The 122,096-nt window shown below is 43.2% G+C and overlaps 1 protein-coding gene and 1 long non-coding RNA gene across 3 annotated transcripts; both read right to left on the bottom strand.

Moving 5' to 3' along the window:
- Window positions 1-580: 580 nt before the first annotated feature.
- On the bottom strand, window positions 581-7,920 carry LOC117552822. Of its 2 annotated transcripts, XR_004570035.1 has the most exons (6): window positions 7,877-7,920; window positions 6,816-7,250; window positions 6,192-6,359; window positions 5,429-5,666; window positions 2,360-2,405; window positions 581-981 (listed from the first exon to the last, which is right to left on the bottom strand). It is a non-coding gene; the product is annotated as an uncharacterized LOC117552822 (long non-coding RNA). The 2 variants fall into 2 exon arrangements; XR_004570034.1 differs by lacking the exon at window positions 5,429-5,666.
- Window positions 7,921-8,986: 1,066 nt separating this feature from the next.
- Window positions 8,987-108,394, bottom strand: si:dkeyp-72e1.9 (syntaxin-binding protein 4; the record flags this gene model as incomplete). The annotated part of the gene is given in 21 exon segments (XM_034226477.1): window positions 8,987-9,020; window positions 10,443-10,492; window positions 18,788-18,904; window positions 23,074-23,298; window positions 32,012-32,077; window positions 32,161-32,253; window positions 32,342-32,469; window positions 48,005-48,101; window positions 56,001-56,089; window positions 65,037-65,109; window positions 65,836-65,977; window positions 67,358-67,464; window positions 72,857-72,904; window positions 72,906-72,999; window positions 75,116-75,239; window positions 78,724-78,803; window positions 83,724-83,798; window positions 83,873-83,942; window positions 92,214-92,309; window positions 98,599-98,672; window positions 108,109-108,394. Coding segments are annotated over 21 exon segments (1,929 nt in total), but the record flags the coding sequence as incomplete, so codon positions are not given.
- Between the last annotated feature and the right edge of the window lie 13,702 nt (window positions 108,395-122,096).

Below are 122,096 nucleotides of genomic sequence, written 5' to 3'. Positions count from 1 at the left end.
TCTCTCTCTCTCTCTCTCTCTCTCTAATGTTCGTCACCATCGATGTTCTCTTATGCTCCAACACAGTTGCACGGGGTGCAGAATAGTTTCCCCCCACTTTCGTGCAAGACATCGGGGAACTGCTTTGCCCGGTCTTTAGCAGAAATGTTCGTCGGTAAATGAGATGGATTACATTTTTTCATCTTGGTGTTTTCTCTCTCATGTGAGCTCCACACGTTCACTCTACGGTGTTGTTTACCTTCTGTGATGCGCGAGCCGATGACGTCGCGCATCATCATCACTTCAGGTCAAGACGAGTTCACTTTTTCCCCCTCAACTTTGTGTGGAAAAATACGGGGATTATGCGGCCTTTTGATACATATGCGGCCTTTTAAAAATCTGCGCCATTTTGCTGATTATGTGGTAAATTCTGCGATCGCAGAATCGCGTTTTTCTGGAGGGTCTAAGTAACAGGTGAACATAACATATTTTGAGTGATCAAGGACGTGTTTGTAGCCTATGTGTTGAATATCATTTTAAGAAAGCATGGGAATTTTTTAACATCAAATAATGTAGCTAGCAAATGTATAGCCATAATAACTGCCAGTTATTTATTTGTATTTCAATATTCAGAAACAAATACATAGGCTATATGCACACATACTTTTTATACTAGTCTTTACATAGAAATACAATAACAATAACCTGTTTCAGGAGAAATACAAAAGGTGTTTTAAAGTGACAACTTCCTGAAAGAAACACACAACCACCTGGATACATACAGAGTGCAAAAACTTGACTTAAGTTAAAACTACATTTAAAGAAGCAATTGGTCTTGATGCTAAACATGTTCGAATTTAAAGAAATGCATGCAGTCCAGGTGGATTAAGGCTGATATGCTAAACGTGGCTGGCTAAGCCAGAGGGAGGTGAAGAGTCGAGTGTGGCAGTGTGGTGTTCAAATTCACTGGCAGGCTCCCAAGTGTCTTCCCAAGTTCTGCAACTGTAGAGTGGACAACGTGTCGTTAGAACAAAGAGCAAACCTTCCGATCATTGTTAAAGAAAAACAAACACAAGATTAATTTACCAACACATGTTTAAGAGGGATTCATTTAAAACATAGGTAATTGACATTTTCTGATCTTTGTTAACGTGGCACTATGTAACTTAAACCTGGTTTTAATAGGTTTCCGGTGTTATGTTCCAAGGAGACCTGGCCGTTATAAACACACAGGGATAAAGTGGGTAGTGGTGGTCTAATGGATAGTGGGCTGAAGATCGGAAGGTTGTGAGTTCAAATCCCGCCTGGAACACCACCAAAGTGTGCCCTTGAGTAAGGCACTTAGCCCTTAGTTACTCCAGGGAGAATGTCCCTCTAACTGGTCATTGTAAGTCGCTTTGGATAAAAGCGTCAGCTAAATGAAATGTAATGTAATAAAGAGAGTGACTCGCAGTTCCTCGCTGGTCTGAACTGTGACCATGGGTTTATTATCATCATTGCTCTTATCCTCACTGCAAGTCTTCATGGAATATAAGACAACACTATCGTATTTACCTCAGGCAATAGAGCTTTTTCCAAAAGATTTTAAGGAGCACTCTGAACTACCATCCAACTTCAGACAGGAGGTGAAGCTAACATATACCTTTCTTTGTATTACTTGTGTTATGATACCTTAATGAAAGCGTGATCATTTGACTACTTTCTTAAATACTTTGGTTACTACTTTAAACAGTACAGATTAACGAGAGAAGGGAAATACCACTCTGAAAGGGTTAAAAGTGGAAAAAATGTAATAGTGTATGAATGAAATATTAACTACGTCTTACCACATAGAGCAAGGCAACCAGCATATTTTACATTCTGCTTTCCGCGCAATTTTTTTTTTTATGATGATCACTTCATTTAATTCTCCTTTGTCTAATACACCTCTTTTTGCTTTTATTTGTTCTATTTGACTTTGTATACATGTCTAGTCTATCTGAAAATGTATGCCATATAGCTGTTGTGTTTTCATCAGGTCTCTCTTGAGAATAAAACCCTGTCCCCATGAGATTAACTATATCATTGTGAAGTAAATCAAACATTGTAAAATGATCTACAGACTTGTCTATTTGTGTCAAATATGTTTGTCCCTATTTCATGTAATCCAGCAAAATGTCCTTGGCAGGCTTCACAAAACCCTCTTAGGTTAGCCATGCATCAATATCAACCATGACCCTTTCATAAGCCACCAAAACGCAGCTAAACAATGTATTAACAATAACATGCGGTGCACTGGTCTGGTTACCTGAATGAAACCTGGCTTAGATACCCTATAATTGATTTAAGTGAAATGTGCTTGGTATCAAATGTATTATTAGTGTGTGAACTCAAAACGTACCATCTGGTTTCATCTTCTTCTTTTTTGGCTGTTCATTCAGACAAGACTGGGAGATGGCATGAGGAGGAAGAATACCGGATTGTGAGGAAGAAGAGGAGAGAGAGGTTGAACATGGCACCAGATTAAGAATGAAATGACTCTCTTGCTGCTCTCTGATAAGGGTCTGTAGTTGTTGCTCGGAAGCTGGTCTCTCTTGCTGCTCTCTGCTAATGGTGTTACAATTATTGTGTTATGTCAAATTTTGTATGTCTTGTTTTGGGTGTTTTGCTGTTCTCCCTGTCGTGTTTTCCTTCCTCTGGTCCTTTTCTCTGTGTTTTTCCTCCTGTCATTAGTTTCCCTGGTGTGTCTAGTTGTCTGATTGTGTTCACCTGTGGCCCTTGTGTTTCTCCTCCCCTGCCCGGCTGTTTCTCGTCTTGTGATTACCCCTCCCTGTATTTAGTCTTGGCTCTTCCTGTGTTCAGTGTTGGTTCGTCTTTTGTTGGTGACTGAGTTCACCGGGGAGTGTTCTGTTTTGTCCGAGTTTTATTCATATCCTTGAAATAAAGGTGTTATCAGTTTATTCTGCATTTGGGTCCTGCCTGCTTCACTCTACCGTAACAGAACGAACCAACCAACCAAGAATGGACCCAGCGGACAGTTTGTACGAGGTGGAGTACAATTTAACATGTTTGAGGAATGACTTTAAATATGCCTCCAGTAGTGAAGAGAGGCAGTCCGTTTTTTCTGCGGCACGCCAGGAGGTAACCTCAAGGCCCTGGTTGAGGGAGTTGCTACCCGAGTGGGTGGAGGACTTTTTTGGCAGCTTTGAGGTCAAACCTGATTCCCGGCCTGCTAGCCCCAGGCATGCTGGCTCCATGTCTCCCAATTCCCAACCTGGCACCATACGCCTTGGTGGGTTCCGCCTGAAGTCAACCCGTGCTTCTGCCCCAGTTCCTGCTCCTGTCCAGGAGTTGTATTCCGGAACTCGTCTGGCTTATGGAGGTCCACGGAGTATTCAGGCGGCTGTTAAGAGGAGTCGTCGCAAGGCCAGGCTAGCAGCCCGAGCAGCCATGGTTCCGGCTACAGAACCGGCCCACACAGCCATGGTTCCAGCCCCAGTAGCCATGGTTCCAGACCCAGTTCTGGCCCCAGCGGCCATGGTTCCAGACCCAGCTCTGGCCCCAGCTGCCACAGTCCCATCTCAAGTTTCCTCTCGAGTCCCCTCTCCAGTTCCCTCCCGAGTCCCCTCTCCAGTTTCCTCTCGAGTCCCCTCTCCAGTTTCCTCTCAAGTTCCTTCTCAAGTCCCCTCTCGAGTCTCCTCTCAAGTCACCCCTCCAGTCCCCTCTCGAGTCACCTCTCAAGTCCCCTCTCGAGTCACCTCTCAAGTCCCCTCTCGAGTCACCTCTCAAGTTCCATCTCTAGTCCCTTCTCGAGTCTCCTCTCAAGTCACCCCTCCAGTCCCCTCTCGAGTCACCTCTCAAGTCCCCTCTCGAGTCACCTCTCGAGTTCCATCTCTAGTCCCTCCTCTAGTCACTTCTCGAGTTCCCTCTCCAGTCCCCTCTCGAGTTCCCTCCTCTAGTCCCTCCTCTAGTCCCTCCTCTAGTCCCTGCTCTAGTCCCTCCTTTAGTCCCTCCTCTAGTCCCCTCTCTAGTCCCTCCTTTAGTCCCTCCTCTAGTCCCCTCTCTAGTCCCTCCTCGAGTCCCCTCTCTAGTTCCCCTCTCGAGTTCCCTTCTCTAGTTCCTCCTCTAGTCCCTCCTCTCTCCTCTAGTCCCCTCTGGAGTCCCCTCTCTAGTTCCCCTCTCGAGTCTCCTCTCGAGTCCCCTCTCGAGTTCCCCCTTGGTTCCCCTCTCGAGTCTCCTCTCGAGTCTCCTCTCGAGTCTCATCTCGAGTCCCCTCTCGAGTCACGTCTCAAGTCCCTACCCAATGTCCTGGTCCGTTGGAGGTTCTGCCAACTCCATGTCCTGTCCCGTTGGAGGCCCCGTTGACTACTCCTCTGCCAGGGGTCCTACCAATCGTATGTCTGTCCCGTTGGAGGTCCCGCCGTCTACTCTCCTGCCGGGGGTCCTGCCAGCTCCTTGTCCTGTCTCGTTGGAGGTCCCGCCGACTACTCTCCTGCCGGGGGTCCTGCCAACCCTTTGTCCTGTGCCGTTGGAGGTCCCGCCGTCTACTCTCCTGCCGGGGGTCCTGCCAGCTCCTTGTCCTGTCTCGTTGGAGGTCCCGCCTACTGCTCTCCTGCCGGGGGTCCTGCCAATCCTGTGTCCTGGTCCTCTTCCGTGGGGGATCCTGCCGAGGCCTGTCCCACCAGCTCCGACACCGGGTTCTGCCCGGCCTCCGGCGCTGTCCCATCAGCGCCTTCCTGCCCGGCCTCCGGAGCTGGCTGGTCTTCGCCCTCGAGCCCGGCCCTCTGAGAGCCCGGCCCTCTGAGAGCCGCAGTCTTCACCCTCGATCCCGGCCCCCTGAGAGCCACGGCCTTCGCCCTCGAGCCCGGCCCCCTGACTTTCCCGGCCACGGCCCTCGCCCTCATGCTCGGCCCCCTGAGTTCGCCCGCGGTGGCCTTCGCCCCTCCATAACCCCCACCTTGGACTCTGTCTTGCCCCCGGGCTATCCGCCCGAGTCCCCCTTCTCGGCTTCTGCCTTGCCCCCGGGCCGTCCGTCCGAGATCCCTTCCGGGTCCTCCGCGGTGCTCTTGGGTTGTCAGCCCAGACCCGTCCTCCGGACACCCTCCACCCACCCTGGTGGCCCTAGTTTTGTGTCCCTCCTCCGGTCCCCCTCCACCCTGCTGGACATTGTTTTTTTTGGGGGTTTTTTTTACGTTTATTGGACTGTTTTGGTATTTTAGGGACGTCTGGAATCCGTCCCTTGAGGGGGGGTTCTGTTACGATTATTGTGTTATGTCACGTTTTGTATGTCTTGTTTTGGGTGTTTTGCTGTTCTCCCTGTCGTGTTTTCCTCTGTGTATTGTCTGGTCCTTTTCTCTGTGTTTTTCCTCCTGTCGTTAGTTTCCCTGGTGTGTCTAGTTGTCTGATTGTGTTCACCTGTGGCCCTTGTGTTTCTCCTCCCCTGCCCGGCTGTTTCTCGTGTTGTGATTACCTTTCCCAGTATTTAGTCTTGGCTCTTCCTGTGTTCAGTGTTGGTTCGTCTTTTGTTGGTGACTGAGTTCACCGGGGAGTGTTCTGTTTTGTCCGAGTTTTATTCATATCCTTGAAATAAAGGTGTTATCAGTTTATTCTGCATTTGGGTCCTGCCTGCTTCACTCTACCGTAACAAATGGTCTGTGGTTGCTCGGCTGTGGGAGTTTCAGATGCAGGTTGATGGGAAGTGGAGCTCTCTGTAATGCAGGTTAAATTACAGTTTTTGTCCAAAAAAAAAGGTTTGTCTAATGTATGTGGGTTTTTTAATTGATATATATATATACTTAAAGGTAGGGTATGTAATTCACTTCAGAAACACTTATATTATATAATATATATATATATATTATATGTTATATTCCATGGAATGCTCTTAACGTCCCGATAGCAATGAATAGCTAAAGTGCTTTGACAATAAATACATACAATATCTCATCTCTGGAAGCCGTAGCGCTGTAAAAAGCACGACCAATCATCTGAGCCGGCCCGGCTAAAATAACTGGATGGCCTACCTGCCTGTCAGCCTTCCATCTGTGCACAAACTTATCTTGTGCCCTCATTGGTCATGTGCGCGTTCATGTGTGTTGGAGGAGGGGCTCTGTAAGGAAGTGGCAGATTTCTTTCGGCTGTGTACTTTCAAATTCTAGCGCACTCGAGCTGGTTTCTCCAATCTTACCTACCCCACCTTTAACACAATCTTTTGAAAAATAAAATACTCTTACCCTTTCTCAAGAGGAATTCATAACACCTCTGCATTTTCTCCAATAGGGTTTTGTTGGTAGGAGTGGGGGCAGATGGGTTATTATATTAGCAGCCCACCTATTTGACGCCCTATTTGGCTTGCCATAAAGTAGAATGGGCTTGTCGCCTACAGCCTCCAGTTTCAGCACCTGAAATGAACAAAAGCATTTGACACAGATTTGTTTGACCCGCTACCTTAAACCCATTAATACTGTTTATTTTTGGATTATTATACAAGCAAAATGAAGGTATCTTGCATTGTGTAAGACTAATTGTTATTTGCATGCGAGGGCTAAGGTACACCTGCTGGTTCTGCCATTGCCTTCATTACAGCAAAATCATTGTTTTACAAAGAACAATACGCATTGTTGCTCTTTTTTTTGTACCAAAAACACTGTGTGGGACTCTAATAAAATATTTACAACATATAAACATCACAATCACACAAATGGGTCAAAGAGGTAAATACGATCACTGTAAGATGTAACATCTGACAATAAGACTATCTTTTCAAAGGCCTGATCATAATGTACTAATATTTTTAGTATGTTAAAAAAGGGAGTTTCAATTCAATTGACAGAAACTTATGAAATATTTGTACTTACTGCAATACGGGCAGAATCAAGTATACGTCCAACATTTCTGTTTTTCACCACACCTTGGCCCCATTCACTATCCAGTGATGCCACTTTTTCTTTTAGTTTTGTTTTGGTTGACAGGCTTCCGTAGCAGGAACGGCATGTTTTCCTGCTCGCCTGATTTGGAGTCTGGCATGCAGGGCAGGGCCTGAATTTAGGTCGAGTCATGACAAACAAGTGTACAAAAACAAAAACACAGAAAGGGACTAACAACAGAAAGATGGACAGATGAGACACATACACAGGTACACAGACAGAGATACATAGACAGCAACAGAGATAGGACAATTTCACAACAGCAAGGACAGGGAAACGACGGGGACGTGGCTCTTAAAAGTGCCTTTGTTTTGATGCTATTATAGCTTGTAATGGAGTTTGGCTTTCAGAATAACTTAGAAGAATCTGTTGAGAGAAGAAAAAACAATTAGGAATTGAACACCTTACATTTTAAAGTGGCGATATATTTGTCAAAGAATGAACAATATCAACATAGCATGATTACAAAAAGACAGTTTTGAGCTATGGTAACATAGGTAACTGGAAATACATTATTAATGGAAACCATACAATTCCCTATGACTGTAACCTGTAAGATCTTATCTGACAAATACAGGTCACCTAATATTCAAGGGGCTTGGCATGAGTGAACTTTTATGATTCATTCATTTAATAAATAACCCCATTAAAAACACATAACTGACACATAATAACTACATTCATAAACAATCACAAATATTATTTCATGCAATAACTGGTGTCAGTCGTTTGCCACCTCTTGAATAAAGTTAAACTTCAAAGGCAACATATTCTGTGCTAGCTAATAGCTAGTAGCAGCTAGCTAGCATTCTGCACATTAGTAAGTTATACTTTATTTTTTTAATGTCTTAAAATGATTTACAGGCAAAAAAGACGACTACCCTGCACTTGCAAATGTTCCAACAATGACTTATTGGGCCGACATAAGGCTGTTTGTGCTGAATATTGAATGATTTTCTTGATTTCTGTCACATGTTTGTGGTGCTTCTTACCTGCTGGAAATGTGCTTTAAAATTGTCGCATAGATGACGTCACACGTGCGCGCCGAAAACAGACCCGATCCGTCCCCCTGCCCGATCTGTGCCATACATGTTTGCATACATTCACAGTAAATATTTATTCAGCATGATAGCTGTCTAACAGAAGTTAAATCCATTTCTCACTTATTCTGACAATGTACTTAACCCAAATAAAAGAACCCAATAAAAAGAGTTGTTAAATAATAGTGAAGTCACGTTGTAATAACAATAACTCATCTCTCTCGAGTTTTCTTTTAGAGCTTTGCCAAAAGCCACTGTGTCAAATGTCCTTCTTGGGTTGCCGTCCAGAGACCATCTCGCACATAGTACAGATCGGGCAGTGACAGCTACGATTACATTCATTTCTATAAAAGCCGGCCAAAAAAAGTTTCAGGAAGACTGATCATCTGTACAAAAGGTGATTAGTCATGCCATGTTAAATGTGATGGATTGAACAATCAGACACAATTGTAGAACAATTTCTGGCTATATTACGTACATCCATGTAAATAATTCATTACCCAGCATGCATCATCTCAACTTCACATAAGAGAAAAAAATGCCTATAAGCCTATTATTTTTGCCTAACTGTCACCGAGGCCTATCACAAAGTATGAAAATGACAATTTTGTCATTTTTTATAAACTATATATAAAGATCATAATGTGTTGCAATGACGTCTCGCACCATACGCTTCAGCTGAGAACGGAATGCGCTCGTTGAATTTCGATGCAGCGGGGAGCGTTCTCATGGCGTCTATTATCAACGCTATGGGAGGTCTATGAAGGTATATGGGATGCCCTGCCCGTTGAAAACTGACGCTCAAGGGGTACCCTGTGCGTAATGGTGTGACGGGGAGGGGCCCTGACAGTCCGTCAATATGTGATGAGTTGGGAGTGAGAACGTGTTGTACACACTCTGGATTCATGGAGGACAAATGTTGTTCTCCACAACCAACAGATGAAATACAAAACTAAAATAAGAACAGCAGTGTGTACCTCGCTCATCAGGGGGGGTGCTGACTCCTGCCACCAACTCCTTGGTCTCCACAGCCAGTTGGAAGGCGGGGTCAGGGAGGGGGGAGGGGGTGTCGGTAGCTGTAGAGGACCAGCTGCTCCTGAAACACATCACACACACACAAACAGTGCTTACAGAGCTGTGGGACATGACGCTAAGATGTAGAGCGGCAGATGTTTTTGGTCTTCATCCTTCTGGGCCTGTCTGCTGCATTCAACACAGTGAATCATCAGATCCACCTTCGCACTCTCCAAGAACTTGGAGTTTCAGGCTCTGCACTTTCCCTCCTCACCTCAAAGACCGTCCGAGTCCGACCCTTGTCAATTAACTACAGGGGTACCTCAGGGCTGTGTCCTCGGTCCCCTCCTCTTCTCCTTTTACACAAACTCGCTCGGATCTGTCATTAGCCCGCATGGTTTTTCATACCATTGCTACGCTGACGACACTCAATTAATTCTGTCCTTTCCCCGCTCAGAGACCCAGGTCGTCGCACGCATCTCTGCTTGTCTAGCTGACATCTCTCAGTGGATCTCTGCTCACCACCTCAAGCTCAACCTTGACAAGACTGAACTGCTTTTTCTTCCGGGAAAAGATTGTCCCACTCTTGACCTGACAATCAACATCGGCACCTCTGTTGTTTCCCCGACTCAGACTGCAAGGAATCTGGGTGTGATCCTAGATAACAACCTGTCCTTCACTGCAAACATCGCTGCTACAACCCGCTGCTGCAGATACACGCTTTACAACATCAGGAGGATACGTCCCCTCCTGACCCAGAAAGCCATGCAGGTTCTGGTCCAGGCTCTCGTCATCTCACGCCTAGACTACTGCAACTCCCTCCTGGCTGGTCAACCTGCATGTGCCATCCGACCTCTGCAGCTCATCCAGAATGCAGCGGCTCGTCTGGTCTTCAACCTTCCTAAAAACCACACCACGCCGCTCCTCCGCTCCCTCCACTGGCTTCCGGTAACTGCTAGAATCCACTTCAAGACACTGGTACTTGCGTACCATGCTGCGAATGGATCTGGCCCTTCCTACATCCAGGACATGGTTAAACTGTACACCCCAGCACGTGCACTCCGCTCTGCATCAACCAAACGGCTCGCTGCACCCTCGCTGCGAAGGGGACCCAAGTTCCCATCAGCAAAAACACGTGGGTTTGCTATCCTGGCTCCAAGATGGTGGAATGAGCTCCCCATTGAAATCAGGACAGCAGATAGCTTGCACATCTTCCAGCACAGACTGAAAACTCATCTCTTTCGACTCCACTTCGAGCAACAACAAAAAAAACGTATATACTAACTAAGCACTTACATACTAACAAAGCACTTAAATACTAACAAAGGACTGGCTTATCTAAAGCCAGTTGAGTAGCACTTGAACTGTTTTGGCTCTATGAAACCTGATGTACTTACAGTATATGATTCTGTTTTCTTCAAGGTTGTATCTTCTTGGTCGAATGCACTCATTGTAAGTCGCTTTGGATAAAAGTGTCAGCTAAATGCAATGTAATGTCTCTTACCCGCCTTCTCCACCGAACAGGCTGGGTGTGGTCAGCACTTTGTGGACGTTCTGAGGACAGAGAAAATGGGGACTTACGTGAGGTTCTGTCCCAATATTGTTTGTTCATGAGACACAAAGAGAGAGAGGGAGATAAACTGGGTGTGATGTCAGACCCTGAATGCCAGGATGTAAACCTGACCTGGAGACCCAAGCAGGTCATGTGGCCTCATGAGAACCACTCCAACAAAGATTGGCCCTTACTGGTATATCATTTGTTAGTCTCTATTTCCGTCGTAATTATACTTTTCTCTGAGGCATAGACACAATCTAAGTAAATTAGTCCTGTCCCTTACAGACAATATGTCTCTATTCACAGAAAAGAACAAAACATACTTAATGTTGTGAGGGATTCATTTTGTCTTTACTTAAGATATTTGACCTTTCGGCCTGTTGACGTTTACGACAAAGCCAAAGTCTGTTATCTGTCTTAAGGAATGGGAACTATCAGCTATTGCTGCCATTATCAGTTTTATGACCGGTCAACTCTCGGTCACAAGAGCCATAGAGTCAGATAAAGTGATTCAGTGCCCCCCAGGTGTTCACAGATGCTTTCCCCAATATGGGGGTTGACTCTGAGTGAAGCTAATTAAAGGTCTGCCAAGATGAGAAGGGATTCAGAATTGACATGGCAACCCACCGGTGCAGTCAGAACTTTCTGCTGCTGTGACTTGTGATATGAATTCTCCGGCCGATGCTTGTAATAAACTGCCAGTGTTTGACATCAGAACTTCTGCTCGTCCCGTGTCTCTCTGAGTCCTGACTCTCCATTGCTTCAGAAGTTTCCCTTACAAATTGGCGTTGTCGGCAGGATACCAACACATCTTCAGAGACTGGTAAGTGTAATTTTAAATCCACATTTGGACATTGCCTTACCAGAATCTGTGATTGACGGTATCCTAAAATTACCTGTGAAACTGAGCGGTTGTGTTTCATTTTTGGTTAATGAACATTTGGCTGATTGCCTCTGTGCATGCTGCTTGGGACGAAATTACCATACAAGCATGCACAGCTTATGTTCAGAGTAACCTTAAAGAGATACATCAGTTAAGTGGAGCTTCTGTATGAAAGCAATGTAAAGATTTGTATTGGACAAATCGCCGAATTCTGGGGGTTTCAGCGGCCAAATACAGCAGTTAAAAATAAGCAGCCAGAGATATTCCCCCCATCGCCTCTGTCAGCACGGCTCCAGCAGCAGCCACGGGTGTGTGTGTAAACATCCCCCCGTGTCTGGGTGGCTGCAGCCGTGCAGCTGAGAGGAAGAAAGTCACAGTTTCTGTCTATATCTTTAACTCACACCACCGCCATCTCTATTAAAAACGAGATGGTCTAAAAGCACTCATTGTCTGTGACCATCTTCTGCATTGCTGGTAAGGCTGGGGCAGCATGAGGTGCGTGCATCACCTGATGCGCCACAGCTCTCTACTCTGCTGGAGGAACATTTCCTACGTTGCTTGGAAGTGTTGCCTACGTTGCTGGACCAGCTGGTGGCGATCCGGGGTGCATACATACAAATTATAGGCTAATTGTACACAGGTGAACAGTGGCAAGCAAGAGTGGAACAGAAGCTGTGTTTCACCGTTGTGATGAACTCGATGGCGGGTGTATAGGCTGGTCGTGTAGGACTACAATTAACTGTGCTGTTTTTGGAGAGAAAGGGTAGAAAAAAAGTCTATGTTCTCCTGGTCGGGGGATCATAGCGCCACTAACTAGTGGTGTCGCAAGAGGATAAGCTAGTTATCGCTTGTGGACGGTCTTCAGGCACGATCTTAGCACTTGTACAAGGGTGGATGCGCGAATAGGTGCTCCATTTCTATAATTCCCTACCCCCTCTGAAACCTTTTAATTCGGACTAAATTGAGCTGAATGAACTTTGCTGTCACGCTGGTGTTTATTGTGAGTTCATGTTTGTTTGTCTAATTGTTTCTATATTGGTTTGCCTACCCGCCGTCTTGTGTATGCTTTGTAACAACTAATAATGAATCAGTCCATAGCCAGGGTAAAATGAACTAAACTTTAGTTATCTCACCAAAAGTAAATGACTTGAGAAAAATAAATAACGTAAAGATGTAAAGCAAAATTATACATTGTAGTATAAATGTGCTGCAAAATGAACATAAATAGCAAAAGACTGTTTTTATGTCCTGCATCTGTCTCACACCCTGAGACCCTCAGAGGCATCACTGCTGGTCATAAATACCGGCCTGAGGAAATCAGGGTTGCAAAAAAATCTGTCTGCTCAAATAGGTCAATGTTGTATTATTTGTTTCATTTATTCTTAATCTATGTATTGTATGGTAATAATGAATTAAAAAAAACGTAATGTATTGAACACATTCCGAAACAAAGCAGATAAGACAGAACTACATAATTGTGGTTGAAACCTTTTGCGCTGTTGCTGCAAAATGAAAACTTTGTTGATTGTCTATTCCAACTGGCCACTGGAATTGGACAATTGATATAAGTTGAAGTTCAATTACAGTTTTAAATATAGTTTAACATTCTTTATTAAACTGTTTCAAATTATTTCTAGTACAATTGGTCTACAGACATTACTACAATTGTAATAGTTGTTAAACTACTGAGCTTATGAACAATAGAGTAGAGGTAGCTGGTTAAGCCAGGATCAATATATTTGTTGAGGTTTTTATTGTGTACATAATAAATGTGTTTAAATGAATTGAGCAATTTTTAAAGGAGTATAATGTTGCAATCTCTTTAAGATAAGTAATTGCAGTTCCAAGATAGATGTTGTTTTCCCTGGGCCTCTCCTTCACAGGCCCACACAATAAATCATGAGACTTCCAAATCCGAACAGACAGAGATCAGTATCACAAATCCATGAAGGGGTTCTACTTGGCCCAATTTAAATACCATAAAGAGAGTATTCACCCAGCTGTTTTGATTTCTTAAAAAAATTCCAGTCGAGTTTCCTTCGAGTTCAGTCTAAGCTACGAATTGTTTCTTATAAACATTCGCACTGCTGGTTTTAAACCTTGAGCAGACAAGCTGCTCACACACACACATCCCACGCACCCACACATGCACACACCCCCACCCACACCCCCCCACACACACCCCCCCACCCACCCACCCCCACCCACACACACACACACACACACACACACACACACACACACACACACACACACACACACACACACACACACACACACACACACACACACACACACACACACACACACACACACACACACACACACACACACGAGTGTGATGAGTATTTGCCTTATCCACTTTTTGCCTTCTTTAGAGTTATTAGTAATTCAAGATTAATTATTGAATTGAATGTGCTACATAAGATAAAATACTGAAGCTTTGACTTGATCATTTCGTTCACAACATTAGACCTTGTCCTCTCATCTCTACTAAAATAAGATACGTGTGCATGTTTGGGTGTTTTAACACTCCTGTAATGTACCTAGTCTTGTTATCTTTTCATCACAGAGCTGGGAAAATTGTGTATTGATTAGATTCTGATCCGTGCATGTCCAATTTTAACTGACTTTAGTTCTAATGTTAATTTGATTTCAACCCATAAGTAATTATTTAAATTAATTCAACATTTCACATGATGGATTAGTGTTCCACATTTTTCTCACTAATTTGTTTTATGATTAGGCCAATGGTAAAGAGAGACATTGATGACCCTGTGTCCTTTTTGTTAGTACGTGGTTCCATTTTGTCTATGGCCTTGGACGGCTTCACTAAGAGTCACCCAGTTCTACCCTGCTACAGTCCGGCTGAATGCAGTCACAGAGATGCTATGGCTGCTCTACATGACATTAATGGTCTGGTCCGAGAATGGACACCATTCTCTGCTCCCAGAGAGAATGACGCCCCTCAAACTGAACTTTACAGCCGTTGAAAATGTCTCACGTGGGTCTGCTCCCCCCCATCGAGCCATGAACTGAAAGCTTGACATCTGCTTTGAACACTTGGAAGCCTCATTGTCACACCAGCACCAACCCTTGGGTCAGTCAGATGAGACTAATGGCTTCACTTAGGGCATTTGGGTCAGACACATGACTCTCGTTACCGCAGAGTGGGTTGTTTTTAAGGCTATTCATACTGCTATGCAGAGGATGCCTGTAAGTTGGCAAGCTGTTAAAAGCCCCTACTATTTTTAGTATAGGCCTGATGTCAGGGGCCTCTTACTGTCTACTTCTACATGTATTCACATTATATGGACCATGTTTCCACCTGTTGAAACTAGAGGCTGCACGGAACTCAGGCTACAATACAACCATTTTGTTCTGCTCTAACGATTCAATTTATAAATTCTACATCAAAACAGTTCGTTTTTATTGTTTCCAATGATAACGTCACCTTAAGTGGAGGAATGCAAACCTGTTTTCAAATGTTTTGAATTTGTTTGACATTTCTCAGTAATGACACCTTCAGACGCCCACTATCTTTCATGCTATGCCTTCAGTGGTAACTCAGATGTTAAGGGGGTTGAACCTTTTCCTCCCAAATCGGCTATGCTTTGTTTTTTCAACAACGGTGTGCATTTCCTGCATAATATATGTTTCTCACAATTGTTTTTGTTAGCTGCGCACAGGTGATACTGACTCTTCTCGAGGAATGGATTATGATCTATACCATGCTTACATGGACTCGTATGTTTTATTTCATATCTAACAGAAGTAAGAGAGAAAGAGATGGGAAAGTAAGAGAGAAAGAGATGGGTAAGTGAAAATAGAAAGAAATGGGGAAGTGAGGAAAGAGGGAGATGAGGATTTTTTTAAATTACATTGCATTTAGCTGACGCTTTTATCCAAAGCGACTTACAATAAGTAAGTACATTCAACCAGGAATACACAACCTTGAAGAAAACAGAATCATATAAGTTGAGGATGAGAGAGATGAGGAAGAGAGAGGGATGAGAAAGAGAGAATAGAAAGAGATGGGGAAGTGAGGATGAGAGGGAGATGAGGATGAGAGGGAGATGAGGAAGAGAGAGGGATGAGAAAGAGAAAATAGAGAGAGATGTGGAAGAGAGGGATAGGAAAGAGAGAAGAGATATTTGCGAGTTGCATACTGATATTGAGTCTTCTCGATTAATAGCTTATATAGACAATACCATGTTTAAATAGACTCCTAAGTTATTATTTCATATGTGACATATGTAAGAAAAGGGAGGGGAGAGTCAATTATATTGAGTAATTGATTTCATATTGGAACATTCATTTCTCAAACCTATGTTTTATGGAAGAGGAAATGTACTTCTGATAAACTAATCTTTTATCAAATGGTAAATGGTGAATTAATATAACATTTAGAATCATTGAGAAAGGGTTATTCCACAGGGACTAGCTCACATTTAACTTAAAATACAATTTCTCTACTTTGGACTGATCAGTATATGATTCTTGCATGTTAAATGACTAACACAAACCTTACATTTATGCATGTGCATGTGTCAGGAAGGCTCCCAAATAATTCTGAGGGGCCTATCCTATTTTTGTAATTAAATGATAATGTGCTAATCCATTACCTTTGAGTTGTCTGCACTCAGGAAAACATCCCTATCAAGTGTTACCCAATAACTAGGACAGCTCTGAAGGCCAAGGGTCAGAGAGAGAGGGTCACACTCTCCGGCTGCAGAGGGCACCCCTATCCACGGGCAAGGAGGCACGAGGTCGTTCGAGATGAGAGGATTCTAATCTTCAACTTTCTGAGGAGATGGGATGCTTCTTCATCTTTCTGCTCGGTGGGCTCAGGCAGACAACTCTGCAGGACGAGCGAGGACTTCAGAGGCTTCATACAAGGTTCCTTGTTTCTTGGAGGGGCAGATGTCTTCCTAACCTCTCCCATCACGGGGGGGGGCATCTGGATGTGCCACTTGGAATAGGCTCTGCTCTCAAGCAGATAGCAGAAGGAATGCAGGCAGATGAGCCTCCGTTTCACTGGGGGATCATACAGTGCTCACTAATGAGCCACAAAAGCAGAGCAATTGGGGGGTGAAATATGGCGCTCTGAGGAAGAAGAGTTTTGAGCCAATCAGCACCTCAGTGCTAATCTACAGTATCAGGATGCCTTTACACACCAGACATTCTGTGTCATAAAGAGAGGAGGAGAACGAGTCAGGAGGACAGGTTCTTCCAGCCCTCGTACAAAGATAACATTTGAATTGAATGACCAGATGTTTACAGATGTACAATTAATGATAGTTCTTATATTTCCGATGAACAGACATGTGTTAAATAGTGGTGATAAATATATTTTGTCAGATCAGATTACACTTTCACACTAAACAAAATAAATTAATTAATATTTTCAGATTATAAATGTATTGAACAAAAGATATTTCTAATATTATAACAGATAATGTTAATATCCTTAATTGTCCAGCAATCAGGCTTAACAACACTACTCTTCAATGTATTATCCATGCACAGAAAGACCTAAAATGATGTTTCAAGTTTTAAACACTTAATCCTTCCTTTCCAGGTTTTTACAAAAGTCTTTGAATATTTGCCTAACTTTTCCTTTTCAGATTGTTAAACATTTTGAGAATTGTTTAGTTCTCCCTTCAGATTTTGAAATGACATAAGGATTGATAGTTGAAGTAATGTAATTATGTTATCATGCCATAGTCTTTTGATTTAATATGTAATGAAGTAAACGGTAAGTAATCCTGAATTGAGGACACTGTAACTTTGCAAATTACGAATTGATCAAATCACCACTGTGAATTGTATACCTTAACTGTTATTTTATACTTCACCTGGATCTCTTATGATCCTATGTTTTAAATGCATTTGACTGTTCATTGCCTTAAACTAAATATTTAAACTGCAAGCTGGTTTTGATTTTATAGTTTGATAAGTGAGATTAACTAATGGTTAAATGTTAAAACATATTATTTTAAAGAAGATATTTTTGCTATTATGCGTCTGTGTTTTATGTGCGTTCATTATTTTGCTTTTGACAACAGATGATCCAAACATTGATGAGAGATGATTTTCTATCGTGATTGTCTGTGTCAATCATTGTGGTTGAATGTTTCAGTCTTATTCTACTCTGTGATGTAATTGATGTACGGTGAGACCACACTCAAATCTGAAGACGCCTATTGATTTAATTATTGACCAAATTATTATTAGACTAATGTTTTCAGGTTATCAAAGATGATAAAAAGAGAGGAACTGTGAGGGATTAATTTAGTCTTTACGACGAAGCCAAAAGTCTGTTATCTGTCTTAAGGAATGGGAACTGTCTGCTATTGCTGCCATTATCAGTTTTATGACCGGTCAACTCTCGGTCACAAGAGCCATAGAGTCAGATAAAGTGATTCAGTGCCTCCAGGTGTTCACAGATGCCTTTCCCCAATATGGGGGTTGACTCTGAGTGAAGCTAATTAAAGGTCTGCCAAGATGATAAGGGATTCAGAATTGACATGGCAACCCACCGGTGCAGTCAGAACTTTCTGCTGCTGTGACTTGTGATATGAATTCTCCGGCCGATGCTTGTAATAAACTGCCAGTGTTTGACATCAGAACTCCTGCTCGTCCCGTGTCTCTCTGAGTCCTGACTCTACATTGCTACAGAAGTTTCCCTTACAAATGTCAAATTCTGTTCACTTTCTTTTAGCTTCAGGTCTCACAAGTCCTGAAAAAGCTTTGTGGAAAGTTCTTACTGTGAGAGTTAACCCCTAGAAACATTCAAATGGATGGTGAGCTAAGCTCTGAATATGGCCCTGTGTATCACAACAGCATTGCCTGTAGAGTCAGGGTCCCTGATCAACTAAGCTTTCAGTAGAAGAGAAGACCAGACTGTCCACATGTATGACTCATATAGATGGAACACTGTTCTATCTAATCAAGACATGAAAACCTTCTTGGAAAAACTTGGACCTTCAGTAAAGAGCTCATTCTGCCTCCTCACAAGTGGCAGAGAGCTGCAGTGTGTCCCCCAGCCACTGGGCAGCTCAGGAGACTGGCAGCACAGAGAGATTTAAAAAAGTCATTTTATTAGCTGTTTCTGAATCCAGTGTATGTGTCCTATTGTGCAGTGATTATGGGGTGATTCAGAATGCATGCTGATTGTCATGGAGGTTTTTCCTATGTTAGGACAGGGGCCTATTAGCTCAGTAATGATGAATTATCATTGGAGTCTTTTCAATAGCTTTTGGACAACAATGAAGCTCTATGGCACAGATGAAGAACATATGTCCAGTTTGGGAGAAATCCTATCCTTTCAATACAAAATGAACACTGTTGTTTCTGGTTAGGGTCAACATACAGTTGTATTGCGAAGGTGTCCAGTTGAAGGTCTGACCTGAGCGAAGCCCAGCAGCTTCTTGTTGGAGACCTCCAGGTGTTTCCTGCTCAGCTCAGACTTCCTCAGCTGGCCGTCGATAGAAGTCATCCTCCAGTTGAGCTCCTGCACATCCTCCTGACACACACACACACACACACACACACACACACACACACACACACACACACACACACACACACACACACACACACACACACACACACACACACACACACACACACACACACACACACACACACACACACACACACACACACATTATTGTATAGTTGAGTTTTGACAGCATCCATCAAACTAGATTTGTTACCTTAATGGTCTGTTTTCTAATATTTCTGTGTTTCTGAACCACGTCTGTGTCTGCATATAATGTTATTATTTAGTCTGCTGATTTTAAATGGGAATTCAATCATTTGAGTGTTCCCAACAACCGGTGTTCTGCAGTTTGTGTGGGCCTACTGTACTGTTGCACAGTTTACTATAGAAACTATGTCCAGGACAAGGTACACACACACACACACACACACACACACACACACACACACACACACACACACACACACACACACACACACACACACACACACACACACACACACACACACACACACACACACACACACACACACACACACACACACACACACACTATCTACCATTGAGGTCACCGAGGTCCGGACCTCGGTAATATTTTCCGAGCTGTGTATAACTAACTGTTTTCTTTTTACACTGACTCAGATATAATGAAAAGACTACGTTAGTCGAAGCTCAGCTTTGGAAAGGAAGAGACAGGACAGGCAGAGAGAGAGAGAGAGAGAGAGAGAGAGAGAGAGAGAGAGAGAGAGGAGAGAGAGAGAGAGAGAGAGAGAGAGAGAGAGAGAGAGGAGAGAGAGAGAGAAGAGAGTGATGGAAGTCTGGGAGGAACATAACAAAAATAATGTAGGCTTAATAACCCCATCCATCTATTTATCTATCTGTGTATCTATAACAATAGTGTTCATTTACAATAGGCATCATTTTAAAACAACATACATCTATTGCAGTTATGATGTCATAACATACAATTGTATAAAACACCATTTGCTTACATCTTTGCTCTCTTTTGAGAATCAAACAAAACAGATTTAAATAAAAAAAGAATGCAAACAAACAAGTGAAATAAACTAAATGTTTGAATTGCTTTTAATTCACTGGCAGGAGCGACAAGTGAGGAGGAGCAAAAAGTGAACAACGAGGGAGAGATTGAACAAAGAGAAAGAGTAGAGGACAGAGAGAGTAATGAACAGGAAGAAGACAGAGAGACTAAAGAAGATGGAAGAGAGGCTGCAGGTTATGGAAAGGAGAGAGACATGGAAAGTGAATGTTGACAATGTGTTGTGATCATTTTAGCCTCTTCTGCATGTCCAGATCATTAATGGTAACAATCAACTGATTCTTATGTATTACACTTTCAAAAAGTATTGATGCTGACATTGTCAGCCCACTGACTTGGTTTGAAATCAATATATTATCCAATTTGTGACCCCCCCCAGGACTTAAAAAGCACCTAACTAGATCATGAAAATCCCAAAAATCTCGGGGGGGTATCCGCCGAACCCCCCTAACATGTTTGGACCTCGGTATTTAGGAAATCCTGGATACGGCCCTGCACACACACACACACACACACACACACACACACACACACACCACACACACACACACACACACACACACACACACACACACACACACACACACACACACACACACACACACACACACACACACACACACACACACACACACACACACTCGTGTCATGTAAAGTTATTTATCAGGTTTATGTTATATGTTTATTATATAGTCTATGTTTAGATTTAGGTTTATGTTACGTCATGTCTCTTTGTTTACATGTTAAGTTTCAGTCACTCACTGTCTGTCATTGCACTTCCTGTTTTATTTTGTACTTACTTTTCCTTCTCGTTTCAGAGCTCTTACTTCCTGCCATTGTGTGTTTTCCCGCCTGTGAGATTGTCTCCCCCCCTTGATGGTTGCCACCCGTGTCTCCTTACCTCTTGTATTAGTCCTCGTCTCCCTTTGTCCTGTGCCAGTTCGTCTTGTTTCATGTTAGTCTAGAGCAGCGGTTTTCAAAGTGTGAGGCGCGCCTCCCCTGGGGGGCGCCAGAGAGCTTCAGGGGAGGCGCGGCGTGAGAAAAAAAATAACGAGAAAAAGACGAGTAAAGTGACACTTGCAGACTTTTGGCTGTCTGTGGAGACCGAGTTCCCCCACCTCGCCAAAAAGGCTGTAAAAGTGCTCATTCCCTTCACCTCCACCTACCTGTGTGAGTGCGGGTTTTCCGCATTGACTTTGATCAAAAGCAAGTGCCGGTCAAGGCTGCAGACAGAGGATGATCTGCGTTTATTCCTGTCTACATTGCATCCCCGCATCATCCGCCTGTGCGCATCAAAGACGCAGACTCATTGTTCCCACTAAAGTAGGGGTGAGTGTAATGAGGAGGCAAAGTTGACGTTCAGTGTGTTGCCGGGAGCATATAAGGATGTATCTACGATGTTGAAAATGTTAAAAATGTTTAAAAAATGTGTTGAGAACACGTGTGTGCGAAAATGTACGGGTCGTGCTGCAGCTAGATTTGCCTGTCCTCCGTAAGAAGGTGTCGGCGACTGACATGCAAGGAAGAACGGCTGTCCACAGGCTGTTCCAACTTTAACAACTGTATTAACTTCCAGGGCAGTGAATTGAACATGCAATTGTAATTGGGTGCGTGGTATATTTTCATGCACGGACACGCATGTTCCACAACACACAAACTGAACATCACTCAATTGTCCGATCGCTAGTCGCTACCACTGTCCTTGCGATAACAACAAGTGCACGTTACTGATACAATATGGTTAAGACCATTCGGCCTTATTCTAGAGGGGTGCAAGCAGGGGCGGCGGGTACTGTAGGCTAGGGAAGGCTAAGCCTTCTCAAATATTTGTGTCACTGCATCCTGGTAAAATACAAATATAATTTAGGCCTATAATGTTTGTGTCTTTGACATTAGCGCTGCAATGCAGCCACCAGTAAACTGTACTACGGAGCCAGTTCAACAGACCCTGGATATGTTTGAGTTATCTTAACTAACCCCAACAAACGAGATCTCGCTAAGCGGTCCTACGACGCTGGTTATCAACTCGGTAAATCAACCAGGGTTTCTCTCTCCAGCTGAGAGCAACATCATACTTCATTAATGAAAATTAAACTAATATTAGACAAATATGAACTTTAAACATCCATGACTTAAACATATAATCCAGGATACAAGCCACATAGTTGCACCTGCAAGGTGAATATATAACAATGTAAGTGTTGCACGGCCAGATACGGCTGGAGAAGCTGACTCAGATAAGGAAATATATGATATTATATGATCGATGATCTGATTGATGATGTGACATCAGTGTGATATGAATGATAAGTGCGACACGTCGGCGTCTTCTCTGCGTACGGCAGTTTAAACTGCATTTCCTTTTTCCTGTAATATGACTTGATAGATTTAAACTCCGCACACTGAGCTCTGATCGGTCAGCAGGCGGTGCTTTCACTGAGTTGTTGATCTCTTTTCTATAGACGCCGGGGGCGGGCAGCGTCAGGTAAAAAAAAGAGTTATTTAGCCTTCCCAAACCTGAGCCTCACGCGCCGCCTATGGGTGCAAGGAATAGTCCAAGTAGTGGGGGAGTTTTATACAATATGTTTAAAACATAAAGATGAAAAGGTTTAAAAAAGTTATTGTATAATGTTTTAAGGAGGTGACGCTACTCAGCCAATCAAATTGGTGCAGTCAGTGAGTCAGCACGATAGATTCAAACACACACACACACGAGACAAGAGGAGAGAAACAGTCTTCATTTGCTCTTACTGGACCTCTTTGAAATGCAATTGAATACCCCTGCATTATAGCAACAACAACAATAATAGCAATAATAATTGGGAGGGGGGGGGCGCGGCTGTTCTTATGTTCTCTGAGGGGAGGCTCACCTTCCCACACTTTGAAAACCCCTGGTCTAGAGAGTCCGCGTTTGAAGACCCTTTCAGTTATTTCTCATAGTCAGTTTATTTAGTCTTTGTTTTTGCAGTTAAGTTTTTGCTAAGTTTTTCCTCTAAAAGAGTGATTTTTGGTATTTTATTCTTTTATTAAAGACTTTCTGAGTTTTTAACTTTGTCTTGAGTCGTGCATTTGAGTCCAAGTATTGTGTCTTGTTCCTCACAGAGACTGACCTTAGTGGACTCCAGAGACTGACCTTAGTGGACTCCAGGCTCCGGGCTGGCCTCTTGCAGGCCACCTGGTTCTTCAGGTCTCTGATCTCAGCCTCCAGTAGCTGGATCACCTCCTCGTAGTCCTGCTCGGCGCTGCTGGGCTGTCGCTGCCCCCCCGCCTGTCCCCCAAGCCGCTGCTCGGCCTCTGCCTCGGCTGCCTGCAGACGGCTCTTCAGACGGGCGTTCTCCTCCACAGTCAGACCTGCTTTCTGTGGAGGACAACAGAATGGTAAATACATTCATAATGGTAAATATAATGTATTATATAACGCTGTACAGTCTTTACCACCTCTAAAACACTTCTACATCATTCAGCATTCACTCACATTCAGGCTCCGTTTACACGAAAGTCCTGACACGAAAACGAACAGAATTCAATATCAAAAAAGTCTTCCGTCCACACGGAATCAGCTAAAGAAACGTGTCCGTTCACACGAGACCGCTCGACCCGCTGGAGACGCTGTAGTATATATGCCGGGCCTGTAAGTGACACTGTACTTGAAGTACTTCCGCCACAAAATACACCAAAAGCAGCGAATAAGACCCTCCCGAGCATGGTTGCCATGGTTGCCCTTCTGTTTATTCTCCGTGGTGGATTTAGCAACATGTAGTTCATGTAGTTCTCCATGTCCACTTGTTGCTGATGGTTGTGGTAGAGGAGCTGTATATTTAGGTGAGCAGCAGAGGTGGGGAGAGGCAAGGCTCTGGCTGTTTCGCAGGCCTCTTTTTTCCCCAGTCAACATGTCCGTTAAAGTTGAAATCTTCCGGACAAAATTAGAAAAGTGCCGGTCAAAGGTCTTCTTTGTTATTTATTGAGCTTTAAAACTAATTAATAACGACTATATAATAATATAATAATAACAAACGGAGCCTCTCTCTTCCTCCCCCTCTCCTGACAGCCCGTCAGTATCCGTGGTCTCATGCAGCTGGCTGATCCAGTAATGAGTGACCCGACAGTCAAAATAAACATATTTATAACTAGTTTAGGTAGTTTGAGAGGTCATTAAAATAGCTAAATGTGATGATCTAACTTGAAGTGTGTGCTTTGTTCCACTCATCGCTCCATCACAGCGGGCGGAGCTGCAGGTGATCATGCAGAGCTGCGTGTCTCCCATGAAATGCACCACCTTGGGACCCATTATCGTTTGAGGGCTCCGTTTCCGCGGTTCCGTTACGGCCTCGTGTGAACTAACCGTCCATACTAGGGGTGTAACGGTTCACATAAGTCACGGTTCGGTTCGTACCTCGGTTTGGGGGTCACGGTTCCGTACGGGTTCGGTACAACAAGAAAAAGCAAAACAAAGTCCCAAATGCATAATTCCAGGTTTGTTGTTATTTATTTTGAACAGTAGTGCAAGTTTCAGTTTAAAAATAAGGAACTCTGACATTTTGAATAATTAACTGAATTAAACAGTTAAAAACAAATCACAAATAGAACCACACACACTCAGATGGCCATATTATCTATAATGGCTGATGTCAAACAAAAAGGTTTGATCAAGCTGTAAAACTAAAAAGAATGTCTTGAAAATATTACAAAATAAATAATAAGAAAGTGTTTCAAGAGCGCATAGCCGTTGAAAAACATATGCCAAAAGCTTCCGTTATTTATTTTGGTCTTTTGGCTTTCATGTCCAGGGCCGCCCCTGGCCAACTTGGGGCCCCAAGCGACATTGTGAGATGAGGCCCCCCCCCCCCCCAACCAACAGGAGTGAAAAAAAAACATTTTGGAAACAAAGTAGGCTACTTTGCAAATATAATTCCTGTTTATTATTATTATCAACACTTTTTTATACAGTGAGGTAAATGGCAAATGTGCATGTATGTCGTTCAGTATGCGTTTACAGGTGAATACGTCTGCATTTCCTGCCAAATACTAGCCTCAAAAAGATTAAAATATAATTAATGCAAATAAACTACTTCTACTAATAATAATAATAATCATAATCAATTCAATAATATAAATACTATATTATTTTATTATAATATAGTTGTAATATAGTCAAGACAAAACATGCTTATGACATGCTCAAAACTGATATTTCTTAAATCTGTATTCAAATGTAGTTCCCTCTGTCAGCAATGTATCAACAACCACATACACATTTCTATCAGTATTTCTGTGTTGTGGTTGACATGATGATGACTGTTAGGAGTTAAGGGGAGAGGCTGAGCATCACCATGAAATGTGCAAATTGACATAAAAATGAATATAAGGGGGGAAAATGCTCCATGTTTTTTAGGCTGTAAACTTTAACTGTTATGTAAGCTAACTAGACAGACAGTGTATCACTCTTCCTCCTGTACATTAGCAGATAAAAGGCATAACATACTTGAAGAATGTTAAATAAAGAATGCTGGAAATAACTGCATCTCCATTAGCCTATATGCTCTGCAGAGACTGCCTTCTTCATGTCGTGAATTGCAGCTGATGTTTTAATATGGCAATTGGCAATTTGACTTATACAACATTCGCAAGTTGTACATTTGACTCACACAATAACCCACCTTCGAGTGATGCTCTAGTTTCTTCAAGTTTTGTTTTTTTTCCCTCTAGCTTGCGCCGGACTGAAACTGTCTTTTCACCGACATCTCTTCACCTGCACTAGTGACCGTATCAAAGCCGTGATTGGTCAGATGTCGATTCATTGCAACGGTGTCGGGTTACAGACGTGCTCCCCTTGTCACCTCTAACTCTCCCGTGTCAGCTGGGGGTGTGCGGAGAACTGAGCGGAGAACAGCGCACAGCAGCTGAGGCCCTCTGGGCGGGGCCCCCTGCGCAAGGCGGGGCCCCATGCAGCCTGCGTGATTGGCCTGTAGGGAGGGGCGGCCCTGTTCATGTCTATTGGCTTCTTAAAAACAGCGGGGATCAGCTGTTGAACTGCTGTTGTCTTTTGCCGGGCTCCGGTGATTGGCAAATCTGGGTGATGCCTTCTCATATGATTTAGCATGTTCGGCGTGTGTTCCCATTAGCATACCGCACCGCTATCGAACAACGCCGACACACCGTCCTCGTCCAATCCACCACTCGCACTTCATCGTTATTGTAGTCCACAAGGAACCCGAAATGTTCCCACACAGCTGATTTAAAAGAAGCAGGTGGGTTCTAGCTCCTGTGTGTTATCTGAAATCGCCATACTAACTTTTCTTCTTCTTGTATTTTGTTCGTTTTGTTGTGGTGTTTCTTCTTGTTCTTCATTTGTTGTTTAAGGGCGGCTGGCAAACAGCTTTTAGGCGCAATACCGTCCACCAGGCGCCTTGGGGGACTTCTTGGAGGAATTAGATAATCTCCTCTCACACATCCCTGAAACTGGCCCTCCCGCTGTACTTCTTGGAGACTTCAACCTCCAGACAGGGAAGATAGACGAACTAACTTCTCTGTTAACCACCTTTGCTTTCTCACTGTCTCCATCCCCACCGACTCATAAAGCTGGCAATGTCCTTGATCTCATATTCTCAAGGAACTGCGCTACTTCTAACCTCTCTGTAAACCCGCTCCACACATCCGATCACTTCTTAATTTCATTCTCTCTACCCCTTTCCATACATATCAAACTAATCTCTTCTCATCCTGCACCTGTCTGCCGTAACCTTCGTTCCCTCTCCCCCTCTACCTTTGCCTCATCGGTGCTCTCAGCCCTCCCTTCCTCGGACTCGTTCCAACTCCTACCTCCAAACTCTGCTGCAGAAACTCTCCTCTCTACTCTCTCATCCTCTCTGGACACTCTCTGTCCTCTCACATCTCGGCAGGCTCGTCAGTCCCCTCCTGCTCCCTGGCTAAATGACGCACTGTGTGCTAATAGAACCATCCTTCGGGCAGCAGAGCGGAAACGGTGGAAATCCAAACACCATGACGACCTCCTAACCTATCAGGCTCTCCTCTCCTCTTTCTCTGCTTTGATCTCTCAGGCAAAAAGCACTTTCTTTCAAGATAAGATCCAATCTTCCTATTCCAATCCCAAAAAACTTCCACCCTCCTGGACCCCCCCAAAGCCCCTTCCCCCTCCTCCCTTCTGTCAAGCGACTTTGTTAACCACTTTGAAAAAAAGGTTGATGATATTCGCTCTTCTTTTTCTGACTCACCTTTACTCACCGCTGGGTCACCAGACCCACCTTTCACCCACACACTAACCTCCTTCTCCCCTCTCTCTCCAAGTGAGGTTCCTACCCTCATTACCTCTGCCTGCCCTACCACCTGTCCTCTGGACCCTATCCCCTCAAACCTCCTTCAGACTATTGCTCCTGATATTCTACCATTTCTCACCCATTTCATCAACACTTCTCTAACTTCTGGTCACTTTCCAAATAGTCTTAAGGAGGCAAGAGTAAACCCTCTCCTAAAGAAACCAACTCTCAACCCGTCTGATGTTATAAACTACAGGCCTGTCTCTCTACTCCCGTTCCTGTCTAAAACACTTGAACGCGCCGTCTTTAAACAACTCTCCTGTTATCTCCATCAGAACAACCTTCTGGATCTGCACCAGTCTGGTTTTAAGGCAGGTCACTCCACAGAAACTGCCCTCCTTGCTGTCTCTGAGGAACTGCACACTGCCAAAGCAGCATCCCTCCCCTCTGTCATCATCCTGTTGGACCTGTCTGCTGCATTCGACACAGTGAACCATCAGATCCTCCTTCACACTCTTCAAAAACTTGGAGTTTCAGGCTCTGCACTTTCCCTCCTCACCTCATACCTCAAAGACCGTACCTACAGGGTAACTTGGAGAGGGTCAGAGTCTGACCCTTGTCAATTAACTACAGGGGTCCCTCAGGGCTCTGTTCTTGGTCCCCTCCTCTTCTCCTTGTACACAAACTCGCTCGGATCCGTCATTAGCCTGCATGGTTTTTCATACCACTGCTACGCTAACGACACCCAATTCATTCTGTCCTTTCCCCGCTCAGAGACCCAGGTCGTCGCACGCATCTCTGCTTGTCTAGCTGACATCTCTCAGTGGATGTCTGCTCACCACCTCAAGCTCAACCTTGACAAGACTGAGCTGCTTTTCCTTCCGGGAAAAGATTGTCCCACTCTTGACCTGACAATCAACATCGGCCTTCTGTTGTTTCCCCGACTCAGACTGCAAGGAATTTGGCTGTGACCCTAGATAACAACCTGTCCTTCACTGCAAACATCGCTGCTACAACCCGCTGCTGCAGATACACGCTTTACAACATCAGGAGGATACGTCCCCAGCTGACACAGAAAGCGCTGCAGGTTCTGGTCCAGGCTCTCGCCATCTCACGCTTAGACTACTGCAACTCCCTCCTGGCTGGTCTACCTGCATGTGCCATCCGACCTCTGCAGCTCATCCAGAATGCAGCGGCTCGTCTGGTCTTCAACCTTCCTAAATGTTCCCACACCACGCCGCTCCTCCGCTCCCTTCACTGGCTTCCAGTAACTCCTAGAATCCACTTCAGGACAATGGTACTTGCGTACCATGCTGTAAATGGATCTGGCCCTTCCTACATCCAGGACATGGTTAAACTGTACACCCCAGCGTGTGCACTATGCTCTGCATCCGCCAAACGACTCGCTGCACCCTCACTGCAAGGGGGACCCAAGTTCCCATCAGCAAAAACACGTGGGTTTGCTATCCTGGCTCCAAAATGGTGGAATGCGCTCCCCATTGACATCAGGACAGCAGAAAGCTTGCACATCTTCCGGTGCAGACTGAAAACTCATCTCGTTCGACTCCACTTCGAGCGATAGAATTACTAACAAATAACTGCTAACAGAGCACTTATATACTAATAAAGGACTGGCTTATCTATAGCCAGTTGAGTAGCACTTGAAATGTTTGGCTCTATGAAACCTGATGTACTTATATGATTCTGTTTTCTTCAAGGTTGTGTCTTCCTGGTCGAATGTACTTATTGTAAGTCGCTTTGGATAAAAACGTCAGCTAAATGCAATGCCGAACCGTGACGTCCGAACCGTGACGTCCGAACCGTGACGTCCGAACCGTGACGGTACAGGACGAATACGTATACCGTTACACCCCTAGTCCATACGATAGAGAACTGTAGTGGATACAACCCATTCCGTCTCCGTGTAAACGGAGCCTCAGAGGCAGAGGCTTTCAGAGGGACTAACATTCACACACTCACGCCGTTACAGTCTTATGACATGGCTAAATACTCGATTCTGATTGATCAGTTTGGACATTTCAGAGCTTCTTAATACTTGATGGAGTGCTGGAGAGCCAGAGAAATCAACAGAAAAAGGGAGACAGGAAGTAAACACTAACAGGAACGGCAGAGGAAGACAGACAGGAATAAACACTAACAGGAACAGCAGAAGAAGAAAGACAGGAAGTAAACATTAACAGGAACAGGTTATGGGCTCTGGCAGTGTTTAAAGACTGAGGCCCAATTCCAAATCACACCCTACCCACTCCGTGACGGAGTGAACTCCGTGTCGGAGTGACACTCGCAGCTCAAGGAGGCTCCCTCCTGTCAGATGGAGGGAGTAAATATAGCGGCAAGCTTTGGGACAAACTCCCCTCTCTCCGCCAGAAACAGGAAATGGTTTCAAATCAGCATCTCTTGGACAAAAAATGAAAATGAATAACTAAAAATAAAACTCCAAACATCTTTAATTGTGTTACTTTTTTGTAAAGCTCTTTTAGTTTTAAACCTGATGTTTATAAGCTTCTTAGTTTTTGCAACAGTCTGTAAATATACACAACTTTATAATAAAATGCATAGGTATGACTAAACACTAAATGACTAAACTTGGGATCATACCTGATCCCAAGTAAAAAAAAGACGAGGTTATCATGAGGTTGTTAACATCGCAATTTATCAGTGGATGTTTGCAGGAACTATTTGTAAACAGCGTGTTTCCTGACACACAGCGTTGAGACCGGTCAGGTAGGGCAGCAGGTGAAGTCAGCACCGATGCAGACTCGCTGTTTGAGGGCTTGATAACCCACTCCCCCTCCTCATTCGTTGGTTTGGAACAGCACTTAATGTGGCGGACCTTCCGCACGAACGCGCAAACGAAGGGGTAGTGTGTAGGGTGTAGGGGGTGGATTGGAATTGGGCCTGAGTTAGTGGAAAGGAAACTTGCTGCACATTATTTAAAGTGGACCTATCATGCTATATTGGAAATAATTATTGTAGGGCCAATGGGCCATACCTAGTGCTGCGTACCGGTACGCCGAACCAGTACTGGACTTGTAAAAAGTTTCGGTTCAAGTCCGGTTAAAACCGGAACGTCGGGAACCGGTACTTGGACTTGCAAAAAAACTAGCACTTACGTATATTCTGGTGTCTGTGGTCCCTGATAAACGTTATTTAGCGTCAATAAATGAGTGCTAATCCCAGTGTGCTCAGTGTACAACATCACATGTCATTTCACCTTCGATTCACGGTTTGAAAACGTAGCATTTCGCCACATGCTAATGCTAACCGGAAGTGAAGAATTTTCAGAATAAAAGTATTAAGTTAATAGTGTGAACTTCCGGTTTTTTCAGAATAAAACTGATTTAAATTAAATAGTGTATTTAATTCAAAATGACGCCATATCAACATTGATTTTAATTTCTAACAGTATGCATGTACATCACTATGTATGTAGTATGTACTGTATAATGTACACATGTAGAGTTGTAGAAAATACATGGTGTACAGACAGTACAGTACACTCTGACTGTACAGTCACTACAGTGTAGCCTATACTGTATAGTAGGTGTGTAACAGTGTAATGTGTATAGTCTACTCTACATTCTACCTTTCAGCAATGTTTTAGGGATTTAGGCTCAGTCAGCTCAGGGACTGTTTGGTTACTTTAGTTTGGTAAATGAAATAAATGTTTGAACTTTGTAGTAGTTCACTGTAGTTGCTGTCATAAGTCATTTGTAGGCTAAGTGGCAAAAAGTTGTTTTTTTACATTTGTACTTTGTAGAGAAATGTAGACACAAGTTGGAAGGGAGCACTATAAACCTGACGAGTTTGAATTTGAGTTGATTATGAGTTAATTTTCAATTGATAATTAGCTCACAATAAGTTCACTTTAGTTACTCACACAACTTGACACAAGCCATGGGTTCAGGTCCGGACTTATAAGTCCGGACCTGAACCTGAACCTCTGGACTTGAGTCCGGACCTGAACCTGAATGTGAGTCCAGGTACGCAGCACTAGCCATACCTATATAAAACATGTCTGTGAAGTTTTTTTTTCAAAATACCACCCATTGCCCCATGCCTCATACTGCTCATACCCCTCTTTTGCAGCCCTGTTAGAGAAACGCAGATTTTGGGTCCTTAACTTGAAAAAAATAAATAAGAGGAGGCGGAGCTAATTCTACCGGAAATAAAGTTAAATTCTGCTGTGATAAAACGCCATCCTGTTCTAAACCACATTATTTCTGAAACAGTATGGAGCTCAAAAGCTTTTTCTCTAGCGGGTTTATCACAAGGTGAGTTCTTTTTTTAATTTCCTGCTTTTTAAACACATGTGCTCTCCAGTACAGGTTAGCTCTGAGTGTTAGCGAGGCTTGCTAATGTAAACAAAGACGAGATTACGTCCAAAACACGTCAGGCATTGTTTCTGATAGCAACTTTCTGTGGGTCCGCCGCCGATTTGACGTCAGATCGGCAGCAAATCTGTATCCGCTCGTTGTACCCCGTTTTTAAAAGATTTGGGTACGGAGGAAAAGAGAGAGGGTTTTATTTTCTGACGCTGCGTGAGTTCCCCGACGCACCGGGGACACATATTTATGTATAAAAGACATCACAAAGTGCATTTTGCATGATAGGTCCCCTTTAACTTGAATAACTGTAAAGTTTAGAAGGAATTGTTTGAGTGAACATTGTAAATGTTGCTTGATGCATCATAATAAGTGAGTTTACTTTACATGAGTGAATAATTCTCACAGCATGCACCAGGCTCCAACATGTGAGTCCCCACACACTCCTCACCTCCGAGGTCTTCTGCAGCTCCTCCTCCAGAGTCTTCTTGCTGTGCTCCATGTCCTTCAGCATCAGCTGCACAGAGAGGAGGAGAGCTGAGATCACTGAGCATCAGCTCGGAGGAAATTGCAAAAAATGAGTACATTACAATAGTTTACCTTGAGCTGCTTCATCTGGGTGTGGAGCTGCTTCACCTCTGTCTGAAACTGCTCCATCTCCTCACTGCTGTAGCTGCATTCTGATTCATACGTCTGCACACGCCGAATAACAAGTTATGTGTTTATATTAGGTGAGGATCTTTTCAGTTTTGCTCTTGATCTGATCTGTGTGAGAGCTTACGGGGGAGTGGAAGGCGGACGTGTCCATCAAACTCGCTGCTTCATGATAGGAGAACATGAAGGGATCCGCCCCTAAACCCAGCTCCTCCAGATTCTCTTGGAAGATGTTACGCGTGGCCTCCACGAAGTCTGGGAGAGGACAGACAAGCACAGATACATTGTAAATAAGTACAAATGTTCCTTATGCTATTTATAATGTATGTCAATACTTTTTTGTTTTTTTGCAAAGGTTTTTAGTTTTCACATCAGCAATGCTGATGGTTTTATAGCTTGGAATCCCGCAAAAAACCCTTTCCATTCAAATGTTATTAATCACTACCATCTTAACGCTTCGGACCTATGTGAAAGGTGGCAGTTTTATAACATAGTAAATGTTTTGAATTGGAACAAACCTACTTGGTTAGGTTTAGAAAAAGATCATGGTTGAAAAAAATTAATAATAATTGTACCATAAAAAATGTAAAAAACACAAGTTAACTTTGGCTTTTATACGGGACAGGAAACACCAGTCTCTTACGGTGATGTTCATGTGTTTGGTCACTAGAGGTCGCTGCACAACTGTTTTTAACCTAGTAACCCTCTCTCTGTATCACAGACAGTGAAATGAATCTCAGTTCAAACACAGTTCATCGGTCTGAGACTACCACCTTCTAACCTAATTTATGTTGCCATAGAAACCTACACAACATCACTCCGTAGTTCCCATTTTATTCACATCTATAACTGAAACACCCACATGTTTAAACGTTAATATGTGTTGATGTTGTAAATGGAGCTGCTGTGATCAATATGTGCTCTTTTCAGATTGTATCCTACTATCCTGGAACAGTATCTGGACTTAAGGCCGTGACCAAAGTCAGAAGCAACTCTAGCAAATCTTAGCTGTTATTATATGTTTTGTTTCACTTCCAATACTTTACACAGTACAAACACTAATAGGTATGAACTGATAAACCTGATATTCCTACTCTTAGTATCTACAGAGCTTTCCACTTTCCACAACAATACTGCACATCTTTTCTTTTCTTTTTTATTCGGAGTACTTTGTCATAGTCAGAATCACAAACAGAATCAGGTTTATTGCCAAGTAGTTTCACATATACGAGAAATTTGCCTTGGTGTACATGGTGTAAACATACTGTAAACACAGTTAAAGAAGATACAAAGTAAGAAAAACAAGCACAAATTATACTATATATATATATATTAGGGCCGGGACTTTAACGCGTTAATTAAGATTAATTAATTACACAAAAATTAACGCGTTAAAAAAATTAACGCATTTTAATCGCACTTATTTTTGCACCGCGGAACGTTTCTCACTGGATGAGTTTCAGGCGTACCGATTATACTGGAGCACCAACTAACGTTCATGACTTCAGACAACAACAAACCACAGTGAACAACAGTGGGAAATGTTGTCTTAAAAAACGGACGGATGGAAGCGTCGATAAGAGCACGGTTGTGTGCAAATTATGCAAAAAGGAATTCGCATATCACCGCAGCACATCAAGCCTCAAGTATCACCTCAGTGCAAAACATATAGCAGCTAGCGTGGAAGCTAGCGTGGACGTTAGCCTCTTTTATCGCGTTCACACCATACAGTCTATGGTTCACACCAAAAAGAGCCGGTACTAAAATTAGTTCATGAGAACCTTTTTACCCCCACGAAAGTCCCTGCTAGAGAGCAGAGAGCTGCTAGAGAGCAGGGACTTTCGTACGGCTCTCTTGTGAGAAAAGAGCTATATTTCTGATTGGCTGGGCGGATTGCAAACCACGCCCCGTAAAACTCCCAAAAAGTTTGGTGAAGCCGCCATTTTATTATCCTCGCATTAGCATTATTAGCATTAGCCCAGCGCAGAAACGCAGAGAGACTAACTTATGGCAACACAAAATAAAACATGGGAGCGGTGGAGATGAGGAGGTGTCGGCGTTCTGGCGATTTACTCGGAAGGCTTCAGTAGAAGCTGCTGGGAGTCCCAGCAGCTTCTACTGAAGCCAGTCCCCAACTCCGGGGACTTCCGGCTGGGGACTTTGGGCGGCAGTATACGCCGTGAAGTGGTTTGCGGCCTGCCAGTAAACCCAAAGCAGAAGAAGAAGAAGTGACGTCAGTGGCTTCATTTGTTCTCATGAACTAAGTTCTCATGAACCTTTGTGGGAAAAGTACTGCGGTGTGAATGCGCCTAATGGTATACTAAAATCCATGTGAAAAAAATTGCTTCTCACTGTTCTCAGGTCAAATATTTATATGCGATTAAAAATGCGATTAATTTCGATTAATTAATTACAAAGCCTCTAATTAATTAGATTAATTTTTTTAATCGAGTCCCGGCCCTAATATATATATATATATTATAAGATTATATATATATATATATATATCTCAATGTATAATAGTTTAAGCGTTTTTTTATGACATGGAAAAGAAGAAAAAAAGAGAGAGAGAGAACAAAAATAAAGTCAGGAAAACGGGTTAGTTTCTCGTGCACACGAGAAACGAATCCATTATCCTGACTTTCTTTTTTTTGAGAAAGTTACCGATGCACCAAGGAGGAAGTGGAACACACAGGAGACAACCATTTCATTGCAGACTGTTGTGTTTACGTGGGGAAATTACAGTGCATACAATATTTGAGATATATTTTGAACTGAGACTTAATTTGATGGACATTTCGGCCAGGGGTGTAGTGCTATTTGTTTAAGCACCGGATTGGCAAAACAGGAGAGTCTGTAAACCAGTCTGCTTTGATTGATGAATTAATATCCATGACTCTCAGAGTACCTGCTACCCGCAGCTGTTTTATAGAGAAACAAAAACTCACAACACACACACACACACACACACACACACACACACACACACACTCACACTCACACTCACACTCACACTCACACTCACACTCACACTCACACTCACACTCACACTCACACTCACACTCACACTCACACTCACACACACACACAGAGCCAGTGGCGGACTAGCCATCGGGACGAATCCCAATGGGCCGGTACCGAAGTGGGCCAGTCGGGCCACTCGGCCCACTCCGATCGGGCCACTAGGTCCACCGTTTCCCCGCAGCGAGGCTTCCCCCGTTGACAGTTCACTAGCAGCCCCCCCATTGACAGTTTACGTGGGCTGGGCTGGGTGAGATACCCAGGCTGATTTTTAGTCCCAGTCTGCCCATAATGCGCCCTGGTGACCGGACATCTCCATCATAAAACTAATAAAAGGGGGAGTAATCGGGCAGTTCGATGTGTGTAGAGGTGTGTGTGTGTAGAGGTGGTGTGTGTGGTTAAAACATAACAGCCTGTGGTCACTCTTTATAGCTGTTCAATGAAGGTAAACACAGTGTAGGCGGTGTATAAAAGCTCTTTGAGCGCTGGTGCTGCTCTTCTCTGAGTTACACGTCCCGCTGCCTCCTGGAGTGACCACACACCCCTGGCCGAAATGTCCTTAAAGTGAAGTCTGAGTACGAAATATATCTCAAATAATGTATGCACTGTCATTTCCCCACGTAAACATAACAGTCTGTGTTCTGTTACAGCTAAGTTTACTCTTGTTTGCATTTTCTGGGCTATTCTTTGTGTGCCTATTGTGCCTAGTCGTGGTCCCTTTAAGAATCAGGATGACATCATCAGATGGGTGTGTCAGGTGATCATTAGAGATGAAATAGGCAAAGCATGGCTCTGTGAGCAATGTGTTATTGTTTGTTAGAAATCCAGCTACAAGCTGCTGAGGATTTAGACATTGAGAAAGAAAGGAGTAAAAAATGTTTAAGCTCTGTATCATTGGAAGCAGCATTACGCACACAGCAATATGTTGTTGACCAAGCCAAAAATAACGGAGGCTAAACCTCAACTAAGTCATCATTATGTACCAGCAAATACAAAGCCAAGTCCTGGCGACAGCATTTCACATTCACAGCTCAAACCAGAAGCCAAACCTTTCATTCTCCATCAAACCAATCCTGGATCCCAATCACCTCATCTTACCTCACAGCAGCCTCGCATCAACAGAGACGAGTATGCTCATGGGTCACGCAATGTTAGGTTTGAGAACAACCGCTGTACTCCTGGACAGTATTACAGGCCTCAAAACCACAGTGGTAATCCTTCCTCATCGCCCCATCCCATATCTCCAAATTACAATCACGACGACTCAAACCTGAATGACTTTGTGAGATATTTAGCACGGCACGAGCTTGTTGCTACAGGTTTGCTTCAATTCAATGAAAAACCTCAGAATTACAGAGCATGGAAACGGTCTTTCCAGACCGCAACCCGGGGTTTAAACCTGACACCAAGTGAGGAGATGGATCTTCTGCACAGGTGGCTTGGTAACGAGGCAAGACAACATGTCGAACAGATAAGAGCAATACACATAAATCACCCTGAAGCAGGATTAGCAATGATATGGGACAGACTCGAGCGAACATATGGCTCACCAGAAGTCATTGAAGACGCTCTGTTCAAACGCATTGACACCTTTCCTAAAATAACAAATCAAGATTATTCCAAACTGACAAAGTTAAGTGATCTATTAATGGAACTTCAATCTGCCAAAGCAGAAGGAGACTTGCCTGGTCTCTCCTTCTTCGACACAGCCAGAGGCGTCAACCCAATAGTTCAGAAGCTTCCATTCGGTCTGCAGGAAAAGTGGGCATCAGTCGGTGCATCCTACAAGCGGCAAAATCTTGTCCACTATCCACCCTTTGACTTCTTCATGAACTTTGTCTGCCAGGAGGCTATCATGAGGAATGATCCGAGCTTCAACTTCGCCTCCCACACAGACACAGCTAAACAGAATGATAAGACAGGTTGGAAACCAAACAAATATCGGGAGATCTCTGTCCACAAAACAGAGATCTTCCCCGGAGTCGTTACTGAAACCAGTGAGCCCCCAACAAGATCTGAGGACTTTGATAAAATGTGTCCGATACATGAAAAGCCACATCCACTCCGCAAATGTCGTACATTCCGAGCAGAGCCCATTGATGAGCGTAAGGCATTCCTAAAAGAGAATAATGTGTCATTTCGCGAAGAACTGTAAAATGAAAATGCAATGTTTTGAATGCAAAAGTGAAAGACACCATACAGCACTTCACCCTGGACCCGCACCCTGGATGGAGGAGGTGGTCCCTGCTCCAGAGCATGGCTGGGAGGAGGAGAAAACTTCACCTCCTCCTCATGTCACCACCAAATGCACAAACGTCTGTGGCGGAGATCTGGCAGGTAGATCCTGCTCCAAAATATGTCTTGTAAATGTATATCCATCAGGCCTCAAAGACAAAGCAATTAAACTGTATGCAATTTTGGACGAACAGAGCAACAGATCATTAGTTCGTTCACAGTTCTTTGAAATGTTCAGTGACCAAAGTCTGAGTGCTCCTTACACATTGAGAACATGTGCTGAAGTGAAGGAATCAGCAGGAAGAAGAGCCAGTGGCTATGAAGTTGAGTCTCTGGATGGAACTGTCCACATCCCATTACCCAGCCTCATAGAATGCAATGACATTCCTAACAACAGAAATGAGATCCCAACCCCTGATGTGGCTCTCAATCATGCACACCTCAAGTCAGTGGCGCACCTCATCCCAGACATTGACCCACAAGCCCCTATCATGCTTCTCCTGGGTCGGGACGTTATCAGAGTTCATAAGGTTCGCAAACAGATGAATGGCTCACACAACCAGCCTTATGCTCAAAAGTTAGATCTGGGGTGGGTCATTGGAGGCAATGTTTGTCTAGAAAGCGTCAACAAACCATTGACGATCAACAGCTTCTACACGAAAACCACAGAACTAGAGCGTCCTATTCTCCAAGTCACTCAGGATTCAGAGGGGAAAACCTCCTGTGATGCTGACCACCTTGGAAGTACTGTGCCCAATCTGGACCATTTGCCTTTTGTGCCGACAGATCAGAACCCCACAGATCATGCAACACGTTTGGTGGCTCCAGGTCATTTAAAAGACTAACTGGCTGACTGGACCCAAGTTTCTGTCCAAGCCAAAGCCAAGTATCTCTGAGAGCACCTATGATCTTGTGGATCCGAGTCCAGACCCAGATATCCGGCTTCAAGTGTCTACTTTGAGCACTGCAACAGCTCACAAGCAGCTTGGTTCCCAGCGATCTACCAAGTCCTCTTTATGGGAGTCACTCACTCCTTCTGTTACTCGCCTCTTGCACATCGCATGTGTGTTCAAGGCAACCCCAAAAAAGAACAGTTATCGTAAGGGCTGGCATTGCTGCGAGGCAGAATTCACTGTTGAGGAATCCAATCAGGCCGCAGATATCATCATTCAAGCATGCAAGAAGTGGCAGTCAAATCACGTACCAAGATATGAATGGCCTCTTCGACTGACAACACAGACTTTTCCTAACAAAAACGGGAAGTTGCATCAGGTCGAGGTGAAGGTCATCGAACCAGGAGGGACTTCGCTCTTTCTTAGGCCTGTTGCAGAGATGGTGCCTCTTCTCCCCCCAGATGGCTAGGTAATGGAAGTGTTCTAGATTTGGGTGACGTGTATCACGCCAGACGGAGAGTGTTCTGTTACAGCTAAGTTTACTCTTGTTTGCATTTTCTGGGCTATTCTTTGTGTGCCAATTGTGCCTAGTCGTGGTCCCTTTAAGAATCAGGATGACATCATCAGATGGGTGTGTCAGGTGAGAGGAAATAGGCAAAGCATGGCTCTGTGAGCAATGTGTTATTGTTTGTTAGAAATCCAGCTACATCTGCATACGTCTTAATGCCTTTGATCGCATCGTATGTAAGTATTGTTTATGTTTGTGTTATTAATAATTACAGATGATTATTTTTAGGAAATATTGTATTCTGTGGTGTTTAATGCTGGAGATCTTCCGAGTTGTCTCAATATTGTACAAGGCTAATGCAAGGAGAGTTACATAAATAAATGTACAAATGGCTGATTATACTGTATGTTTAAAATATGATGCCATTTACAGATGGAGCGCTCCATTTCAGACGCCTACCCGTGCGGGTCCGTGATCGGCACGGGGTGGGCCCCTGCTGAAAAGGAAAACCCCCCCGCAGGACTTGAAACGCCCCCTTGATAAATACATTTAATTATAATGAAACCAGCTGCAATGGATCATGGATCCACCAGGGGGAGCCGTGATTAAAAAGCTGCCACACTGGAACTCATGTGAAATAAACAGCTGATCTACAGGTATCTGATATAGCGGATATTTGTTAAGATCCATATGTCACGGATAGGATCATATTCTGTGCTAAATAAGAGACATGTAATCATTTACTAAACATCCCCATGTTTTTATTTAACAAAATAATGTTTAATTCACGTAGGTGTAAGTACAAAACCATCGCTGTGTTTTTAGATCAGGAAATGCTTCCAGGCTCAAACAAACGATTTTCAATCATCATCCTCACGATCATTTAATGTATCATATGTTCGCGAGTTGAAATTAATGCACTAATACATGTAGTTTAATCCACGTGAGTTTACAACAACAAAAATAATCGCTTTGTTTTTATATCACATCCGACCGGAGGAAAATGCAGCACGGGTCTCACTACCGATCATCCTAATCCCACGGGCAAACAATAATATGTACAGTGTTAATAGTTTACTGTATTATTAGTGTCTAATATTACTGGGGATTTCGGAATGGTGGCCTACTGGATTTTGATTTATTGTATCGGCTTCATATCGCAATATATTCCCGAAGTCTGAAATGCAAAAATGTCCCACATTAGGGCAATTCCCCCTACATTTAATCATTCAAACAAAATCATATTTCGTTTATTTTTAAATAAATAAATGTGGTTTAATCCACATCATTTACTGTGTTAATTGTTTTCTGTAGTATGTACACCTTCCTTTTTTCCCATCCAAAGTTTGAATTGGATAAAGGTAATGGTTATCGATGGTGCTTTTATAGCCTATTGTATAATAACTGTGTGATTTATATTGCTTTTCAAATGCATATGGCCACCCATTTACACTGCTCTTCCCGTCAAGAATATGAATAGAACTTAGTTAGATCACTTTACATTTCTGCAAATTAATTTTTAATCACACACGTCTCCCCGTCCCGAAAATGATAAATAAAATAAAAAGAGGAAACCATTTTCAAGTTCAGTTTTCAACGTTTTATTTAAAATAACTGACATAACAGACACCATACTGTAGGCCTATCTGCTGCGGAAACCAGGACGAGCTATTTCGGGATCTGTTTTTCGGGGGCTCCTCAGTCTCTCATTTACCCGGCTCCTGATTAGGACACATCCTGGGGATTGTGTTTACAAACATTGACCAGACCGTTCACCAGCCCCCACCCCCCATGTTGCCTATGCTGTCCTGTGTTGCGAACTCTTTGTTTAAAACGAATTGGCCATCGGAATGTGTGGAGGAATTCTCCCAAGGGTCACATTCCACAGCTCTCCCCCCCCCCCCCCCCCCCCCCCCACACTCCTGTTATCTCCCATCCCCCAGTCTGTAGGTTTGTGTTTGCATATTTATATGCCGTAATTCCTACTGGTCCTCTCACGCACATACATTCTCCTTACAGTATACATACATAGGCTATATGAGTCCGTGTATCTACGGACCATTTGTTTTTATTTATTAAAAAAGTAAACTGAAGAGCGTCTGAGAGGCGTTTTTGCCCTTTTGCTTGTTACCTTACTAAATGGTCTAATGGTCAGTGGAGCGAGGGGGGAGGCCCGCGAAACTCGCGGAAGTGATTTCAAAACAAAAAGCACTCGTTTGCTTGGAACAAAGAAAACGGCCAAGACACACATTGAGTCCAGAAAATGAATGTTATTAAGGGCTGTAAATATAATAAGCCTGTGTCTAAAATTGACAACAGGCTTATTATATTTACAGCCCTTAAGATACACTTTTGTGTTTAACAGCTGACCACTACCATGACATACTTTGTTTTAGTAGATTTCGCATGAGAGCAAAATGTATAAATATGAGCATTAAATGATATGAATATGAGAACAAAATGCATGAATGTGTGAGTGACAATATATGAATGTGTGCATTGAAATATGATAATATGAGAGCAAAATGTATGAATGTGTGAGTATATATACGTGTGTGAGAGTGAAAATGTATGTATGTAAAAGGAGAATATATGTGTGTAAGAGTGAAAATGTATGTATGTAAAAGGAGAATATATGTGTGTAAGAGTGAAAATGTATGTATGTAAAAGGAGAATATATGTGTGTAAGAGTGAAAATGTATGTATGTAAAAGGAGAATATATGTGTGTAAGAGTGAAAATATGCTGCATTTTGAATGTCCGATAGTCCACCATTTCCACCGGAAATATCAAACATTTAATAAAAGTGAAAAACAATGAACAAGACTTAACGTATTCATCATAATTAATTATATTTATTTCGTTTGCATGTAGGATTTTTGACTTTGTTTAGAGCAGTGATCTTCTACTTTATGAACATTTTGGACCCAAAATCACAAAAAAAACGTAAAAACAGATTTTGAAAATGATATTATTTTTCATATAGGTAACACACACATACACAACGAAACCATTTAAAAGCTGGAAATATATACATGGGATGTCACTATGATAATGTGAAAGTTTGATTGAGGTAGCATGGGATTTCATTCTGATAAGGCAAAAGTGTTATTATAAATATAATACAAATATATATATATACACATTATGTACAAAAATCAGTTTTTTCTGTCTTTATCTGTGCCACGCTTCAAAGCGGTTTCTGTCAATACGACACAGAGGGCAACATCACAGGTTCCTCCTCCTCCATGTCAAAAAACAAGCTTAAAGCTTGACTCACATTCAGAGTTCTCTTCATCATAGTTGAATCTTCAAAACTCTAAATCTATCTAACTATATCTAAATTCTCAATGTTTGTCTGTCACTTTACTTCAATCCAGTTTCCCGCCGTCTCTCTTCGTCTCTTTTCGTCTCGTTTCGTATCACTCCGTTTACCTGATTACCTCACCCCCTCCCTCCCTGGTAAATACATCCTGTTGAGCGGAATCTACAGTTTCCAGTATTTTCCGTTTCGTAAAATGATAAAATACGGCGAAGATATTAAAATATGTGCTTCCATTATTCATACTTCTGAAATATATCTGTATTAACTTTATATCATCGTCTCTCCGTGTTTACTGGGTCTTTTTGCATGAAACAAAGACTGGGATATAGTTTCAAGCCAGTACTTTCGACAGAAACACACAGCAATGTTGTCCGGACTGTTGTTTTTATACGGCACAGGTCATGTGATCTGATCACGCCGGCGTGACGGTCGACTCCAAAGGGTTAATATTAAATACATATAAGTATTTGTACAACTTGTATTTAGAAATACTCTGTTGTAATTATTGATGCATAAATGTGTTCATCCATTCAATGTGGCATCTGCTATAATGGGGTTAATGTATGATATTACTTAATAATACAATACATTATAATATATGATATGATAATTACATTTTAGTTTTATTCATTTCTTATTTCATAGTTTCTCATTATTATTATTTGTATCGCTCATCTTATTTTTGATTTTATTAATCTGTGTGAATCTGTGCTGTCCTGTTTTTCACTCTCACCCTGTTGCTGTTTGAACTACTAAATTTCCCCATGGGGATTAATAAAGGTCCATCTTATCTTATCTTAATGTATAAGTTGATTTACTTCAATCTACTGTACTGTGTAAAAACACCCCAACAATATTACAAGAAATATACTGCATAAAGCAAACTATATACTTTATTTGATCTAAAATATTGATGTTTTTTCATTATAGTAGCTTGTGAAAACCACACAGTAACAAATAAGTGATCAAATGCTACAGTATTCAGAGAACACAACTGCAGAGCTGCAAATCTTGCAAACAGACTAAGTTCATCAACACCCAGTTGTCTTTGTGTATTTTGTGAATGAAGCGCCATCTCATGATTAAATCCTGTAATTGAACAAATGGGGAAATTGGGCAACGCCCTCTAGCAATTTGGCAACACCCCCAGCCACTGGCATCCACTGGGCTTTTGACTGGGACACACCCATCTGAGTCTGATCTGGAGTGCTCATCTGTATAACTGTTTAAGTTCTAGAATTACAATAAATACATTAAAAAGCTTACAGTAAATATAACAAGGCAATTCAATTAATGTTAAAGCTGTGTTGATTTATATACCTTGTGCATATTTGTGTATGTAGAAATGATCATAGAATTGATTATATTTTGTCTTGTTTATTTTTTGTTTCACACCTTCCTTATATCATTAAACCTGTGAGCAAAGGATTCACGTCTTCAGAGTCTTGGTGTACGGAGGGAGTTTATCTGGCTGTTAAGATATATACACACTACATATACCGGGGACAGCACAGTCTGCAATGAAATGGTTGTCTCCTGTGCGCTTCACTTCCTCCTTGGCGCACCGGTAACTTTTTCAAATAAAAAAGTGCGCTCGAGAAAGTTTCTCGTGCTCACCAGAAAGTTTCTCGTGCGCACCAGAAAGTTTCTCGTGCTCACCAGAAAGTATCTCGTGCTCACGAGATACTAACCCGTTATCCTGACTTTTTTTTTTCTCTCTTTTTTTTTTTTTTTTTTTCATGTCCCTTAGGGGCTCCGTAATTGTCTATATTTATTTTTTGTTTGTTTTTCCTACTTTTTATCTTCTTTAACTGTGCTTATGTGGCACCAAGGCAAATTCTTAGTAGGCTATGTGTAAACCTATTTGGCAATAAACCTGATTCTGTTTCCGATCATTTCCGATTGTCAATTATTGAACATGGGTGTTTCTCAATGTCGAGGAAGGCTGCTCCAGAGCCACTATTTCAAGCATACTACGTCATCGAGTGCCGCCGAAGGACTGTTCCAAAGTCCAGCATACTTGGAATTCTACCGAGGCCGGCGTACTTCGTAGCGAGAAATTTCGAGGCTGCACATGTGTAGACGCCGCGGTCTTAAAATCCCCACAATGCTTTGCGCACGGACCAATTTCCAAATCTTTGGCGGAAATAGCGCTCCATTTAAGGTGGGGCCTCGCATATGACGCACACCTGTTAGCCTGTTCCACAAATCTTTGTTTTCCGAGGCTAGGAAGGATTCTTGCCTCGCTTCTGAAGCAAGTGACTCGGAAGACATGTGCTACCAAGCAAGCGTCCTCGACATTGAGAAACACCCCATTAGTAGATATAGTATGTATTAGATTAGTATTAGAAATAAACAAATGCAATCACATATGATCAACCCTTTGACTCAGCTCCTGTAAAGTGTTAAAAACGTCTCGTGAGTAATGTGCAATACCGGAGTCCAACAGAGAGGAAGCAGCTGCGAAACAGTAGCCTGCATACTGCGTAGCCTTCCATGCCCTGAAGAAGAAGTGATCCTTCGTTAGCGTGATGAGTCTACTATATGCTATGAAGGTAGATATGGTGCAAAATGCGAGAGCGTGTAAAACCTGATGTGAGCACTTGCAGAAAAAAAATCTGAGCTTGTGTGCACACTTGTATAAAATATCCACGTACCTGTGAACCAAATTTGAAGTCACAGGAAAAAAAAAAATGTTTGTAGCTTGTAAAAAAAAAATGAACTTAGTGATGAAATGTTCACTTGCAGAAAAATACATATTTTTTAAATATATTTTCCATTACAACTTGGTTATTACAACCTCTCAAATCGGTCATTACAACTTCACGAATCTGCTCTGTGGCAGTATAAATCGACGAATCTGCGGCCTTGACTTTTGCTACACTTCTTGCAATGAATGTGTTGCTAAAGTAATTTTCACCTGTAGATGTGGGGGGAGGGAGGGGGGTTGGCGCGAAGGGGCGGAGCTATCAGAATGACGAGGCGCAAGCTCGGGTCAGTCACACAGCCATGTCAGGTCGAACCGGTTGACTGTGGGGCCCTGCATGTTGCCCCTTTCACACCAACGCGGTACCAGGGCCGGTTCGGAGCTTGAGCCTGATAAGCACCGTTTTTTCCTGTTCGCGCTGCAGCGGAGCCGGCTCTTTTCCCCGAAAACCGGTTCTTAGACAAGTAGAATCATAAAAATACGCTGGTAAAATGTGCCTGTAGAAAACGGCTTATGCCACAATAGAATAGCAACAAGTAATCAAGATAGTCAGTTTAGCTTCGGTTTCTATGCTAACATCACCCATTTTATACCAGAGAAACTTTCATAACAGCGTTGTGATGCCAAGCAGCGTCAGACTGACACACATTCACTTTTGGGGAATTGGGGATATTTATCAGCTGCTTGTGTGACAGTCAGACAGTGAATATTTCACAGCGACCGCTGCTGTACAGTTAACGGGAGAATAAACTCCAGTGGACGAGCAGCACTGCAGCGGTCGGTAAATGCAGCTGAAACACATTAGATTAGATTATAATCTTTAATGACCACACAGCCAGGCTGGTGGAATTGGTGTTCAGTGCAGATTATTACAGCTTGTTCCATACAATTCAACATACAATAAACAGACAATAAAAAGTACAACACACAGCACAGGGCAAAGACATACATCATGACATATACATAAAGTTCAAGGTGTGATGGATTGTGATTGTTCATTGGGGTTATTTACAGTGGCGTTTTCTCCTGGAGGCCAAGGGAAGCCAGGCTTCCCCTGTTTTTTCTGATTGTAGTTATAATTTGAATAAATAAATAAAAACACTTTGTTTAGTTTCAGAAATTCTTTGTTGTGTGTTGCTGCCGGCCCGTCTCTCCCCCATTCTCATTGAGTATTTTACAAAGAGTGAAACAGCGCCCCTCTAGATGTTATGGTGAAACAGTAGATTGCACTCTCTGTTGCGAGAAGAGGCCAGCCGAAATTGGCTTCCCTTGGTGAAATAAAATGGAGGGATTGACCAATCAGACAAGGCTCACGTCATGCCCCTGCCAACCTGTGATTAGTCAGGGCCATGCCAAGGGAAGCCAGAGGCGGCTGGCTTCCCTTGCCTCACAATCCAATCAAATCGCATCAACTTAGTGTTGCAGTGACGCATTCTAAAAAGCGCTCGCGTTCCCTCGACAAAAAAGCAATGGGATTTCTCCATAGGATTTTGGAAAATAGCTCGAAATAAGGTCAGTGGAAAACGAACCTGTTGATAAATGCACGTTTTGTTCAGTCGGATAATATCCACATGTCTACCCTACTTTTATAATTTTCTAATCATAAATCTAATCGATAGAAGATAGATAGCGTCACTGCACCACTCTCACCGCCGTTAGAAAGTAGCAAGCAACTGAAACAAGTGCAATTATGGAGGGTGGAGATTTGGAGTATTTCATCAAAAATAATTCTACTAAACTTCCGCTACAGCAGCAACAACAAATCAAATCTGATGACAGGCCAATGCCCAAACTGGAGCTCTGTACAGAGAGGAAAAAAGGAGCGAATCGGAAGTAAAACGTTAAAGGTCTCCTGATTTAGTTTGTGAATGAATGCTTATTAGAGTTTGGGCTGGAGAGTGCGTGCGGATCTGTCGGTTAGATAACAGGCGTGTGTAAGTCCTGCATCTGTATGATACAAATGTGTGTAAAATGATACCGGGTGCTGTAATCACCCATCTGGTTACGTTATTACATTGACCACCACACCCCCGACCCAAAAGAAAGGAGGTATTATTGGCTTGCCCTCATTTTTTCCCCACGCCACGCCACTGGTTATTTAGAGTCCATTTAGTGTCCGTATTGCAAAGTGGTTCATAAACGATGAACCACGGCACTCTGGAGAAAAGTACAAGGTTGGAGAAGTCGTTATTTAATTTAATCTGTATGACCCGTATAATTAAAAGTAACACGATCATCGACCCGACGCAGTCCCCCATTGTTGTTGTTGTGAGCGAAGCACGGAGCTAGAACGGGAGCTGCGTTGGTGTGAAAGGGGCAACAGTCACAGACTATGGCTGTGACTGTTGCCCCTTTCACACGGAGCTAGAACGGGAGCTAGGTTGGTGTGAAAGGGGCCACAGCAGACTTGTGTGTGACTGACCCGAGCTTGCACCTCCTCGTTCTGATAGCTCCGTCCCTTCGCTCCAACCCCCCTTCGTCCCCCCACATATTCATCGCAAGAAGTGTAGCAAAAGTCAAGGCCGCAGATTCATCGATTTATACTGCCGCAGAGCAGATTCGTGAAGTTGTAATGACTGATTTGAGAGGTTGTAATAACCAAGTTGCAGCTGTAATGGAAAATATATTAAAAGAAAATAGTGAACATTTCACCACTAAATTCATTTTTTTTCCTACAAGCTACACATTTTTTTTCTTCTTCTGTGACTTCAAATTTGGTTCACAGATGCGTGGATATTTTATACAAGTGTAAATGTATGCACACAAGCTCAGATTTTTCTTCTGCAAGTGCTCACATCAGGTTTTACAAGCTCTCGCATTTTGCACCATATATACCTTCATATATGCGCTCCGCAGTAGCCCCGCTGCGAGGCTCCAGCTCCACTAGCAGCCCGCCCCCCCGCTCAACAACTTCAAATTTCTTCTCCTATGGTCCTAAATACGCTACTGGTTGACACAGTATGTGTGTGTGTGTGTGTGTGTGTGTGTGTGTGTGTGTGTGTGTGTGTGTGTGTGTATGTGTGTGTGTGTGTGTGTGGTGTGTGTGTGTGTGTGTGTGTGTGTCTGTGTGCGTGCGTGCGTGTGCGTGTGCGTGCGCTTCACCTCCATAGGCCACAGTGCCTTGTGGGTCTGCGGTCAGGCTTTGTCTCAGTTTCTTCCTCTTTTCTTCTGTGACGTCCAAACCGAGGAAGGTCAAAGCCTAAAGCAGAGAAAGAAAAATAAGATTGTAATTTCATTTAGCCCTAAATGGTCTGTTTCTTGCATGGATTGAACAAAGAAGCCACAGAGGAGACCTGGGCCTCATTTATAAACGTTGCGTACGCTCAAAAGATGGCGTAAGCCAGTTTCTAAGCAATCTTTGCGATTTATAAAAAAACGGGAGAGACGAGAAACTGTGACACCGTTGGCAGAAGGAAGAATGGAGAGAAATATGTGGAAATAATACCATAAATAAAATGTTACCTCTCATTTATCATATATGAAGAATTAATTTTCACAAATGGATTAAAGCCAATCTTAAAATGATTAAACAAACGCCTGCTTGAGACTCCTCAGCGCACACAAAACAATAACTTGGAGAAATAAATACGGAAATGTTATTGATCACCACTCGATTATGTTCTCTTGCCTCTTAAGCCCCACTGACCCGGTTCCGGGGCCGAAATTGCGTCATTTGCAGGAAACAACGTCTAAGGAACCTTAATATTTAATAAACTATGAATATTTTATATCCATATAACGGGAAAAAACTAATTTAACTGATCTTTTTCATTTTTTCTTTTTTTAAAAACACACAATGAATTAGCCCCGAGCGAAAAATGCTAACCTATTACTGCACAGAAAATCACTCCTAGCTCCCTTATTACTTATCCTAGCTGCACATCCAACACATCATTTATGATCGTAAAGACACAGAATCTAACGATGCCCACCTCAACACTGAAAGATACAAACTCGCAACGTTATCAACAAAAACGTACATCAAAACATGTGACGCTAGGTAGCCTAAAACGCTAACATGGCTTACCTTGGTCTTTGTCTGGTCAAAACGGGTCTTCAATGGCATTAAAACGATAACAACGATGATGTAGTTAATCCATAGGTTAATATCCAATGTGACTGTGTGTGTCCCCTTTGAAATGTTCTGATAATCCATAAGCAATAAAACTGCAATTCCGTTTTCAAATATCAGAGCAGGGATATTCCTACGCTCTGCAGAAGATTGCATGAGCAGAGACGCAACTAATTTGAACATGAGTGTGTGCGGGACGATTTCCCTTCGATTCTATTGGCTCTAACGGTCAGACAGAGATGGCACATGTCAAAATCGAAGAAGGGGGGCCAGAGATATGGAAAATCGACCCAAATGGCCCGAGAAGAGTTTATTTTGCTAAATCTGTCTAAAAAGGTCAAATATCACTTGTTTTGCATCAATCTTGATACAGGGTACTTATTATATGTTGTACTTTGGATTCTTGAAGCTTTTAGTCTACTAACCCATCATCCAAGGTTAATTTTCACTATAAGTACAAAATATGTTTTGGACAGACACTATAATTTACAGTTCTTTAACATGTTCAATCTGAATTTTCTTTAAAATATCCTACGCAAAGCTTTATAAATTTGGCCCGAGGTTACAGGACTCACTGTTTTTTGGAAGATTATACTTTCCATGACATACCGTCCAGGTTTCTGTAATGTCAAGTCTGGCGTCTTGTCAAGCAACTTTGCTTTGGACAGGACTGTTTCTATCCCTAATGCCATATTGCCCCCCACCTGGACTACAGTAACCAACAGTAACCATCACCTGGGAGATTGGGTCAATGGGGAGACAAGCTCAAAGTCAACAGCCTGGCCCTGGTTATGTCCACATAGCTGCCTGCTTGTGCCAAACTCACTCCTCCATTGCTCACTCTACACACCGCTAATATGACCCCCCCCCAGTTCCCAGCCGCCCTGGGTCTGAGATTGCAGAGGATTCTGTCACCAGTCTCTTGCTCTACCCAAACTTCCCTCAGCTAAGGAGACGGCAGACATCTTGGTGGACATGTCTTCCGTTAGCAGTGTCTTCCTTCAGACATTATCTCTCTCTCTTTCCTCTGCCCTCTCCAGTCCCTGGCTCTACTATGAACTCTTTGCCTCCGGCCTCTGTTCTGCACCTGGGTTCTCAGGCACTCGTAACACATTGTAGTAGTGCTTAGAAAGTCTGAATGTGCTTAGCATAACCACACCATCAACCATCAATAGAACAAATCTGACTTCCAATGAACATTTAAAAATCCTCCTTTCCTCTTCCATATTTTGTATTCATAACATATACATGAATTATAGTACACATTCATCAATTTATACACTTGTAATACAATGTAAATGAGGGTAAGGTGCTCAAAAAAACGAGTGAAATGATCTAAACTCAAGGGAAGTTGCTAAATGTTGGGGGCCTAAAGAGCCCCAGCAGAAGTAATGAGACATTTTCTAAAGAGGACCTGTGAAACATATCATCTGGTCAAAATGTTTTTAAGCAGCCTCTGTGTTTTCGAGGGGAACAAGGGGTCTGTGGTCTCCAGGATATTCAAATCTAAATTTGAGAATGAATTTTACCAGGGTGATGCTAATAATTCACATCACTCTGATTTCATTGCATTGAGCTAACACATGAAGAGAGGACCTTTTCTGTATTTAACTTTAGCATTTAACCTCTGTCTCTCTAATCCCATTAATGAATTGGTAGATTAGGATCAACCACCAATTTTACCAGGGTGATGCTAATAATTCACATCACTCTGATTTCATTGCATTGAGCTAACACATGAAGAGAGGACCTTTTCTGTATTTAACTTTAGCATTTAACCTCTGTCTCTCTAATCCCATTAATGAATTGGTAGATTAGGATCAACCACCAATTTTACCAGGGTGATGCTAATAATTCACATCACTCTGATTTCATTGCATTGAGCTAACACATGAAGAGAGGACCTTTTCTGTATTTAACTTTAGCATTTAACCTCTGTCTCTCTAATTCCATTAATGAATTGGTAGATTAGGATCAACCATCGGTTGAGCTAAATTAAAAGCAATAGAGTCAGAGAACGAGCAGAAGAGAACCATCAGCAGAGACAGGAAGGAGGGGGCAGGGGGGGGGGGGGGTGAATGTGCTGAAAGGGTAAGAAGAATGTACAGATGAAGAGCGCAAGCATGATAAACCAGCGAAGAGAGACTGAGAGAGAGATCAATGATGAGATGAAGAGAGGGCCTGGGGGAGAAGAAGGAGAAGAATCCTCTGCTCAGGGTTTCTCTAAAAACCTAAATGGAGAGCCGAAACGTGCATGATGTAAAGTGTGCTTGATAAGAATAAATATGAGGATCATATGTCCCTCAAAGGCTCCACATCTCCCCCCCCCCCACTGAACCCAATCTGTGGGACAGCGCTCTCCCCACAAACCTGACCATCAGAGAGATGGTAGTTATTCTTAAAGCCTGTCACAGGGTCATTTTGCTGGGAAAACCATTAGAACCTATCTTTGAGAAGAGCCTATGTTTAGATTATCACAGGCAAAGGTTGGCAGCGTTGGGGGTAATCAGATTACATTTGTCTGTAATGCAGTAATGTAACGTGTAAACTGTTGATAATGGCAGTAATTGCATTACAGTTACTAAGCGCAAAATGATCTTGTAACTTGCGTTACTTTAAGGTCTTCGACTCTCTGCATAACGGGAGGACAGAACATTTAATCAAACGTCCCTTTCCGCTGCGCTACATTCAGAGTTCATGGATGAGGAGACGGAGCAGGAATGTTAGTCTCATAGCAGAGATCAACAGTTGTTTGTGTACATCATGGAGGACATGTTGTCCGTTCCCACGGTGGAATCGCCATCTTTACCAAACATGTTGAGCAAGATAACAGGGGGCGGCCGCCATCAGACAGGAAGACATTTACAAGCTACCTGGACCAGAGCTCTGATGGAAACTGAGCTAAAGGAAACATGATGTTCAGACAGAGAGCAGAGGTCTGTGTGCAGGACTGTCCTGATCAGATTAAAGGTTTGTGCTGATCTCCTTGAAGAAAGTTCCTTGTAAATTGCTTTGAATCCTGGTCAGGCTGTCATGAAATGTGGGTGTGGATATTCATGGTCCCCAAAGGATGAATCCTTGTGGCGACACCTTTCTTATTTAGCTGGTATCAGGACAAACTCTATTGAATTACAGTTGAACTGTCAGGTTTTATTCGCTGAGCATGTTGCTGCTGGGCAGACAGTCTCTGTGGATTTGGTGGAAGTAGCTGCTGTGGTGATAGAAGAACCAGATCAAAATATTCTATTGCTTTATATCTTTCTGTTGTAGGTATTACAGTCCATGCCTTTGTATGTGTGCGTCTAAATGTCCTTTCTAATATCATACATGTTCTTCTGCAGCCACTCAACAGTTGTATATCTCTCTTCTCGATTTTATGTTTTTAACGGAAACTTGGATTGAACAAAATAACAGTGCAGCTGTTCTTATCGAATCAACCCCTCCCAACTTTAGTTTTATGAGTCAGGAAAGAATGCATAAGAAAGGGGGTGGAGTTGCTATTCTGTTCAATGATTCCCTTCAATGCAGGAAGACATCTTATGGGAACTTTGCTTCTTTTGAATATGTGGCCCTTCAGCTGAAATGCTCCTCTCGAGCTCTGTTCCTAATATCTATAGACCACCCAAATACTGTGCAAGCTTTTTTGATGACTTTACTGAACTGCTGTCTATAGTGTGTATTGACTTTGACCGTCTAGTCATTGTTGGTAATTTTAACATCCATGTTGACAACCCCCAGGACAGAGGGGCTAAAGAACTATTTTGTGTTCTTGATAGCTATGGACTGACTCAGCATGTGACGGAGCCCACGCACAATAAGGGGCACACTCTGGACTTAATTATCTCAAAGGGTCTGAATATCTCTAAGGTTGTTAAAAGAGATAACCACAAAGCGATATTTAACTGAAAATACTAGGGAAATGTCAGAATTTTTCTTCCACACTTGCCCCTGCTAACATCTCAGTAAATGAGCTAGTAGATCATTTTAATTCAAAAATTAAAAATGTTATAGATGCCATTGCTCCAACTAAGGTAAAGGAAGTGACTGGGAAGAAAATATCTCCATGGAGAAAGGCCATGACCATGAGAGCAGAACAAAGAGAGTGTTGAAAAGCTGAACGCCGGTGGCGAAAAACAAATCTCCAGGTTCACTTTGAAATCTATAAAGAGAGACTTGGCCTTTATAATTTGGAATTGAAAAACGCACGAGTCTTTCTTCTCTGACATCATTACCAAAAACAAAAACAACGCACGTGCCTTGTTTGCTACCGTCGACAGACTAACTAACCCCCCAGTGTCAGTAGCCTCTGAATTTCTATCCACCAGGGCAGGCAATGATTCTGCCTCCTTTTTCACTGACAACATTCAGAAAATCAGACAAGCAGTCAGTGCCTCTGCATCAGGAACAGCAAATGTGTTGTCCCTGTGTCCACTTAACATCAATTCAAACACCATGACACAATTACATCAGATTAATGATAAAAACCTAGTGGACATTATTCAACTTCTGAAATCCTCCTCCTGCTGCCTTGATATTATTCCAACAGGATTTTTCAAAGATGTTTTGCCTTGCATGGCCTCAGATCTACTTCATATAGTAAACAAATCTCTTCACTCAGGTATTTTTCCACAGGCCCTGAAAACTGCAGTCATTAAACCGCTCTTAACAAATAATAATCTAGATGCTTCAGTCATGAACAATTACAGGCCCATATCAAACCTCCCATTTCTAGGTAAAATCATTGAAAAAGTTGTTTTTCAACAGTTGAGTAATTTCTTGCATTTAAATAGTTGTTTCGATGTGTTCCAGTCAGGCTTTCGTCCAAACCACAGCACTGAGACTGCTCTTGTAAAGGTCTTCAATGACGTCCACTTAAACACAGACAGTGGCAGAACTTCAGTGTTAGTATTATTAGATCTCAGTGCTGCGTTTGACACTGTTGACCACAGCATATTACTCGACCGACTAGAAAACTGGGTGGGACTTTCGGAAACAGTTCTGAATTGGTTTGAATCCTACTTAAAGGACAGAAAAAACTTTGTTTCTATAGGTAAATACACATCTGAGTTGACAAATATGACATGTGGGGTACCTCAAGGCTCCATCTTGGGGCCTCTTCTCTTTAACATCTACATGCTAACACTGGCTCAGATAATGAAAAACAACAAAATAAGTTAACATAGCTATGCAGATGACACACAAATGTACGTAACAATTTCACCAGGAGACTATGCTCCAATTCAAACACTGAGTAAGTGCATTGAACAAATCAATGACTGGATGTGTCAGAACTTTCTCCAATTAAACAAAGATACAACTGAGGTAATGGTTTTTGGAGCCAAGTCAGAACGTATTAAAGTTAGCGCTGAGTTTCAGTCTGCAATGTTCAAAACAACAGATAAAGCCAGAAATCTAGGTGTAGTCATGGACTCTCCTGAGTTTCAACAGTCACATTAAAACTGTTACTAAATCAGCCTACTATCACCTAAAGAATATATCTAGGATTAAAAGACTAATGTCACAGCAGGATTTGGAAAAACTTGTCCATGCTTTTATCTTCAGTAGACTGGACTACTGTAATGGTGTCTTCACAGGTCTCACTAAAAAATCTATTAGAAAGCTGCAGCTGATTCAGAACGCCGCTACTCGAGTCCTCACTAACACTAAGAAAGTGGATCACATCACTCCTGTTCTGAAGTCTTTACACTGGCTTCCTGTGTGTCAAAGAATAGATTTCAAAAATACTGCTGCTGGTTTATAAAGCACTGAATGGTTTAGGCCCAAAATACATTTCTGACCTCCTGCTAAATTATGAACCATCCAGATCTCTTAGGTCTTCAGGGACTGTTCAGCTTTCTGTCCCCAGAGTCAGAACTAAACATGGTAAAGCAGCGTTCAGTTATTATGCTCCAAATATCTGGAACAAACTCCCAGAAACCTGCAGGTCCGCTGCAACTCTGACTACTTTTAAATCCAGACTAAAGACTTTTCTTTTTGCCGCTGCTTTTAATTGAACTATTCATATCTTAGACTGCACTGTAACTTTTATCCATGTACTTTTTTTCTTTTAATGTTTAATTGACTGCACTGTAACTTTTATCCATGTACTTTTTCTTTTAATGTTTATTTTATTATCTTTTCTTTTTAATGACTGATTTTAAATGCCATTTTCTTAATGTCTTTCGTTTTTTGTAAAGCACATTGAATTGCCTTGTGTTGAAAGGTGCTATATAAATAAACTTGCCTTGCCTTCAGTAGAACACTGGAGTGACAGGTTGTCTCCAGATTAAGCAGATGGAATATGCATGACACACACATCAGGATCACCCAGCTTAGTAGTGCTACAGCACTTACAATGGTTTGGTTTGTTTGAAGCAAATACATCTGCATTTCTCTTGTTGTTCAGAGTTGTAACTATAGTTTATGCACTTATGTGATGCACTTGTAAATCGAGGTTAGGAGAATCAGAGAGAGAGACGGGAGAAAGGTGGCAGAGCTTAACAAGGCAAATGCACCGAAAGCCTCGTACGCACTGAAATACACCACTTCAACATGCCCGGCATCCCACAACAGCAGAGGTGGGAGAAGTACTCATATCTAGTATTGAGTAGAAGTAGAAGTACCACAGTATAGGAATACTCTGTTACAGTAAAAGTCCTACATTCAAAAGGTTACTCAAGTAAAAATAGAAAAGTATTAGCATCAAAAAGGTGCAGCTAGTTTGAATGACTTTGTATACTGCAGGGTAGCTGGTGGATTTACTCCAGGTGGAACTAAAGTCTGATTTAACACTTGGTTAGATTTACCATCATTCATCCAGATCTGTGAAGTAACTAAAGGTATTAAATACATGTAGTGGAGTAAAAGTACACCATTTACCTCTGATTTGTAGAGGAGTAGAAGTACAGAGTAGCCACAAATAAAAATACTCAAGTAAAATACTAGTATCTCAAAATTAGTAGAGTACACCACTGCACAACAGGTCAAGTATTTGGCCTCATGGCTGTATAAAACCATCTGACTCACCAAGTCTAACTTGTCTGATTTGAGGCGTATGTAGGGGTCCAGTGTTATCTTAGGTTTGGCCCCCGTTGGCAAACTCTGACTTGTGGAACCTAGAGAAAGGAGAAAAGAAAAAGAGAAAGACGAGGGGAAAGAGGAGGAAACGTAGATAAGAGATGTGGTTGATTTGGTCACAGACAAAGGGGAAAGCAGTGAGCAGGATTTCTGGTAAATACATTCAGATATCAGGCCGGAGCCCCCTACTGGCCTTCAGCGGGACTCTGAGAGTAAGTGAGGCCACAGGACACTGAGTAAACAACAGGAGCAGAAATATCACTGCATAATCTGTATTTTGCGGTTGTGGTGATAGGGGAGGTGTGTGTGAGTCTGTGTTTGGGTGGGGGGGATGAGATCAGATGATTAAAAAGAGAAGGAAAGGTGGATGATTATATAGATGAGGCTGAGGGGAACACAGAGAGCGGGGGGGGGGGGGGGGGCATCAGCCAGTGCCTAATATTCATTTGATAAGTGTGTCTGTCCCAGATTGGTGAGTCTGCTATCACAACCTTCCCTCTGGTCCGCACCCCCCTGTTGCTAGGGATATGAACTAATTTCACTGATACCCTCCTCCAAGTCCCGCCCACAGGATTTGAACCACACCCTACCCCTGACTGGCAGGGATGATTGCTAGGTCTGCTGCCGGGACAACAGCTGTGCTTCAAACCTAAACAGCACGCATCATATCATTTGTTGTCATTCTAGTGTAAACACAATACAATATAAAAGAATACATACAAAATAGCCACATTTCAATTTCTTAAGAAGGATTGTTAGTTATGGCGAGGAGATCGAAACAATTGGGAGAAAGATTATTATTTTTTGAGAAAGTTTAAAATGTCAAAAAGGGAATCAAAATGTTTATTTAAAAGTGAATCCCTACGTTGTAGTGCCAAACACAAGAAGATTGAAAGTCAGGGGAGGATTTTCTTGTGCCTTTTGAGAATGAGGTTGAGACATTAAGAAATATATATATTTGCATTTCGACAAATGAGTTGTTGAAATGATGACAACCAAGATGAAATGTCTAGAATACACCTTTCAACCAGTCTTAGCAGAAATACGGAATTTTCAACTTTATTCTTGAGATGTTGGACATGTTCCGCTTGTCCGTCTCTGCAGTTGTTGTTTAAATAAGTTCAACTTATGTTGCTGTGACTGTTGTTGGTACACTGCTGACCTTGAAGACCGCGGAATTCTTGCTTTATAAAAAACAGACATGACCTCTGCAATCACTATACGTTCATTAGGAGCCCAGGTGATACATGTAGCTTTAGACTGGACTCTTATGGACACAGCTGCGTTTATCTTCAAACAGGATGAGGCTATGCTTTAGAGAGGAATGTGTGAAGGGTGAGAGGAAGAGGAAGGTCAGTCTGTCCCAGAGATCAGCTGACTCAAACAGATGAGTGTGCATTTGTTTACTGTAAGTCTGCGTGTGCAGCAGGAAGAACTGATAACAGCAACTTTACTTTAAATGGCATTAAGGTTTCATCCTTGCTTCCCATAATTGAGAGTGAGAATTAAACCAAAATAGTTTATTTATTGTCAGGAGTCACTCTTATAAAAAAAGAATAGCCAGTCATTTTTTGTATGTGCTCACCTCACCACGAACTACGGACATCTGTCATGGCTAGCAACAGGCTTAACCAATAAGAGGCTGCGGGGAGCGAGGTGGTCACAGCACCTAGGGAATAACCTTGACGGAGCTAATCCGGCCCAATAGGATTGGCTCTGAGCTGGAGGCGACCCTCGACATCAGACCTGCTGCTCCCAACGGTTCAGTTTCACCTTCCAGCACGTCCTCTTGGATTAAACACAACTGTTTTATATTGCTGTCATCTTCAGGTGTTTCAGCCAATAACACACTAGTAACACGTGTTATTAAAATGTCATTTCATCAAACAGTACATGTTTTGTGAATGAGCACATTGGTTGTCTACCAGGTTAATAATAGTTCTGAATTTTCAAATACTTTCAATAAGGAATGACGCTATATCCAAAAAATAGATTGTTCGTATGCTCAGTATTTCACATCACTGCATGACAGGCTGAGGTGGAAGAAGTATTCAGATGCTTTATACGGGTAAAAGTACCAGTAGATTATTGTCAAAATACTTCATTACAAGTTAAAGTCCCGCATTCAAAATGTACTTAAGTAAAAGTACAAAATAATTATCAGCAAAATGTACTAAATGTATAAAAGGTAAAAATTGCCTTTATGTGTGTCTAAAACGTTATAAATGTGACATTTATAGATAATATACATCAAGTAGCATTTCAAAGTTCTGCTTTACTTTTTGTAAAATATTTAAATAACGTGGCTCTTTTGTAACTTAAAGAGATAGTTCACTAGTTTAATTTAGAGATGGATTTTGTTAAAAGAAACTCAAGCTGTTTAATAGATATAGTGGAGTAAAATGACATGATCTCATGGTTTTTCTTACCACTGCTACGCTGACGTCACCCAATTAATTCTGTCCTTTCCCCGCTCAGAGACCCAGGTCGTCGCACGCATCTCTGCTTGTCTAGCTGACATCTCTCAGTGGATGTCTGCTCATCACCTCAAACTCAACCTTGACAAGACTGAGCTGCTCTTCCTTCCGGGAAAAGATTGTCCCACTCTTGACCTAACAATCAACATCGGCCCCTCTGTTGTTTCCCCGACTCAGACTGCAAGGAATCTGGGTGTGACCCTAGATAACAACCTGTCCTTCACTGCAAACATCGCTGCTACAACCCGCTGCTGCAGATACACGCTTTACAACATCAGGAGGATACGTCCCCAGCTGACCCAGAAAGCCACGCAGGTTCTGGTCCAGGCTCTCGTCATCTCACGCCTAGGGCCCTTCTCACTTCTCTTATTTTTCATTTCCTCGCTCCTCGGTCTCGGTCTCACCGGAAGTTGATTTGTCTGCGTCATCTTGAGTAGCGTCCCATGGCCTTATTTCTGCCGGAGGACCGAGGAGCAAGGAGCGATAATGGAGGAGCGATAATGGAGGAGCTATAACCGAGGAACCACCAGACCATCCTTCGATGAAATCCTCAGATACTCACCCCGCCCCCTTACTGTGTATCGCTCACTGATTGGACGATGCAGCGCATGCACTGATCTCATGCTTCTTGACATGAGAGCAGTTTCCCAGCGGAGTGAAGAAAACACATGAACCTCACGGGACTCACTCCTCAGTTTAAACTGTGTTTTGTTTCAATTAATATTTCATTTAGTTACAAATATGTGATATATCTGAACAACAAAGTGGTCAAAAATCATTTTATTCATTTGTTGGAAACATTTTCATGATCGCTTTTTTCGTTTTACATTTTCATTTATTGTCATTTCCATTCAGTCAATCATTAAGTGCTATTTAAAATGTTAATGTGCTACATATCCAATATATATATATACAAGTGAGAAGGACCCCTAGACTACTGCAACTCCCTCCTGGCTGGTCTACCTGCATGTGCAATCCGACCTCTGCAGCTCATCCAGAATGCAGCGGCTCGTCTGGTCTTCAACCTTCCTAAATTCTCCCACACCACGCCGCTCCTCCGCTCCCTTCACTGGCTTCCGGTAACTGCTAGAATCCACTTCAAGACAATGGTACTTGCGTACTATGCTGCGAATGGATCTGGCCCTTCCTACATCCAGGACATGGTTAAACTGTACACCCCAGCACGTGCACTACGCTCTGCATCTGTCACGATCTGTCTTTATGGTGTTTTGTCTTGTCTTGTTTCATGTTTTATGTTGAAAGGTCTTCACTTCCTGTCTTGCCTGTTTCTGTCTGCGTTGTGTCTTGTTTAAATCTGTCTGTGGTTCCCGGCCGTTAGTTTCCCGTGGGTCTAATTTACCCGATTCTGTTCACCTGGTGTCCCTGTGTTTTCTCCTCCCTCCTCACCTCTGTCTTGTTTCTGTGATTAGTCTTGTGTGTATTTAAGTTCTGGTTTTTCTGTCTGTCTTTGTCGGTTCGTCTTCTGTCATGACTAGTTCGTCGGTGAGTGTTCTGTTTTGTCTTTGTTATCACCTAGCCTTGAAATAAAGGAACTTTCACTTTAATCTGCATTTGGGTCCTACCTGCTTCACACACCGTGACAGAACGAACCGACCACAAAATGGACCCAGCAGATGATCCATGGGAGGTTGAATTACAGCATTTAACCTTCTATCTGGCTTGCTGCTTCGATTGGTGGAAGGGAGCGTCCAGTGTTCGGCAGAAGAGGGCCGCTCTGGTAGAGGCGCTCCGGTTGGCAGCAGAGAAACCATGTTTTGTTGAGTTTTTACCTGACTGGATTTTGGACTTCCTTCAAGCATGTGATTCCAGGCATGCTAGCTCCCTGTCTCCCAATTCCCAACCTGGCACCATACGCCTTGGTGGGTTCCGCCTGAAGTCAACCCGTGCTTCTGCCCCAGTTCCTGCTCCTGTCCAGGAGTCGTATTCTGGAACTCGTCAGGCTTATGGAGGTCCACGGAGTGTTCAGGAGGCTGCTAAGAGGAGTCGTCGCAAGGCCAGGCAAGCAGCCCGAGCCCCAGCAGCCATGGTTCCGGCTCCAGTACAGGCCCCAACAGCCATGGTTCCGGCTCCAGTGCCGGACCCAGCAGCCATGGTTCCATGCTCCAGTACCATCCCACATAGCCATGGTACCGTGCTCCAGTACCACCCCACACAGCCATGGATCCGTGTTCCGGTTCCTTGCCCAGCAGCCATGGTTCCGGCTCCAGTGCCGGCCCCAGCAGCAATGTTTCCGGCTCCAAAACCGGCCCACACAGCCATGATCCAGGCTTCAGCTCCGGACCTTACAGCCATGTTTCCGGCTCCAGAACTGGATCTTACAACCATGGTCCCTGCACCAAAGCTGGCCCATACAGCCATGGTTCCGGCCCCAGTTCCAGCCATGATTCTGGCTCAAGTACCGGGCCCAGCAGCCATGGTTCCGGCCCCAGTTCAAGCCATGGTTCCCGCTCAAGTACCGGCTCCAGCAGTCATGGTCCCGACTCCAGCACCTCGTCTCCTGTTGGCTCTCCAGCCAACACCAGCTCCCCGAGTCTTGTCGGCGTACCGGCCGACTCCAGCACCTCGTCTCCTGCTGGCTCCTCAGCCGACGCCATCTCCCCGAGTCTTGTCGGCGTACCGGCCGACTCCAGCACCTCGTCTCCTGCTGGCTCCCCAGACGACGCCAGCTCCCCGTGTCCTGTCGGCGTACCGACCGACACAAGTTCCCTCTCGGGTACCTTCTCGAGTCCCCTCTCAAGTCCCCTCTCCAGTTCCCTCTCCAGTTACTTCTCGAGTCCCCTCTCAAGTCCCTTCTCCAGTTCCCTCTCAAGTCTCCTCTCCAGTTCCCTCTCCAGTTCCCTCTCAGGTCCCCTCTCGAGTCCCTTCTCTAGTCCCCTCTCTAGTCACCTCTCAAGTTCCTACCCGAGTCCCCTCTCGAGTCCCCTCTCGAGTTCCATCTCGAGTTCCCTCCTCTAGTCCCTCCTTAGTCCCCTCTCTAGTCCCTCCTCTAGTTCCCCTCGCGAGTCCCCTCTCGAGTTCCGTTCTCTAGTTCCTCCTCTAGTCCCTCCTTTAGTCCCCTCTCGAGTCCCCTCTCGAGTCCCCTCTCTAGTTCCCCTCTCGAGTCTCCTCTCGAGTCCCCTCTCGAGTTCCCCCTTGGTTCCCCTCTCGAGTCTCCTCTCGAGTCCCCTCTCGAGTCACGTCTCAAGTCCCTACCCAATGTCCTGGTCCGTTGGAGGTTCCGCTGGGGGTCCTGCCAACTCCATGTCCTGTCCCGTTGGAGGCCCCGTCGACTACTCCTCTGCCGGGGGTCCTACCAATCGTATGTCTGTCCCGTTGGAGGTCCCGCCGTCTACTCTCCTGCCGGGGGTCCTGCCAGCTCTTTGTCCTGTCTCGTTGGAGGTCCCGCCGACTACTCTCCTGCCGGGGGTCCTGCCAACCCTTTGTCCTGTGCCGTTGGAGGCCCCGCCGACTACTCTCCTGCCGGGGGTCCTGCCAACCCTTTGTCCTGTGCCGTTGGAGGCCCCGCCGACTACTCTCCTGCCGGGGGTCCTGCCAACCCTTTGTCCTGTGCCGTTGGAGGCCCCGCCGACTACTCTCCTGCCGGGGGTCCTGCCAACCCTTTGTCCTGTGCCATTGGAGGCCCCGCCGACTACTCTCCTGCCGGGGGTCCTGCCAACCCTTTGTCCTGTGCCGTTGGAGGCCCCGCCGACTACTCTCCTGCCGGGGGTCCTGCCAACCCTTTGTCCTGTGCCGTTGGAGGCCCCGCCGACTACTCTCCTGCCGGGGGTCCTGCCAACCCTTTGTCCTGTTCCGTTGGAGGCCCCGCCATCCTCTGTCTCACCGGGGGTCCTGCCAATCCCGTGTCCTGGTCCTCTTCCGTGGGGGATCCTGCCGAGGCCTGTCCCACCAGCTCCGGTTCCTGTCCGGCCGACACTGGGTCCTGCCCGGCCTCCGGCGCTGGCCCGTCAGCGCCTTCCTGCCTGGCCTCCGGAGCTCTCTGTTCTTCGCCCTCGAGCCCGGCCCCCTGAGAGCCGCGGTCTTCGCCCTCGATCCCGGCCCTCTGTGAGCCGTGGTCTTCGCCCTCGAGCCCAGCCCCCTGAGAGCCGCGGTCTTCGTCCTCGATCCCGGCCCTCTGTGAGCCGTGGTCTTCGCCCGCGAGCCCGGCCCCCTGACTCTTCCTGCCGCTGCCCTCGTCCTCGAGCCCGGCCCCCTGACTCTTCCTGCCGCTGCCTTCGCCCTCATGCTCGGCCGCCCGAGTCCCCCACCTTAGACTCTGCCTTGCCCCCGGGCCGTCCGCCCGAATCCCCCTTTTTGAACTCTGCCTTGCCCCCGGGCCGTCCGCCCGAGAACCCCTTCTTGAACTCTGCCTTGCCCCCGGGCCGTCCGCCCGAGATCCCTTCCTGGTCCTCTGCTGTGCTCCTGGGCGGTCAGCTCAGTCCCGTCCTCCTGACCCCCTCCACCCACCCTGGTGGCCTAGTGATACGGGGGAGCTATTGGAGTGGGGGGGTAGTCCGGTGCCTTGCTCAAGGGCACCACGGCAGGGGCCAGGAGGTGAACTGGGACCTCTCCAAGTAGCAGTCCACACTCCATTTTTAGGTCTGGTCGGGGACTTGAACCGGCAACCCTACGGCTCACAGTCCAAGCCCCTACTGACTGAGACACTGTGTTTAAACAGCAGCTGCTTTAAAGGATAAGAGGGACGGTGAAACCGTAATGAACTACACCCGTTATCATGGAGCGGGAACTTTTTCCAATCCTCACATTCCTGTGTTCTCGGAGGTCCCCTGCTGCGCTCTGCTTTCTATTAAAGGTCCCATGTCATGGCCATTTCTACTGATCATAATTCCACTGTTGAGGTCTACTAGAATAGATTTACATTGTTCAATGTTCCAAACTCACATTGGTTTCTCATACAGCATCTCTGTATAGTATGTGTATTCACTCTCTGTCCTACACGCCTTGTTGGAGCTCCTGCACCCCCTCCCTGTGAGCCCACTGTGCTCTGATGTGTGTTTATGTGTTACAATGGCGTTTGTTAGCAACCAGAAAATGACACCAGTAATGACAAACAGATGAGAATGCTGCGTGGGGTCTGGGTGGCGTGTTGGTGGGACGTTGCGGAGCTCGCTGCTGCGAGGAGCAGACAGTGTGAGCTGGATTACTGGTGTTGTTTCCTGGCTGCTGCGTGGGGTCTGCGAGACAGACACAGCAAAACCCGGTCCGAACCCCGCCCGAGCACACACACACACACCCGCGTCCCGCGGGACCCCTAGATTCCACCGGGTCCGTCTGCTCCGTGTTACGGCTGCGCCGCGGCGTTCACAGTGATCGCAGGCACTCTAGACCAGTGTTTCTCAAACTTTTTCACACCAAGGACCACTTAACCAATAAAATAACACTCGCGGACCACCTAACTCCACAAATATCCAAAATCGCATCGTTTTTCTAGAACAGATTACAAATCGCCTGAAAATGGTACAAACAAGTGGCAGCAGGTGTGATGAAGGTGTTGCGCTGGGCTATATCATACCATCGAAAGTGAAACTTAACCTCGCTCCATTGCGGAGATATTCCCGCGAGAGTGCGGAAAACTCAAATGTATTTATTTATTTCAAATGTGAAATGTTACCAATATACTCGCGGACCACTAGGGGGCGCTCACGGACCACCAGTGGTCCGCGGACCACACTTTGAGAAGCACTGCTCTAGACAATGGGTGCTATTCCACCAGACGCGCCGCGTTACGGCTAGCGTAACTAGCGTCCCAGAAGCGTCCCAGAAGCGTCTCGGAGCTGGGCTCCGCTCAAAATAGGATGCAAGTCTATTTTCGATGCGAGGCGTTCCATAGCGCCGGGCAGGAAGTGGACCGGTCAGAGCATCCGGCCCATCCCCTAAATAAACTAATTTTGCAGACCCTATCCCTCCGTAGTCTTTCAAGTAGGAGGAGAAATGCCAGCGTTCTCCTCCGGTTTACAGGCACTGTGTAAATTATATATATATAATAATTATAATGATGAATGCAATTTTTTACCACTAAAATACAGCAACACATTTTTGATTCATGTCGTTTATAACTGGAATATTACAAGTATTATTAACTTTGTCTGATCTAATATGAGGGACATTGAGGACAAATCACTGAAAACATTTACTCTGATTTAGCAGGTGTTTAATAGTCCTTTAAATGTGTTTTATGCTGCTTTGTTAACTATATTACACAAGTCAACAGGAAGATAGTGAGAGTGACAATGGAGAGGGTGAAGGGGATGAGGTGCAGTGAGCAGGACAATGCAGTAACACATACAGGAAGTTATATTAACAGTGTCATTGTGCATTTTCTAAGAGTAGAAGGCTGGCAAATTATATATTTCTCTTATTGGCATCAAACCCTATAAAAAAGATCTAAACCAACACCGTGTCAGTCTGTCTATTAATACTTCCCGAGCCCATTTATGAATGGGAGTACATCTGGAAAGGGAGCATTGAGTGTTAACAGTGAGGTGTTTACCTGAAATATGAATATCTGGAGGGCAGATGTCCGGGGACGCAGAGGACACCGGGGCCGGCTCCTCTGCACACATCTGCTCAAGACGGATGCAAAATGAATGACAAACAAAAGTTGATACAAAGATTTCCAAAAGTAAGGCAGGATGTCCCTACAACTCAAGTTAAAATGACCAGCTGGAAATTATAAGGTCATACACCTGATCCTGTGGAGTGTGCTCATAATAATTCTCAGAACTTAACAAACCCCTTATTAATAGCTTAAACTTGCATTTACATGTGGTTATGAACTTCAAGTTCCATACAGAAACCTTTCTTAGTTGCAAAATATTATTGATATGTTCTTTAAATTGTGAATGATTCATTAGAGCAAACTGTAGGATGTTCACATGGCACAGCACGGATGTGATTGACCAGCTGCATTTTGGATGTCCTATGGCAATAGTGAATAGATAGATTCAATACAATTCTTAGTCGAAATCCTAAGCAACCTTAGCCAATAGCAGTAGGTGTTGTTGAAACACTGCAAAACAGTGATTGGTCAGAGAACTATCACCGGACTGTACATCCTAACTTGAAATGTTTAGAAAGACTACCTTTGTTTTGTAATGAAAACACCGCACATTACGCAGAGCACTACTGTACACTGTTCCTATCATTTGACAATTGACAATGTGCAGCTTCACTGGGAAATACTGCTCCTGCTACTTCATATTTGTTGCTATAGTATTCTGGAAACAGTATTTCTTAGTCCTAGACATATTCTGGTATGTTTCTGATGACTGAAACTAAGCATGGCTGACCTCAGGAGATCTGATGTGGACTTTTAAGTGTCCAGAGTTGTAGCTGTTGCCTGCAGCCCGCTGCACCCCGTTGTGGAGAGACGCGCTGCTCGGAAAAAGTCCTTTCCCTGGGATGAAGGCGATCTCCACAGCACTGTCTGGGCTGGAGACACAATTCAAACAAGACATTGTCAGCAACACAGAGCAAAGAGAGATGACTGTGTATTGCTGACTAATCCCCACTGTGATCCCCGTCTCCACAGAGACTCACAGATGTTACTCCCTTTTAGACCAAATTCCAAACCGGCCCCTACCCACTCCCCCTCCGTGATGGAATGAACTCCGTCTGTCGTCACTCTCACAGCTAAACAAGGCTTCATCCCTACAGGTGGGGGTGTAAATACAGCGGCCCCCCCCCTCTCCGTCAGAAACAGGAAATGCCATTTCCTTTTTGTTAAAATCCATTAGTTTAAACAATCGGATGTTTATAAGCTACTTGGTTTTTTGCAAAAGTCTGTAAATGTTTGCACAGAACTTTTAATAATAATAATACTAATAATAATAAATGTTATTTGTAAAGCACCTTTCATTGCTAAAAGCAATCCCATACAAGAGGCGTGAAAGAAAGAAACTTTTTTTTAAAGAGAGGATTTTAGGAATTTCTTAAAGGAGTCAGTGGTCTGTGGAGTCCTCAGGTGGTCTGTGGAGTCCTCAGGTGGTCTGTGGAGTCCTCAGGTGGTCTGTGGAGTCTTCAGGTGGTCTGTGGAGTCCTCAGGTGGGATGTGGAGTCCTCAAGTGGTCTGTGGAGTCCTCAAGTGGTCTGTGGAGTCCTCATGTAGGCTGTGGAGTCCTCAGGTGGGCTGTGGTGTCCTAGAGTCCTCAGATGGTCTGTGGAGTCCTCAGGTGGGCTGTGGAGTCCTCAAGTGGTCTGTGGAGTCCTCAAGTAGTCTGTGGAGTCCTCAAGTGGTCTGTGGAGTCCTCATGTGGGCTGTGGAGTCCTCAGGTGGTCTGTGGAGTCCTCAGGTGGTCTATGGAGTCCTCAAGTGGTCTGTGGAGTCCTCAGGTGGGCTGTGGAGTTCTCAAGTGGTCTGTGGAGTCCTCAGGTGGTCTGTGGAGTCCTCAGGTGGTCTGTGGAGTCCTCAAGTGGTCTGTGGAGTCCTCAGGTGGTCTGTGGAGTCCTCAGGTGGGCTGTGGAGTCCTCAGGTGGTCTGTGGAGGCCTCAGGTGGGCTGTGGTGTCCTGGAGTCCTCAGGTGGTCTGTGGAGTCCTCAGGTGGTCTGTGGAGTCCTCAGGTGAGGAGCAGCTGCACAGAAAGCCAGATCCCCCATGTTGTACACAGTGTGTTTCATTAGGGACACAAACACTGTTGGGTCAGTCAGGTAGGGCTTGGTAACACACTCCCCCTCCCCGCTTGTTGCTTTCGAACGGCACTTAATGTGGCGGACTCTCCAATCAAACGTGCAAACTGAATGGAAGTGTGTAGGGGCGGTTTGTAACTGGGCCAGAGTTACTGAATGAACAATAAATGTACAAGGCCCACCCACCTGGATTTGACTTTGTTCAGCATGCTCTTCGCCTCCTCGTGGGTCACACCTATCAAGGACTCCTTGTTCACAGCAATGAGCTGATCTCCAGGCCGCAGACGTCCATCCTGCAACACACACAGAGCCTTCAGACTGAAGAACCTCCCCTCTCCACTTGATGTGTTAAAGAGGATTGCTTATTCCCCTCTAAGTATGCTCACTGGGCTTGATGTGTATGAGACAATTCATCTTGTAACTCTGGTTTGAACCATGGCATGTTAAGACCATTTTTCATGGCAGACAACTTGCCTCATGTCCGCCTAAAACCCTTTGAATATGCATGACACAGTTTGAGCCTATTAAATGTATAATCTTGGAGCTAATGCAAATATTGAACTCTCCTCTAATCTGAGGATGTTCCTTACAAGCCCAGAAAACTACAGTTATTAAACCACTCTCAACTTGAAGAGACACATGACTATGTGCATTAACAGACCCATATCAAACCTCAATAAAAAACATTATTTTATATATATTTCCCCTCTTAACCCTTGACCCTGTTAATGTGTAAAATGTCATCCTCTGAAACAGTCTTGGAATTATTGGATGTCAGAGTTGCATTCGACCAAAACTGCTCTGACACGATGATAAATACATTATATGTGGTGTTCCTCTTTGGGTCAACATCTACACGACCCACAAGCGCATATTATATAAAGACCCCAAAAGTCTTACCATAATAATGCAGAGGATAACAGAAATGTATAACGATACCAGCAGGTGACTGTGGTCCGATCCAAACCCTGAGTAGCATTGAACAGACATGTTCTCCCATGTAAGCAGGGTTTGCCACCATATAGCAACTAGAGTTCTGATAACACATAGTTCCCCAGCTGACTCATCCTATACAGGAAATCAAAGAGCATGACATGCTAGCCTGCTTCCTATATGACACAGAGGATTAGAGCTGGGATTTAGAGGACATTGACAACCTGCTTCCATAAGCAGAAGACTGAGAGACTGAACAGAGCCAGGCATTATTTACAGTGTTGCGTGAGGAAGAGACTTTCTGACATACAGTCCAGCATGCTTTACTGTGCCCGTCTCTGATGCAGTTGACTGCAGTAATGCTACCCTGTCCCATTCACCATCTGTTATTGGGGATTTAGATTCCAGAGGCGTGCGTGAAGCACATGGACCAAAAGAAACGTCATGCATGCATCCATGATGCTCTGCAGCTCCACCGCGGGAAATCTGGATTAATGCAATGACTTATTGGCGTTTGAAATGGGTTTGTTTGTGTCTGAACCCTATATGCATGTGAACAATGGTGAATGTGTAAGAGTTATGTCCAATATTCAATTAAATTACTGGTAAACTGCCCCCCCCCCCCCTGACAGCAACATACTTCACGTGTGATGTGTCCCTGATGCTTTGTTCGGTATTAGCCACACTATTGCAGGCTGGGCCATTATCACTCTGATATCTTGAACATGTTCTTAACTGTGCCTTCATGAGAAAAAGTCAACCAAGTTATGCTTAAAAAAAACACACATTTTGCCATCTCTACGACATAATGTCATTCGTGTTGTATGTCTGTCAGGGCCGGCCCTGATGTCTGTGTCATGTTAACGAAGGATTCTATCCTCCATGTAAGCACACAACATGTGTGATTACACCTTGGACATGTTATTCTAAAGTACTTCTTTCTTTGATATGCAAATCAGAACTCAGACAGAGGACAACATACAGTCCTTTGAATGGAAAATAATAACCAAGACACGTCAAACACAACAAAACGATACCACGTTTTAAGAGAACAAAAACAAGTATTCTGGTTCAGAAGATTCCAACATTGGCTCAGTTTTGGAATGGGAGGAATCTGTTGTTGAAATACTTATATTTGGGATAGGACTATATAACGGTAAGATGGATGTGGCTTTCAGATGCAACCTAAAATGAAAATAAATATATACAAATAGAACAGCTAAGGCCAAAATTCCTTCATAATTCATAATCATATAAAAGTCTTTTTAAATCTTGCACCAAAAGGTACAAACCAGTGCTCAAAGTAGTGTCCACAGGGATCATGGGATATCTTGTTAGCTCCGAGGCGCTTTCTTTCATTTACTCCCTGGCATCTTGAATAAAAAGGATTTCAAATCTTGCAGGGTACAAGAAGCAACAACTGCTTTGAAACAGCCTTCTTCCAGAACACATACAGCAGTGATGTTCCAGTGTTCTCTTGTCATGTTGCCACAGCTGACGGAGAGTGGGCGCACAGAGGCGAGGAGGATGGGATTGGGAAGGGAGAAGCTGAGGAAGCCGGAGAGAAAGAGAGAAGGAAGCTGTATGTGCAAATTGAGTGGGGGGAGGGTGCTGCGAGTCCACCTATAGTTGTGATTGTTGGCTCTAATTCAACATCGAATCGGGATTTAATGTAAAGACCCCCACAGATTGAAGAGACTGATGGTTTAGGGGAGAAACATATGTCGAAAAGTTCAACATTCACATCAGAGCATTACATTTGGAGGAACGCAGACCTGACCAACACTGACTCCAAAGACTCCGACATGGTGGAGGGTGACCCTGCACGTCTGCAGAGTCAGTCAGAGGTCTCAGTGTTTACACCTGCAGGAACATGACCGCACATTTCTAATCTGCTGGCAGCCCAGCAGCTGACGAGCATTCAGACTCTGCCACTGCATGTTTAGGATTAGTAGTATTTCAATATGAATGAGCCATGATGATGTGTAAATGGCGATCAGCCAATGCACCAGAGACTGCGCTCCACCAGAACTAGCACTATGCTCAATGAATGACAGCCAAAATAATAACAACAACAAAGTTAACGTTGCAGTAACTGGATTCATCATTTATCAGCTGTCAGTTAACTGATCTCACGGTTCATTTATGGTACAGCTCCGTCAGTCTGACAACTGGAGTGTGCTGAGGAAGCCTTCCTGTTCACCTCTCTGTGGATCTCTGGCCTCCAGCAGATAAAGAGGTGTGTTCCCTTTGTTCCCTGAGACTCTGCAGCCACACAGAGCTCTTCCATCACCATCAACAGTAGCTTCCTGTCAGCATAGATGGAACATTCACCTCCTCCCTCACATGCTTGCAGCAGTGCACTGTGTGGAGGACAGGCTGACCTCACACTGGTGTCCAGTGTCTGTCCTGGGACTCCTCTCACAGAGCGGCAGTGGCACTGAGACAGCCAGTGTTTCACATTCTTTAGTCCAGCATGAATTCCTTCAAGAGGATTCAATGAATGATCAGGATTGTTATGTCTGTCACCTCATGGGTACTGTCTTTAGTCAAGGGGACATAAGACAACAAAGAATCATGTGTTTTAGGGGAAAACAAAGAAACAGTTTTGGAAAAGGGCACTTTGATGTTTTTTGCATAATTATATATTTACCACTGATAACTCATTTCCAGACGTGCTCAACAACTTGTATGCTCGTTGTGATTGGAACAATAAAACATCAGCCATCACAGCAACCCCCCCACCAAAAGAACAGAACATCAGACCATGCTGTTCAATCTGCACTCGGCAGGGTGAGTGCTGAAGGCTGGTGGCCCAGATGGCATATCATGGTGTGCTCAAGGCATGTGCTGTCCCTGAGGTAGAACCTTCAAATTCCTCGGCATCAACATCTCTGATGATCTCTCCTGGTCTTTCAACACCTCCAGCCTTGTTAAACGGCACAAGAACGCCTGATCAAGAAAGCCCCCCCTGCCTGCACCATCCAGAGCATTATCACCAGCTGAGTCTCGGTGTGGTGTGGCAGCTGCTCTGTAGCTGACAGAAGGACCTGCAGCTGGGGGTAAGAACGGCTCAACACATCATCGGTGTCCCACTACCTGCCATCGCTGACCTCCAGCCCCAACTGTGTCTGTGACGTGCCCCCAGCCTCATCAAAGACCCTTTACATCCAGCCTTAGCTCCAGCAGGCTCAGGAACAGTCCTGGTTCTAGGATGGGTTCAAAGCAGAGACCAAATGTCACTGTGTGTGCTGTGCGCATGTATGTGTGTCAAATAAAGAGACTTTCATCTTCCGATTCCCACAATATCATAACCCTCCTGAATTCTCACTCAGAGCCAGCCCGGCTCCCCCTCCCCTTTGAATGTCATGGCTCCACCCGACAGCGCCTCACACTCAGGGACCTTTAACTCCTTGTTTACGATGTCTGTATTTCATATTTATTACATCTGTATTTAATATTCATAACAACTGTATTTAACCTATATATTCCTAAACCCCACACCGTATATGTATATGCTCTAAATCTGCACCTTATCTGAAGATATGTATTCATATTTATACATGTAAGTACATTACTACAACATTGTATGCTATGTGAGTACAGTATTTTATGCTAATCTAAGGCCTACGCCCAAACATGCACTCTTCACTTCCTGCTCCACCTGTGTCCCTCCTCTTCCTTCCTCCATCTTCGTTACTTAATTTCCCTACAAGCAGTCCCTCACTGCTGCACTGAATCCATCTCACTCAGTTCTTATCGTCGTAGTCCTCTAGTCAGGGCTCATGGGAGACACTGAAGTCAAATAACAGTATGATTTATTCTGTTGTTAACATATTGTAGGGGAATTTGTGTATCTAATGTAAGACCTACAATCCTCATGCACTTCAACCAATTGGAATGTGGCGGGTGCCTTGGACAAAATCAAGGACATTTCAGTCAGACGTTGGGATCAACGTGATCAGTGTGAACATGTCTTATTATTGGGTAAGTAAGAAGGCATTTGCTAATGATAAAGTGTAGATACTATCAATGTTGGAAGAAGTACTCAGAAAGTACCAATACTATGGTCTTAAAATACTCCACCACATGTAAAAGCCGTAGTTTTGAAATGCTACTTCAGTGAAAGTACAAAACTAATAGCGTCAAAATATACTTAAAGCACAAAAAGTAAAAGTACTCATTCTGTATCCTGACCCGTTTCAGAATAATATGAAGAACAGAAGTATGATCCGCTAAATGTACTTCAAGAATCAACAGTGACAGTACTTGTTGCAGAATGGATCTTTTCACAGTATGGTTCATTTTGGTTATAATATTGGTTTTTATACATGTAAGAACATTTTAGTTGTAGGTCAGTAATTATTGTTTTTGCTCAATGTGGTCCTAAATTCAGATACTGTGTAGATTAGTAGTGCGGTACTGCACTGTACTATATCAGCATATACTGTATGTGTAATTATGTACAAAGTAACTAGTAACTGAGAGTTTTACAAATAAATGTAGTGGAGTAATAAGTACGATATGCAACTCTGAAATGTAGGGAATAGAAGTATAAAGTAGCATTAAATGGAAATACTTAACTAAAGTAAAAATATGTCAACAAAGTACTTAAGTGCAGTACTTGAGTACATGTACTTAGTTACTTTACATCACTGATGTTAGTATGGCTCTGAGCGATATAGTTCCCTTGGTTACACCTTCCATGTTCCCTCTCAACATCTGCAGTTGAGGTTTGATTCCCTCTCTCACCCGGTGACAGTCTCCCCCCGACAGCACCTCCTGGATGAAGACCGCGGGGGCCGTCAGGTTTGTTGGAGCCTCCCCCGATGGTGATGCCCAAACTGCTGGATCGCGCCACTGAGATGAGCTGGATCACTCCTTCACCTGGATGACTGGGTGACACATGGACAGAGTGATTCATGACTTAAAGGTGGGGTAGGCCTATGTCATTTATTTCAGAAACACTTGTTATATTCCATGGAATGCTCTAAAAAATCCATAAAAAAGGTCATCTGTGGAAGCCGTGGCGCTGTAAAAAGCACGACCAATCATCTGAGCCGGCCCGGCTAAAGTAACTGGATGGCCTACCTGCCTGTCAGCCTTCCATCTGTGCACAAACTTATCTCGTGCCCTCATTGGTCATGTGCGCGTTCGTGTGTGTTGGAGGAAGTGGCAGATTTTTTCCGGCTGTGTATTTTCAAATTCTAGCGCACTCGAGCTGGTTTCTCCAAAATGACCTACCCCACCTTTAAGTCAAAATAGCCATACTACAGTGTAGTAAAAAGTACAAAAAGTAAAAAAGTGCTAGCAATAAATAGTACCAACAATAAAATAACTTGTTACACAAAATGGCCATTTTAAGCATCCAGATATTTTTAGATAATTGTATAAAAATGATTGGTGCATTCATGTGTTCATCCCATACTAATACAATATCATTTGAGTTGATTTATATGTTGTACTAATCTCCTAAATCTGCAAAGTAACTACAAACTAAATATGTAAAAAAAACACGTAGTGGAGTAGAAGTATAAAGTAGCATAATGTAAAAACACTCAATTACCTACGTACGTATTTTACTTAAGTAGAGAACTAGAATAAATGTTCTGAGTTACATTACCCCACTGAACAGGTGTGTGTGTGTGCTGTACAGGTGTGTGTGTGTGTGTGTGTGTGTGTGTGTGTGTGTGTGTGCTGTACAGGTGTGTGTGTGTGCATGTGTGTGCGTGTGTGTGTGCTGTACAGGTGTGTGTGGGTGCTGTGCAGGTGTGTGTGGGTGCTGTACAGGTGTGTGTGTGGGGTGCTGTACAGGTGTGTGTGGGTGCTGTACAGGTGTGTGTGGGTGCTGTACAGGTGTGTGGGTGCTGTACAGGTGTGTGTGTGTGTGCTGTACAGGTGTGTGGATGCTGTACAGGTGTGTGTGTGCTGTACAGGTTTGTGGGTGCTGTACAGGTGCGTGTGGGTGCTGTACAGGTGTGTGGGTGCTGTACAGGTGCGTGTGGGTGCTGTACAGGTGTGTGGGTGCTGTACAGGTGTTTTGGTGCTGTACAGGTGTGTGTGTGCGTGCTGTACAGGTGTGTGTGTGCTGTACAGGCGTGTGGGTGCTGTACAGGTGTGTGGGTGCTGTACAGGTGTGTGTGTGCTGTACAGGTGTGTGTGTGCTGTACAGGTGTGTGGGTGCTGTACAGGTGTGTGTGTGCTGTACAGGTGTTTTGGTGCTGTACAGGTGTGTGTGCGTGCTGTACAGGTGTGTGTGTGCTGTACAGGTGTGTGGGTGCTTGTACAGGGTGTGTGTGTGCTGTACAGGTGTGTGTGTGCTGTACAGGTGTGTGTGTGCTGTACAGGTGTGTGGGTGCTGTACAGGTGGGTGTGGTGCTGTACAGGTGTGTGTGTGCTGTACAGGTGTGTGGGTGGATGTACAGGGTGTGTGTGTGCGCTGTGCAGGTGTGTGGGGTGCTGTACAGGTGTGTGTGTGCTGTACAGGTGTGTGGGTGCTGTACAGGTGTGTGTGGGTGCTGTGCAGGTGTGTGTGTGTGTGATGTACAGGTGTGTGTGGGTGCAGGTGTGTGTGTGCTGTTCAGGTGTGTGTGGGTGCAAGTGTGTGTGTGCTGTACAGGTGTGTGTGGGTGCAGGTGTGTGTGTGCTGTTCAGGTGTGTGTGGGTGCAGGTGTGTGTGTGCTGTACAGGTGTGTGTGTGTGGGTGTTGTGCAGGTGTGTGTGGGTGCTGTACAGGTGTGTGTGGGTGCTGTGCAGGTGTGTGTGTGTGCTGTACAGGTGTGTGTGTGGGTGCTGTGCAGGTGTGTGTGGGTGCTGTACAGGTGTGTGTGTGTGTGTGTGTGTGTGTGTGTGTGTGTGTGTGTGTGTGTGTGTGTGTGTGTGTGTGTGTGTGGTGTGTGTGTGTGTGTGTGTGTGTGTGTGTTGTGTGTGTGTGTGTGTGTGTGCGGGGGGGTGCTGTACAGGTGTGTGGGTGCTGTACAGGTGTGTGTGGGTGCTACAGACTGACGGTACCTGAGGGAGCGCAACATGGGCCCGCTGCTGTTGTACATGTTCTGAGTGCCAGCTGGGCTCAGCAGCAAAGGACTCTGGGAGCGAGACGAGGAGCCAGAGGAAGTGCTCTCCAGGTAGCGGCCTCCTTTGGAAATGCAAGAAAGAAGAAACACAGAAAAAATAGTGAGTGAGTTTTTGTCCTTCAACCTGTGCTCTGCAGGGTGCTAAAAAACTACAATTGTCAAAGTAATAAAAAAGATGGCTTTAAATATCTATCTCAATAATTATCTATTACTTATTGGACACATAATAATTTAGATGATGGATTGTAAACAACATGATGGTCTTGGTCTGGATATGTGTTCTATAAGGTTATTCAAGTATGGATAACACTATTTGCAGATAGCAGACAACATGCTCTGAACTACTAAACATTCCCTGTGCTGAGATTCAAGGGTCTGTTTCATTATGGGAGGTGATTCATGCTGAAACTCGGTAGTAAACAAGATGTCATGGATCCTTAGAGAAATAGAGATGAAAATACTTTTTTTCTAAGTGTTAACACACAGAGCTCTTGCTTCTAGGCAGTAAAACAGTGTGAAGCAAAGCATGGATTGATCAGATGTATCGTCACACATGGAAAAAGCACTACTGCACACACTGGGAGATTTAGACTCTGAATGGAACATCCTGGTATAAGGAGCAGTGGGAAGCTACTAGCTACATACAGCAGAGTGGGGGTCCGTCACCTTGCGGCATTGCTCAAGAGCCCCTCAGCAAAACAAACAAACAAAACTCTTGAATTGAAACCATAACTAAAGTAGGAGTATTTAAGTTGTCTCAGTAAAAATCACTTTGTGAATCAAAAGATAAAGTACTCAGTATGCAGAAATGCTATTTTCTTCATATCATTTTAATTTTGTAGTTTTTTTAATGTTTGGCACATTTTAGATATGTTTTAAAATACTGAGAGTGACACTAATGCATCACATCATGTGTTTACATATGTACAAAGCACTACATGGAGGACTGAACTACTGCCCCCCAAAGCACTACATGGAGGACTGAACTACTGCCCCCCAAAGCACTACATGGAGGACTGAACTACTGCCCCCCAAAGCACTACATGGAGGACTGAACTACTGTCCCCCCAAGCACTACATGGAGGTCTGAACTACTGCCCCCCAAAGCACTACATGGAGGACTGAACTACTGCCCCCCAAAGCACTACATGGAGGACTGAACTACTGCCCCCCAAAGCACTACATGGAGGACTGAACTACTGCCCCCCAAAGCACTACATGGAGGACTGAACTACTGCCCCCCCAAAGCACTACATGGAGGACTGAACTACTGTCCCCCCAAAGCACTACATGGAGGTCTGAACTACTGCCCCCCAAAGCACTACATGGAGGACTGAACTACTGCCCCCCAAAGCACTACATGGAGGACTGAACTACTGCCCCCCCAAAGCACTACATGGAGGACTGAACTACTGCCCCCCAAAGCACTACATGGAGGACTGAACTACTGCCCCCCCAAAGCACTACATGGAGGACTGAACTACTGCCCCCCCTAAAGCACTACATGGAGGACTGAACTACTGCTCCCCCAAAGCACTACATGGAGGACTGAACTACTTCCCCCCCTAAAGCACTACATGGAGGACTGAACTACTGCCCCCCCAAAGCACTACATGGAGGACTGAACTACTTCCCCCCCTAAAGCACTACATGGAGGACTGAAGTACTTCCTCCCCAAAGCACTAGATGGAGGACTGAACTACTGCCCCCCCCAAAGCACTACATGGAGGACTGAACTACTTCCCCCCCAAGCACTAGATGGAGGACTGAACTACTGCCCCCCCAAAGCACTAGATGGAGGACTGAACTACTGTCCCCCCAAAGCACTACATGGAGGACTGAACTACTTCCCCCCCTAAAGCACTACATGGAGGACTGAACTACTGCCCCCCCAAAGCACTACATGGAGGACTGAACTACTTCCCCCCCTAAAGCACTACATGGAGGACTGAAGTACTTCCTCCCCAAAGCACTAGATGGAGGACTGAACTACTGCCCCCCCAAAGCACTACATGGAGGACTGAACTACTTCCCCCCCAAAGCACTAGATGGAGGACTGAACTACTGCCCCCCCAAAGCACTACATGGAGGACTGAACTACTGCCCCCCCAAAGCACTACATGGAGGACTGAACTACTGCCCCCCCAAAGCACTAGATGGAGGACTGAACTACTGCCCCCCCAAAGCACTACATGGAGGACTGAACCACTGCCCCCCCAAAGCACTACATGGAGGACTGAACTACTTCCCCCCCCCCAAAGCACTACATGGAGGACTGAACTACTGCCCCCCCAAAGCACTACATGGAGGACTGAACTACTGCTCCCCCAAAGCACTACATGGAGGTCTGAACTACTGCCCCCCCAAAGCACTACATGGAGGACTGAACTACTGCCCCCCCAAAGCACTACATGGAGGACTGAACTACTTCCCCCCTAAAGCACTACATGGAGGACTGAACTACTGCCCCCCCAAAGCACTACATGGAGGACTGAACTAGCAGACATTACAGTTTGAGCCCGTTTCTGACCAGGTTCTTGAGCCGCATGATTGGTTTTAGGGTCGGACTGAATTTCAGCTTGGTCCGGCGCCATGTGCCGTGCTGCAGAGTACAGGGGGGGGCGAGGGCCGGCCCCATCAGCTCCTCCTGACCGGCCCTCGGACGTCTGGGGGAATTTCTGACATGTCAGCGTGGCTGAAACACAAAGAACCCTTTTGACTCCCCTGGTCGGACAACATGTCTTACACACTAATTATCAACATTATCTCACCAGGTCATCTGTGACTGTGCCTTTGAGCCAACCACAGTCACTATGTTTGGTGTTCTACCATACACTTGAAATGGGATCTGATCCATAGATGAACCCTGATTGGTCGACTCACAGTCTAAAGAGGGCTCTGTGCTGAAGCCGTGTGTTAACAAAGCTGCAGCAGCTGGCTGCCTCCTGCCGCCTCAAACAGATGTTGGTGGTTGTGTAATGGAAGTGCACTTGTCACAAGCCATTTTTAAAGGCAGACTTGCTTCATCTGCCCTTTAGGCCTAGTACTTGGTCAAAAATAGAAATGTTTTTTTTAGAACTATATGATGATGCCATTTAGGCATTAGTGTGAACACAGAACTATAATTCCACATACGCTAAAAAAGTGAAACGTTGACTTGAATAATTTCAGCAGATTTCACATAACTGTTCAAGGTAAGTTGAAATCAATCAAATCAAATCAAATTTTATTTATAAAGCACATTTAAAAGCGATTTTTGGTCGGGCCAAAGTGTTGTACATGTAATAAATACTAGAATCACATAAAAACACATTACTACAATCACAATAAAAAACAATAAATTACAACAGATATATAAAAAACACAGAGAAAAGTCAGGAGTCGTGCTCTGCTCTTACTAAAAGGCCAGGGAGAAGAAGCGTGTTTTAAGAGTAGATTTAAATAATATTATTATTAATAATATTACGTTTAAATAAAAAATACTAGGTTTAACTTAACAGTTTTGCTTTCAACTATGGTACAGAGGGCTGCACAGGGGTCTCCTACCTTGCTGTATGGGGGAGTTGCGTGTTGATCCTGTGCTTCCATTAGAGCCATACTTCTCCAGCAGCTCAGCGAACTCTCTCCTGTTCAGAGAAACCAGAGAGAACGTCACTGGGATAGGCTTTTGTCATTCTTTATTAAAGGTCCCCTATTATACTATTTTTCACCAATATATTATAAGTCTCAGATATATACAGAACATATCTCTGAAGTGTTTGGCTCAAAATACCAAACAGATCGTGCATTGTAGCATCCCATAATCCCCTCTGTTTCTGTTACTTTAGATGAAAGTAAGGAGCCCCTCCCCACGCCCCTCTGAGAGACATTTGGTTACAAAGAACACAATGGTGCTCTAGGAGGAGATTCAGGTGATAAACACATGTTGATGTAGAAGAGACATGAAGAAGAGGGGACACATGTTGATGTAGAAGAGACATGAAGAAGAGGGGACACATGTTGATGTAGAAGAGACATGAATAAGAGGGGACACATGTTGATGTAGAAGAGACCTGAAGAAGAGGGGACACATGTTGATGTAGAAGAGACATGAAGAAGAGGGGACACATGTTGATGTAGAAGAGACATGAAGAAGAGGGGACACAATGTTGATGTAGAAGAGACATGGAGAAGAGGAGACACATGTTGATGTAGAAGAGACATGAAGAAGAGGGGACCACATGTTGATGTAGAAGAGACATGAAGAAGAGGGGACACATGTTGATGTAGAAGATACATGAAGAAGAGGGGACACATGTTGATGTAGAAGAGACATGAAGAAGAGGGGGACACATGTTGATGTAGAAGAGACATGGAGAAGAGGGGACACATGTTGATGTAGAAGAGACATGGAGAAGAGGGGACACATGTTGATGTAGAAGAGACATGAAGAAGAGGGGACACTTGTTGATGTAGAAGAGACATGAAGAAGAGGGGACACATGTTGATGTAGAAGAGACATGAAGAAGAGGGGACACATGTTGATGTAGAAGAGACATGAAGAAGAGGGGACACATGTTGATGTAGAAGAGACATGAAGAAGAGGGGACACATGTTGATATAGAAGAGACATGAAGAAGAGGGGACACATGTTGATGTAAAAGAGACATGAAGAAGTGGGGACACATGTTGATGTAGAAGAGACATGAAGAAGAGGGGACACATGGTGATGTAGAAGAGACATGAAGAAGAGGGGACACATGTTGATGTAGAAGAGACATGAAGAAGAGGGGACACATGTTGATGTAGAAGAGACATGGAGAAGAGGGGACACATGGTGATGTAGAAGAGACATGAAGAAGAGGGGACACATGTTGATGGAGAAGAGACATGAAGAAGAGGGGGACACATGTTGATGTAGAAGAGACATGAAGAAGAGGGGACACATGGTGATGTAGAAGAGACATGAAGAAGAGGGGGACACATGTTGATGTAGAAGAGACATGAAGAAGAGGGGACACATGTTGATGTAGAAGAGACATGAAGAAGAGGGGACACATGTTGATGTAGAAGAGACATGAAGAAGAGGGGACACATGTTGATGTAGAAGAGACATGGAGAAGAGGGGACACATGTTGATGTAGAAGAGACATGAAGAAGAGGGGACACATGTTGATGTAGAAGAGACATGGAGAAGAGGGGACACATGTTGATGTAGAAGAGACATGAAGAAGAGGGGGACACATGTTGATGTAGAAGAGACATGAAGAAGAGAGGACACATGTTGATGTAGAAGAGACATGAAGAAGAGGGGACACATGGTGATGTAGAAGAGACATGAAGAAGAGGGGACACATGTTGATGTAGAAGATACATGAAGAAGAGGGGACACATGTTGATGTAGAAGAGACATGAAGAAGTAGGGGACACATGTTGATGTAGAAGAGACATGGCGAAGAGGGGACACATGTTGATGTAGAAGAGACATGGAGAAGAGGGACACCATGTTGATGTAGAAGAGACATGGAGAAGAGGGGGACACATGTTGATGTAGAAGAGACATGAAGAAGAGGGGACACATGTTGATGTAGAAGAGACATGAAGAAGAGGGGACACATGTTGATGTAGAAGAGACATGAAGAAGAGGGGACACATGTTGATGTAGAAGAGACATGAAGAAGAGGGGGACACATGTTGATGTAGAAGAGACATGAAGAAGAGGGGACACATGTTGATTGTAGAAGAGGACATGAAGAAGAGGGGACACATGTTGATGTAAGAAGACATGAAGAAGAGGGACACATGTTGATATAGAAGAACCTGAGAAGAGGGGACACATTGTTGAGTTAAAGAGACATGAAGAAGAGGGGACACATGTTGATGTAGAAAGAGACATGAAGAAGAGGTGGACCATGTTGATGTAGAATGTAGACATGTAAGAAGAGGGGACACATGTGATGTAGAGAGACAGAAGAGAGGGGACACATGTTGATGTAGAAGAGACATGAAGAAGAGGGGACCCAGTGTTGATGTAGAAGAGAGAGACATGAAGAAGAGGGGACACATGTTGATGTAGAAGAGACATGAAGAAGAGGGGACACATGTTGATGTAGAAGAGACATGAAGAAGAGGGGACACATGTTGATGTAGAAGAGACATGAGAAGAGGGGACACATGTTGATGTAGAAGAGACATGAAGAAGAGGGGACACATGTTGATGTAGAAGGAGACATGAAGAAGAGGGGGACACATGTTGATGTAGAAGAGACATGAAGAAGAGGGGACACATGTTGATGTATAAGAGACATGAAGAAGAGGGGACACATGTTGATGTAGAAGAGACATGGAGAAGAGGGGACACATGGTGATGTAGAAGAGACATGAAGAAGAGGGGACACATGTTGATGGAGAAGAGACATGAAGAAGAGGGTTTTGCACAATAGGTGAGCTTTAACTAACACCCTCCATGGTAAAGAAATAAACCAATGGTTCCTGCACGGCTGAAAGACGACAGCAGCACAGATCACTGGCTAACAGGTGCCATGTTCTATCATTCTCCTCCTGAGGGGCGTCTTTTCATCTTTGTAATCTGGCCTTTAGGGGGATATCATAGTTCTATCAATTGGTCTGTTAGCGCTGTAGAGTGTTGCTAGCAGAGCAGAATCATGATCTGGAGGTCTTGAACGTGGTGATGGTCTCACTCATTTCTGCGTCCTCCTCGGCCTCCTCGTAACATTGAAGGAGGAGATGCCCTACAGCTGCTGTGGTTCTCCAGAGACTCGTTCTCCCCAAGTCGCTCCCACATTTGAGAAATCAAATCAAATGCCCTATCCAATGAGCCTGAAAAGAACTGCCCTGATTTACAATAGATGAGTTTACCTAATGTAGTGTTCATTACACTGTATACAATACACACATGGAAAAAAGTGAAACGTTGACTTTAATTAAATGTATTATGTCAACAGATTTCATATCACTGTATTCGGTTAGTTGAAAGCAATACTTTTAAGTTTAAATAAATAATATTAGGTTTAATTTAATGTTATTGCCTTTAACTAACCTAATGCAGTAATGTGAAATGTAATACATTTAATTAAAGTCAACGTTTCAGTATTTTCAGTGTAAGGTGCACCATGCACCCTAATATGTGAGTACAGGTGACATATTTGATTCTAAACCACATACATATTTAAACTTCGAAGCTTAAACGATAAATAATCAGTGTCATTATTGAAGATAGAAATGAAACGTAGGCATGTAGACATGCATATTTAAACTGTTGTTCACTCACACCATTGGTTGATTAATTTTTCAAACTGCACAAGCCATTCCATCTGCTTTTTTTGTGCTTAGCTTGTCATATTTATCGGGGTAATGACAATAGTAATTATTTAGTATCACAGCTGGTGCGCATGTAGCTAGTTTGAAGTTATTTTAAAAAGAAGTAGAGTAAATCTGAGGGAGACGCAGACGGGCAAAATCCCCCCCCCCTCGATCCTCTGCTCTGAAGGGTAGTTAAAGCAGCGAGCACAGATTAACACACAAGCCTCATCTCATCAGGAGAACAGCCCTAGGTTAAGCTCTCTCCCCCCTCTGAGTCTGCTGTCATTCCCCCACAAAGACAGGGGGAAGGGGCGGCCTCACTACATTCCCTTTTTCATCATTTATAAACCTTAGGATGTCCCTTGTCATCACCATTCCTGCAGTTCGACATATTCCAACTGGGATTTTTACAATGAATCAGTCTGCTGCTGGTGGGGTTTCCACTGTGCACTTCTAAAGTCTGGCATCTGTGAAAGCGAAGGTGCAAATCCTATGAGCAGTGAGTCTCTTCTCTGACGCTCACAGGCAGAAGAAACATCATTGTTAGGGAATATCATGACTGACACGTGCCAAACCTTGCTCATTTCAATATCAAAATGCACGACTTACAATTAAGGAAGATGTGGTCTGGAGTGTGTTTAAGGGGAAGGGGGGGGGGGGGGGCTGACAGCTGGCTCTTGTTTTCACCAAAACGGGCTGCGGTCAGATTAGAAAGCTGGTTGAACACTAATACGACCTTCCATCAGTCATGTGTTGCCATATCAAGATTACTGTTCAACCCATTTGTTGCATAGGTTATTGAGCAGATGCATTTGCTTCTTTGTGTGAGTAACATTCATTCATCTGTAAGCCTTAGTGTAGGAGGAGCAGAGAAAGATCTGTTTCCTCGACAGTCAGTAATGTAGGTAGGAACAAATGAATCACAGCATGGATGGGGCAGTCTGAGGTCCCATTGAGATCATCGATCTGTTTTTACAAGGGAGACCTGCCACCACAATAGAGTGGTGCAGGAATGAGTCCTTAAACCTAGAAATCAAATGAAATGTTACCACTTCCCTTTTCTTAAAATCAGGTTTAGATTAACTTCCGTTTTTAAGGCTTAAAATGAAAAGAAAATGTGTGTCAATATCTGGAGACTAAAACGTGTAAGTATCATAAACGTGTTTGCCACAGATCTTATCTTCTACAATTATGTCCCTGACATTCTATGAATGTTCTGTATCAAATACATAGACATTTCTTACTTTGCTTCCTCGTCTCTGGCTATGAGAAGGCGCATGTGATTGGTTGCGGAGGCTGCTCTCAAGACGTCCACAGCTCTGTGAAACAGAAACACATTGTTACAGCGTCACCTCTCAATCATGTGGTAAAAGGAACGTTTTCACTGGACTACCTGTCACTTGTGACTCCTACAAGACTGTCCCCGTTAACTTCTAAGATCTGGTCTCCCGGCAACAGGTTTCCTGTCAGAGGTCAGAGAAAGGTTGAGTTATTGAGTTATCCACCATAAAAACATCATGCAACACAATATGTAGTTCAATAAACAAAGATAAAAGAGTCACATGATTCATCCTGTGGGAGTTAGGGCTCCATCACATCTGAGAGGAAGCCATCAGGTTTCATCAAGAAGACAAAAAGGACTGATACAAACTGCATTAGAAGACTTTCGAGACCACAGGGGTTAAAAAGGACAAGAGCATTACATTTTCAGTCTGTCAAGTCAAGGCTCGAGAGAGACTGAAATATGCTTTTGGTAATGGACAGTTAGAGTCACACCCGCATAGAGTTTGCATGATTCAGTCCTAAAACCTGCAAATAAGTTAGCATTTTACCACTTCCTGTTCCCTGGTCTGGAAGTGTTTTGAATGTGTGTTTGGTTATTAGCCTGAATTAAGATGTGTGGTTAACACTTTTTGTTCAATGACATCAAATACATCAGTGAATACCCCACTGGTTAATGTCTGAAGCATGTGTCATAAAAACGGTTGGTTACAAGTTGCTAAATAACTCTACTAGTCTTCATGCCGAACATTAGCCACCTTTAACGGTGGTGATGCACAGCTATGAAACCGTGAGGCACAATACGACACGATAATACTTGATGCTCAAATCATGTCTGAAATGTTTCGAGCATCCCAGGAGCTACATTAGCAAACTAGTTTGTTCTGTACATTTCCACTGTTATGCGGATCATACTCAACTATATTTATCAATCAAGCCTGATGAAATGAATCATCTAAATAAAATTCAAGACTGCCTCAAGGACTTAAAAACGTGGATGACCTTAAACTTTTTGATGTTAAACACGACCAAAACTGAAGTTATTGTACTTGGCCCGAAGAATCTACGAAACAAATTATCTAAGGATATATTAACTATGGATGGCATTAATTTGGCCTCCAGTGAGACTATAAGGAATCTTGGTGTTATATTTGATCAGGATTTATCCTTTAACGCCCACATAAAATCAATTTCAAGGACCGCCTACTTCCATCTACGTAACATTGCAAAAATCAGGCATATCTTGCCTCAAAACGATGCAGAGAAACTAGTCCATGCATTTGTTACTTCAAGGCTGGATTATTGTAACTCTTTATTATCAGGGTGTACCAAGAAGTCAGTCAAGTCGCTTCAGCTGATTCAAAATGCTGCAGCTCGTGTGTACTAACCAGAGTTAGGAAAAGGGACCACATTACTCCTGTTCTGGCTGCCTTACACTGGCTCCCTATAGAACACAGGATAGAATTTAAAATTCTTCTTCTCGCCTACAAAGCCCTTAATGGGCAGGCGCCATCTTACCTTAAAGAACTCATTATACCCTACTGTCCTACTAGGGCATTGCGTTCCAAGAATGCAGGGTTGTTGGTTGTTCCTAGAGTCTCTAAAAGTACAATGGGAGCCAGAGCCTTTTCTTATCAAGCTCCACATTTGTGGAATCAGCTTCCAGTTTGTGTTCGGGCGGCAGACACCCTATCCGTTTTTAAGAGTGCGCTTAAGACCTTCCTTTTTGATAAAGCTTATAGTTAGGGCTGATTAGATTCAGCCCCTAGTTTTGCTGCTATAGGCTTAGTTTGTGTGGCTTTTTGGTGTCTATATACGCCGGGATCCGGAGTCATGGATGATCCTGTTGCTGTGGTCCTGAGTACTGGATCCTGATCTGAGTCCTGGACTTCGAGTCGTGGCTGAACCTGTCTCTGCGGTCCTGCCTGACTCTCATCATACTACTTCCCTGATGGCTTCCTCAGGATTGTAGCTGACATCCTCGTGGATTCATCTTCTTATTACAGACACATGCATTTCCTAACATTCGGTCTATATGCTGTAAAATGTATTATCTCTTCAATTTACATACGGCATCTATTGCACGTCTGTCCGTCCTGGGAGAGGGATCCCTCCTCTGTTGCTCTCCCTGAGGTTTCTCCCATTTTTCCCTTTAAACTGTGGGTTTTCTCTGGAAGTGTTTCCTTGTACGATGTGAGGGTCTAAGGACAGAGGGTGTCGTATTGTCATACTGATATTCTGTACACACTGTGAAGTCCACTGAGACAAATGTAATCTTTGTGATATTGGGCTGTATAAATAAACACTGATTGATTGATTGAAAGCTAGCCTTTTAATTTTGCCGATTGCATTTACGCTTCAAACAGAAGTGGTCTAAATACCTGGAGATTATGCTGCTGAACAAACATGCTAAGTGTTTGCTTCAGTTATAAAGGCATCCAAATTAAAACAGAAAGGTAGCAGAGCAAAAATACAAAGCATCATGGGAGCTACTGGGCACCACATCTGCATGAGCTGCCATCACATGGCAAGGAAACCATGTGATGCCTTCACACTGAAATAAAGGGTGCAAGTGTGGAATTCTTCACAATAATACATTTAACTGTAAGACCTGCTACAGAGCATGGTGCTAGCAGGATCTAGATCCCTGGGAGGTCAACGCTGGGTCTCCTCTGGATCTGAGAGGCTGGGTGACCCCTCCCCTCAGTCTGGCTCACAGCCACCTCACACATGTCCTCAAGATAAAGTATTAGGAACGAACAGTATCAGACTTTGGAGATAAGGACTAAACCTCAGTGTGACCTATTTCTATTCGCTGCAGCTTTGCACGCCACATTTAAAAAAACTTTGACATTTGAATACTGATCTCATCCAGCAAGACTTTGTATGAGAATGATTAATACAATCTTTTATTTTGGTAGCCTGTTAAATCCTTCCATTTAACTTAAAAAATAAAATAAACACTAGTTAAAGTTGTTCTTTTTGACAAGTGAGGTTCTGTAACTAAGCTGCGGTTCTACATCTGAATGCTGCCCATATCTCAGATCTATACATTACAGAATATCTGGTTTAGGTGACTACTGTCTGGTTGTTTGAAAAAAGCCAATCAACATATATATTTTAAAATAGTTCACTACATACTGTCTGTAGTGCAGTGTGTTTGAAATGATGCTGCACGGACACAGCAGAGACAATACTCAATACAACGGTAAGATTAGTGTCAGTGAGATATATCACAGTAAACGTACAGAATGAAACATCATGCTCCTTGTGTGTGAGTGTTAAAGTGTTAACCAGCAACAGCTGCATCATTCTGTCTCTAAAATGAACCTGATAGGACGTAAACTTCAGTTTTGAGAAAGTCTTTCATGTCATTATTAGAAAACATTAAATATGACTATTGAGCAGTGATAATGTGCTATTTTGTGAAAGGATGGTGCTCTTCTAACTGCAGTATACATTACTGTCCCTCAATATCTGCCCTATATCCATCAGTTATGGTACAGAGGAAGAAGTGGTGCCTTTTTCCCTTTTTTATAATCACATGAGAGAAGAATCAAAAGCCAGAACTCAAAATGTCTTTTTACTTTTGGTCACATCCTCATGTGGCCTAATCGTATATTTCTTCAGATAGCTGCTTGCATGTTGAACCAATGTGACGCCTTTGGTTGACATGAATAAAGTCAGTAGTAGAAGAAGACGTTTTCAATATTTTACCAAAACCTTCCCCCACTATTTTTCACTGATCTTCGTGATAATCAGGCTATTCATCTTTTTGTTATGGAGTACAGCCTGGATGAAAGTGGACTGCAGTCCGAAAGTGTCTTCTCCTAAACCAATGTTCCAAACTCACCAGAAAAGCTTTTCCTCCGACAGGCGTCAAAACAATCGAGCAACAATTCATGCATGTGGTGAACTACAGCTGAGCTCATATACACCTGTAGACTTAGTTTATTTAGAAGTGCTTGATAATCTTTGACAAGATGTGTAATTGTTCCAAGAATCATCAAAAGCACCTTTTATTCCAGGTGATCAAAGTACTATGACGCTTTACATGATTCTTCACTCTCTATCAACTTCAACACCTTTTAGAAAACAAGCTATTATTGTGAACTGTCCGTACAGAATCCTAACACTACAGTATCTCTCATGTTATCATCTGAACAGAACCCTGTTTGGACTGAGGAGCACATCTGGCGCTGTCAGCACTTGCCACAGAGGAGATGTGTTATTTATCATTACAGTGTAGAGTATTTATACCATACTTTCATTTCATTTGACATAGCTTCATTATTCCTGCATTTGACTGGCACCATTGTATCACTTGACATGTCACTTGTTAGATGCTTTTATCCAAAGCGACTTACATACTCAATACTGTGGGCAATCCCCACTGGAGCACTTTGGGGTGAAGTGTCTCAGGGACACAATGAGATGCTGACTGCAGTGGGGTTTGAACCTGTGCCCCCTTGATCCCAACACCAAGGCTCTATCCACTGCGCCACACGCCTCCCTGTATCACTTGCACTATTTCTTATTGCACTGTTTCAGTTGCTAATTCTTCATGTCTTAAGTGTTAGTGTATGTGTAGACTGGGATGTCACATTTGTATTGCCAACGAATACACTGTAGCTTTTGTGCACATGACAATAAAACATTTAGCATCTTAAATCTTTGAAAGTCCGCTGCTACAGATGCTCACTACAGCATTCAGAGTTTACATTAAGATCACACCTTCTACCACCATCTGCCCCTGACAGAGAAGGAGAGGGGGACGAGAGAAGAGAAGAGTATCTGTGGTCAAGGACAGAGGTGATCAGATGTCCAGTGGGACACCAGAGGACTGTACTACGAAGCCGGATTTTGGCTTAGCGAGGTAACTTCAGGAAAAACTCGGGGTTTCCGCTCTAACGACGCTGGTTCTCTTCTTAGCGGGCTAGATCTCCATGGTAACTTATGCTGAACGGCTAGCCTGGTCCGGAGCAGGTTAGGTTGCAGGCTAGAGATCAACTCAGTGAAAGCACCGCCTGCCAGGCGCGGCGGATTCATTTTAGAAGTGGGGGGGGGCAAAAAAGTGCGTGTGTATGGCCCAATCCCAAACCACGCCCTACTCACTCTCCCTCCGTGACGGAGTGAACTCCGTGGAGTGACACATGAGGCTCCCTCCTGTCAGATGGAGGGAGTAAATACAGCAGCAAGCTTTGGGACGGCCTCCCCTCTCTCCGGCAGAAACAGGAAATGCCGTAACTGTATGTAACAACGGTTTCAAATCAGCTTCTCTTTGACAAAAAAATGTAAATTAATAACTCAAATAAAACTCCAAACATCTTTCATTGTGTTTCAAAGCTCTTTTAGTTTTAAACCTGATGTTTATAAGCTTCTTAGTTTTTGCAACAGTCTGTAAATATGCACAACTTTATAATAAAATGCACACATTTACCTTTTTCTAGACTAAACACAGGTATGATCCTAAATTAAAAACATATGAGGTTATCATGAGGTTGTTAACATCGCAGTTTATCAGTGGGTTATTGATTCTGCGTCAGTCTTAGGACAGTCACACATTGCTATGAAGTCTTCATGGACAACATAATCAGCTGATACCCGCTGCAGGACGGAGTCCAGAACAAATGTCCTTACGGGGACAATAAAGTACTATATCGTATCGTATACCATCGTACAGTCAGAGACAACCCGGAGCAATCGCGAGTTTCATCCACAATAACTGCACAGTGTTTTGCATTGCTTTTAATTTCAGTTAATAGAGTGGTGAGAGACTCCAGATACATTTGATGTATAAGTTCATTAATTGTCTCATGTGATGCATATTTCCCGGTGAGCATGAAGCTTTTCAGAGTGGGGTTTTTCTCAGCAACGAGTTCAACTAGCTTTTGGAAATTGCTGCTCTCCTTATCCGCATGCCCCCTGTTTGCTAGGCCCTGTCGGGTTAGAAACTGCAGACAGCGTAGTTGCTCCATCATTCCATCTCTTCTTTTTTCCTGCTCAATACGCTGTTGTTTGACAAGCTGTATGTTGACTGGTGTTTGACTGAAGAAAGCGCACTTTTTTTTAATACACTTTCTGTGGGAATGAGACTTTTCGTGGCTGTCCAGGAGGCTTGGGCACTTTTTCCAGTTATTAACTCGGTATTTACAAAGCTATCATCTCCACATTTTGAGAAAGTTACGAGCCGTTTGACAGCAGCACATCTGCATATTTCACAGAAGGCTCGTTTAGTGGTTTTGCAAATAATGAACCACTCTCTGTTTTTGTACCATTCTGCGTTGAAGTACCTTCTCTTTGCCCAAATAATCTAGCGGTCTCCTTTTTTTCGACAGTTAGCTGTACAGCTTTACCCGCCTCAATGTCCCGACAACAAACCTCCATGCAGTCGGAACCAGCCTGTTTCTATGATTGAAGAAGGTCCAGGCTCCGGAGATGTGGATGTCAGGGATGTGACCTTCCAGTTGTTACATTTAAGTTTAGATTGACTGTATTTAGTTTTCTTCTGCGCTGGTTCTTCTGACATGTTTGCAAGTTTATCTATTCTTTCTATCTAGGTTAATGGCTGACACACACAGAACAACATAACAAATAAAGTAAACAACGTAACAAATCTAAGCTTTTTTATTGGCTGTAATTGACATGGATACATTTGAATGGTGTGACAATGTCCTTTTTGATTGGGTTAAAATGTACATATTCTTCCTGTTATGTCTGCCTGCTTTATTTTACCTAATGCAAAGTGACCTGCTCCATCGAAATCAGTCGCATTGACCCGAAGACATATTTTGATTCCTAGCTTTATAATGATATCAGGATTGTTGTTGTTCTCCAAATATTAAGTGAAATATGTCACTTTATATAATGACTGTTACCGAGTCGTCATTTTGAGAAAAAGGCCTTGATTGATTAGCGGAGCAAATGATCAAAATACTACGGAGGGAAGATATTTTCGTTTGGATTACTGGTCTGGGGGAAGATCGCGAGTGTGTGTGTTTGTTTATTTTTGCGTTTGTGTGTATTGTGTTTGTTTCCCGGGGAAAACACTCACGAGAAACACCGGCTGTTGTTATGCTTGCTGTGACGTTAAGTTACTCCGATCTCCGCTTGTAATTATGCCGAAGCTTCAAAGTTGTGTTTATCATCTGAATTTGCCGAAACAAGTTTAATATTCTGAAAGCCAAGACTTTGTTTATTTGAAACCAGATAAAAACAAACTGTAACGGACCCTGTCGTGTTATCTATGATCACTATACGCCTTACATTCATAATTTCAGCCGGAGGGAGGGGGAGCGGCGCTGCGGAAGAGCAGAGTGGCGAGTGAGAGGCGAGCTGTCATCTTCCCTTTACAAGCTTAACAAATGCCTGGAGCTAATGAGATTGAATATAACAATCAAAAATAACAAAATACACAGATCAGCTGTGCTAGATCAGATCGCGTTTTAGATGCGACTTTAGAGTAGAGGGGAATTATTGAAACGAGATTTGTACAGTGTTCCGCGGCATCCGCCGCTGCAAAAATGTGGGGCAGGGCTGAAAAGCGGGGGGGCAATGGCCCCCTGGCCCCCCCACTTCCGGTGCCCTTGCCGCCTGCTGACCAATCAGCTCAGTGTGCGGAGTTTAAAGCGATCAAGTCATATTACAGGAGAAAGGAAATACAGAAAAACTGCCGTTGCAGGAAAGACGGCCGATAAAAATCACCGACTGTGTGAACGTGAACATTAATAGAATATCACCTCCATCTTCAGAGCAATCTGACTATTATAACATTAGCGTTAAGAAAGCTTACTTAAATATCTGCCACAACATAAGTAACCGGATCAGAGTAACATTAAGTACAGTCATATCACTTCATAATGTATCATATATTTCCTTATCTGAGTCAGCTGAGCCGTATCTGGCCGTGCAACACTCACAGTGTCACATACTGTATGCAGAAGTATTATTTTAAGCAACACATTAAGTTGACGAAACACTCGAGTCAAATGTAATGAAAGTCAGATGGTGTCTTGGACGGGGCAGTGATATCATAAACCTGTTAATGTACGCATTCAAACACTTGTTCTGTCGGACCCCCAGCTGATGATCTGCAGCAGTTTCACAGGGACAGCACATCCTTTCAATAACCATAATAAATGTATTTGTATATATTGTTCTCACACTGTACCTCGTTGCATTTTATAAATATAAAATATGCATTTACATCACAGACTTATAATATAAGCAATGTGTTTAAATGTTAGTAGGTTGTTCTGTTATAGTGTATGCTGACTTAGTGATAGTGATACTCTAAAGATATATATATATAATAAGTATATACTTACTGTTCAACATATTGTTTATTTTGAATATATGTGTAATTCCTTGTAATTGTAATTCCTAACAGAGCAATGTCCTCATTTGGGATCAATAAAGTGAATCTATGATGGCTCCGAGGTCAAACCTCTTACCGTCGTAGGATGCGACGCCTCCCGGTAGGATCCGTTTGACGTAGACTCCAAACTCCTCTCCGGTTTGCTCCTTCACTCCACCAATCACTTTGATCCCTGTTTGGAGGAATAACAAGGCACTTTTACTTTACTTATTTTAAAATCAATCATAGATAAATGACACAAGGAAGCTTTTTTCTGGTGAACTCAAAACAGAACAAATGCTAATTACATTATAAATGTATAATAATGACCTGCTGCAGATGGGGTTTTAAATATTGTGAGCTGAGGGGAGTGAGGGGAAGGTCATTTAACTGCAGCTGACGTTATATCGGCATACTGCTGACAAAAGAGGAATGTCAGGGGCATTTCTGGAGTAGTATTTACCTTCACAATAACACTCAAAATACATATGTAATTACATTAAACGCCCCCACCTATCACAACTGTAACGGAATATACTACAGTACATATATATTTATAAAACGGACAAGTCAAATCAAGCAATCTGATTGGTTCTTAGCCGTGATGTAATGAGCGTATATCACGGGTAGAATTGTAGTTACTTTTCACAACAAGTCTGTATATCGTATTGTCATACTGATATTCTGTACAAACTGTGAAGTCCACTGAGACAAATGTAACATTTGTGATATTGGGCTATATAAATAAACATTGATTGATTGATTGATTGATTGATTGATTGATTGAGTATCCCTCCGTGTCTGAGAAAAGCTACAACCGTTACAGCTGTTACGTTACGTCCGTTAGGAAACTAACTAACTAACTAACAAAGCTTAAGATGGAAACATGTAAGGGATAATGTGCAGCAAGGACTTATTGGCCGTTGTTAAGGACGCTCACATCTGCAGAAAGAAGTCTGGTCGATTTAACTGCATACAGTTGGGCTGGGACAAGAAAACAGCGGGGAAGTAACGGGGCAGAAACCTCCTTTTTACGCAGCGGTCCTGACATAGACATCAAACGGCAACACATATTCAGTGTGCAGTTCCTTTGGCATTAGGGCAGGGATATCTAGATACTTTCCAAGGTTTGACATCATGAATTGTGCTACTTTTAAAGCAAGCAACGATGTTTTCAAAATCTGTAATCAAAAAGGTCTGCAAAAACACTATCGAAGCAGTTCCTGCCGTTACTACGTAGTTCAAACAGTAACAACGGACTATTTTTGATCGGGTGTTCTTTTACCCATAATGACCGCCTCGCTGCATATTATCCCTTACTTAACTTGGACCTCCGGGGTGGCCTTACTATGGAGGAGTGGATTGAGCAGTGCCTATCTTCAGAAAGCACCTAAACGACGACATGCAGAGCTACGTGAAGAGCAGGTAGACCAACTGGAAAAGTAGCACCATTCAAAAGCTTTCTGATGCGGGTCTTGAAAGCAGAGAAATGATGAGCGTTAGTGGCCACAGGTGCGAAAGCTCTCCAGAGCTACTGGAAGCCCAATCTCGGGGACCGGAGAAAGTGGAGCAACATTCTCGCCACGCCAAGCAACAGCCGAGTACAACCTCAACCTGTACAAGTCACCTCGTAAGCCATGCTACTGATGCTGGTCAGGTTTTCAGTGGGTGCACAATAAACGGCAACATACACATTAATGTAAATAAATAGCTAAATAATCGATCAACGCTCTCTGTCTAATAAGGCAACGGAGGGACTATTTTATTTTGAATATCATTATTTACTAATACAAACTATTTAAATTAGAGTGTCTATTTTTCTTCCATATTGCCACACTTGGTAACCGTTTTATAAAAGCAATATACCATGGCCTGTCGTGAGCTATTGCTTAAATATACTATGTATGTAATAACTGTTTTTTACTAGTTGTTTCTACATGATAAGCCTCATGATTACACGTGTATTTTTGGTTTTAGAGTTGTGGTTACAGTGTAGCTACACTACTTTTATGTGTAGTCTTTGTGGTTGAGTTATAAAGTGACAGTTTATGTTACGGTTGCTGTTTGTCTGCTCCTTAATCTGTCTGGGATTGTTTGCAGCTGTGTGCGTGTGTGTGATTATGCAAATTAGCTGTGTGGTAGGCCCAACATCATTGGCTGCCCATCTCCTGGTCCGCCTCTGAAGATGGTGATTGGATTGACGTCGTCCAATCGCAGCGCACAGCCGGCGCACAGCCCGCGCACAGCCGGCGCACAGCTGCTGGGGAGGAGTACAAAGGCTGCGGACTATCACCACTCTGGAGGCTCTGACATGTGGACAGACGCCTCTCGCTACTTGCTCTAATAGAATTCTGTTAACTGTGGTTAAACTTGTGTGATTAGTAGTGTCTAGAGTAGCTTAGTTAGAGTGTAGAGTAGTTTAGGATTTTGTGACTGTTGCCTTTTAGTTTAGCTGTGTGTTTTGTATATATTTCCTGTGTTAGTCTGTACCACTTTTAAAGTGAGGTTTTGTTTCGTTCTTTATTTAGTATATTAGTATTTATTTTCCCTGTATGCCTTTAGACTCCTTTTGAGTCCTCCCTTAGTTTGGTTATCTGTCAACCAGTGCCCTTTTGGCCCCTTTTGTTTGTTTCAGGCTGCCTGCCTTCGATTTTGTTACACCTTGCTTTATAATAAAACCACTTATAATTAATACCAATACCACTCTGGTTGTGTCGCTTCCCTTTGGTTCCCCTAGCCCAATAGGGAACGTAACAGTTTGTTAATAGTGAAGTTAGGAGGGCCTTGCTTTGAGCTACCCAGCAGAGATCTGTCCTGCCAAGCCTCTGCTGCTCTGAGAACAGCGAGTCAGAGACTGAACTCAGATGAAACACATATGGGATTTTAGGAAATGAAATGGGGGTGAGATTGGCTAGTTGTTAAAAAATGGCACACTGACCCTAACATGGTTTCTGTGGGATTCAATCATTTGACAGTCTGTGTCAATGTTTAACGTGTATGGATGTAAAAAATAATAATATGGGTGTTATTCACCGTCAAGTTGGCACGGTTTCTGGGATATTTTAGAAATGGCTGAGGGAGAAAGTTTTTATTTACAGTGCAAAGCATGTTTTTTTTATTGTGCTGGTTCAACTTTCTCAAAATCCCATTTGTGTGTTAGTTAAATGTGGTGCAAGCTAATTTTGGAATATTTGAAACAATGTATGGCTAAAAAGAAAATTGATACCAAATCTTTCGTTTCAAAAAGTGGTGGGGACATTTCCCGAGAACTAAGAACGAGAACTTGTCGGCCACAAGACACAGTAAATGAAAGAAGAGTTACTGTGGGGAAATAATTCAAGCATAATATGGCTCATCATGTACTTTACATCCAATATTGTAGTACTTATAACAGTGAAACCAACACGGGTCTGTACTCAGAATCCACACTGTAGTATCTCTGTGGCTCCTGGGCGCTGGAGGCTCTCTTCTCTAACATTCAGAACCTTGAGCTGCTGCCGGCCTGTTACCTCACTCACAAAATGCTAACACTAATTAGTTCTGGAGCCAAGTGGTGCATGTTAATTATGGCCTGTTGGAAGAATGGGGTTATAAAGTTCCTTGTCTCGGTCCTCCCTCCCTTCTGACTCTTCTCTGAGGAAAACAGACTCTTATTCTTTTGTTCAGCCTCAAAGCACTCTCCTCCCCCCGCCTACCATCTGATAAGAAAAACATCATACTAATGCAAAAGCAGCCGGTGTAAATATTAAAGACTCGCATCTCCTCTCCTGTTCACATTTTGAGTGAAAAAAAAACATGGCGGACACCCGACTTGTTTTTTATGGGAAATCCGAAACTGTAGGATAGTTCCTCCATTAAAATGCTTTTGATTACATTTCTAGTGAGAAGTGAAAATTCCACTTTCAGAATCTCCGTCCAGTGGCTGTGTTCCATTGATCCACACAGTTGGTATTTAAAGGATGACCATGGACCCTCGCCCACATGCTGAGGAGCAACAGCTCGGCTGCAGTGACTACAAGATTAGACTGTGCTGTGCTCTGAGAGGGACAGCAGGGGGGGTGCCACGGTGTGTAACACACACTGCTCTGTGAACACACACACACTGCTCTGTGAACACACACACACTGCTCTGTGAACACACACACACTGCTCTGTGAACACACAGCTCTGTGAACACACACACACTGCTCTGTGAACACACACTGCTCTGTGAACACACTGCTCTGTGAACACACACTGCTCTGTGAACACACACTGCTCTGTGAACACACACACACTGCTCTGTGAACACACTGCTCTGTGAACACACTGCTCTGTGAACACACTGCTCTGTGAACACACACACACTGCTCTGTGAACACACTGCTCTGTGAACACACTGCTCTGTGAACAACCTCTGTGAACACACACACACTGCTCTGTGAACACACACACACTGCTCTGTACACACACTGCTCTGTGAACACACACACACTGCTCTGTGAACACACACACACACTGCTCTGTGAACACACACACACACTGCTCTGTGAACACACTGCTCTGTGAACACACACACACAGCTCTGTGAACACACTGCTCTGTGAACACACAGCTCTGTGAACACACACACACACACTGCTCTGTGAACACACTGCTCTGTGAACACACACACACTGCTCTGTGAACACACACACACACACTGCTCTGTGAACACACTGCTCTGTGAACACACACACACTGCTCTGTGAACACACACTGCAGTGCAGGGGTCTTTAGGCTCCATGTATTGGAACAGTGTGTACACAAGTCGCATGACTATAAGCTGCTTTACTTCTCACCTGTCTGCTGCTTTCACCCCCCCCCCCCCAACACCTTTCCCTTCGACCTTTACTACACTAACACATCTTGGTCCTTGATCTAGCATTCATGCAGATGTAGCATTGTTATTAGACACACTTTTGGCATGCATTTCCTCTTGTTTGTTTTATAATCCTAAAAAAGTCACTAGGGTTGTGTATACGTTTTTGATGAATATATAATTTACATTTAAAAATAGAAAATGAGATAGGAGGCTAAACAAGTCAGTTGTTGCTGGGTACACTTCATATATCCTCCATTTGAGCAGGGTATTAGCTTGTATTCATGGTTTGGGGTATTTGTGCTTGCGTAGGCAGAGCTGCACAGCGTGGGGGTGTCAACGTGTAGTAAGGATGGAACAACAGCAGCATCCTTAACCCAGCTCAGTTAAGTGGGTTAGGGCTTTGCCTCATGACCTACTTCCATTCGCAGGCCAACACACTGAGACTTAACAAGGAAACCTACTCTGCAGAGACAATCCCTTTACGAGAACGACTTCAATCATTCCAGCTATTCAGAATCCCAATCCAGTGCCAGATAGTGGAGGAGGATTGGCTAGATACACTACATGTTGTTGACAATTTAAGATGATCATGTGATCTTGTTTGCATGCCATACCCCTTTTCTCCAACAAGTGCTCTGACAAAGTAACACATACAAAAAAAACTGAAGGACAAAGACAAAAATATTTCCATAAAAAAAAGGGTCCATTTACCATCTCCTCACTATGATGCTGTTCAGTGAGCAACAGGACCGTGTGAGGCTCTGGCCTTCAGACTCAAAGCATCACTAAAGCTATATGTATGCACTAACAATAGATTACAGCCTAATGGATCACATGACTGTGTAATGTATGTCACTAAGGCTGAGCCTCTCATTGTAGTGGCTCAGCCCCCCTGCCAGCACAGGTGAAAAACCCCTCTCAAATGGTGACATGCCTACATTATTGTTTCAGCTGCAGTACCAATTCTGATGAGAAGTTGTAAAAAAGTGTTGATACGAATGTATATTGTAGATGGAACTGCAAGAAGCCAGTGATGCTTATAATATATCTATATTCTATTTATTCTTAAAACAAGTTTTATATGGAGTGTGTAATGTGAAACGTGCCTCACCTGTTAGCTCATTTGGAATAATGCCTGAGTGTAACCACCATTGACTGAATAGTGAGATGTGTGTATCTGCTGAATGGTGTCAGCTAATGTGTTTAACTTTTAGTATGTTTTGCTTAATGTAAGATGAGAATGTAAATGAATGTTAATCATTGGACCATACAGAGTGCACAGCCTCGTGCAGCGATGTGCTTTGTATGTCAGAGGATGAACGACTGCTGTCAAATCATTCTAATTTAAAGGTATGCACGCCTGGAGCTCTGGTTTATGTCCAAATGTGCACAGACTCTCAGATGCCATGCTTCAGGGTGTTGATTCATCATTTTTAGGGCCAAGTGTTTGATTTGTGTAAGACTCATGTTTTCTCTGCATCAGTGTGGGTTTAATGTTTTATTTCTGTGTGGAGTGCATGTTCTCCCTGCAGCAGTGTCGTTTTCAGTGTGTATGTTATGTTCTGCAGGAAACCCATTTTCCTTTGATCAGTCATTCCTTGTATCCATGGCTTCCGTAGCAAATAAAAACCCTACTTACCCAGGCCATTCTCACAGTCAGTGAACTCCATGGAATGAACAGCTCTGTCTACTCCGAATGGACCCATTAATGTCCTGTCGGGGGAAGAGAGGAGAAAATAAGTACAACATAAACTAAACTTGAAAAGCTTTCACTTGTTTTTCCTTCACAGAGTAGAGCCTTCAGCTGCACAGTCAGGGCGTGACATCATGAGAGCAGTTTGACTCAGTGATAGAAGATCTGAGAGGTTCTCCAACAACTGCTCTGGATGAGTCAGGAGGGGGGAGGTGGGAGGGGGGACACATATGGTTGGCATACGTTGTAAGATTTAAACCAAATCTGTCTTCTAAATCTAGACTGCATACTTATTCTACCCAGGTTGAGTCTGTAGTGTCTTCGTTCAGCAGGAGTGTCAAAATTGTTGTGCCCCCTCTCTCTCTCTGCCCAGTGTGTCTGCTTTCCACTGGCAGCAGTCAGGCTGGGCTGACTTTAAAGGTCCCATGTCATGGCCATTTCTACTGATCATAATTCCATTGTTGAGCTCTACTAGAATAGATTTATATTGTTCAATGTTCCAAACTCACATCTCTGTATAGTATGTGTATTCACTCTGTCCTACACGGCTTGTTGGAGCTCCTGCACCCCCCCCTCCCTGTGAGCCCACTGTGCTCTGATTGGTCAGCTCGCCCACTCTGTTCTGATGAGTCCACCACCGTTACAGCGGAACATCAGTGTTTATGTGTTACAATGGCGTTTGTTAGCAACCAGAAAATGACACCAGTAATGACAAACAGATGAGAATGCTGCGTGGGGTCTGGGGGCCATGTAGGCGGGACGTTGTGGGGCTCGCTGCTCCGCCCTTTGAGGCTCGAGGAGCGGACAGTGTGAGCTGGGTTAATGTCCTGCTTGCTGCGTGGGGTCTGCGAGACAGCGAGACATCGCGGGAAGGGGGGGGGGGGGGGGTGCTGAGGGGGCTGCAGTACCCCCATCTGCGAGGGTCCACTTACACATCATTTAAAAAATAAAAAAAGGAGTTAAATAAACAAACATTAAATAGAAACATCTCAAAATAGAAGATACAAATCTGTCAAATATATATATATATATTTGTTAGTTTTCTAGTCTCATTGTCTGTCCACCTGTCTGTCTGTCTGTCTGTCCGCCTGTCTGCTTGTCTGTCCACCTGTCTGTCTGTCTCTGTCTGTCCGTCCGTCTGTCCGTGTGTGAGACTTTCATATCCTGATGTGCCAATTGAACCCAAATCATGAACTGAATAGTTCCCTTGCCTTAATTATCTTGAGTAATTATGTTGGGAAAACCATCAATTTCACAGCATCAACCCTGTGTTTTAAACCACAGCTGTTACTATAAAACTTTGACTGATATTAAACATTCCTGCGGCTCCTATTTGACGATGGGAACATACAACCTGATATGACTCATGTTGTCTGTAGGCATACTGATCAAAGCTCATATAACAGTGACATATAACCCATCTGCTACATCTCCGTTTATCTTCAAGAGAAGATGAAGAAACTAGCAGCTATCCCTGCAGATTAAATAAGATAACACTACAAAATCACATCAATTAAAAACATATCCAAGATGAATTCATCAGTTAGGAAATAAATTACTAATGTGGACAAAGCGTTTGGCAAACAGGTGAGGCGTTGAGATCTTTACAGCAGCTTTACTGCACCCATTATTGGGGCTGCATTCAGTTGCTAACACAATAGTGATGTACCATAAATATTCTGGGTGGTTATCGGCCGCTCTGCTGCTGCTGCACAGCTCTAACTGTGTGTCTGCTGTTAGCTGCTGAGCAGTTTGTGTACAGTGGGTATATCAGAGCACTAAAAACAGCTGTTGGAGGATGATGGTGATGGTGAGAGAAACATTGAGTGGTGTAAGGACCTGAAGCAAGAGCAACCCGAACAGATTCGGAGTATTCTTTACCTCCTAATTAAGCCGCATTAGGAAGATTCTTTTTGAGATTCCTGCGTCCAGTTGACTGAACACTAATCCAGTTATACGTGTTTGTGCTTTTGGCACAGTCCTCTAATTTATACAACACAATCGTCTTGAAGATTCCCCCTAGTGTTTTTCCTTTGGTTGTGTAATTCAATATTTAGAGGACACAAACGATCATCAGTCGCTCTCTTCAGAAGGTTTTAACACCACAGTAGCCCTTTAACCTTTTAGTGGTAACTATGAATAAAGTGAATACCTTAATACCTTTATTTTATGTTAATATTACATAGTGCAGCGCAAACTGTAAAGGTATGAATTGTGTTATAGATCATATCAATCTGCTCAAATAGCAAATAAACATTGATTTGTTTGGAATGTACACTACAAAAGATGGGGTCAAATAAAATATAAACCAGAGCACACCTCTACGTACAATTAGCAACACTTAGTTGGTCAAATTTAGAGGTTATTGTGATAATGTTTTGGAAATCTGGATCTATGTCATCTCAGCAATTACACAACCCTGTCTGGTTGCCAAGCAAACAGCAAGGATTATTTTTTATATTTCAGATGCAGAGGGAGCATCATAGCAACCACAGACTGCTGTCAGGGAACCAATGAGACGTCCTGAAAAAGGTAACACGCAGAATACTGAATACTAAAGTCTGATCACAGGATGAGCATTATTCACACTGATGACCTGTAGACACATTCCTGTGAGATGTTGTTAATGTATCCTGAGAATCTGTTATTGTAAACATTAATGTTATCTTGACATACACATCCCAACATATCTTAGCTCAAGTTTCTTTGGTCACATGATCCCAATGAAGCCCAATCCATAACGACAGAGCCCACATCAGTACATCCCCTTTTTTTACATGTCAATGTACATTGTGTACAATAAACCGTTATTTTTGTTATACACAATTTACAATGTCCAGTTCTGTTCCATTTTTTTAAGGTGTTTTAGGGAAGATGTTTGAAAAAAAGGTCTGTTTTTCTGATCAAAAACTGAAGATGTTTAATTAAAATACGTCATTAAATACCCCACTGGTGTCTAAATGAGACTAAACGTCATCACGCCCAACATTAGCCACCTTTAGCTTAGCGGTGGTGATGTGCAGCCATGTGACCAGTGCCCTGTACTACGAAGCCAGTTCAACAGACCCTGGATATGTTTGAGTTACCCGGCTTACCTAACCCTAACAAACGTGCTCTCGCTAAGCGGTCCTACGACGCTGGTTATCAACTCGGTAAATCAAGCCAGGGTTTCTCTCTCTGACTGAGAGCGCGTTCACGTGAAAGGGGCGGGGTTAGCAACATTTGACCAATCACAAACATGGACAAGCATACTGACAGCGCAGTGTCACACTTCATTAATGAAAAGTAAACTATCATGTTAGACAAATATGAAGAAGTTAAACTTTAAACATCCATGATTTAATCACATCATCTAGGATAAAAGCCACATAGCTGCACCTGCATGGTGAATACAGAACAGCTGGTAAAAAATAAATAAATACAGAGTGTCTGAATGCGTACATTAACAGTTTTATGATATCACTGCCCCGTCTAAGACACGAGTGGATCTGACTTTAATTACTCAAGTGTTTTGTCAACTTAATGTGTTGCTTAAAATAATACTTCTGCATACAGTATGTGACACTGTGAGTGTTGCACGGCCAGATACGGCTTGCGAAGTTGACACAGATAAGGAAATATATGATATATTATGATGCGATATGAACAGAGCCGGCCCGACCCATTAAGTGACATAAGCGGCCGCTTAGGTCCCCGCAGCCACTAAGGGCCCCCTAGCAACAAAAAATAATTTTTTTTTTTTTTTTTTTTTTAATAAAAAAAAAAAAATCTCAGTACACCGTCGCTGTGATAAGTATGTTTAATTAATTGTGTTAATATGCCTAGATTGCCTACTCTCAAAGTCATGTATTATATTATTGAGTCAATAATATAATACATTAACCGTGCTTTACCTGAACCTCATCATGACACAAGAGAGGACGGCAGGATTGTAATTTCCCGTGTTCAGTGAATGCAACAGAGGCAAGACACCAGGGGCCTGTACTACCAAGCTGGTTCAACCTAACCTGGATATGTTTGAGTTAGCCGGTTGGCATAATCCAAAACATACGCGCTCTCGCTAAACGGTACTATGACGCGGGTTATCAAGTGGATCGCTCAAGCCAGCCGTGTCCTATCTAGTAAGGTGCGCGTTCACATGAAAGGGGTGGTATCTGGAGCATTCGACCAATCACAAACATGGAGAAGCATACTGACAGCGCAGCGTCATACTTCCTGAATGAAAAGTCAACTATGACTCATGGGGCCCTAACATCCATGACTTAAACACATTATCCAGGATAAAAGCCACAGAGCTGCACCTGCAAGGTGAATACAGCTGGTAACAGAACAAGTGTTTGAATGCGTACATTAACAGGTTTATGATATCACTGCCCCGTCTAAGACACGATCTGACTTTAATTACATTTGACTCGAGTGTTTCGTCAACTTAATGCGTTGCTTAAAATAATACTTCTGCATACAGTATGTGACACTGTGAGTGTTGCACGGCCAGATACGGCTCAGCTGACTCAGATAAGGAAATATATGATACATTATGATGTGATATGCCGCGGACTGTACTTAATGTTACTCTGATCCGGTTACTTATGTTGTGGCAGATATTTAATGAAGCTTTCTTAACATAGCCTAATAGTATAATAGTTATAATAGTCAGATTGCTCTGAAGATGGGTGGTGATGTTCTATTAATTTTCACGTTCACACAGTCGGTGATTTTTGCCGGCCGTCTTTCCTGCAACGGCAGTTTAAACTGTATTTCCTCCGCACACTGAGCTCTGATTGGTCAGCAGGCGTGGTGCTTTCGCTGAGTTGATCTCTTATCCTGGAACCTATCCGGCTTCGGAGCACAGACTAGGTTCCAGGATAAGTCACCATGGAGATCTAGCCCGCTAAAAAGTGAACCAGCTTCGTAGTACCGGAAATCCCAGAAGTTATCTTGCTAAACGAAAATCCTACTTCGTAGTATACCCCCCTGACCAACCAGAGAGTTGAATGGAAATAAATATCTGTCTTATTGGCTGACAGGTACCTATCCTGTGAGCTGTGACAATGTTTAAAATAAACTGTCAGTCGGACTCAGAGTTTTTGAAGATGGACATAAGAAAACATTTTCTTAAAAAAGACGACAATTCTCAAGTGGTGGCTCACACAACAACCCCAGAGCCACCACTTGAGCCAGGTAAACAAGGTATGTAAATGTCAGTAAACTTCCAAGTTATGCGAACATGTAAGCAAAGCATAAATTACAGCTACATTGACGTTACTTTGAATCACGGTGGTAGGCTAAACCGTTAGCAAGTAGCTATAGCTAGCCAGATATATTAAATAAACACTTTGTCATACAATCTAAATGTAATGTTTTTTAGCGTTACCTGGTGATTTCAAAGATAGCTCTCTGGGAAATGTTGACTTACTGTCAGTGTTCGACATGAAGCTAGAAGCTACCTTACAGTACACCGTTGATCCTGAGTCCTGTCAGTTAAAGTGTTTCATAGTTAGCTTAGCTAAGCATCAACCTAGCACTGAAATATATGGATGTTATGTGACAGTATTTCTGAGAAAAAGTCAGCTGAAATGGTGGCATAGTTGCCACTGCTTTATGTGCTGACAGCATTTTTGAACATATTTGCAGCAGTAAATGTGGCTGTTTGGCCACTGACGTTGCCATAACAACACCTGAATTTAAATGTGCAACCTCTTTTTGTGACAGATTTTTGCAAGAAATTATAATTCTTCTGAATGATATTCCTATTGACAGCTAGTTTCTATGTGAACATTATGATATGGACAGCCAGAGAGAATAAATGAAAAACAGTTATGAGATACTATATGACAAAACAAGAATACAGTTTAAGTGATTTGTAAAATATCCATAAAGAAAAATCTGTTTACAGTTCTGTTTCATATGAGTGTTGAGAGATGTATCCATAGATCTCTTCATTTTGCTCTCAAAGTGCACCAGATTGATGCTTTTAACTTCAATATATAAAAAAAAATCTTCCCGGGGATGCATGCCCCCGGACCCCCCTAGAGGAGGCGAGGACCCCCCTAGAGGAGGTTAGGTCCACAGTGTTTACATGCTTATTTATACAATATGTGTGCTTATGCTAACATCATAAGACAAAAGTGTGTGTTGTGTGTGGTGAGAACGCGCTAGAGTGAGGGGGGCCCCTCAAGCCAAAGCTCGCTTAGGGCCCCCAAAAGTCTAGGGCCGGCCCTGGATATTAATGATAAGTGCGACACGTCGGCGTCTTCCCTGCATATGGCAGTTTAAACTGTATTTCCTTTATCCTGTAATATGACTTGATAGCTTTAAACTCTGCACACTGAGGTCAGCAAGCGGTGCTTTCACTGAGTTGATCTCTTATCTGGAACCAAACCTGCTCCGCATAAGTTACCATGGAGATCTACCCTGGTAAGAAGTGAACCAGCGTCGTAGGACCGGAAACTCAGAGTTAACCCTGAAGTTACCTCGCTAACCGCAAATCCTGCTTCGTAGTACAGGCCTCAGGATGTAGTTTGTTTATTGACTAACACTAGCTTTTTTAAAGCTAAATTAAAAAGCTAAATAATTTTTTTTTTCATTTGGTACAAAGTGGTGTTTATAATGTGGAGATAATCCTGCTGAACAAAAATGTGTTTGCCAACAATCTTATTATTTTTAATATTCCAAAATCCAATGGAAAGATCCTTCTGGTGGAGGGAGCACTTGTGAACACTAGCCTAAATCACAACCCTTCTCAACTGAAACGAGTCCCACGTCTTCAGTTTAAAGAATGCTTTCACTGGAAATGTCTAGCTGAACCCACATTATCTTAATACTCTATGTATAAAACAAAAACTTAGCATTTTCTGATTATCATTATGTTTTGCTTATCTAAACTCTACTATGTGGTCATGTGATTAATAGTTGGCCTGTATCCTGAATTAATGGAAGTCGGATTTTCCTTTAAAAACAGAATATTTTTTATCCTGAATATCTTCTTTTCTAGGGTCACGTTTCTCTGTTGTCTAACATAAGTAAAACAAACATCTTATGGATTTTTGTTTTCTCTTGTATTTATTTTAGGGCTGTCAAACGATTACAATTTTTAATCAGATTAATCACAGCTTAAAAATTAATTAATCATGATTAATCACCATTCGAACTATGTCCGAAATATGTAATTTCTTTATGTATATTGTTGTGGGAATGGAAAGATAAATGAAAGAAGGCGGATATATCCATTTAACACAGTATGTATGTTTATTGTAACATTTTTTCTGTGTGTCAAAATGAAAGAGAGCACCTATCAATCATCAAACCGTGGGGTCTTAATTCATTACGTGTTGATTTCTATCAACGGGGGAGTACTTCAGGAAAGTCGACAGGGGGTGGGGCTAGTGGAGTACTTCGTGACCACAGAGTGTGAACGTTGTGATCAGCTGTTTTAGCGCAGTTCTCCAGTGAAGGGGGGGGAGTCTCCCTCCGCAGCCGGTTGGCGTAGTTTTGGCACAATTCCGTTGAACAGACCGACGTTAACAGCAGCCCTGTCTGTGCACACGGAGACCGACTCTGTCGTCCGGTGATCTAACCGCCTTCTGGAAAAGCTTCACAAGTACGTCGGTACGCAAATGCGCTTTGTGACACAAGTGACGGTACGCATTTTAGATTACGCACATAACCTGCGTACCAGTTATGTGTTACCTGTACTACAGCAAAAGTATTCTCCGTCGGGACTTCCTGCAACAACACCACGCCGTTATCTTGATTCTGATTGGGCAGAAGACATTATCAAAGATGTTCTATTGAGAAGACGATCACTACGTGACAAAAGTTTTCAAAACCGTTTCTAGTCTTCGGTATTTCCAGACAAGTGGCTGCTGAAATCAATCTTACTAACTGCTGTCTGTGCAATTTACTCCGCGCGAGTTAGCGGACTTTATTTTGCTTACTTTAACATCATTTTTCATGGTGGGGCTAAGCCATTTCTTGGTATGGGTGTAGCCTACCCCAGCCATACCCTGGTGCTGCCACTGGTGGGATGTATGGGGCGGGCCATTCTGCACATGAGTTAAATACGTTAAATATTTTAATGCAATTAATTAAAAAAAATAATTACCGCCGTTAACGCGATAATTTTGACAGCATTAATTTATTTACATTGCATTTATTCAAAAGTAACGGAAAGTAATCAGGTTACATTACCTTTATATTGTGATACTCAGATTAGGTTACTAATAACATTGTTTTTAGAGGTAATAAATCATTGTTACGGAATACATTTTTTAAGTTACCCTGCTTGTAAGCCGCGGAATGATTAAAGTGATGCGTAGGCAAACAGCTGTGTGTCGCTGTGCACGCACCAACAGATGGGGAGCTCTATGTGTGTGGAATGATGAACAAACATCAGAAATAAACACTCTCCTGAGCTTTAACACGTTTTTACTACAAACGTGAATTTATAGAATTGGTTACTGTGCACTCCAACATGGAACACATTTGGACACTAACGCGACTCCATCACGCGCAGCACCGCGTTTACCCCTCCACCGACCCAGCGGCAGATTCCCCCAACTGTCCCCCTACATCAACATCACACATGTGGGAACCTCTACCCAGGGCCGGTCCTAGACATTTTAAAGTAAAATGCTTCAATCTGGTGAACTTTGAGCAGAATTACTAAGACTAGATCTACAGTAGGGGGTACAACTTTAAACATAACCGATAACCTACCATAGCCAATAACAAATAAATGTAACTTATTTAATTTTTGTTGTTCATTCATATCTTATTTTACCTAGTTAACATTTATTTATTCATGCATTTTTTTTAATATCTCCAGTTTTAAACGATATTTTTGGTTTACTGTCTATAGAGTATACATTGGAATGATTTAAAACCTGTTTTTATTTATCCTAATAATTATAAAAGTGTGCCTTGGAAATATGTGTTAACATAAATTGTGACCAAACCGTTTGGGACTCACTGAGATAACTAAAGTGAACTATCTAAACACTCAGAGTCCTTTACCTCACTGAGCTGTAGTTATCAGTCTCAATCCAACAACAATCCGCGGTACCGATGCGCTCGGAGGCTCACTCGCACTTTGGCTGTGAGCTGCGGGCGCCTGACAAGCCAACATCCCCCACTTTCATCACAAAAAATGTTTTCCCTCCCAGAACTACCAGCGCAGCGCCCCCCCCCCCCCCCCATATCTGGCACCCTAGGCGACCGCCTATGTCGCCTATGCCAAAGACCGGCCCTGCCTCTACCTGTAACTTCCACACAGCTGCTGTAAACAACACTCCAGCACCGACACCAACACACTCCACACTAACACAGGGTGAAGACAGCAGCGAGCCAAAACACACACACACACACACACACACACACACACACACACACACACACACACACACACACACACACACACACACACACCCCCCACACTCACGCACGAGATGTTTTTACCTGCTAATGATGACGGCTCCTTTATACATGACTGAAAAGGTGGGCATGTTGACGGTGCAGGACGCACGGTGGAACGAGGCTCCAGCTTCAGCCTTTAGTAGGCAGCCTCATGGTGTGTGCGTGCAGGCAGCCTAATGCCAGAAAAACTGTCCGCTCCAAACATCTCCACCTTCACACACTCTTAATCTCTTACGTAACCAAAGTCACCGAAAATGAAAAGGGCGCAGAACGCGCTGGAAACGATTCGGTGAGGCTCGGCTCACGCGAGGACTCCAGCTCAGGCTACCTGCTAATGGAGGCTCATTGGCAGGAAGCAATGTCCTGTTCTGACATTGATTTATTATTGGATATTGATCAGCACCATAGATCATCTCCTCATTAGTCCTTTAGTATGTAATAATGGTTTACTAGATATAAAAATGTGTTGGCAATGAATTGAAAATGTTTGCAGCATTTCAATTGTCTTTCTTTTTTTACATACAATTTAAAGTATTTAATAAATCATAATGATTACTTTTTTAAATTAGAAAATGCTGTGAATAAATATTCCATTAGCCATTTCACCAGACTAACAACTGTTCAGTGTGTGTGTGTGTGGGGGGGGGGGGGGGCAGTGTCCATGCTCTCCATTTAAAAGCCACTTTAATCCTCCGTTGACATCCATTGTCATTTGTCACTCTGCCAGATGTGTTTTTATTTATTTTTTCCTGCTTTTTACCTGCAAATGTCATTTATTTTTTTCATTGCCAATCAATCTATTCAAAGCCTACATTCATTACGTATTACATGGAAAACATGGTCATTTAAAAAAAATTAACCAGTGCTAAGTTGTGACCAGTTCATTTCCATTAACTGATTGGGTATTTTCACATTATATTTAAATCGAACCATTAGAATGCAGTGATTACTTGTTTTAAGAATGTACGAGCCAAAATGTTTGGGAACAACTCATTTAGAATAATATATTTTTCGATTATATTTTGTCATGTTTCAGCTAAAGATTCTTATGACCTGACCTGTTTAAATGTGACCTTATAAGCTAATAGTAACTGTATGCTATCCATTATTTTTATATTGAAAAGGCAGCAAAACAACCATCACGGGCCCTACGGGATGAGTTAATCAGGTTTTGTCAATAAAGGGCGTGGTGTTTTCATCACCTAAAATGCAACATTTTAGAATATCATGAAAAGGGTTTTAGTCAAGTTAGTGTTAAATGCTGCTCTAGAATAAACCAACTTTCTAATTCCTTAATAATAGTAGTAGAATACAACGTCTGCACACTGCACAATTCAATAAAGTCTGCAGACAATGTGATTTAATTAGGCTTACGTTTTTCCAGTTACTCAATAATGGCATAAAATATAATTTACTGGCAGCTTCATTGCAAAACATGAGCCCAAGCATCATAAAATACATCTGGCATTATGTGTAGGTCCATGACGAACTAAAATGAGTTTAGGTCAAACACATATTTAATTTTTTTTTACTACCAAGCTAAATACATGTGAAAATATCCTAGAATACTAAAACAGCTTAGCGAAGCCTCCTAATCCTTGGCATGCAGGGACCAGTACTATCTGCCGGTCAATTTCACTTCACTGACTGATAGAGATGGAAACCTACCTGGCAACACTCAGAGGAACTTTCAACCGTTTGAACATGGCTCTGTTTTTGTGGAAACGCCTGGATATCTGCTTCTGGTAGTTAAGATTGGCTCTGCATATTCCCTCTCATCATGCACTGCAGCTGCCAAGCCGACACCAAGAGAGCCAATTGATGAGGAGATGATAAGCTTATGGCAAAAGGATAATACACACAAATCCATATGGCACAACAATGTGCTAAATATAGGCCTTAATAAGAGGGCTACTTAATGACTCCAAACAGCCACACAATATCTTTATGACACTATATTATTCATCATTTGCTCTGTCAATTTAGAAACAGGTTGTGGTTCGCTTTGGTTAGAAACTGCTGTCAATGCGCCCAATTGATGTCTTTAAAGCTGTATTCACTAAACTAAAAGAGACGCTGAGTATGTTGTCATAAAGCGCTATAGTTTATTTGTATTATAGTTCTATAATCTAGTTTTTTATGTCATCTTTAGGTCAAGTCCAGTGATGTCATTTAGAGGCACAGTTTTTATATTATTTTATTACATGGCTTAGATGAATACTTGATTCTGGAAATATCAGAGGTTGTTAATACTTGATACACCTACCGCTGCTAAGCAAAAAAATTACCGTTTCTAAGTGAGAGGAGGAAAGAGATTAAAAGCGTAGGACGTCAGAGAAATCAACAGAGGAAGGCGGACAGGATGTCAACACTAACAGGAACAGCAGAAGAAGACAGACAGGAAGTCAACACTAACAGGAACAGCAGAAGAAGACAGACAGGAAGTCAACACTAACAGGAACAGCAGAAGAAGACAGACAGGAAGTCAACACTAACAGGAACAGCAGAAGAAGAAGTAAACACTTTGGGTGTTTCTCAATCTCGAGTAAAGCTGCTCGAGAGACACTATTTCAAGCATACTACGTCATCGAGTGCCACCGAAGTATAATGTTCCAATGTCCAGCATACTTGGAATTCTACCGAGCCCGGCGTACTTCGTTTGGAGAAATTTAGAGGCTGCACATGTGTCTCCGCGGTCTTAAAATCCCCACAATGCTTTGCGCACGGACCAATTTCCCCAAATCTGTGGCGGAAAATGTAAGGCGTGGCCTCTCATATGACGCACACCTGCACACTTGCTAGCCTGTTCCACTCTTCGTTTTCCGAATGCTAGGAAGTATTCTTGCTTCTGAAGCAAGATGCTCTGAAGACATTGCTACCAAGCAAGCGGACTCGAGATTGAGAAACACCCTGCGTGTTACTCATGTACTACTTCCGGTGGCGCGGCCCTGCTGCGACCCGGGCTCCTGTCGTGTGCTGTGGTTTTTTATGTTGGTTTACTTTTTCTTCCTTGATTTTTGACCACACCTTTTAGTTGGAACAATGACGACCCTTGCAACTGTTTTACTGGCACTTTTTATCCCATCACTTTTTTGACCAAGTCAAACAATACGGGGAGGAAATAACCTGTCAGACACCAGAGACTGGCTGGCCCTCCGTGCTGCGGGACAACATTGATTGGTTTAAATTGTGTGCAATGCTTTTGTATTTTTCCCCTTCGATTCGGAGAAACAAATGTTTTTTCGGAGTTTAGGATGGCAGAAGACACTATACTACCCAGAATCCTCAGCTATTGTTTGGGACTACACCATGTGCTTTGCTTGACAAACCCTGTGATTGGTTGTTGGAGTGGCAGTGCGTGAAGTTTACACCGAGTGTCAAAAACAATTTTGAAATGGAATGAAACCCATCGACGGAACACTATCCAAAACTGGACTCGAACGTGTCCTACCCCCCCCCCCCCCCCCCCCCCCCCCTCCCCTTAGGTCACAGGCCTCCTCCAACAGTGCAACACCATAAAACAGATACACAGAAAAAATAGTGCAAGTCAATACAAAAAGAAAAATAGTAAAAAGTGAAATAGTGCAATAAGAGTCGATATACAAGTGATTGGAATATGATATATTAGATCAATAATTTCTAAGCAGCAGCCAGATGAATGTTATGGATGTTGTTTCAAAAGTTCAGGTGTTAACAGTCTTCTGGCCTGTGGGATGAAGCTGTCCCTGAGTCTGGTGGTTTTAGCCCTGATGCTGTGGTAACGCCTGCCAGATGCAGCAGACAGAACAGTTTGTGGCTGGGGTGATGGGGGTCTTTTATAATCCTGAGGGCTTTCTTTAAAGTTAACCTGGTATTTTTACTCCACTACATTTATTTTAGTTACTTTACAGATTCTGATTAATGATGTGAAATATAAACAACCCTTAAATCAGACTTTAGTTACACCTGAGTAAAATTCAGTGAAGGTGATTGTCAAGTGCCAACAATCAGGAGAGATATTTGATAGTTGGTGCTTGAGAAGACTAAACATTTATCTGCAGATCCGTATAAAGTATATTCATTACTCGTTATTCTCTAATCGTTCATTAAAGACTGCATATAATTGATATTTTGCACATCCCTTTCAAGATTTCAAGATTTTCAAAGGTTTATTGACATATCATATACACAACTACGGTGTAGTTATGCAATGAATGAAAAACCTGGGTCACAGCAGGTTCCTCAACAGTGCATTACAAGATATCTATCAATATGTGTGTATACCTCCACCATTAAACTGTCATATTCTGCACATTTCTTATCCTATCTACATACATCTTATAAGAGTATAATAAATATATATAATATCAGTTAAAATAAGTGCTTCAACATAGTTAACATTGCAGGAAAGTTGATTGTCAAGTCCCAAAACAAACCATGCAATATAATAAACGTTAAGTACTTTGTCAGGCTTAATATTGATCAGATACCCCCAAAGCTTTTTGCTTACATGTATTTAAAAGAAGACCTTAACCTAAAGTATTATTTAATGTTTTAACAAAGCCTAATTAGTTTGTCTGTTTTGCACATCCTCCTATTAATATCTTTGTACATGCGGCACTAAACTGTTTTAATCTAGATATCACTTACAGTATCTTCTTGATATGTTCTATTCTATATTTCTATCATTGACCTTCTACTTTCCTCCTATTTTGTGTGTACTCTTAATATTTAAATGTTTTCATCAAATATAACACATTCAAAAGTGCTTTACAAAAAAGAAAGACATTAAGAAAAAGGCATTTTAAAACAGTCATTAAAAAGCAACACAATCTACCCGCATTGCAATGACTCTAAACGTGTAATAACGTGCTTTAACCAGTAGGTGGTTTGGGTTAAAAAGCTGTCAAATTTACAGTGTTAACAAAATAAAATATACTGCTGTTTCCGGTTTGGTTTACGGCGGATATATTTTGTTATTGTTTTGATATTTGTAACACAAAAGCGATGAAAAAAAAACACAGCAAAACAGAAAAGATGGTCTTAACATGACCCAGCAGACCGCTGGGTCATGTTAAGACCATCTTTTCTGTTTTATTAACTACTAGACCAGTAGTTAATAAAAAACAATAATATCAAAACAAAATATTACTACTAACTTTATTGTGAAATTAAAACAGAACGGTAAAATAATAGTTTCCGGTCTATTCTGAGGCCTGGGTTGCGTTCTGATAATCCAAAAATCAGCTCCTAAATTCTAACCCTATCTCCTATTCCTTGACCTCTGAGTGAAACGTCACGGGGTTAAGGGATAGTTGATAGGAGCATTCAAAAGGACTTAGGAGAAGAGACTGCGGTACTTTAGAGCAGTGGTTCCCAAACTTGTTGTGCCCAAGGCACACCAAAGGACAAGTAAAAATATCAAGGCACACCTATTGTGCAAAATAGCCCTTATAACACGTGTTATCACTCATATCATGTAAAATATCTGTAAATGTGCATAATTATTTACTAATGCCAAATAAAATGTGACAAAGACAACTATATTACTCATGAAATATTTATTAACGAAATATTTCAGAAATTATTTTTGAAACTTTATCAAATTAGGCTTCATCAAAGCAGCAACACACTGCTTTAAACCAGACAGGTCACAACATTAAAAATGAGGCAAAGGAAACTCAGCAGAAATTCAGCACAGAGAACTGTCAATGCAAGGAAGCTGCATTGTCCATGGTCCTGAACTACAAATTATAAATGTAACATTTCAGCAATCAGCATTGAAACATGTGCTATTGTAAATATTTTGCTGACTTACAAATTAGTGAGATACATGTGCCTGTCTGGGCGCGCAGAATTTTTTAATCCTTGGTGGCACTGAGGAGAGGGCCACTCGCAAGTCCTGTTCAACAGAGAGCCGTGACCTCCTGTTGTTCTTCATGTAAACCAGAGTAGAGAACGCCAACTCCAGAGATGGGGTCGTTACTAAAAAAAAGCAATATATTACATATTACTTTAAAAAAAAGTAATATATTACACTACTTCGTTACTATCTACATAAAGTAACTTGTTACTTTACTCGTTACTTTACTCGAGCACGTACGAACTGCGCATGTGTGAGTGGCAATAACTTTCCTTACCAGCAGGCGGCGGTAGTGTGTATTTGTCATTCAAAACAGGCAACAACCGGAAGACAGAGAAGAAGAACAGACTACGTGATATAAACAACAAACAAATAGCGTGTGCGGTAGCTTCACCTTAGCATGTGTTCTTTGCAGGTGCTTGTTGAGGTTTGACGTGGTTATTCCAGCAGTGGATAACAGCTTCTGGCCTGGACACAGTTTGCACCTCACCATCACATTCCTGTCTATTCTTCGGACGAAAAATAATGGGCATACCTCCACCCCTTGAAAGTTATCGCTGACTCAGCCATGTTTATGCAGCACTGCACGTGGAGATGTGGACGCACAAGTCGCGCAGATTACGTACATATAAACCTGCAAAGTACTGATATAGTAAATTTAAAATGTAATAATTATTTTTGTGTAGTTGTATATTGCAATAATAACGTATGGTTGTCACAAAATCCCACGGCTCACCCGGACTTACCTCACGGCCAGGGGCGGACTGGCCATTGGGAATACCGGGAGTTTCCCCGGTGGGCCGGTGCTGTGTGTGGGCTGGAGGGCCAAAAAAAAATAAAAAATCTTTTTTTTTGCCTATATCCTACCGGCCCACATTTGTAAGTGTTCCGGCCCAGCCCAGCCCAGTGGGGTGTGGCCAGGGTTGGGTTGTAACGGAATACATGTAACGGCGTTACGTAATCAGAATACAAAAATCAAGTAACTGTATTCAGCTCGCGTTACATTTGAAAAACTAGTAATCTGATTACAGTTACTTTCGTAAACCTGAAGTGAATACATTTTGGATTACTTATTGGAATTATTGGTGGAAAGATTTCCTCACAATATTTAATATTCATTACTAAAGGTACAGCCGAATCATCACAGCGCACAAAACCGCGCAGATGGACCAAAAAGGGGAGCGTTTGAAAAAAATGTGCGGGTCCGCTCAGTGAAACAATAACGACGTAACATGGAGGAACAAAAGTCTGCGTTTAAATCGTGTGTGTGTGTGTGTGTAGAGGTGTGTGTGGTTAAAACACATCAGCCACACCGCTCTTTAGCCTTTCTAATGATTCTGAAGGTAAACACAGTGAAGGCGGTGCGTGAAAGGCACTGCGCGCTCCTCTTCTCAGAGGCTGAGTTAACCCTCCCGCTGCCTCCTGGTGCTGCAGAGATTTCATGAAGTGAAGGAGGTTTTCCTTCTATAAAACAGCTGCGGGCAGCAGATACTGTGAGAGTCACAGACATGAATACATAGATCAAGGCAGACTGGTGCACACACTCTCCTGTTTTGCCAATCCGGTGCTTAAACAAATATAGCTCTACACCCCTGGCCGAAATGTCCTTAAAATGAAGTCTGAGTTCGACATTTTAATTCATGTCCTGCCAACACTGGCAGGACAGAAGGCGACACGCCCTTTCTAAGCCATGTCCTCACATCCCAAGCTGCATGTCCGGTGCCTTGCTCAAGGGCACCACGGCAGGGCAGGAGGTGAACCGGGACCTCTCCAAGTAGAAGTCCACACTCCAAATAGGTCTGGTCGGGGACTTGAACCGGCGACCCTACGGCTCACAGTCCAAGCCCCTACTGACTGCCATAGATTTAGTCCCTAATTTTGCTCTCAAAATGGACCAGATTGATGCATTTAACTTCAACATTTAAAAAAAAACCTTCCCGGGGGAGCTTGCCCCCGGACCCCCCAAGAGAAGGTGAGGTCCACCACCTGCTCACACCCCCTGTTAAATTGTCTCACCCACATTGAGGATGCTTCCTACGCCCATGTTTTATTCCATGTGTCAAGTTAGGCAAATTGGGTCAAAATGTTATTGCATCAATGATCTGTTAACATTAAAATCACTAAATATATGCCGTAACTATTTTGCTCTAGACAACTCAAGGGCTCAGGTAATGTGATTACTATATGAATAATTGTCCAAAATAACATTAAATGTATAGGGTTTTTTGTTAAGTAACATACTTTCGTCGCCGGCCAGCCGATACATGCCACGCATTAAGTGGGCCTGTCTGTCAATGAATCCCCGGGCCACTTTTTCTCCCCAGTCCGCCCCTGCTCACGGCACACCAGTGTGCCGCGGCACACCGTTTAGGAACCACTGCTTTAGAGATTCCGACTGCACTTTCACTATCCGACGTGTTTATGATGCGCCAGCGGACCTCATTTTGTGCGTCTGCTGCTGTGGGGAACTATGGAAACTACAGTTTTCTATACAGCGGACTACAACATGGATGTTTAATAAGAAGGAGGGACTGTAAACTCATCTAGAGACTCTGCACCGTGCTCTGATGCTGTTGTTGTATGCTTTATGAACGTGGACAACAGAGAAACATATTCTTCATGACCAAAGTTGGAATTGAAATAAAAAAGGAAAGTGAAACTTATGCTCGTCACCCTCTCCCTCTGGTCCACATTAATACAAATGATCCCAATACGTATGATTGATGAAAAGATCTTAAAATCAATACAGATGTATTTATTATAAACGTTAGTCCTTAACATCTATCACTGTGTATATCACCATTCAAACATCTTTTAAAAGTTGAACAAACTCCCCACAGCTCAGTAAACACTGTGAAATGTTGACTTTATTTGATCATTTCAGTAAAAACTAACGTTCATATTTCTCTTTTTGATTATAATACTGATGAACGTTCAAAACAAAGCACTTTGGCAACTTACCACATACGTTTTAAAATGCTTAATAAGCACCGTAACTTTCATGATATCATTTCTCGGTCATAATCAGTTGTTTCCGTGAACGGCCGACTGTTGAGTGACGGCAAATGCTGCGGCTGCAATGCATTGTGGGGCTGCATTTTCTCCTCTCCTTTCGGTTAGGGAGGTCCAGTGGTTCCTAAGCTAAAGGAGGTTATAAAGGAAGTTTGAAACCTCCTTTCCTTTCATTTAGAGAATTGGAACGGCACTTATCATGGCTGCCACTGAGGGACTTCCGGGTCATTTCACTCGGTTAGGAAGGTTCCTAAGCTAAATGGACTATTGGAACGCAACCCAGATCTCTGTAGATAAATAAAGAACATCGACAGATGTGTAATATTTAATGCAGCCAAACCATTTATTACAATGCATTCATGTGATGACTTTCAAAGAGTAAAGCAAGCACTGATGAATAAAGTATGATTTTATCTTTAACGAAACGTTTTTTTTATATGGAATGCAGTTGGAGGTCAACCAATCACAGAGCTTGAGGACTAATCACGGGGTTTGTCAAGCAAAGCACATGGTGTAGTCCCAAACAATAGCTGAGGATTCTGGGTAGTGTAGTGTCTTCTGCCATCCTAAACTCCGAAAAAATATTTGTTTCTCCGAATCGAAGAGGAAAAACACAAAAGTATTGTACACAATTCAAACCAATCAATGTTGTGTAATTAACAAGGATAATCTGGTGTTTTTGAGTTGATGAGTAGTGCAGATATCACTGTCAAATCAATCGACAGAATACTTACTTCCGGGTGTAAAGTCCTCCGTTATCCAATGGGAATGGACGCTCACATCAGAGATGGAGTACTCGAGTCCTGGACTCGGACTCGAGTCGGACTCGAGTGCCGATTTTCGGGACTCGTGTCTTGACTCGGACTCGCGCACTGATTGACGCGACTCGGACTCTTGAATTCTCACGCATGATGACTTGGACTTGGACTCGGACTCGAACACAGGTAATGATGACTCGTACTCGGACACTCCTTGGATGACTCGGACTTGGACTCGGAATCGAGCAAGTTTTCTCTGGAGTCTGATGTCCTCTGTGTCCTGGCGTGTGCACCTGCGAGGCGAGTTCACATACTGGGCGCACCCCCGCTGCTATACCAGTCTAAAGATGTCCAAAGACACACCCCGCATCGTGCTGTATGCTTTTAAAGATTTCGTTTCCATATTGGGAAAGAGCAGCGCAAAATGCACATTATGTGGACAGGAGATAGAAGAGAAGACTAGGACAACGTCGAATTTCAATCGACACCTTTCACGGCGGCACCCAGAAAAGTAAGTAGAAATGCTATTGTTAGCTTGCTAACCCACGTTAACGTTAGCCACTAAATTGACTCCACAAAGGTTTTAAGATGTCGGGTTAGATGGAGGTAGGGGTTGATATCACATCCTAGGGACCAAGTGCAGTTTTATTGTCTAGATAGATACTGTTAAAAAGCTATACATGTCCTTGGTGATACTGCAGATGATGAGTAGCCTTAGCCTACAATGAACGTGAAAATTAGAGACTGAAAATGATCTCCGTCACGGAGGCTCCATAACACATTACTCTAAGGATGGAGTTCATATATATATATATATATATATATAGGTAGGCTGTATTGAACACTATCATCAGAGTAATGTGATCAAATCAATAAGTAAAGATTCAGCCGATAACATGAAAGCACATGGCTACTTAACATGCAGAATGTCGTCATTGTGCATGCTAAGTAGCAATGTGCTTTCTGGGGCTTAATCTTTATTGATATCATTTAAACGTTCACTTATTGGTTGTTGGACATTGTGATATTATTAAAAGCAATGTAGAGGAGCTACAGCTACATTTCAACACATATATCCACTAAGATTAATACATGAAGACTTGTGACTCGGACTTGACTTGGACTCTTCTTGGGTGACTCAGACTTGGACTCGGACACAGGTAATGGTGACTCGGACTCGACTCGGACTCGGACACTCCTTGGGTGACTCGGACTTGGACTCGACTACGACTCTCCCTAGGTGACTCGGACTTGGACTCGAAGAATGGGGACTCGAGAGTGACTTGGACTTGTGAATTGGTGACTTGACTACAACACTGGCTCACATTGCCTTTAACTGCCGCCGACATGGACCGATGCGGTGCTTCCCTGAGCGTCAAATACCGCCGCCGATGGGAATACATTGCAATCAGTTGAAAGCTCTTTGCGTCCGTTTATGAAGCTGAAGGAGACTCGGTGCGTCACAACTGCACGCCACAGGACCCTGACCAAGCGGCGCTATTGGACTATCAGGGAGTGAGAGTGTGTTGCATCAGAGGAGAGGCAACAGGCTATATGGTGTAAACACCATAGGTGTCTCAGTAAACTGAGACGTGGCTTCGATATTCCCTATTCCCGACTCTTTGTGTGAACTGGAGGGTTTTGCATTCATCCGCTCGGACAGGAGTGAAACGTCGGGGAAAAGCAGAGGTGGGGGCATCTGTGTGTTTATCAATGACAACTGGTGCAGACAACACACTTTGCGTGAGACTATCTGCAGCCCCGTCGTTTAACTTATGTGCTTGAGCAGGGCTGGCCCTAGACTTATGGGGGCCCTAAGCGAGCTTTGGCTTGGGGGGCCCCCGTTCTCACTACACACAACACGGAACCAACGTTTGTCTTATGATGTTAGCATAAGCACACATATTGTATAAATAACCATGTAAACACCGTGGACCTAACCCCCTCTAGGGGGGTCCGGGGGCATGCTCCCCCGGAAAGATTTTATTTTATTTTAAAGGGGACCTATCATGCAAAATGCACCTTTGGACGTCTTTTATACATGAATATGTGTCCCCGGTGTTCCAGGGAACTCACCAAGTGTCAGAAAACACAACCCTCTCTATTTTCCTCCTTTGCCAAATCTCTAAAAAAGTGGCTGAAACGGATCTGAAAAAAACGGATCCAGATTTCAACACTTTCCTACGTCACAAAGAGACGTGCTCCGCTTATTGGTCAACTCTCCACCTATCAGGGGAATGAGCCACGGCCACGTGCATTGCCAAACCTCTCATTCGCATATAGGCTATCGGCAGGCTAAATCAACTCCAGTCACATCTGTGTTTTTGTCTGCTCTTGCCAGGATGTCTAAGCGAGTTAAACTTTGTGCTGTTGTTGGCTGCAAGACTCGGGACAGGGGACTGCATGCAATGCCATCAGTGGAAAAAGAAAATAATCTGTGGCTAGACTTCATTTTCAAGGGACATGTGCCAGAAGACCACGGCAGATTTCTGTTTGTGTGTTCCAAACATTTTACCACGGACATGTTTATGAACTTCTCTCAAGTCCAACACGGATATGCCTCCAAGCTAATGCTAAACCCGGGATCAATACCAACCATCCGGGAGCAGGCCAGTGAGGACACATCCAATTTTGAAGCTGTACGTTTTTATTTGGCGGTGTTTTTCCTGATAAAGCTATCTCTAGCTCAGGGGTGCCCAACCTTTTTTGAACCGAGAGCTACTTTTAAAATTGCCAGTCTGCCGAGATCTACCAGTCCAAATAGAGAGGCGTAGCCATTACTGACAGCCTACTACCAGGTAAATACACACTTCTACTTGTATAAAACTGACCTTCGTACGATTAATACTCCATAAACTACTGCAGATCCTTTATCTTACCTCTTTCTAATCTACACACATACAAGTATTTAACTGAAGTTACACAACAGTGTTGTTGATACAGAGTTGGTGTTTATTCACACGTCACTACAGTGGGTAATGTTTTCAAGAAACATTGAACAGTGCTGCCACATATGACACATGGAAAAAAGAAAAGACTGAACCCTTTCTTTGCCATTATATAAAAATAGTGTTGCTACAAAAGTATAAATTAGGCTTACTAATAAGACAACTCAGATCTGAAGCTACACAGTAATCTGCTGCAACAGTGCAATAGAAAAAAAAAATTAATAGAATCAAACCCTTTTTTTGTTGCATTTTAGTAGATTATAAAAATAAATGCCTTTTTAAAATAGGATGCAAGCAACATATTTTCTTAACCTGAATTGATAATAGACTATAATCAATTTAAGTTTGCATTCTTATACCATTTTGTACAATAATTATAATGAATAAGTTCAAACAAACTCAAACTTACAGCTGATTAATAACGGTATCTAACTTGAGTTTTTATCATATCAAAAACCTGTTGAAATGCTACTGTTATTTTTATTACGCATCAGCAGCCTCCAGGCACGCTTCTTTCACAACTTCGCCGTCTTTGAAAGACTTCATGTGTTTCTCAAGAACGTGACTGACACGATAAGATGCTCTGGTAGCAGCCTTGCTCTTGTTGTTGGGCCTGGTGGAAATGGACTGCTGTGCATTTAGCTGTCCTCTCAGGCCCCTCCCCTTTTGGAGCGTAGGGCAGAATTAGAAGGGAATTCCGTCTCGTAGCGTTTGTGCACTGTTTTGAAATACCGCTCCTAAATGACCCTTCTTCGATAAAGCCACGCTCGCATTGCAGATGAGACAGATGGACTTTGAATTGGAATAGATACAAAAATAATCATCCTCCCACTCGGAGTGAAAATTATATATGTTTTGCTTCTGCCATAATTGCGGTCTTGTGTGTGTGCGGACTGTCACTCCTGTTGACACGGACAACGTTAGCGAACTAGTGCACTGCCCACTGCTCACCAGCCACGCCCCGACACATGGGGTCACGCCGGCCAATCACAAAGCTTTGATGCGTTCAAGTGCATTATTCTGGCACAGGAAGATAATGTTATAGGACATTAACGATAAAACAGAATATTGTTGTTCTATTTTTAGACACATCTCGCGATCGACTGGGAATCTCCCCGCGATCGAGGTCGATCGCGATCGACTGGTTGGGCACCCCTGCTCTAGCTTGTAGTATGTAGCATGTAGCATGTAGCTTCGCCGTATCAATGTCGCCTCAAACCCAAATAGTAATCGGTTAGGTGTTTATATGTTTTTATAACATTTTATATTGTACGCTCCGCAGTCTTTGCTTTGTCTTTTATTTTAATTATCAGGCATTTGCTAACATGTTCAGACATACTGCCGTAATGGCGATCTGTGTAAAGGCTGTAAAGCCACGCCCTAGCCGATAACACAAGTATTTATTCTCCTATTTATTAGTATTTTGTATCCTCTAAAATCATATTGAGTAAGTTATAATAACAAACGTAA

This window comes from Gymnodraco acuticeps, unplaced genomic scaffold, assembly GCF_902827175.1.
Source record: "Gymnodraco acuticeps unplaced genomic scaffold, fGymAcu1.1, whole genome shotgun sequence".
Classification (NCBI taxonomy): Eukaryota; Metazoa; Chordata; class Actinopteri; order Perciformes; family Bathydraconidae; genus Gymnodraco; species Gymnodraco acuticeps.
Note: the sequence above shows the minus strand (reverse complement) of the source record. Positions and strands in the feature narration are given on the sequence as shown.